The sequence below is a fragment of the Falco peregrinus genome, chromosome 18 (assembly GCF_023634155.1).
Source record: "Falco peregrinus isolate bFalPer1 chromosome 18, bFalPer1.pri, whole genome shotgun sequence".
NCBI classification, from domain to species: domain Eukaryota; kingdom Metazoa; phylum Chordata; class Aves; order Falconiformes; family Falconidae; genus Falco; species Falco peregrinus.
Window position 1 is genome coordinate 2,280,798 of NC_073738.1, and position 121,896 is coordinate 2,402,693.

The 121,896-nt window shown below is 51.6% G+C and overlaps 5 protein-coding genes and 1 pseudogene across 11 annotated transcripts in view; 3 read left to right on the plus strand and 3 right to left on the minus strand.

Moving 5' to 3' along the window:
- RPL19 (ribosomal protein L19) overlaps nt 1-469 on the plus strand; it is a 3,007-nt gene extending 2,538 nt beyond the window's left edge. The window contains exon 6 of the mRNA XM_055790029.1: nt 280-469. Within this exon, the coding sequence (XP_055646004.1) occupies nt 280-403 (124 nt within the window). The 3' untranslated portion in view covers nt 404-469. The remainder of the gene's footprint in view (nt 1-279) is intronic.
- Nucleotides 470-2,529: 2,060 nt separating this feature from the next.
- On the minus strand, nt 2,530-6,136 carry STAC2 (SH3 and cysteine rich domain 2). The gene is given in 12 exon segments (XM_055790166.1): nt 2,530-2,688; nt 2,690-2,749; nt 2,855-2,992; nt 3,098-3,149; nt 3,247-3,344; nt 3,712-3,761; nt 3,855-3,924; nt 4,004-4,096; nt 4,242-4,323; nt 4,633-4,730; nt 4,842-5,035; nt 6,021-6,136. Coding segments are annotated over 12 exon segments (1,056 nt in total). The 5' UTR covers nt 6,106-6,136; the 3' UTR covers nt 2,530-2,652.
- A 1,369-nt stretch (nt 6,137-7,505) lies between these two features.
- On the plus strand, nt 7,506-12,128 carry LOC114010862 (transcription factor CP2-like protein 1; annotated as a pseudogene).
- A 3,405-nt stretch (nt 12,129-15,533) lies between these two features.
- On the minus strand, nt 15,534-59,670 carry FBXL20 (F-box and leucine rich repeat protein 20). 3 transcript variants are annotated; one of them, XM_055789834.1, is made up of 15 exons: nt 59,566-59,669; nt 42,467-42,528; nt 35,139-35,193; nt 32,574-32,648; nt 30,016-30,110; nt 29,456-29,524; nt 29,173-29,268; nt 27,744-27,870; nt 25,635-25,709; nt 23,832-23,962; nt 22,352-22,412; nt 21,726-21,770; nt 20,295-20,351; nt 19,047-19,259; nt 15,534-18,140 (listed from the first exon to the last, which is right to left on the minus strand). In XM_055789834.1, the coding sequence occupies exons 1-15, from the start codon at nt 59,605-59,607 to the stop codon at nt 18,033-18,035; spliced, it is 1,311 nt and encodes a 436-aa protein (XP_055645809.1). In that variant the 5' UTR covers nt 59,608-59,669; the 3' UTR covers nt 15,534-18,032. The 3 variants fall into 3 exon arrangements, with proteins under 3 accessions (XP_055645809.1, XP_027635917.1, XP_055645810.1); XM_027780116.2 differs by lacking the exon at nt 59,566-59,669 and adding an exon at nt 54,074-54,183; XM_055789835.1 differs by lacking the exon at nt 32,574-32,648 and having other exon boundaries at nt 59,566-59,670.
- A 3,735-nt stretch (nt 59,671-63,405) lies between these two features.
- Nucleotides 63,406-77,147, minus strand: MED1 (mediator complex subunit 1). 3 transcript variants are annotated; one of them, XM_055789775.1, is made up of 18 exons: nt 76,975-77,147; nt 74,961-75,067; nt 74,060-74,138; nt 73,566-73,620; nt 73,305-73,437; nt 72,506-72,534; nt 72,050-72,121; nt 71,663-71,737; nt 71,005-71,078; nt 70,584-70,673; nt 69,747-69,858; nt 69,309-69,433; nt 68,976-69,094; nt 68,126-68,327; nt 67,849-67,944; nt 67,638-67,743; nt 66,642-66,782; nt 63,406-66,464 (listed from the first exon to the last, which is right to left on the minus strand). In XM_055789775.1, the coding sequence occupies exons 1-18, from the start codon at nt 77,000-77,002 to the stop codon at nt 63,533-63,535; spliced, it is 4,575 nt and encodes a 1,524-aa protein (XP_055645750.1). In that variant the 5' UTR covers nt 77,003-77,147; the 3' UTR covers nt 63,406-63,532. The 3 variants fall into 3 exon arrangements, with proteins under 3 accessions (XP_055645750.1, XP_055645749.1, XP_055645751.1); XM_055789774.1 differs by having other exon boundaries at nt 63,406-66,782; XM_055789776.1 differs by lacking the exons at nt 73,566-73,620; nt 74,060-74,138; nt 74,961-75,067; nt 76,975-77,147 and having other exon boundaries at nt 63,406-66,782; nt 72,506-72,602; nt 73,305-73,436.
- A 599-nt stretch (nt 77,148-77,746) lies between these two features.
- CDK12 (cyclin dependent kinase 12) lies at nt 77,747-106,657 on the plus strand. Of its 3 annotated transcripts, none has more exons than XM_055789777.1 (14): nt 77,747-79,241; nt 85,381-86,265; nt 90,272-90,448; nt 92,056-92,195; nt 92,852-93,022; nt 93,833-94,022; nt 94,886-94,942; nt 95,470-95,571; nt 96,915-96,992; nt 97,503-97,619; nt 98,235-98,366; nt 99,144-99,358; nt 101,146-101,604; nt 104,037-106,657. In XM_055789777.1, exons 1-14 carry the CDS (start codon nt 78,190-78,192, stop codon nt 104,726-104,728), a joined length of 4,467 nt encoding a protein of 1,488 aa, XP_055645752.1. In that variant the 5' UTR covers nt 77,747-78,189; the 3' UTR covers nt 104,729-106,657. The 3 variants fall into 3 exon arrangements, with proteins under 3 accessions (XP_055645752.1, XP_005232718.2, XP_055645753.1); XM_005232661.4 differs by having other exon boundaries at nt 104,064-106,657; XM_055789778.1 differs by lacking the exon at nt 104,037-106,657 and adding an exon at nt 102,205-102,670 and having other exon boundaries at nt 77,752-79,241.
- The last annotated feature ends 15,239 nt before the right edge of the window (nt 106,658-121,896 follow it).

Sequence of the window (121,896 nt, forward strand, 5' to 3'; positions counted from 1 at the left end):
CGAACAGGGTGGTCCCCGGAGCCAGGCTGCCAGCTCCTCGGACAGAACCGAGAGCGGGCGCGTGGGACAGGGGTGGCAGAGCCCGGTGGCGCTCGGGGCCGAGTGGGACCAGGTTGGCTCCTCCAGGAGCTGCGGTTAGAGCTGCGGGTGGCACGTGAGCACCGGGGCTGTGCTGCCTCGGCACTGCTGTGGCACACCAGGACCCTGCGGAGTGAGAAGAGATGGGGTGGGTGGTGGAGGCGATTCCTGCGTGTTCACAAACTCTTTTGCTTCTCGCAGTGACCAGGCTGAAGCTCGCAGGTCCAAGACCAAGGAGGCTCGTAAGCGCCGTGAGGAACGCCTGCAAGCCAAGAAGGAGGAGATCATTAAAACCCTCTCCAAGGAGGAGGAGACCAAGAAGTAAACGCTGACTGTCTTGTGTACATAATGTTTTCCATCCACGAGCACTCAATAAAACGCCACATCCAGACTCCTCCCGCTGAGGCTTGCGCTCGCTCTCGCCAGTGTTTCTGGAACTGGGAGGGCTGGGAAAGAGCTGCCGGTCCCCGGCTTGGCACTGGGTCTGGTCTGCTCGCCGGGAACCAGAGGAGTTGGTCAGGGTGGGGGTGAGCTGCGGCCCCGGGGGGCTGACGAGGGGAGCAGGGGTCTGCCCTGCTGGCCCCAGGCTGGCTGCTCTGCGTGCTGCTGCAGCTGCCTCCCCTGTCCCACGGGGGACTGTGACACCTCTGCCTGCTGGGCTCGGGTGGGAGAAAAGGGGTCTGGGGGCCTTTCGTGCCCCCAGAAAACCCTTCGTGGCTGGGACGGGCAGCAGCACTGGGGCTTGGAGCCCTTCTGAAGCTAGAGCTTCTGGAACCTTCTGGAGAGGGCAGTTTCGGGGGGGGGGGGGGCATGTTCACCCAGGAAAGGCCCCGGCCAGACCCCAAGGAGCCCCTGTAACCCAGCAGGAGGTGGGCACAGACCCCCCCCCAGCCTCCCTTAAATGACCCAAGCCCACCGCCTGCTCATGGCCAAGGCTGGGGGGTGGGGGGGGGGGAGCTGGTGCCGTTTAACCAGGGAAGGAGCCAACTGTGGTGGCCTTGAGGTGACAGCTGGGGGTGGCACCGGTGTGTGTCCCCTGCCCAGGGTGGGGGGCCGGTGCCCTTGGCCTTGATGGAGACCCTGCTGGTCCTTGGGCTGGAGATCACAGAGCAGGGGGCCGTGCTGCAGCCCCCCCCCCCCCCCCCGGTGCTGTGGGGCACAGGCCAGAGCTGACTCGGGGGGGGGGGGGGGGTTTGGGGTGCTCTGCCCCTGCAGCCCCCCCTCCCCCCCCCAGCAGCCCCCGGACTCACCCAGGGGAAGGCCACTGCAGCCTGGGACGGGCAGGGGTCTGCGTGTCCCCAGGTGTGAGGGAGCTGGGGCCAGAGCTCGGACCAGGGACCCCTCCCCAGAGCTGGGTCCGGCCCCCCCAGACCCCCCCCTCTCCCTCCCCCTCCCCCACTCACCCAAGCAGTTCCTTAGCACCTGCGGGTGCTGGGACCCCACACAACTCCGCACCATCGCTGGGGCCAGCGGGGGATTTTATAAACTGGGCGGGGGGGGGGGGGGGGCAACCGGGGGCTTTTATAAACTGGGGAGGGGGCCCCACCCTCAGCAAACACAGCCGAGCCCCCCCCCTCCCCCCATCACACAGGTGATGGAACCGCCTGGGCACGGGGCTGGGGGGGGTCTGGGCCCCGTGCCATGCCCACACACCGTGTCCCAGCGTGTCCCCCCCAGGCCAGCCCACCCCCCCCCACCCCGTGCCCCCCCACCCCCCCCCCCGGTGCTGCCAGCTCCGTGACTCACCGCACCCGGGCGCGGCGTGACTCATGCAGCCACAGCCCCGGTGCCCACGGCGGGCGGCACGTGGGACCCCACGGGGACAGCACCAGGACAAGGGAACCGCGCACCCCACCAGCACTTTGGGGAGGTGGGGGGGTTATGGGGGGGGGGGGGGGTGTCGAGGGGTGACCACCTGCACCCCCTCGCCCGGCCACGTGGCAACAGCGAAGCTTCTTCAGAAAATGACCTGGTAGCACCAACACCGCGGCGGCAGCAGCGTTTAATTTCGGATCTCGGAGCATCCCGGGAAGGGCGATGGGCGCTGCCCGGGCGCGGGGGGGTGGGGGGGGTGGGGGGGTGGGTTTATTGCTTGGGCGAACCGAGCGCACGGCACAGGGCAGGGCATGCACTTGTGGGGCTGCACACGCGTGTGTTAGTGCACGGCTCTGGCGTGTGCGTGTGGAGCCCTGGCGTGCGCACTGGGATTTGCACACCCGTGCTCACACGCACCCCACCCCCACCCCAGCTGTGCCCGCACACACACACACCGGTGGGCACGCGTGGAGAGGGGGTGGGGGGTGGGGGGGTGTTAAGGAGCAACCGTGTGGGTGCCCCGTCCGGGCCACCCTGGGGGCCACCCCCGTGTCCCCTGCCCCGTGCCAGCAGGGCACGTGCCTCGGGCTGGATCCCGAGGGATGGGGACACTGGGGACAGGCCCCCAGACATGGCTCTGGGGGGGTGGGGGGGTGTCAAGTACTGTCCGGATGGGGCTTCCTGAGGTGCGGTGATCCAGGGGGTGGTGGCACTGGAAAGGGGATGGGGACACCACGGGGGCGATCCGGCCGTTGTCCCTCAAATTTCGGTCAGCGCCTCGGCGGGGACCAGCCCCCCGCTTCCTCCCGCTGGTCACCCGGACGAGGCCCTGGGTCCTGCCCACACCGACGCAGATCTGGGGTGGGCAGAGGGATGGGTGGCTGGGTGGTGGGACCCCCGCCGCGGCCCGCTGATGACAGACCCGGCGAGGTGGTGGCACCGCTGGGGTCCCCCCCCCTACCTGGTTCTCCCTGAGGCTCATGCGCCCCTGCTCCTTGTCACCCTGCACGGCGCGGCAGCTCCTCCAGACGCTCTCGCCGGGACGGACGCGCTGCACGAAGTTGGCCGGGAAGAAGCCCAGCCGGTCGCCCACCTTTCCCTGCGGCACGGCCCGAGCGGCGGCTGAGACCCCCGAGACCCCCCCCGCCTCCCCCTCGCTGCACCAGCGACTGTCCCCCCCCCCCCCCGAGCCCCCCCACCTGACCTTCCACCAGTCCTCGTTGGAGTCATCCACCAGCGTCACCCTGTCCCCGGGCCTGTGAGGGGGGAAGCGTGGGGCAGCGTGGGGATTTCCCCCCTGCTCTGCTGCCCCCCCCCCCCCCCCCCCGCGTTGCAGACCCCCTCCCCACTCACTGCAGTGCCAGGTCCTGGTGCTCCTGCGGCACGAACTTGTAGAGAGCCACGTAGGAGAACATGGGCACCCCGTCCCGCCGCGCCGAGCCCCGGGCAGCCTGCGGACACAGCCCGGCCTGCCCCACGGCCCCCACCCTGCCCCACGGCCCCCACCCTGCCCCACGGCCCCAGTCCTTGCACCGTTATCTCCCACCCTGCCCCATTGTCCCCAGTCCTTGCCCCATTGTCCCCAGCCCAGCATCATTGTCCCCAGCCCAGCCCCATTGTCCCCAGTCCCTGCCCCGTGGCCCCCCAGCCCTTGCCCATTGTCCCCCAGCCCCACGCCAGTGTCCCACCCCTCTGCCCACAGACCCCTTCCAACACCCCCTCCTGCCCCACAGCCCACCCCTCTGCCCCACAGCCCCAGTGCATCACCCGAGCCCCCACCCTTCATCCCCACCCTTGCCCCCCACCCTGGACCCCCACCTGCTGCCCGGGACTCTTCTCCACGCTGTCCCTCTCTGCTGCAGTGACATCTGCTGAGACAGGGGGACAGAGTCAGCACTGACACCCCCATAGCCCCCCCCACCCCGCCCCCCACCCCCCACCCCCAGTGCCACCCCCCTTACCGCTGTCACTTGGGCTCCCCGTGCCACTCGGGGTGTCCCTGCTCTCTTCCCCAGCGGCCACCTTGTCACCCTAGAGCAGAGGGAGGGCTTGGGGGGGTCCCTCCCACACCCCCACAGTGCCCCCCACCCCACCCCGATCTGGGGGGTACCTGGATGCCGGGGGCAGCTCGGGGGGGGCCAGCACCGTGTGCCAGGGATGGTGCCGAACCGCAGCGCCTCGTACACCGGGTCCACACCAGGGTCTGGGCGGGGGGGGGGGGGGGCACAGGGGGGTGTCAGGGCCCCCCCAGCCCAGCCTGCACCCCAGGGGGAGGGCACACCCCATGGTGGGTGCAGGCTGGCTCTGCAGTTCGGCCGGGGGGGGCTCTCCTGAGGGTGGGGGTCTCACTGGGGGGGGGTCACCCTGCGATGAGCCCCCCTGCTCCGGCAGCAGCAGGGGCGAGCTGAAATTGCGGCGGAAAGAGGTGGCCTGGGGGGAAAACCAGGGGGGAGGGTGGGGTGGGAAAAAGGGGGCACCCAGCACCCCCCGGGGTGGGGGGGGAAGAACTGGGGTGCTGGGGAGGGTGCCGTGCCCCTGGGGTGGGGACCCCCTCCCCCATCCCCGCGTTCATGGGCACGTGGACGAGTGCACACGCGTGTGCACAGCCATGCACGCCAGTGCCTGCAGCCCCCCAGGAATAGGGCTGTGTCGGGGGGGGGACAGGGCTGTGTCGGGGGGGGGGTGGGTGGGTGGGTGTAGGTCTGTGTGTGACCCCCCCTGCCCCCCCCCAGCACCTACCGTCTTGCCAGGGCACTGCTGGTGTGAGATCCCCTCGGAGCACCAGAGGTGCACGCCGGCCTTGCACGCCTTGCACCGCAGGCCCTGGCGCGAGTTGCCTGCAGGCAGCGAGGGGGGGGGGGGGAGGGGGGGTCACGGCCAGGGGGAGGGGCTGCCCCCCCCCCCCAATTCCCCCCCCCACTCCCTAATTGACCCCCCCCAGCACCCACCTGCGATGAGCTGCCGGCACAGCTCGCACTGGCAATGCTTCTTGAAGATGTACTGCTGGAAGCCGTGGGTGCGGGGGGGGGGACGGGGGGGGTCCCGGGGCTCTGCCCCCCCCCGCCCGGCCGTGGAAGAGGCTCTCCACGCTCTTGCTCCGCAGCAGCGTCCGCAGGGACAGTGACCGCTTCAGCCGCTGCATCTGCGGAGGGACCCCCCCGGCTGGCAGTGACCCCCCCCGGCGGTGGCAGGGGGGCCCGGGAGAGGTGGGGGGGGACCCCCCAGGGGTGGCAGAGACCCCCCTGGATGGCAGTGACCCCCCCAGGGGTGGCAGTGGGCCCGGGAGAGGTGGGGGGACCCCCAGGGGTGGCAGAGACCCCCCTGGATGGCAGTGACCCCCCCAGGGGTGGCAGTGGGCCCGGGAGAGGTGGAGGGGGACCCCCAGGGGTGGCAGAGACCCCCCCTGGATGGCAGTGACCCCCCCAGGGGTGGCAGTGGGCCCGGGAGAGGTGGGGGGACCCCCAGGGGTGGCAGAGACCCCCCTGGATGGCAGTGACCCCCCCAGGGGTGGCAGTGGGCCCGGGAGAGGTGGGGGGACCCCCAGGGGTGGCAGAGACCCCCCTGGATGGCAGTGACCCCCCCAGCGGTGGCAGGGGGCCCGGGAGGGGTTGGGGGGACCCTCAGGGATGGCAGCGACCCCCCCGGATGGCAATGACACCTCCCCCCCCAGGTGTGGCAGAAATCCCGAGAGGGGCCGGGTGGGCCCCCCAGGGATGGCAGGGACCCCCCGGGTGGCAGGGACCCCCCCAGGGATGGCAGGGACCCCCCGGGTGGCAGGGACCCCCCCAGGGATGGCAGGGTTCCCTCAAAGGGTCCCAGGGATCCCGGGAGGGGCCGGGGGGGACCCGCTGGGGTGGCAGGGACACCCCCCAGGGGTGGCAGGGACCCCGGCCGGGGGTGGGGGGACCCCTCACAGGGCAGCAGGACCCCAGCCGGGCCCCCCCCGCCCCCGCCCGCGCTGCACCAACCCAGCCCAGCCGGGGATGCGGGTCAGCGGGGCCGGGGGGGGGGGGCCGGGGCTGAACCCCCCCCAGCGACACCCCAAAGCGGCTGGAAGCGCCCAGGACCGGGTGCACGGTCGCCCCCCTCCCCCCCCGGTGCCCCCCCCCGTGCCCCCCCGGCCGTACCTTGGTGCCGTGCCCGGCCCCGGGGCCGGGGGGGGGGCGGCTGGGGGGGCCCCGCCGGTTCGCTCTCCCCGGGCGGCTCCGTCATGCGCCCGCCACGCCCCCGTTCCCCCCCCCCCCCCGCCCCCTCCGCTGTCGCGACAGCGCCACGAGCCGGTCGTGACAGCGCCGCGCTCAAGCTTGCTGCCAGCCCCACCCCGCTGGGGGGGGGAGATACAGGGATATGCTAATCTTTGGCTTCCCATTGGCTGCCGCGTCTCATGGGGCGGGGCTTGCCCCCCATCACCAGGCGTCGCATATGGGGGGGCACTGAGGGGGACCCCCCCCATGGACAGCGTGCGGGGGGGCAGCACCCACAGACCCCCCACACACCCCCATTTGTACCCGGGGGGGCAGCACCCACAGACCCCCCCCCATTTGTATCCGTGGGGGGGGCAGCACCCACAGACCCCCCCCATTTGTACCCGGGGGGGGGGGGGGGGGCTCAGCCAGGGGTCCCCCTGTTTGCACCCTGAGGGGGGCAGCACCCATTGCCCCCCTCATAATGGAGGGGGGGGGTGTCAGCTCTCATGCGCCCCCACATTGTCCCTTGGGGGGGGGGGTTGGGCAGCACCGATTGACACCCTCCCATTTGCATGCGGGAGGGGGGGGGGGGCAACACACATGGACCCCCCCCCATTTGCACGCAGAAGGGGGGGGCAGCACCTATGCACCCCCCACCCCCCTCCTTGGACACCCCATTCCCTCTCCCCACCATCCAAGGGAGGGGGGGCAGCACCCGTATCCCCCCCCCCCCATTAACACCCCGTACCCCCTTCTTTGATATCGGGGGGGGGGGGTGTCGGTGCCCCCCACAAGCAACCTCCCCTTTTTCTCCCCCAAATGAGCCAAATTGGGGGGGGTAATTAGAAGAATTAACATGCAGCGGGGGCTGGCACGGGGCGGCCCTGGCTGGTCGCCCTGGACAGGGTGGACTGGAATGGCTGGGGGGGGACAAGGGGGGGGGGCAATGTCCTTGGCTGGGCTGGGACAAGGGGGGGGGACACAAGGGGGGGGGGGGCAATGTCCTTGGCTGGGCTGGGACAAGGGGGGGGGACACAAGGGGGGGGGGGGCAATGTCCTTGGCTGGGCTGGGACAAGGGGGGGGACACAAGGGGGGGGGGGGCAATGTCCTTGGCTGGGCTGGGACAAGGGGACATGGCATGGTTGGGGGGGGGATGGACACCAGCCCCGCGTGTGTCCCCCCCCCCCCCCCCCCTCGCTTTGTGTTAACAACAAACAAAAGGTGGGGACCCCCCCCCGGCACCCACCCCCCCCCCTCCCAGTATTTACTGTCAACTCCCTAAACTGGACCCAACTGGGCCCACCCCTCCCTCGCCCTATAAAAGTGGTGGTGGGGGACACACCAACCTGTGTCCCTCCCTGCTGTCACCCTCTGTGCGCGCGCGTGTGTGTCCCCCCCCCGCGGGGACACCCCGCCCCCCCACCATGCTCTTCTGGCACGGGCAGACTGACCACTACTGGTCCAGCACTGGGGAGATGTACCCCATCCCCAGCCCTGGGCTGCTCAGGTACCCCCCCCACCCCCCCGCAGCATCCCTTGCTTTTGGGGAAACTGAGGCACAGCTGAGCACCCACTTTATTATTTTTTTTTTGGGGGGGGGGTGTACCCCCTTTCCAGCCCTGGGCTGCTCAGGTCCCCCCCCCCGCCCCCCCGCAGCATCCCTTGCTTTTGGGGAAACTGAGGCACAGCTGAGCACCCACTTTTTTTTTTTTTTTTTTTTTTTTTTTTTTTTGGGGGGGGGGTGATATTTCCCACAGGGACCCCCCCGTGCTGCCCTACCTGAAGGAGGAACCCAACGGCGTCTCCACCTCGCAGCCCCCCTGCCCGGCTTTCCAGTACATTCTCTGCGCCCCCACCTCTCCCGCCGTCCGCCACCACCAGGAGACACTAACCTACCTCAACCAGGGTGAGCTGGGGGGGGGGGCGGGGGGGCACCCGGGGGGGTGGGGTCCTCCCCCTCTCTGGGGGCTCAGCACCCATTTTTTGATGCCCCCCCCCCAGGGCAGTCCTATGAGATCCGCATGGTGGGGACCCCCCCGGGTGGTACCCGGTGGGGAGGGGCGGAGGATGCTCAAGGTGAGACTGGGGGGGGGGGCACCCCCAAAATGGTGGGGGGGGGCTCGGGTGTGTCTGGGGCAAAGCTCGGAGGTTCGGTCCCAGTTCAGCCCCAGTTCAGTCCTGGCTGAGCCCCAGTTCAGCCCTAGTTCGGTCCCAGAACAGCCCCAGTCTGGCACCAGTCCAGCCCCAGTCCGGCACCAGTCTAGCCCCAGTCCAGCCCCAGTTCACCCCCAGTCCAGCCCCAGCTCAGCCCTGGTCCAGTGACAGTTCGGTCCCAGTTCAGCCCCAGTGCAGCCCCAGTTCAGCCCCAGTCCAGCCCCAGTTCAGTCCCAGCTCAGCCTCAGTCCAACCCCCAGCCCAATCTCCAGTCCAGCCCCAGCTCAGCATCAGTTCACCCCCAGTCCAACCCCAGTTCAGCTCCAGTTCGGTCCCCCCAGTTCAGCCCCAGCTCAGCCCCGGTCCAGCCCCAGTCCGGCCCCAGTCCCAGCCCCAGTTCACCCCAGTCCAGCCCCAGTTCGGTCCCAGTGCAGCCCCAGCTCAGTCCCGGCTCAGTCCCAGTCCGGCCCCCGCTCAGCCCAGCCCCCCCTCCCCGCGGGGCCGTGGGCTCAGCCCGCGGGGCCCGATCCTGCGCGCAGAGCGTGGTGCGGGTGGTCTTCCACGACCGGCGGCTGCAGCACTCGGAGCAGCAGCAGCTGCAGGGCTGGCGCTGGAGCCGCCCGGGGGAGCGCATCCTCGACATCGGTCAGTGCCGGGGGGCGGGGGGGCTGGGGGGCTGAGGGGGCTGGGGGGATCTGAGGGGCTGGGGGGGCTGGGGGGGCTGGGAGGGGTGGGGGGTCTGAGGGGTCTGGGGGGATCTGGGGGGGCTGGGGGGGCTGGGAGGGGTGGGGGTCTGAGGGGTCTGGGTGGATCTGGGGGGTCTGGGGGGATCTGGGGGGGCTGGGGGGGCTGGGAGGGGTGGGGGGTGCTGAGGGATCTGGGGGGGCTGGGGGGACTGGGGGGGCTGGGAGGGGTGGGGCTCTGAGGGGGTCTGGGGGGATCTGGGGGGGCTGGGGGGGTGGGGGCCTGAGGGGGCTGGGGGGAACTGGGGGGGCTGGGGGGGCTGGGAGGGGTGGGGGTCTGAGGGATCTGCGGGGGCTGGGGGGGTCTGGGGGGGCTGGAGGGGTGGGGGGTCTGGGGGCTGGAGGGGTGCTGGGGTCCGTGCTCACCCCCCCCCCAGACATCCCGCTCTCCGTGGGCATCCTGGACCCCCAGACCCACCCCACGCTGCTCAACACGGCAGAATTCCTGTGGGACCCCGCCAGGCCAACCTCGGTCTTCCTGCAGGTGGGAGCCGGGCCTGACCCGGGGCTGGGGGGGGCGCTGGGGGGGGCTTTGGGGGGGCCCTGGGGGGTGGTCACGGCAGCTGCCCCCTCCCCCCCCCCCCCCGCCCCCGCTGCCCCCGCCAGGTTCACTGCATCAGCACCGAGTTCACCGCTGCGGAAGAACGGGGGGGAGAAGGGTGTCCCCCTCCGCATCCAGATCGACACCTTTGGGGTGGGGGGCAAGGGGGACCCCCCCGAGCACCTCCACTCTGCCAGCTGCCTCGTCAAGGTGTTCAAGGTACCGAGGGGGGGGGGGCACCAGTGACCCCAGGGTGACCGGTGCCCCCCCTTCCTGGGAAATCCTGCTCTGAGCATGGGGAGGCGTCTGGTGGGGGGATGCAGGATGGGGGGGTCTGGGTGCACGAGAGGCTGGGTGCGGGGCGGGGGGGTGTCAGGAGAGGTGGGTGCAGGGTGGGGGGATGCAGGATGGGGGGGGTGCAGGGGGGGTCTGGGTGCACGAGAGGCTGGGTGCGGGGCGGGGGTGCAGGAGAGGTGGGTGCAGGGTGGGGGGATGCAGGATGGGGGGGTGCAGGGGGGTCTGGGTGCACGAGAGGCTGGGTGCGGGGCGGGGGGGGGGGTGTTGCACCAGGGGCAGGGTGCATGGGGGGGGGTGGGTACCTGCCAGGGTGGGTAAGGTGGGTGCACTGGGGGCTTGGGTGACACAGGGGGGTGGGTGTACAAGGGTCTGGGTGCAGGGGGGGGTCTGGGTGCGGGGGGGGGTGGGTGCACAAGGGGTCCATATGTACGGGGGGGGGGGGTGGGGTGCATGGCGGGGTGGGTGCATGGGAAGGTGGGTGTACTGGGGGTCTGAGCATCCCAGGGGTCCGGGTGCCTGGGGGGCGGGGGTGCTGGGGGACCTGGGTACCCCTCGGCTGCCGCGCCGGTGGTCCCGGGGGCCAAGCTCACGCCCCCCCGCGCAGCCCAAGGGGGCCGATCGGAAGCAGAAGACGGATCGGGAGAAGGTGGAGAAGCAGCCGGGGCTGGAGCGGGAGAAATTCCAGCCGGCCCTACGAGAGCACGGTGCTGACCGAGGTGGGACCTGGCCCTGGCACCCCCCACTGCGGGCTGGGGAGCCCCCCGAGCCCCCGCGCCCCCTGAGCCCCCCCTCCATCCCTCAGTGCGCCCCCATGGCCGGACGCGCTGGGTGCACCCCACAGCCCCCCCGGGCACTCCAGGGCTGCCGTCTCCTCACCCCTTCAAACTGCTGAGCCCCTGAGAGGTAAGTGGGACCCCCCCGGACCCCCACCCACCGCCAGGGTGCCCTGCTCAGCCCCGGCCCCCCCTCCCCGCAGGGGGTGTGTGTCGCCCACCTGCGCTGCCGAGAGCCCAGCGGAGAGTCCTGGTGAGGTGAGGGTGCTGCTGGTGCAGCCTGGTGCCCCCCCTGTGCCCCCCCCCCCCGGACCCCCAGGGGGGGGTTGGCTGGGCTGGGAACCTGCCCGCTGGGTCCGTGCCCTGGCTGAGGCTCCCATTCCTGCTGCCCGCAGGTGCTGAGCCCCTGCGCATCCCCCCTGGAGACGCAGCAGTGGCTGCACAAAACGCCGCTTCTCCGCCTACGCCCGCGTCTTCGCCAGCTTCACAGGTGAAGCCACGGGTGGCCCCAGGCTGGGGAGGGGGGGACAAAGCCAGCCCCTGTGGCTGCCCCCCACCTGAGCCCCCCCACCCGCAGGCGCCGACCTGCTGAAGCTCTCCCGCAGGGACCTCATCCAGATCTGCGGAGCCCCCGACGGCATCCGCCTCTGCAACGCGCTGGCGGGCAGGTGGGCTCGGGCAGCTCGCGGGACCCCTCGCCGCCTCTTCCCGGGGAGCCCCAGGAGCCCCCACTGTGCCTGGATGGATCCCACACCCCCCCCCAGACCCCCCCTCTTGCCTCCGCAGGTGCCCGCGGTCCCGGCTGACCCTCTACGTCTTGCGGGAGCCCACTGGTGGGGCCGAGGGCGCGGAGGAGGGATGCTCAGGTACGGGGGTTGCACGGGGCAGCGCGGGGATGGAGGGTCCCTGCTCACCGCCCCCTCCCATCCCGTCCCCAGGGCTGTACCAGGAGGTGCACCTGGAGGAGCTGACGGTGGCCGAGCTGAACCGGGAAGCTGGCCGAGCTGCTGGGGCTGCCCCGTGGGCCAGATCCTGCGGCTGGCCCGGCAGGGACCCTCCGGCATCCACATCCTCATCAGCGATGCGGTAAGGACCCCTCGGTCCATCCAGCCCGGCTCCTTGGGATCCCCAACCTGCTCCCATGGGCGCCCCTCACTGCAGCGGGATGGGGGTCTGGGCTCTGGGATGGGGGTCTGGGCTCCAGGATGGGACACGCACACCCCCAGCCTGGCCCCCCTCCCCTCACCCCCCCCCTGCCCCACAGATGATCAGGAACCTCCTGGATGAGACGTGCTTCATGGTGGCCATCAGCAAAGGTAACGTGGTGGCCGTGGGCAAGCAGAGCTGGGCAGGGGCCGATGGCCCTGGCTGAGCCGTGTCCCCTGGCAGCACACGGCCCGGAGGGGTACCACCTGGTGCTGCGGTAGGACCTGGCCCCCGGAGCTGTGTCACCCCTGGGAAGGGACATCGCCCACCGTGCTGGAGCGAGCTGTGCCGGGATGGAGAGAGGGAGCCCATGGCTGGCACCGTCCCGGAGAGCCAGCCCTGCCCAGTGCAGCTCGCCATCCCCCCATCCCCACCAGGCTTGCCATCCCCCATCCCCACCAGGCTCACCATCCCCCCATCCCCGCCAGGCTCACCCCAGCCCCTCGTGCAGTGGGGCGAGAGGCGCGGGTCCTGTCCTGGCTGCTGGCTGGCCTCCATCCCTGTCTCCATGCACTGATGACAGCCGCGTCCCCAAACCCTCTGCATCCCCAAACCCACTGTGTCCCCAAACCCTCCGAGTCGCCTTCACCTCGTCCCTCTTTTGTATTAAAGGACGGAGGGAGCAGCCTTGAGCGTGGCCTCATCGCTGCGGCACCTGCTGGCCTTCGGGCAAGGGGTCCCCGGGGTCCCGCACCTGCTGTGGGGCACAGCCCCATGGCTTTGGGGAGCCCCTGGGACGGGTTGGGGGACAGCCCCTGTCCCCCAGCAGCAGGTGAGAAGCAGGGATGGTGCTGGGACACCCCCCGGACCAGGGGGTCGGCAAACACTGAGAGCAGACAGCAGCGAGTGTGGGGGGCAAGGGCAGACCCAGGCCCACAGACCCATCGCTGGTGGGGGCAGCGAACACCCACAACCCTCCCCAAAACACACACGGGCGGAGGGAGTTTGGGCTCGGACCCCCCAGCCCCTTCCCCACCGCCCCATAGTCGCACCTGGTGCATCACACAGACAAGTGACAACCCAGCTACATATATATATATATTTACTTTTAGTTAATGGCATTATTATATCCACACAGTGTCAAGGAAAGCACAGATTACAATATCATTAAAATAATATTTTACAGATCTCTCTATAATATCTACATATATAATCAAGGGAGTGTATGACAAGGTTCCAGCTCGTGTGTCCAGCACCCCAGACTGACCAGACGCCCTGAGCCCACCCCAGTTTAAAAATGCATTAAAAAGAGCGGGATGGGGCAGCCCTGCCCCCCATCACGGGGGTCTGCGGGGATGGGCCCCCCCACCTCCGCCGGCCCCGCTGGGCCAAGCAGCGGGATGGGAGCGGAGCTGGAGGATGAGAGCATGGAACAGGGGGGGTTGCATAGAGGAGGGGGAATAATCCCGGCTTAGCAGCCGCTGAGCTGACGTTGGGGCCAGCCAAGGAAAACCACGGTGAGCCCAGAAGCACCGTCAGGGATGGAGGAAGGTCCATGGCTGAAGAGCCCTGGGGAAAGGGCAGGGTGCTGGGGGGTGCTGCATTCCCCCCCCGCCTCCCTCCCGCAGCCTGGGTGCCCTCCTGGGGCTGTACTTCCTTGTCTCTTAAAAAAAAATATAAAAAAATCAATAATAACCTCCATTTAGGTGAAGCCAGGCAGCCCTATGCACCAGCTGCCAGCATGGCCAGCACGTCCCACCGTGACAGCCAGCGCCGCAGGGCAGTGCCAAGGGACCAGCCGAGGTGGCACCGGCGATGCTGTGCCAAGGTGTCCCCCCTGTATGGGACCCCCATGGGATGCTGTGCCAAGGTGTCCCCCCTGTATGGGACCCCCATGGGATGCTGTGCCAAGGTGTCCCCCCCTGTATGGGACCTCCCTGGGATGCTGTGCCCCCTGTACAGGACCCCCATGGGATGCTGTGCCAAGGTGTCCCCCCCTGTATGGGACCCCCCTGGGATGCTGTGCCCCCTGTACAGGACCCCAATGGGATGCTGTGCCAAGGTGTCCCCCCTGTACGGGACCCCCATGGGACGCTGTGCCAACGTGTCCCCCCCTGTACGGGACCCCCCGGGACGCTGTGCCAAGGTGTGTCCCCTGTACGGGACCCCTGGTGACAGCAGTCACCCAGGGAGGCTTGGCCAGCCACCCAGGCAGGGTGCCGGGGGTGCAAGCCAAGGGGGGGCCGAGGGGCGGGGGGCACGTCCCAGGCTGGCCAGGCATGGACCAAAGCTGTGAACGAGAGGAAAGTGGCTTCTTATCCCCCCCATCCTTTTTTTTGGCCCTATGGGACTCCCCGGGGGTCCTGGCTGCCCCTGCCAGGCTTCAGCACCGAGAGCGAAGAGAACCCCCGGGCAGCTTGCTGGGGTGCCAGAAAACACTACAAAACCGTGTAAACCCCCCCCCCCCAAAACAACTCCCCCTGACCACGCGACCGCAAGAGGCCACATTTTAAATGTTTTAAACCTCATTTTCAGGGCACACAGCAGCAAAGAACCTTGTCGTACTGATCTCCCATCCGCCCCCACCCCACTGAAAAAAAACCACCAACCCAAGCCCAACACCATAACACCATGGGCCAGCCATGAACAACACATTCTGAGTAAAATAATAATAATAAAAAAAAAAAAAAAGGAAATTACAATGATATTATTTGGAAAATAGGAATTTGTTAAAGGTTTTTCTTCCAATTAACCTCTGTGTCGGCACGTTCCACTTGTCACATCCTCGTCCTCTGCAGGAGCAGTCACAGAACTTGGAGAAACAGTGCTGCTGTGGGTCTCCAAAGAGCAGAAAAACCTCATTTTTGGGCGCATCCCATCTCCTCGCACCTCCCTGGAGCATCTTGACAGGGGCCCAGAGGGTCTCAGGCTCTTTCCCTACAGGGGTCCCTTCGTCTCTGCCCCCAGTGCCCCCCAAGGACGTTGCGGCCGGGGTGGCTCCATCCCGGGGCGGCTTGATCCCGGGACGGCTGGATCCCAAGGCGGCTCCATCCCAAGACGGCTGGATCCCGGGACGGCTCCATTTCGGGACGGCTGGATCCCAAGGTGGCTTGATCCCGGGACGGCTCCATCACAAGGTGGCTCGATCCCGGGATGGCTCCATCACAAGGCGGCTCGATCCTGGGACGGCTCCATCACAAGGCGGCTCGATCCCGGGACGGCTCCATGGCTGGGATCAGGTACCAAAAGGCAGATCCAGGTGAGGACAAAACGCTGCTCTGAGGTGGCCACGCGTGGTCCAGCCTTCGCTCTCCGGCTGGGACGCAATTAGAGGCACCTCGGGGTTGTGGGGCGCAGCGAAGGCAGGACAAGGAACGGGGTAATGGCCAGAGAAGGGCGCAGGGTCTCGGGCCGAGGACCTGAGCGCAGAGGCTGAAAAAAAGACGCGTTCGGCACAAGTAGGGAGCTGGCGAATGGATTTCTCTTCGGTCAGGGCTTGCTCCTCACCGCACCTTCGGGCAGAGCCACCATTTGGCATCACTTACCCCTCAAAAATCAGAATACAAAGCCATCCCACTACGCGCCCGACCCTGAACCTTGGTGCCCGATGGCCCCTGTGGCCACCAGCCCGAAGCCAGGGCCACCCAGCAGGAACACGGGAACACGGTGGAGCAGGAATAACAATTCCCAAAACCCAGCCGGGGGCCGGGATGCCGCCGTGGGCAGGATGGGGGATGGTTGGGTTTGGTTTGTTTTTTTTTTTCCCCGCTCTATAAAAGGTATTCCTCCAGTAAGACACAGCTTGGAAAATGGTGTTTATTGGTATTTATAAATACAAACAAAAGGAAGAGTCCATTTGAAGACGGATAATTGACTTAAAAGGACACTGTCAAGTAGTTCGAGCTACCTTAATGCTGTCACCCTGTTTGGAAATTAATAATAATAATAATGCTTTGGGTTCTGTATTGAGTTTTCCCTTGAAAACTCGGCTCTGTCACAAAGAAATCAATCAGCCCACTACACCCTGGCTTACGAATCCGTTTCAGCTCTCCCCTGCCACAGTATAAACTAAAACCCAAGTGTTTTTCCCCAAATTGTGCAAATCCTGCGATGGCCGGGCGCTGCCCCCGGGCGCACCCGCCGGATCAGTCTGTTACACCGCGGGAAGGGCCAAGATCTTCCACCACCCCGAAAACCAGAGCAAGGAGTCCCCGCACCCCCAAGGATAGGAAACGCGCTCGTTGGGGAGAGCGAGCAAGAGAATCCACGGCGCTAAAGAGGATTTGAATAAATAGAAGGGATTAAAAGCGATCTACGGGAAAGGAACTGACAGCGTCCTTTTAACCGCGGGACACTGGATTTCCTCCCAGCAGACCGTGCCGCTGCGGGATAAGCCGGTACAGGTGGGATGGGGAAATCTGAAGTTGGAGGAATAAGGGGCATACAGCTTTGGTGGTGTTAAGCGACCCTTCTGCCTGCCTTGGCAGCTCAGGCGGCGATAATGGGTGGGAAGCAACAGACCTGGCCTCGAAGCAACCCCCCCGGTGAAACCCCAAGCCCCCCACCCCCCGGATTCTCTGGCATCACGGCGAAGCATCGCTTCCTTGGCAGCTGGGATGGCTCCGGACTCGCTCCTCACTGCCTCGGTCAGCCGGGAACCATCCATAACCACGCGTCCCCTGCGGCTGGGAGAGCGCAACTCCTCACACGTCAGCTCGACACCCCCAAACCTGCAAAGGGTTTGGGCGAGTCCGGCCCCGTCAGACCCTTGGCACCTGCCCATCTCTTCTCGTGTTTCGTACGAGGCATCCCGAACTGCCAGCATCCAGGAACGCTGGGAGCGCTGATACGTGCTTCCCCTGGGCTAATCTCGCCTCCAAAGCAGCCGCTACGAACACGTACCCCGACCGCGGGGAGGGATGGGCACGCCGTAACCCCCCCCTCGCAGCCAGACGGTCCCTTCGCTGGGGCAAACCACTTACCTGCGGAAGACTCAGCAAAATCCCCCAGCGCTCGCCCCTCGGCGTACAAAACCGGGGCAATAATCGAGGGTGTATTCGCAGCTGTTCCTCCCAGTGAGCTGTTATTTCTTGATCGGGGCAACAAGCAAAAAGATTCTACTTTGCTTTTCCTTGGGGGCAGGATGAAGGGTTGGGAGGGAAAAGACAGGAGTAGGGAACTTACGGTCACTGGAACAGAGACTCTTAACTTTCTCCCTATATCAAGAGAGTTATATTCTTGTCACTGGGATTAAAACCTGAAATGCAAAACAAATTTGGACACCCAATCGCTGACAAAAACCGGCCCTGAAGCCTACAAGAACTCAGCCCGCAGTGCAGCTCGCTTGCCATTTCAATATCTTCCCAACGGGTCATCACAGGCTCAGGCTTCTAATGGTAAAAAGTACTTTTTTTTTAAAAATTGAAATTATCAAGTCCTAAATTTCATTTGGTAAATCTTAAAAAAAAAAAAAAAACAAAAAAAAGACTGAATTAGAAATCTGTAAAAAAAAAAAAAAAAAAGCAGGATGGAGGGAGGGTAAAAAGGAGGGTAAAAAAAAACGGAGCCTGACATTACAGATTTCAAGCTACATCACAACAACCTAGGAAGCCTCTGAGCTGGATGCTACAGGACACAGAAGAAACGGATGAACCTTCGATGTGAGCATGCTCAGGGTGGTCAGCAGGGAACGGGAAGTAGAGAAGCGCAAGTAAATCATGTCTCACAACTGCTGTTTCATTCCCTCGCTGAAAAATGGACACAAAACTTGTTGGGATTTTCAGGTTTCGGTTTTGTTGTTTGGTTTTTTTTTTTTTTTTTTTTTTTTGGGAGGGGTGGTTTTTTTGTTTGTTTGGTTTTTTTCTCTTCTGGACAACGGATGCAGGGTTAAAGCATGTTCCTTCCCTCTCCCCCTCTCCCCGTTTCAAAGGATTTCAGTTACTATTCCAACCTCAACAGCAGCAACAGTCATTCTGGGTTCGCAAAAACCTCCCCTCCTTAGCGCAACGATTTCATCTGAGCATGCCCAGCAGGAATGGTTCAGAATTATCCCAATCCACCTACAGAAAAAGCCAACACAGCTCCAGCTCCCGTACTGCGGAGTTCATCAGTTTGCTGGAACAGGTGGGGTGTGTATATGTACGTGTATGGGTGGCTACGGGGGGGCCTGGAGCCACAGCTCTGCTCACTGGCCCTCCCAAATGACACTGGTATCGCTTTCCTTGAAGATACTGGTGTCCACCGTAATTCTACAAGTGTAATTAAATACTCAGTTTGCAAAGGCGACCGCTTCCAGTGTCATAGGATGATGCAGCATCTGCAGAAGCGTTGTCTGCTGCCTCCGACCGAGGGAGGTGGAGTCACAGGCGCGAAGTAGGCATGGACTCTAATGTTGGGTAAATGGGTCTGGAAAGACAAAAACAAGGTGTAAAGTGACGCGGGCAGCGGCAGCGCAAGTCAAAGCAAAGCTGAAAAGTGCTCAGCTTACTCCTCTTCAGACTGCAGCCTAAGGCACATATAAAAACTATAGGTGAACTCCTTTTCCCCAGTGTGACCGCCCCCCAGCCTGCTCTTGCTGTTATCAGAAAACAGAGTTAGAGGGACCAATTAAAAAATGATGCTCTCCCCGCCCCCCAAATCCCGCGGTGGCGGCGGGGAACGGAACATCTAACCGTACAGACGTGTCCCCTCTTTGCAAATCAAATGTTCTCATGGCTCCTCTTCCACACAGGGAGACACAGACCCAGGAGGGAATCCCTGGGACACGGAGCACCTTAGATGACCGACAGCTCGTGACAGAGCGGCTCTGGCTCTGGCCCATGCTCCGTCCCCCTCAGGGCCACGCAGGCTCCCCGACGGCAGACTGACCGTTAGAGGATCAGCCCCAGTTATTAGAGGGGAAGGGTCAGTGTAAGAAGCGTCAGTACAACGCGCGCTATCATCCACCGCGTGAATTAGCACCACGGCACATCTGCTGCGGCACAGGCTCGTGGTCCCCCCGTTTAGAAGAGCGCTGGCACCTACGAGCACCTGCAAAACGCCGACTTGCACGCCAGGTCTCCTCTGTTCCCTCCTGCTGCTGCTCAGCGGACGCAGCGATTACCTCTCCTCCCTACCAGCTACTGTTCATCATCCCCATCCAACCTTCCCAGTGCACCACAGCCATTAAATTCACAGCTGATGGGTCTCCCAACACTTTAAAAACGAGCCCAAGATCACGAGGAACGTGAAACCTCAGCCCTCCCCACCAGATAACGCGTTCAAGTCACAGCCTTAGCGGTGTTTTCATTTTTTTTTTTTTTTCTTTTTTACCCTGAGTCTCTTGATCCCTGCCCGCGTGATCTGCTGACAGTCGTACAGTTCTATCCTCTCCAAGCTGTGGCAGCTTTTCAGGTGCTCCAGGGAGGCGTCGGTGATCAAAGGGCAGTTATCCAGCTCGATCACCTCCAAGCGATCGTGTGCGCAGGCGCCGTTTCCCAAGTGACGAATCCCATCGTCCGTGATCAGCTCACAGTGGGACAAGCTCTGCACCCAAACACAGCAAGTTAGCAGCCCTGGTCGTCAGCAAACAGAAGCCAAAACCCTGCCGGGAGATGCTGTGGGGCAAGGGAGAAGACGGCCCCGCGTTTCACAGGTTTGGACTGGTTTGCCACGCTGGTTTTTTGGCCAGGTCTGGGCTCCCTCTTGGTGCTGGAGCCACTGCCACGCTCCGGATTGCGGGGGCTGGGCTCCGTGGACCTCAAGGACTGAAGTGCCTGCAAGGGGAAAACTCACAACCGAAGCACGATGGGCAAGAGGGCTGTGAAAGTTGGGAGCACGGGGCCAGGAGACAGGACGGATGGAAACAATTACCTCTGCCACCGAAAAAAACACTTTTGCAAAACCCGTGGCCTTGCGCATCATGGGAAGGACCCTGCCACTGGGTCTAAGAACCAGCAGAAAGACAATGTCACCCACTTGGTGCATTTTTTTTTGGGGGGGGGCTGCATGTTAAAAGTTCTTGAGGAGGAAGTATTCCCGAGTTAGGAGGTAGCACCAGCCTGTGGCTTCGTCGAGGGGCACAGCGTGCAGAAGGGATGCCACCGCTGCCTGCAGCCCACCTCCCAGGTTTTCTCGTAACGACAATGGACACAGGGATGCAGAGGAGATCAAGACTAAATTCCCAGAAATTTACACCCAGGGGAACATTGCTTTCCGGAGCCAGCAAGCTTTCCAGCTCTCTGTTGCCCAGCTCCACGCTGCAGGTGAGCGGGGCTGCAGCCTCCCCCCACCCCGCTACGCTGAGGGGTTCTCTTGGGCTCGCTGAGGACAGCCAGAGGCTGGTACCGGGAGAATCCAGCATCCCATAATTCATTTTCAGGCAGCTGCGTGTGCCTGGCCTATGATTCACGCTAGCAGTAGGGGAGGGACAATAGGTTCTTCGGGGTCAAGTTTCTAGCTGAATTCTTCCAAGCCTTTGCAACACGTCTATGAAGTCAAAGAGACAAATCCCCACAGGCAGTGCTTGAAATCCCTTTGTTTACAGAAAGAAAATGCTGGAAGTCTCCCTGTAATACTCACCAGAACCTGAAGCCGTGGACAGTGTATGGAAAGCTGGATTAGCGTACTGTCTGTTATCTGGAAAAGAAGAAAAAAGCCTTTTCACGCTGGGTGTTTTGCACAAGGACTTATTTCCCTCCACCACCACGGAAGAAAAACTGCAAAACTTTTGCCTGATCCACAACAATGCCCCACAAAGCCACTTTCCTGAGCCCCTCAGGAACAATTCTCCCGTGTGCCCAAATTTCAGATGTGCTCCCTTATAGAAAACTCCTCACGCCCTTAAAGGACAGGTGAGGCAGAGGCATGGCCGGTTTTTTGAACTTCCCTGAGTAGCTCTCACTACCAGCTCACAATTAAGAGAAGCCAGCGAGAGCAAAGAGACCTCTTCAACAATGTCTCCTAAGCATCTGTGTCTGAAAGCACAAGAGGTGCTCAGTTCCCCTTCCAACAGCTTGGTGGATTGCCCAATTCTTCCTCTTTCTTCTTCAGGAAGAGAGAGAACTCAACACAACGCTTTTCTAATCCAAAAGAATTCCGAAAGGAACTTGCTGGCATGTCTTTGTTCAGCACAAGTCAGTCCAAGGACACTGCCTAATTTTGATTCTTCCTTTATTGGGTTAACTTTAAATCGCTTCCTGTCTGGACTAGTGTAATTTCCTCTTTTTATCTCCTGAATTTCTGCCCTGTAAACATCAGGAAGAACAGAATACCGGGGTCACTCAGTTCTCAGGGTGGGAAGCAAAATCCTGTTTTCGCCACTGTCTTTATCCGAATCGATTTCCAATCTATCCTTAGGGTGAGAGACCTCTTCCACGGGATCTTGAGTAAATTCAACTCTTTTCCCTTTATATGCGACTTCACAACGGTTAGGAGGTTATGGCACGCACCCTACCTCCTCACAACTAACAAAGACAGCTGCAGCTCAGGGTTGTAAGAGAGGCAACAACAAGAGCCTCGTTACATCCCACCCCACTGCCTTTAGGAAGGCTAATGATAGCCCGGGCATCCCACTTTTCTTTCAACTTGTTGCCAAGTCCTCTATAAAATCACTGCTGTTCAAACCATCTGGCTACGTTTTTTCAAAACAGAGGTAACTTCCATTATTTCTGGCAAGATAAGTAGCAAAACCTTCCCTTGCCTTAGGCGTAAAGCCCCAGAATAAGATCTTTACCTTGTGCCAAGGGTCACGATTCACACACCTCTTACACGACCTTCAGGACACATCTATTACTCTTAACGATTTTATTCCTTACAGCAGGAGTCATTACTATGAAATACAAAAGGACCCAACTACAGAAGCAGCATTTTCTTATCCAAATACATCTGATCTTCTCCCTCAGGATTCTAAATCCCGTTCTTATTTGCAGACCTTCTACCACTTTTTCACCATCTTTCCGCGCTGTTGTGACTTATGCTAAAAGAAAAAGAGCCCAAGGTGGCACCTCCTACCTGGACGCACTCTTCCAGGTCCATTTTTTCAAGTTCATGGCAGTTCTAGGAGCAAACAAGACCAAACACACAAACTAAGTGCAAAGCTCAGGCACCAACACAAATAAACTACAATACTACAGTATTATTATTATATATACAATACTACAACTACAATAAAGAAAGTTCTTTTTAAAAATGAAGGGGTTTTCTCCATGAAACATCACGGCTGGAAGGAAAGACTGCTCCTTCTTTCCAAGCAGCACCAAGTATAGCAAAGGGAATCCAGCAGTTTCACTTCTTTAAAGGCATAGATGTTTGGTTTTTTATTCGTAGAAAGGTAAGGTAGTTAAATTTAGGGTCGCCTGTACACAATACAGATTAATCTAGAAAAACAAACAGTGAAGTGTATAACTCCCAAGTATTTAATATTTCACATAGTTTGGACACACATCCTCCTAGATGTGTGGGTCAGGACAATGCCAAAGATTATATACAACCTAAATTTTAGTAACATAGCTTCCCCTCAAATGTCAAGCTCAAAACCAGGACAAGAACCGACGTTCAAGAGAAAGCTACCGCTTGTTCGTATCGACCACGAAAAGAAAGCAAAGGTACTCGATGAGAAAATGGAAACGAGCACTTACCCTAGCTAGAGTGGTAAAGCCCACGTCTGTTAGTTGAGAACACCGTGCAACTTCTAATATTCTGCACAGAAAGAATTTATAATAACCATGGTGGAGTCATTTTGCTTTTCAGAGTGTTTCATTAAAAGCTTCCAGCAACCCAGAAAAGTTTGACCCGGTTTTAGGCTGTGCTCTCTGAGAGGATAATTTGCAACAGAACATCCACCCTCTATACCTGAGCGTTGGTCACAGGGAAAGAAAAAAAGAAGTCAGGCTAAAAGGGAACTCCACAGGTCATCCAGTCCGTACCCTGCTACACGTGCTGGACTGAGGTGCTCTTTAAAAACCTTCATCGCTGGCCACTCGACAACCTCCCCGAGTGATCTCCTCTGGCTTTCACCCCAAATACAGATCTCGTCGTGAAAAAAGGGTGTAATACACGACAACGTGGCAGATGAGCATTAGAGAATAAAGATTTAATGCCGCAACAGAAGAGCGTGAAGCCTTCTAAGGAGGTGAACTGCTTTAAAACTTTCTCGCCGACAGTCACCACAGCTCTCCAGAAGTTTCCTTCACAACGTCAACATACTCCTCTACCTTGACAGAAAAGGATGCCAGCTCTCCTAAAGGGCACTGCACGTTTTACCGTATGGAGCTGAACGCCCTTAAGCTGCAGCTGAAGCTCAACATAAACACAGAAACCAGTTGGAAGCAAAACTGTATTCTACCTTCCTCTTTCCAAACTGGTTTCCACACGCTTGTACGCTGCGCTTTGTACCCGTAAATCTTTACATTAGGTATCACAGAAAACAGTTGTGTTTTGTTTTCCCCTGGAAGATACGTGTTTTGTGCCATTTAATACAGGCCACTCAGCTGTTGGCTGTCAGATAACAAAAGTTGTCTCTTCTTTCTGCACCTGGCCATTTTCTGAATTATAGTGAGGTCTTCCTGAAGAAGCTTGTCCTAATAAAAAACTCTTAAAAAGTAAAAAAAAACCCAAAAAACCAACAAACCCAAACCCAAGCACCTGCAGAGATGTCGCTGGAAGCCCACTCTGTCAAGCATTGTGCACAAATTCCATCTGCTACAAAACCATCCTGAAAAACCTGTTAATATCACATGCCAGGAGGAAACAATGTAGTTCAAACGCGTTTTCAGTTCTCAATACAAAAGTAACCTAAGCTCAACTGTTTTTCATAAAAGAACAAAAGTAGATACACAATGGTGTAAAAGGAGCCTGCTAGTAAGCCTGTCTCTCTTGGCAGCGCACACCACCACGGCATGGAGCTCTTTTACCACTGTTTTACTCGCACGAGTTTAGAAACCAGAAGTTTGGGAACAACTCTGATCATCCCATAGCTGGAAAAAACTGAATGATAGGAAGTGCCCTTTTGGAAAGGCCTTCGGTGTCTACAATGGCTGAGAACCTACAGGAGTATGTCACCGAGATCCTTTGCTCAACACGCAGCGGGTCGCTGGAGTAACTTCAGGGAACACTTACCTAAGCCTCGGGCAGTTCTGTCCCAGGGCGTTCAGGATGGCATCTGTAATGTTAGAGCAGCCTGAAGCACACAAGGATTGTAACTTGTGGCATCCTCTGCATATTGTAATGAGACCATCATCTGTTATTTGCTACAAGAAAAACAATAACAACATCACAAGCCATAACGACGTAGGTGGAGGTGCAAGGCACTGCATAGTTTCCTTCTCAGGCCAAGTTACGCTTCTTTTCACCACCCCCACCCCCCCAAATGCCTTCAAATATTTCACTGGAACTGAAAGAGGATAAGCCACGTTGAAGTGACTTGTCAACATTCAGAAAGGGATTCCACATGCACGGAAACGTTTCCGAGCTGGGCTACGTGAGCGATGGGGGGAGGCACGGTAGCAGCAAGCCCAGACTCGGTCTCTTGCCTTCTGTGCCACTCTTGCTTGTAAAGACCTCCTTGGCTGAAACTCAAGACATGAAAGCACCAAAGAGTCAGTTACACCCCCCCCCCCCAAAAGAAAAGTTGTTTTCACAAACAGCTTTTGAAAGATACACGCCAGCGGTTTGGGACCAAAACCTGAAGCGGAGAGCCAGGCTTACAGCCAAAATCTGGTTAAATTCACGTAAAAAACAGACGGTCCAGCAGCTCTGTCGATCCACTGCATCCCCGGACACACGGGGTCTGTCCAGCCCCATGTGCGCTGCTCTGGGCGGGGGACAGGGCACAATCCTGCTCCACGGTCCCCCACGTAAGCAAGAGCACAAGGGGCTGGTACTCAGGGTGGCTACGCCAAGGAGCCGCCCGGGATCGAACGATGCGGGCAGTGGGATAAGGGACAAAAGGTGGCAGAGGCTGCGCATGCTGGAGGTGAAACCTCACGTCATCCTTCGGTTCTGGATTTTCAGAGGCAGCCAGACTCAATTCCCACAGAAAAACACCAACCTAGGGATTGGCACCACTTCTTTTAAGATAGCAAACAGCAAGCCTGCAGGCTGGGAAGCCCAAGTTCTGGAGGGAGGTGGAACAGAAACGGAGCAGAACTTGGTGTTTTCGGTTAAGGAGATCAAGAACCTTATCAGTTTTCTTCTCCCTTCCACCCGTTTGCCCCTCAGAGCCCAGGCACAGGCCTGGAACATGCTGACAGTTCAGCTCCCCCCTTCGCAAGTGTCGAGTCTCAGATGGATGGGTACCAGTCTCTCGCCAGTCTAGTAACTGGTAAAGCTACTCCTTAAACAGGAGTGGGCAAGGAGAGCCCTGCAGCCTCCCCAGGCCTTGCCCACTTCCATGGAAAAGGAAGAGACTTGCCCAGTTACTCACTGCGTCAGATGGTATGTACAAAGAGCCCATTCCAATTTCTTTTCTGGCATAAATATACATTTTTGGCACCGCAGAAGAACCCGTTTAGAGCCCTTCTGTGCAGGGAAACTGCATTTCTTGGTTCAGTTTTATAGAGAGCAGAGGAACCGCCTGGCTGGATCACCACACAAACACTCCAGCCCAATGGAAAGAATTTTTTCCAGCTAGTCCTGCAAATGAATTTAGAAGCCCCGTGGGCAGGGCAAAGACACGAACAATTCTGACAAAATGAATGCGACGACACTGACTGTTTCGGGGGCTTATCCAGCATCACTGAATGCTACCGAAAAGCTGGCTTTCATCAACTATTTTTACAAGTCTCGTAAATTTACAATCGCCCCGTCTGCACAGAGGCTGACGTTTCTGGGATGGAGCACATTCTGCATGGTTCTGCTTAGAGATGGCCTCTAAATGCACAGTAATGGCTGAGCTGGGAAATTATAGGAAGCTTTACTTACTAAGCATGTTTGAAGGTTTAAAGTCACCAGTTCGGGACAATGTGCACCAATGTATTTCAGAGCTTCATCCTCAAGCTGGAAAGAAAAATTGAGAGACTGAAGCAGCCTGTTAAAACTTGAAGCCATCTTCAATACAAAGCTTTGAGAACAATAATGCATCTGTGGTTTGGTTTGGATACCTATGGGGGAGGAGGGCAACGCACTGCAATCTCGAAATACACAGCAATAAATGCATGTCTTTCCTCCCCCCCCCTTTTTTTTTTTTTCCCATCTTAGGAACAGAGTTCAAAGACCTACACCACTAAGTTACTGATTTAAAGAAAAGCTGGTCTGATCAAACATGCATCATTAGCAAAGCAAGTAGTGAAATCAAAAACTGTTTACAGGGATTAAGGAAACGCTTCACCAGCGAGGGCCCGTAAGTAACGCTATTTGGAGTTCCAGTATTGCAATATAAAAATAAAGTCTTATTTCAATGTGAGGAACACAAACATAGCCAGGTTGCTTTCTGATGATAAAAAAGCCTGCTATTCTTAAATCTATAAGAACAGATGGCAAGTAATTGATAACAAGGATGTATTGCCATCAATATTACTCATGACTCCATAAATTACTAGAAACTCAAGCTGTTTCTATGACCTGAATTCTCAAAATAGGCTGAGATTGTTGTATCTTTAATCAAGTCATTTTTACAGCCATGTATACCCATCTCACGTATTAAAAATCCAATGGTAGTATAAATTTAGAAAAACTACTGACTATAGCCCTTGCAGCTGGGTTTTCTCATGCACATAAGCAGCGTATTAATGCCTTGCTTACCAAAAAAACCTTTCAGGACTTTCAGTGTCCACGCACAGGAGAAATATGCTTTTTCCATACACAGCAAACAAAAATGTCACTTCCTGACTCATACTAAAGGAATCCCTACTCCCAAGGGGAAAAAAAAAAAAAAAAAAAAAAAGAAAACAATTCCAAAACAAATAAGCCCTGTCAATGTTCAGGTACAAGGACCTAACAGATCACAGATCTTTTTCCAGGTCCACCTCAAGGCTCTTAAAATCTTGGGAGTCACTGGGTCACAGGTTTCAACTCCTGCAGGGTCAGTTTTAGTGTCCTTTTTCGAGGACAAGATTCTGAGATACCTTTGCTCCTTTCTAGCCTATCTGTCTGCGTTAAAAAGACCCCGGACTGCTTAAGTAAAAAAAAAAAAAAAAAAAAAAAGAATTAAAAAACAATTCTTTGAGAAATAAAAAAAAAATTAAAAAAATTCTTTGTGAAATAGCTTTGCGAGGAGATCTGGCTCATTCAAAGAGCAACGTTTGAGGTTGATGTTTCCCATGCCCCAGTTCATAATTGATGTAACCCCTTAGTAAACTTGTAATACAGCTAAATCTTTAACACATTAAACTTTCCAATGATTGACCAGGTAACACAGTAAAGAGAGGTTCAAGGAAGTTAGCCTGAACAACAAGAAGTATAACCAGGGGGGCAAAAAAACCCCCTTTCAGCTGTAAAAGTTAGCGCACCACTTACATATTCCAAAGTACAAGCATCACAGTCTCTGCAACCTCTTTAAAATATACTTTTATAGCTCAAGCGCTATACGTTATACTTGAGGGAACAGTACTATGCTCCTGACTGGCTGCAGAGATGTCTTTTCAAAGCAGTCAAATCCGTGGTGATCCTCTTTGACTAACTAGAAGATCCAAAGGACACGTAGAGGAAATTCTATCAGCAGCGCAGATGAAAGTACTGTCACGCTTTCTAAAATTTTCAGAGCCTTCAGAAACGGGTGGGTCTAGCCATGAATAACAAAGTTATCTCCTCTGTAAAAGTTTGCTCAATGTGTTCCCGACGGGGAAAAAGATGAATGATTCTACAGCGAGATACGCAAATTGTTCAATGTCCCACTATTCACGCTGAGCTCGAAGCTATTAAAGAATTTCCATAAAAGCAGTTCATCTCCAACAGACAGATTGTGAGTGATTTCAGTAACGTAACATTTTTGGAAATAGAAAAAGCCACAAGACTTCATCCCCATACTTTCAGTTACAGCAGAAATAAGCCAGCTGTTACCAGTGGAGCCGAGCGCTCTCCACGGAGCCGTACCTGCGTGCAGCCTTTCAGAAACAGGGCTTTGAGTCCACCGCAGCCCCTCACCAGAGCCTGGATGCCATCCTTAGTCACTTGGTCACACCAGGAGATATTCAGCTGTTCCAGCAGTGGGCACCCCTCGCTTTGGAGGTGAAAGGTAAAAGTGTGTGGTTTTGTTTTGGAAAGAAATCCTGCCTCAAGTCAGAATCTAGGCAATCTCCCATTTCTGGAACCCACGTGCGCACAGATGGACACCCGCACCCCACGCACCCACGGGGAACACCGCTGTCAAACATCACCTCCAAATGCAAAGAGCTCTCCAGAGACGGTACCAGGAGCTCTAAACCAGGGTATTAGTAGGGTCAAAGACCACCAGTTTATCCCACTTTGGACACCTCCCAGCTCCTGCCCAAGGACAGATGCTACGGGCTTTCTGGATCTGAATATAACCAAACAACCCTCAACGAAAACCAAAATTAGGGCTGATTCCTGCCACGCTGCTGCTAACTTCCCAGGTGTAACTTTGCATTTGCAAATAGCTGCCAGTAGGAGTAACACTCAAGTGTAATTTGTAATTAGGAAGAAATACACATGCTATCATGGATTTAAGATAGCTGCAGCTCAGATTAGACCACGTGAAACTAGGCAAGGATGAAGACCCTCAAGGGAAGGAAAAACCAGGCTCAAAGTATTTACTGTAGTGACAAAAACAATTTAATCATTCATTTGTTCTTTCTGTGGTTTCCTCTGGTGTCTAGATTCACCCTCCAGTATTTTTTCCCCCATGATACAGCTTTCCTCTATTTTCTTTTACTCCACTGGTATATCACTTGAATTATTTAATTGTTTTTTAATAGCTTGGCCTCTATTGTTACCTTTAGTGTTTTTTTTGCCTCCTTTTCTCTGTCCCAATATCTTCCCACCAATGTCTGTCTGTCCCTTCCTTTTCTAGATTACTTGGCAATTCCATTTAGCAGATTTAAGCAGTTATATGTCTCCTAAGCAGTTTAAAAAGACAAATAGTCACATGCTGGTGTTCACCTTCTAGCTCTGTAAACAATTGCTAAGTACGCAAAGGTACACTTACAAGGAAGAAGTTGACTGTTAGTAAACGAGCATTTTAAAAAGGCAGACTAAGACTTTTGCCTCCCCCAAAATCCCTCCTCCAAGACTTTCATAGGGTATAATTCTTCTTCCACTGCTAATAACCATCAGGATGGATATAAAAAAAGTTTGAGGGCAGCTTTTCATAAGTCTTCCTCCTCCGTGTGGGCAAACCAGGAGGCACCACGTGTGAATGCTGAGCTCTGGGCGGGGGGGATGCCTGAATTCTAACGACGGTTAGACCTCAGCCTACGTCAGTCTCCTCCAAGGCACACACAGGGCAACGGTGGGTCACACTATCTGCAATCAACCGGCAAAAGTCCATGGGGTTGACTCCTACCTCAGTGCTTTCAGAGACAGGTTGGTTATGGAAGTGCAGGAAGCCAAATCCAGGTGCCTGAGCTTAGAGCAGAACTTACTGAGGCTGGTACACGTGCTGAAAGAGAGCATACAAGGCACACTCACAGATTTATTCGAAGCCATACACGTTTCATATAACACGAATCGCATTATCTATTGCACGCACGAGCCTGGCCTTCCCTTAGAAAGAGAGATGGGAAATATAACGTGGTACACACAGAAAAGGGGATGGCAGGGCAAACGGAGAAAAGAAGTTTACTCACGCATCTGTGATCTTGGTACAGCCATTGAGGTTCAATACTTCAATATTTCTGCAGTTCTGTGCAAATGTCCTTTATTAAAGGAAAGGGAAAACACAGCACTTTCAGGCAACGGTCTTCCAGATGTTTTACAACATTTGGTTTACCCATAACGCGTCAGATATGACCTTACAAAATCGTGTCTCAAACAAAATAGGTAAATAAATAAAATAAATACTATATGTTGCCTCGTACCTTGCCTTGGGATTTCCCAGCCTAAAGGCAAAAGCTTGTAATTCAGTGTCAATTACGACTTAGCCTGTAGCAGCAGTTGGCATTATTTTAATGAGAATTGAGAATAGCAGCTACTATATGAAGTTAAAAAATGACAAGTTAAAAGATAAATACAATATAAATATATTATCAAATAATATATAATATTACCACTCTACGTTTTAAGTTAGACACACAGGCTCAAGATCTCAGTTCGGACGTGGCCATCGATTATTCCAGTTCTTTGTGGTAGCAGAAATAAAATCGTTCTTTATGTCACATTTAAGAGCAGAAAGAAGCCATACCACTACCTTAATGCATTGTCTCCCACTCCTAGACAGCCACGCAGGCTTAACTTCCGCAAGAAACCCCCACATCTTTTAGAAATATTCTCAACTACTCGGCCCTGTTGGAGACAGAAAGAACGACATTAAAACCCAAAAGTCACCCGGATCCTTTGAAAAGTTGTATGCAAAATTTTTGCAGATTAACAACAGTTTGTTATTCTAGGTAAAACAGTGCTAAGAAAACAAAGCAGAACAAAAAAAAAATATGCCATGATAATAATTATAAGGCAGGGAGAGGGAGAATTATTCAGCTTCTGAAGATGGAGAGACAAGGAACGATTACCTAAAGCCGCTCAGGCTAATGACTGAGGAGTTTCCTCCAGTTCAGAGTTCCCAGACATGGACACAGACTACCCAAGAAAGAGGAAAGCAGCAATGCCATCGCTACAACACGGGCAGGAAGATTTACAAATAAGTACAGTCAATGTACTAGAAATGGCTATACTTAAAATTTCTACTCAAAACAGAGATGAGGCAGAACCAGCCCACGAGTTTTTATTCTTACGGGAAAACGGATTAAAACATTTGTGTTCAAGAGACCTAGAAAAACGCTTTTTTTAATTCCAAATTTGTCATCAAGGGAAGCCTCCAAAGACCCCACTACAAGCTAGCATTTACCCAGCTACTTCTCACTGTGAACGAAGTGCAAAAACCATTGACAGAATATTTGCATCAGTGTCCAGAAATTCAAGAACCTTCCCCTCTAGTCTACGTGCTCGTTTATCACAGAACAGGAACATCACTTGGTTCTCCAAGTACCAGTCGGCATTTAAGACCTCTGTAATCACAAGGCTATTCTTTTAGAATCTTTTTCTAGTCCATAAAAAAAAATAAAAAAAAAAAAATCAAGCATCGGGCTCAGGACAATGTAATAGCACAACGGAAAACAGGACACCAGCTTAACTAGAACTCTTCACGAGCTTCTGGTGACATCTGGCCACTTGCTTTCAGGGGCTGGGGGAGCAGCTCCAGAGCTGTGGGGTGACCGAACACCTCCGGGGGGCTGAAGCTCGACCTGCACATCTGTGTATAGAAGGGCTGGAAAACTCTGAAACACCCTGTCTGTTTTCGCAATTCCTCTAGCAAGCCTCTGAATTCATACGCTTCGACTGGGAGGATTCAACCACATCTATACAGAGGATTTACAGCAAGTGATGCATTTACATTCCTTTAAAGCAGAGGTTTAGGAGATCAGAAAGCCTAGCAGGTACTTTTAGGTTAGGTACAACACATTCAAGCCTTTGGTTTGAAAAGGGGAAGACGGTGTTTACGTAAGGACATGTGTTTGATGTATAGAGTGGTGGTAGAGAACAAAGAGACAATAAAACCATGCAAAAACCACTCAAGAATGAGAAAAGCCTAGTTTGTATTCACAGCGTTCCTGCCCCTCCCTCCTACGCAGACCAACACGGCAGCGAGGCTGAGCAGCTCCGTCCACCGCTCCTGCCACCTCCAGAGCCCAAGCACCGCTCGTAACCCTGCTCTGCCTCTACCAAAGTAAAAAATTCTACGGCTCCAGAACCTCCAAGGCACGTTAAAAGAGAGAAAAGTATTTGTTATCAACAACAAAAATCACATAGTTTACCTCCTTCAAGAAGTCTCAGGCCACTTGGAGCCCTGCAATCGTGCAGAGGTCAGTATCACAGGCTTGTGCCTCCATCCCCGTCTCAGCTGCTTAGGTACACAGCTGGCAGAAAGAGATTATTTTAACTCTTTCCTCCACAAATAATGTGTGTTTGCCACCAGCTCCCACACGAGGTGTGACTCGTCAGCCATCATCCAGTTTATGCCTATCTAGAAGGAGTTAATCTCGCTCTCTCCCTACTCCAACGTAGAGGATTATAACATTCCGATAGGAAATTTAAGGGTTTGGTTTGGTGGGGTTTTTTTTCTCATTGTTTTTCCTGATTAATGCAATTTTAATGTTAAGAACAGCAAGACAACAGCATCCATTCCTATCGGTGCTGACTAGTTCCCACCTAACAGATTTAGAACAGCTACAACGAAGCATTTCCAAAGCTGCGTCTTTTAGGAATAATTCTGACCTCATCCCCCGAATTGCCTTCGCTTACACTTCAATTTTCAATATTAAAGATAGACAGGAAAGGACAGACATATTGCAGGCCATGTTTCCAAAGACATTCAGCCTTAATGGTCTTAAGTCAGTGCTATGTTAACATTTTTTTGAGCAAAAAGAAAAGTAGCCTAAATTCTGCTGTGCTGAAGAAGTCGTTTTCCACAAGAACAAACTATTTGACTTACTTCTGTTTTCAGAACACACACAAAAATACTTTCCTTCCACTACTACCTTTAAGTCTTGATACAGATATATAATTCTGTCCATTTTCAAAAGCTGAATGGATTGCCAAGACTTTAAAGACTCCCTGAAGCTAAGAAGAACTGAAATTAATGATTTCTATCTCCAGGGAAGGTAAAAAGGGTTACGCTGGGAGTATTAATCCATTCTAGGCTGTAATTACATTTTAACAAGAAAAATGGGTTTGTATGTCACTTAATTATACCTCAATATCCCTCTGGAAATCAAACAGGTCAATTCGCTGCCAGTTACTGCCATCCAGGGCCAGAACATTCCATGCCTTTATCGGGGGAAAAAATGTAAATGTGTTGTTAATATGAAAAAAAACGCCAGTGGGGACCTAGTTACAGTTTGTTCCTTTTAGAAACAACATTCTGTCTCAGATGGAAAAGCAACAAGTAATTACAGCCAACAAGGAAAACTGTGCAGTTACCAGAATTGCTTGCTGGGACCAGAGTCCCCTCACCTACACGGCTCACTCTTCACAAGTCCCCCAAGCAGGCAAGCCCGCGGCGCCCCCGCCACTTCTGCTCCCACGGGAGGTGTAGGTGCTGAGCCCAGGACAGGAGGCAGTGCCGGAGCGTGGGCATCTTCACAATCCTGGCTGGAATCTAATCCCTCTGCAGCATCCCCGGCTAAACCTTTAGAGGATGCTAGCAGGACCAAGATGAAGGATACCAGGACGTGGGCGAAGGATGCTAGCAGGACCAAGACGAAGATGAAGGATACCAGGACGTGGGCGAGTCCCAGAGGAGACCCTACACCAGGCATCTACACTGACAAGGGGGGTGACGCTATTCTGAGGGCGCGGAGGACTCGGTGGCGCTGGGACGCGGGACTACGCGGCGAGATCCCGTAAGCGCTGGGTGAGGCTGTCATCTCGCACACCTTCTCTCTTGCCTCCAGCAGAAAGAGGTGCTCAAGGCCGTTCCACGGCTCGGTGCACGGGGTGCCGCGTCCCACAGACGGAGGAATTCAAATCTTTGTAAGCTGTCCAGATAAAGCATCCAGCTCTTACCTGAGAACCACGCACCGCTGCCGGATTGACAGTGTTTACTACCTCTGACTTAAAGTGTGTGTTTTGTTTGATTTTGTTGGTGGTTTTGTGGGTTTTTTTGTTTGTTTTGTTTTTTGTTTTTAAACAAACAAATCTCATGTGGTTCATGCTACAAATGAGAACCAGGAACTGAAAGTTAGTAATTCTGCCCTTAATGAATCAAAAAGGTTGTCAACACACTACTATACTTGAAGTTTTAATTACGTAATCAAAGTAAACAACTAGATCTCGTAATAACCATGAGTCCATCGTTATGAAAGAGCGCATGTATATAGGCATATTTTTATACCACATCTATTACATGCACTGAGCTACATCTCCATCACAACATACTAGTTCTTGTGCATGCCACGTATACGCTCAGAACAGCCGGCAGCAGAACTGTAAGCATTAATTGATTTTCTGCATTTTAAATCTCATTGCTGGTATTTGTTTTAAGGTCTAATTATCGCCATGAGAAAAGCAATAGCTCCAGTGGAAAAGAAATGCATCAGTGGATGCAAGTTATAAGACAGCATATTTTAATGCGTAATGTGGGGAACATCACCTACAGCCTTTCTGTAGCTCTGTGCAGAGACTCCAGCCCTTTACAATACCTGCTGTGTCACATAATGACTAATACATTCTCGATGCCCTGTGGGCTGTGTAAACAGGAGCAAGCAACAAAAATGGGAGTACACCTTGGCACTGGGAAGTATCTGACAGCCCAATCTGGTCAATATTTTCCTGCTGGAGCGGGGAATTTCAGCTGGAAGACCTTTCACTAGAAGACCTATGTTATTCAAAGAACATGGGATGATAACTGTAATGCCTAGACATCACACAGGTTATTTTTTAGTGCAATTAAAAATGTTTAAGCATAGTCTTTTTTATTCTTACATACTCTGAAATAATGAAACAAATCCCACTTCAAGCCTGAACCCAAGGTTGATTGGTTTTGTATAGGTGGCACTCAGCACTGGCTCTGCCACCACGGTGAACACACCACTACAAACACCTTCCAGCGTAACCGACCTCCCAGTCTTGCTGTAGTAACGCTCCCTCTGTGTGTTATATTACATACCAGCAGGATAATGTATCTGAACAAGTATGGGAGCTCTAGATAACTGGACCTGCAGCTGGAGAAATTTTCCCAAGCGACTAATCCAAGCTGGATTTCATTGGCCGAAGCCCACCAAACTATGAGCTTCTTCAGAAAAAAAACCAAAAAAACCAACCCTAAACAAAACAGGCAACTCATTTTTTTTTTCTTCCATGCTTATTTCAAACTACCTCCAAGTAGAAAAGTAAACTTTCGTTAACTGTGCAGCATCTCTGTGAATCAAAATTTCTGTATCTCCACCAAAAACCACAAGATGCCATTTTAGACTCATCCAAGTTTGGTATTTTCATCAGCACAGGTCTCCTGTACAAACCCCGGCTGACCGGAGAGCTCCTGGGCAAAAAATCAGCCACCTCCCCTTAGTAACCTGCCCAGAGCCTGGGACACTGGCAAAATGGTATTCAAGCTTTGAGTCCCCCTTCACTGGTGCCATCAGAAATTTCTGGTATTGCAGCATGAATATGGGACATTAAATAACAATAGTTGAGTTGCACAAAGCTCCCTGGTACAAATCCTCCCAGTTTGACATGCTAGGGAATGCTGGAGCAAGAGAATTGTCACGCAAATCCCATCAGCTGTTAAAATCCACCAGCAAGAAAGAAGGTTCTTACCCTGGAAACTTGAGCACAACGACACAGAGTGACCACATCCAGGAAAGAGAAAATTCTGTAACAGAAATAAAAGATACCTTATTGGTTATCTACATTGAAAACAAAGAGAACATGAAAAACAAAGCGGGGGGGAAAGGACTGGAGACAGCAAAACTTCTTTGTAATTCAGTTGAAAGCTGAACTGTGAAAAGAAGTGCAGACCTAGCAGTTAACAAATGAAAGCAAAACACACCACGGGGAAATAGCCACCTCGCACCTTGCAGTATTTACCGACAGCAAACTGAACGATTACTTATGGAGACAGGCTCTTACAGGTATCGGGTGGCTTTAACAGCCAAACGTTCAGGATACGGCAAAACGAGCAGCCACGTTGGGCTGGTTTGGCTCCCGCTCGACACAGGAGCCTCCCTGCGTGCCCAGCACCTCTGTTCAACAAACCCAATGTCTTTAGCAACAAAAAGCAGGCGGCATAATAATTAATAAATCAAAGCGATGCGCCAGCCTGATTTCGGCGCATGAATTATTTCTCCTTTTGCACAGAGCTGGGCTAAATATGAAGTGCTGTTCACGCAGGGGTAGGAGGAGTATTTTTCTCCGCAACACGGCGAAGCAAGTTGCACAGCCAGCTGATCAGTTCGGTTGTGTCAGTGCGGTGTCTAGGGGAGAGGCGCTGAGGATTAAGGCGATGCGGTCACTCCTCGTTGGTATGTCATTCCTCTGCCAGGGCACACCCAAGTGTTGAGGCCAACGCCCTGGTGTTGCTGTCCTATTTATTGGGATAAAGGAATTAGACGGCAATACTTTGCAATGCTATACTGGGCTAAGACATCCACGCTTTTATCCACGGCATGTGCACCCTTCTCTGCGAACGCGAGAAGCATCGAGCCGATTTAAAGCTCCCAAATCTGTACCAATACATTATTTTCTGGTTTGTGGTTGTTCAAACAATTGCACGTCATAAAACAGAGAAGGTCAAGCGGACAGTAGAACAACAGTAAGGTCTCATTCTCTTTGACAGCCATTATAAAACCATAGGATGAAACGTTTTTGCAAAGGTAATACAAGCGTTTGACTACAAGAAAACACCTGCACAAATGCTTTGGTGTTTTAAACTTGAAGACCACCAAAATGTTTTGGCAAATGTTACCAGATGCAAGTGTTCAAGACATGGGGCAAGCAATTTTGTTCCAATGCTATATCCCGTTCTATAAAATACTCTTGTCAGATTAAGTATGGTTGTCCAGGAGAAATTCTGAGAACAAACAAAACTCCACTGTTCCAAAACCCTCCAGACCTTCTCAAGAAAACACTGTACACCCAGATCAGCGATCGTTTGGATACCTGCAACACTTGAGTCATCTCCCCACAAGACCATGGGCTTGAGGTGGGGATGGGTGTACACAGGCTTTCCTATATTCTCAGCAGACCTGTCTGCACTGGGAGAGACTCAGAAATGAGGTGACATCATTGGCAGCTTGGTTTTTTTTGTGTGACTTCTAAACTTAACAAACACCTTCTACCAATGCATTACTGAAGCTCACATATTGTAAACAAGAAAACCGCATGTACTCCTCTCCCCAGAGAAGTACAAAGAATACATTTGAATAAATAGCACGGATACTGATAAAGCTGGGGGAAGAGGTGCTGAGAACAATGAACAAGCACCATGTGCATCACTGATAAACCACACTTTGTCCTAGAGATAAACCATGAGGGGTTATCCAGGCTTTGGCCACTGACACCAAGTTTTGCTGCACGTTGATACGTGCCGCACACCTTCCCAGACACCCGTGTATTTGTCGCTATATATAAAGAGCAAATCCTGGATTTTTCGTATTTTAGGAGAAGGCACAAGCAAGGCTGAGATGATACAACTGCATGATCAAGCTCTCTTGACCAGCAGGTATATAAAAAGCACTTTAGAAACATCAGTGATGGTGGTAAAGGAAGTTACTGATAGAGGATGAATGCAGATTATTTATCAAAACACAGATGCTTACAGGCATCATGTAGCTTAGAAAATGTTCAGTTAAGTCAGGCTATGGCAGAATAAACAGCCACACGCTCTCCTGTGTTTCTACACTGCCCAAAGACACTCACAGATCCAAGGAGCTTCATTCAAGATACTTCTCATCTCTTCCTTACGCACCTCATCATGAGACAAAATTGACAGTGACATGCGCTGAGATACATGCAGTTAAAAGGTCTGGAAAGGAGCTAATATGCAACGTAACACTGTTGTGAGAACCCACTTCTGGATTTCAGAAGCGGTTCCATGCTCACTGCTTACAGACAAGTCTTCCCCTTGGATTACATGGCATTTATTCCTGCATGTTTGTGAGCGCTGAGGATTTTAGCACAACTCAATGTACAACAATACAAGGAAAGCCTGGGGAAATGATAAAAGCTAGGGAAAATTCTTACTTTCACCCTAGATTCCCATCATAGGAGCAAAAAAAAATAAAAAAAAAAATCAAACTCCATGGGAACAGTGGCTAGGTCAGTAACTACATAAGCTTTCTATATTTTCATGAAAATTGCTTTCTCCATGGAAATCCCAGGCTATTAATAACCATCTCATCCCTCTATCAGGGCTCTTAGGTCTTGGCCAAATTCTTTTCTACTTCCTGCTCCTCCCTTCCCAGTCTACCCACACAGCAGAAGGGACGTCATCACAGCAGAACGCTTGCCCCTCTCACCTCCGAGGTTAACGCTGCTGAGCTTTGCCAGGAGTTCCCTGGCCTAACTCGCAGACTTTGGCTCTGAAGAGCTCAAGAGCATTCTTCAGTGTTTTCTGAACTGCTCTTGCATTTCTTCAAGAATATCAGCCAATGATTCAGCAGAATCAAACTGCAAAAATTCCTCTTTCAGCAGCAGTCACCACTCTGTTGCGCATTTTGGTCATTTCAGAATTGGCTCCGTGAACTGGAGAGAACAGCAGGAGCACAGCTGAAGTTTTGCAGGCACAATGACCCGAGTTAAATTTTCTACTGCAGCCCTGAGGACAGGATTTTTCTTCTCTAAGGAGCTGCTAGGGAACATTAAAAAAAACAAACAAAAAACCAAACAACAAACCCAACAACCCCAAACCCCCATAAACAAGCTGCCCACATGGCTAAGCAATGACTGAGCGGTCACCACCTTCCGAACGGGAGCACAGCACTGTCATAACTGCTGGGTCTCTTTTCAGCAAGCTACACAACGGGAGATAAAGCAAAGGTAATCTATACGTTCACCTGAAATCATACACATTCTTGCTAATACCCTACGGCTTGATTAAAACTGGACGCGACAATAGAAAACGTACTGGGCTGACAAGAAGTTTGGATGCAACTCAGTCAGCTCCAGACCATCTTCTCAGGAATCGGGGAACGCTAGAGAGGGGTCATCCTCCTGGAATTGTTCCAAAGCACCAAATCCTGAGAAAATAGCTACTGCTCTGGTCAGATTGAGTTTATCTGGTGAAAGAAAGCAGAGAAGAGTAAGTGGCAGCAGCATGAACAGTACTACTTGAATGGTTTTCCCCATTTTGCCATAGTAGATCAAAAGGCACGTAAGCTGGGATGTTTATTTTCACATCCAACAGACAGGATTTCAGTTTTGCTCACAGCTGACTGCCGTACTCTTACATTGCTCTTTTTACTCTTCAGAGTTGACAGTAAGAAAATAATCCACACCGATAACTTGATCGTCAAACAGTGATCACAGGTGAAGGCAGACCGAGTATTCCAAATGGGAATTAAAACAAGTCTGGTACTGCTGCAGACTAAATTGTTTCACTGCGAAGTAACTCCCCGTGCTTAGGGCTTTGCCTGAACAGTTCAGCACTGGACAATTTAGCTAAAACACGCTGCAGTTCGAGCATTTTTCAGGTTTCAAGCTCTTAATCCACTCAGGGTTTTCTAGGACTCCTCACTTTCCCACTGGCCCTCTAATTAGATTAGGGTCAAGACTCTAATGAAATGCCTGGATGCTGCAAAAGGCTTTGAGGTGAGCTAGCTTAGACCTTCAGCTTTCTAAAATTATCAACACAAATTTATGTCAGTGACCCACCGTTCAAGTGAAGTTTTGCTCCGTACTCGTTTTATGCCAACGGGCCAGCCAAGAGGAGAGAAATGTCAACTTTGCTGCCAACTCCCCAGTCCCCCACGTGCTCTTGGCGCTTCCCGGTCCCCAGCAGCACTCGAGCTCCCAAGGAATAAATCGCCATGGGGTTTTGAAGGTCAGATGGCAATGCCGGTGCCAACGACTAGCTGTGCTGAAAACGGGCTAGCAGGCAGCAGCACGGCATAAAAGCTGCTTATGCCAGGAGAGAACTGAAAACTGCTTGACCTGCCCATGAACCACTAAGGAAAAGATGAACTCCCACAGCCTGGTCCCCTTCACCCTGCCAAACGTAAGCTGTTTAGCAGCCCCACATCACGCTGAGAGTAAACCTTCTTCAGGAAACCGGCAGAGACCACCACTGCCACCGCAAATCCAAGCTTGGGGTTGGGGTTTGGCTTCCAGACAAAAAGCGACTGGCAGGCAGCCCTCAAAGAATGAATGCACCTTTTCAACGGGGCTTCAATTAATGCCAGCCCAGAGAAACAGGGCCATGATGCACCTTCTGGGGAAACGACCACAGCCAGAACCGACGCGGACCATGAATTCACTGTTCGCAGTCACCAAGCCAGACGCTGCCCAAAGAGGAGCCGGCAGCAGAGGAGGAAGGGAAGCAGCGAACAGAACGCCGCTGTTTTCTGGTTTGGCTTGTTCGCGTGTAAAGGTGTATTTATGTATAAAGGTGTAAAGCTCCTAGAAACTCAGCTGGCAGGAGACAAAGCTGAAGCAGGTTGCAGCAGCATCAGGACAAGGATTTGTGACCCAGCAGCTGATCTTGCCCCATGTGCGGCAGGACAGCTTTGTTCAGAGCCCTGCTCCTGGGGAAACGCGGGACAAACATCACCATTGCCAGTGTTGTGGGGAGGCAGAACATGACATGACGGCTGAATCACGGCCACGTCTAAAGGAGAGATTTCTGAGGACAGCCCCCCAGAGCACTTTCCACCTCCACCCCATTCTCACGGACAAAAGCATTACTGAAGCTGCACATTTCTGTATCTTGGGGTGTGACAAGGGCTGCTGTTCACCCCTTTTATATCCTCCTACTCTTTATTTTGCTCAAGTGCAGCTTTCCACTTTGCAACCACATACGTGAGACATCAATGCCATCTGCAGAATGAACAAACCAGAGAACAAGACATTACACAGTAGCACTGCTTAAACACATAAGTCTTTGTCTTGTAGACAGTGACACTCATTTACAGGAGATTCCTGCAGATAAATGCATCCAAGTTTCTCTTTCAAAGGCTGCACTGTCAATCCACACTAATTAATTTTCACAGTATGCTAACAGTGAATTCCAACTCTCAAAACCATTACTTATGAGCTTTAAACATTTATAAACTCAATCTCCTTATTTCTCCGAGGTTCCACACGGTCCTGAACACTTGCTCTGTTCTACAGCAGGTTAGGATGATCAGTGATACCAAGACACAACAGGCAAAACCCTTTTCCACAGGGCAGAAGCACGTGTACTGCTGAGAACTCAGCCACACTGTGGCTTGTACTGACAAAATTTCCCGCTTGATGCATTGATTCCCTCCTGCTTATGACAAAACCTTCTCTGATTTTCTATAGTAATGTTCCTCAACATCAGCTACCTCCTACGGACCAAGTTGTGCTTATGGGGCCCACTCAGGATCATTCCACTTTGACTGATCTACCAGAAAGCTCATCCGTGCTCTAATCAAGGTCCTGCTCCTTGGGAGCCCAGCGACCACACGCCTCTTCCCCTGAAGTCCATCAAAAATCTCCGTAAGATCTCAATGCCGAACCATCCTCTCCCTACCAGATCCCCTGCTTTCCCTATGTTACATGAACTCCTTGCCTCACGTGTCAGTACTCTTCACAACCTGTCCCCAGCCTACCTGTCATCTTCCCACAACGGCAAATCCTGGTTTAGCTGCACCTGCAATACCAGGACCTACTTGATCCCATCAGAAAAAGAATCCACTCGGAAAATCCAGAGAGACAATTTTCTCACTCTTCCAGTTCTGTATTTGCTGCAGCACATCCATCCATACCAGTGGTTCGGGGCAAGTACTGGGTGAAGACAACTGCTGTCACCTGCAAAAAATCTGTACAAACCCATCTGGGCTAGGGTATCCTGTCATGTTTGTTACTCCATCCTGCTCCTCCCACAGGTTGCTGGGCTCTTCCCAGTATGGATGCTGATTTTTACCCAGCAACCTCTGTACAGCACAGGCAATCATTTAACTCTGTACCAGACCCAAAATCCAAATACCCATGTTATTAGCAAGGAGGGTTCTGGAAGCCACACATCTTGCTTTTGGATGAATAATACTGGAATAAAAGGAACCGAGCCAGAATGGAGACACCATTAGAGAGAATAGAGGCAGCAGTGCACCCAAATGATAGTCAGATTTCTTTTTCTATTTCTTTTATTTCACAAGTGAGCTAGAAGCAGTTTCCTGTGTCAGAGCTCCTCTCCCCAGACTTTTTACTGCCATTGAGGGTTGACAGTGCTACACACTTTTCCTGCAGCGTAAGGATTTTGTTTGTGTTAATAATTCAAGCTGCTGCCTGCAATTCCCTTCACCATTTACAGTCTAGCATCTCAGCTTAAAGCACTGATGAACACGACTTTACCTCGAGACGCCCAACTGTGACGACTGAGGTACAACCACACACACGTCATCACGCTAATCCTGCGCTGCAGAAGGCAAACTTCCGAAGGTACATACGTGCATGCACATGGAAAGGCAGCAGAGGAAGAGGGCAGTTGTCTACAGAGATCCACAAAGTCTGATCTGTTTGATCTTTGCCAACAGGACCACCTTGCCAGGTGCTGAAGATCTGTCTCTTATTGACGAGGAAAAGGACAAAGTCTGCTCGAGCATCATTGGAGTAAGGGAACTAACGTCTTTTGTTTTAAATTGAACACTTTAGAGACAGGCAGAATCCTATTCTACACATTAGCCCATACTTACCATTCATTTTCATTAAGGACTGGTTTAGTGCTATAGTTTCCACCTACAAAACAGGCAACCAGCAAATTCATTTAGTATTTGAAAACCCAGACCCTAGCATTATTTAGCATAACTTGCTGCCGATGCAGACCTTTATCTGCTTGTGTTTGTCTGTGGCTTTATAAGTGACCATCTGATGCAAGCTCCTGATTCATGAGCATACCAGCAAAATCAGCTCCTGCCTGCAAACAACAATACACAAGTCTCCAACTCACAAACTGGAAGAAGGCTTACCGAAGCAGCAGCTCTTTTGGAAGTTTTTTGTTGATCACAGCTTCATCATTGTTCGAGAACATCTGTAAACAAAAACAATTTGAACAATTCAGCCATATATTTTCATTAAGGAAACAAAACCTACTTCTCTAGGGAAGAAGCTGCTGGTTAACGAGGCCATTTTGAGAGAGACATCTGGACCAATAAATTCTCCAAAGATAAACTTTGTACGCAAGCTTTCGAACTCCTGGATTGAACCACAGTTGGATAGAATATTACATCTGATATAGTTTAAAAAATGGTTCGAGAACGCTCTGTGGATTGACATATTCAATATAAACTGAGATTTTCAATTTAGCTATTAAAGTAAGTGACGATTAGGGTGTACTTGTCGGCTGCCACTGACTACCAAAGGTATCACCTACAGCATTACTACGAGCTGCCACCCGTGCCACAGCTCCGTGAAGGTACACCACCGTGCACCGCTTGAAAACCGTGAGGCGTAACAACACATCGAACGAGGAGATGGCAAACGGGCTGGAGGGAAGGGCCACGGCAAGAGCCACCAAGCAGCCCCAACAGCCAACAAACGGAGGTGGAACGTAGCAGGACTGGTTTTCTTTGCAGAAAAGGGCACAGCACCGGTGAGCAGGAGCCCAACGAGAAAGTATTACAGCATTTTGTATTGCTCCTGCAGCGGACTGACTGGGAGCAGTCCTTGGGTGCTCAGGGGCAAACAGTATTTTTTAGTTATTTCTTTAAATCCTGAAGCATGGTTGAAAGGGAGATGTGACCTCTGGTGCTGCATCAGGAGGAAAGATGGTTCTGGGAAAACACCGCTGGGTTCTTCTAAGGCAATGAAGACAGAGCTGTTTCCCATGCAAAGCATTATCACAGTGGCCAACAATTTATAAATCTGAAATGGACCTTCTGGACCAGCTAAACTAGCTTCATTGGCTGCAAGAACAAGAGGAACTTCTTTTTTCAAATGAGTCCTAAGAAAAAAGAGACAGCAAAGCCTCATGTGTTTCTTGAGAAGTATCTACATATATTCAAAAGACTCGGTATTGTCTTGCCATGGTGAAAAAACAAACAAGCAAACAACCTCCACGCTCTTCTGCCTGTGGGAGGAATGATTAGAGTGATCTGTGAACTAAGACTGCTGAGCAGTGATGCCTGATTCCATTTAGAAACATGCTTTCAACAGTCCCAAACCCAAAGCAGGGAACAATGAGAATGAGCTTTAATTTCATTAACAAAGTTTCTTTTTAACAACTGGAACCACTGAGAACTGATCAACCCCAGCTACCAACTTGGTAAAAACTGCTGCTGAAATCGCAGTCTGGAAAAGCTGATTCTAATCGGTTGATTAAGTGCTCTGAATCGATTTAGTTGTCTGTATGCAAAGCAAAGAAAACCAGCATCAGCTAGGTCACTTAAGTGGCAGAGGATCAGATTAAGAGTTAAAAAAGGAAAGTAAGATCTTAGTGGCTTATGAAGCTATACGCTAGGCCTGGCTGACAGAAAACAGCTTCTCCAAGCAGCAAATAACTCTGTACCTGAGCATCAACCCAACCCCATCACCTGTCAAAGAAACCATCACAGCTCAACGTGAAAAGCCCACGTGCTGCTGCTCAGAAGCTTTTTAATACGCTCCAATCAGCGATAACGAATTGACAACAGGCTAACGCCATCGGTACAAGAGAACACCAAACCCAATGCTTTTAGAGTCAAACTTTAAAGCTGTGTTTCTAAATCACAGCTTGCTTTTTAATTATCTCAAGATACTGAGGCATGATGCTGAAGTGGGACACGAACTCTCCAGCATTCTTTCCCAAAATGTCACACAGAAGAGGTGGTGTTTTCCCCCCCACAGCCGCTTTTATCACTTCCCACCAGAAGATATCACAAGTTAGCAAGTCCTAAATGGTCCACTAGACAGGCAACTACTCAGCCCGTTTTGCAGATAATTAAAATGGAAGTTTTGCCATTTCCCCAGCTCACACCAGTTCTGTCAAGTCTGTTCCCTCAGAGACCAGGGCAGAAGAGCATCTCCTCGAGTCACGGACCGCGTCCAGCCTCGGTGATGAACGCTCTCCAACGCCTGGCGGGGTCAGGACATTGCCGAGGCTGCCAAAGGAGCCAATGTGTGTGCACATGCTGGGACTGGATCATCTAATTAGATGGCTTAGCTGATCAGCTGGGAAATTAAGGAAATTCTGGAGAAAACTCTAACAAAGGAGAAATGCAGAGGAATTATTCATGGGAAAACCAGACTGATTTTTCTTCCCCCAGTTACAAGAATGATAGTGATCGGGCAGCTCTATCCTCTTTCCCATTATTGTCCTGGCCAGAATTTTACCCCTGAAGCAGCACCCTGCACAAAAAAGTTAAGGGAAACTGAAGGAGCAGATCAGACAACAGCAGGAAACTTCCGAAAAGGAACCAGAGTAGTGAACAGGCGAGGGGCAGGAAGTATTAAAATAGAGATTCCAGAGGCGGCCAGCAAGCCTCTTCTGTCTCATCTGGACTGGCGACGAGGCTTTGTCTGAATTCAGACTTTACGGTGAGAACGCAGGCAACAGTCCCTGCCCGTCGCTCACCGAGACCGTACGGCAAGGATGCTCGCAAACAGCTTTGCGCAAAACACAGGCGACTTCTTGCCTTTGGCCTGTTACATCGCTCGCGGAAAAAGCTTAACCTGGATCCCAGCGCAAATTGAAGCCTTACATTATTTTTCTGTAGAAGCTACGCTTCGCCCAGCGTTATACCAAAGGAACGTTTGGGGATTTGTCTTACTAAAACAGTACTTACAACGGGACAGGGCCAAGGCAGGATGTGCTCCGCGGGAGAACCTCAGCTCTGGAATTCCCTTTCCGTGGGAACGCCAGGGTACACCACCAGAGCCCTCTCCTCACGCCTGCCTGCCAAACCGCTGCTCAGATGACTGAGGCTGGGTGAAAACAGGCTGGAATCGGGATCTACTGCTAAGTCGTGGCAGCAGGTACAGCTAGTTAAATATACCAGCGGGCATTCTGACTGCCTGGCAAGTCTATACAAGACTGAAACTAATCTGAAAAAATGTTAGAGGCTGTTCTAGACTTCCAGGCTTTTCAAATTACTTCTAGCGATAAAAACTAAATGACCTAAGCTTGTTTTTCCTAATATCTCTCTTAACATCCTTTCATACCAGGCGTTATTCAGTAGACTAACTTATTCTTGACAGGACACAGAAAAATGAATTTATTGTATGTAAATTTTATTGGCAGATAAAACACGGAATCTTCCACAAAGCATCAAGTTTGCTGCTGCGTGAAGCCGTGTCCCTTAGGCAGAAGAAATGGAAGGGAATGAAATTCCTCTTAGTCTTCCACCCATCAAGACAAAGGCAGACCAGCAGCGCGCTTGAAAACTTTTGAAACAGCCTTTTCTAGCTAGAACAGAAGGGATAAATCTAGAACAAACACCATGGAAGCGGATACTAGGCTTCAAAACTTGTATTAAATTAGTACAGATCGCTATAATCTGCTACAAGGCAAAGGAAAACATGCCCTGCCTGAACACCAGAGCTGGGTAAAGTTTAAAACAGCGTGCTGCAGTTCCCAGTTAGGTTACTATAAATCTCTTACTGGTCTTCAGAGCAACATCCACACACAGTGGAAGTGATGGCTTTGCTGCCCTGGGCAGCTGCAGCTATGCAATGCCACAGCGCACACAGGATTTGGTCACTGCTCACTTCAGATGATTTATTTTTCCTGCAAATATTGTCATGCCAAGCTCTTCCACCAAAGCTAGAAAATGGGCAGAACCCACCGTTTTCCAGGGCATATGCCTGCTAGCAGTTTTATACTTCCCACAAAGAGGTTTTACAATCCATGGGATGCTTTGCACGTACACGCTTCAGCAGCGCTGCAGATGGAAACACTTCCCCTGTTCCAACAGGGGCTCAGAGGGAGAACAAACAGGATCCATCTAATTGCAACTCCAGCGCTCGGCACCAGCTTTGCAAGCCCAAGGAAATGACAAAACTGGGGGAACTTAATCCATAAATCAATCCTTTAACTCGCAAACCAATTAAAATGTTAATACACCATTTACATTTACTGTTCAGTAAGAGGAGAATTGTAACCGTTTGGCTCCCAGTTTGGAATAGTCTGGTGCATTCAACATTTGACAGGTGCACCCGGAAGGGCCTGTTTTGCCATGTTTTTATTTATTTTATGGGGGTTTTCTGTAAGAGTATATGGCCAGAGGTGCTAGCAACAAGGATGATCCAGCCTCCGGTCACCCACAGGAACCCACCAGAACCCCCTTAACTTTCCTGTACCCTCCCACGGTAACTTCCCACATCTTGAATACTGTGTTCAGCTTTGGACCCCTCACTTCAAGAGGGATGTAGAGATGCTGGAGAGTGTCCAAAGAAGTGCAACGAAGCTGTTGAAGAGTCTGGAGCACCAGTCTGATGAGGAACAGCTGAAGGAACTGGAGGTGTTCAGCCTGGAGAGGAAGGGGCTTGGGGAGGGGGAACCTTACTGCTCCCTACAGCTGCCTGACAGGGGCTCTAGGCAGGGGGGCGGGCGGTCTCTTCTCCCAGGTAACAAGCAACAGGACAAGAAGAAACAGCCTCAAGTTACACCACGGGAGGTTTATACTGAATATTAGGGAAAATTTCCACATGGGAAGGGTGCTCAAGCCCTGGCACAGGCTGCCCAGGGAGGTGGTAGAGCCACCATCCCTGGAGGGGTTTAAAAAACGTGTAGACATGGTGCTGAGCAACATGGTTTAGCAGTGGGCTTGGCCGTGCTGCGTTAAGGGTTAGACTATCTCCAACCTGAATAATTCTATGGAAGCCCAGAGATTACAACCCAGAAGACAAAAACCTGGTACTTCCCAGGATGTATTTATGGCACCGCTGTGCTTCTCTCTAGAGCACCATCACCCAGAAGCGTTCCAATCAAGCCAGTTTATGAAAACAAATGGGCAGAAGCCATCAAAAGATACAGTTCTTGCAGCCTTACACTGAAGTCACTTAACGCAACACGTAATTGCCCATTTGTCGTAATAACTCTGCCCTTGCCTTCCAGAGTATTAAAAGTTTTGCAAACTGGCTCAATTCATCTGGTTGCGCAGTCCCGCAGCAGCCTGTAAGCGCTCGGTGTGGGGCTAATTAAACAGATTTATCAGCTGCGAGGCATTGCTACCAGCGTAGAAGACAGAGTTGCTACTCAGGCACTGGTGGTGTCAGCCATTCATTACAGGGCACAGCATCCAAATTGGGTCATCTGAATGACACCACCACGGGATCCAGGTGACAGCGCTTCACCGCCGAGCGTGCGACGGGTGACAGCATGTAATTACGAGTGTCCCCGCACAAGGAACACCTACATATGTACCCTGCTCATCATAGATGCAAAGAGGGATGCGAACAACAGTTGAGGCAAGCTCTGTAAGTGAAGCAACTTGTAGCAGGCATGCATTTGAGTTCAAATATAAAGTAGTGCGTGTCATTATTGCAGCCGCCCATTTAGCCTTTACGCAAGCCTCGCATTGTCATGGAGCAGGCTTCAAAAGCCAGACAAACACGGGGACACGTGGTTCTCTCCTTCAGGTCTGGTGCTGCTCTATCCATCCCGCCCAGAGCGAACGGATATTGTCAGTGTTCAGCGTGTAAATGAGGTGTCCACGTGCTGGACTGATGCAGCCGCTCACGGAGAGTCTGCGCTTCTCCCTAAGACGTGACACAAATGTGTGGCAAGTGTTAGTGCAGAAGGCGGTACAGCTAACACCTACGGCTCCTCTCAGGAAATCCAGATTCCAAATTACATTTTGCTTCCCATCCGAGAACGAGTTGCTGTATTAACATGGAGGTCTCAATATCAGTTTGATGGATATTATTCCACAGCAACAAGTAAAAGCTTCTCCAGCGAGAAGAGCGTTTATTCAGCAGTTTCTGCAAGATTTAAGTATTTGCTTCCAGAAGAGTTATGCTCCCCTTACCCCCAGTTCCACGGAAAAGTCTCCAAAGACAGAGTGGCACAAATTTGTCCTTCCTGGCTTACAGAGAGCTGGCAAAGCTCCCCCTGAGCGGCTGCGGACCCCCGCTCGGGGCAGGCTCTCGGCTGCAGAGCTCTTCTGCGGTCTGGGCTGGCAGAGGGAAGGGGCAACGCTTTCCTGTAAATGTCACATCTGGCAATAGTTTTGGTTTTATTGTTGGGGAAGGGCCGGAGGGGTGTTCCTATGGGGAACAAAAGTTTTGTTTTTCACTTTTTTTGTGTGTGGAAAAACACACTTGAGAAGTCTCTACAGGAGTTATTGCAACATTTGCAGTTTACTGGAAATAATTAGGAATATTAATGTACAGAACACACAGCACAGTTAGCTGACATTACCCTAAATGCTCAAAACTACTCTCTGTAAGCAATTCTTACATTACTGGCTGCATTTTTAAGAGAACAACAGTTTACTCATCTGACATACCAAAAAGATTTTCCGCTAGAACAGCAGTAGGGACTTTTTTTTTTTTTCCTCCAGTGAAGTGCAGTTTAGACATACAGACATACCAGACTGCCTTGCCTATATGACAGCAGACGCTGAAACCCACCATCGATTTTCCCAACATTTTGTTCCGCAGAGTTTTGCCCACTAAAAAGACAAAGAGCAGAAAAAGGACAGAGTAGATCTGCAGCACGACATGGGTGGTCTACAATGAAGGTACATCTCTAAGATAGACAAACACTCACGTCCCTCCCAGCATCTCCGACGCAGGAACTTCAGAACCTGAAGTGACCAACATCCAGCGCAAAGTTCCAGTGCCACCAAAATCCTACTTTGCCACCAAACATAAGGGAATTTACTACATAAAGTTTCAAAGTTGGTCATAAGGACACACTCGCTTTCAGTTTGACTATTTGCAGAGCTTGTTTCTGCGTAACCCCCCATATATTGTTATGGGCACCGAGGAGGAAAGGAGCAGCATCCCTCTCTGTGTCTACCTGGACACAAACGTGGTCACACACAGAGGCAGCGGGATTCAAGACCTGTATCGCCCCGCAAAGCACTGAAGAACATGTTCAGCTGGACAAGAAATGCTACCATCAAGGTTAACAGGATCTCAAGTATTTGTCCGTGTTTGTACTCGACACAAGCTAAACACCAGCGAGCCAGCAGTGCAGTACAGCTGCTGCACACATCAGCTAGGGCGGGAGTATTTACTGCACTACTGACAGACACAGCCCGTTTTCAACTGAGACTGCATCTGGCATCAGCAGGGGGAGGGGGATGGCTGGTCTTAAAAATATATATATATATATATAAAAAAAAAAAATCACATGAAGCTTAACTTTGGAAGCATCAGTGCCAAAGCCAACAACCCGGCACACGGCGTTAGCCTAGGTGCGGACTTTGAACTCAAACATTTTTCTGCTAAAGTAGAAAACTCAAAGCGCAACGGAGAAAAAGGGATGACGCTTATTTAGGGCTCGATGGAATTGGCGGCTAGCAAAGGCACTCGACTCAGTCGTTACACCCAGACTGTCATCCACCTTAATGTTCACTCCAGTGAAAAAACACAGGGTCTGGCACCCCCAGCCCCTCGAGAACGCAGACCGAAAATGTGAAGCTGCCCAAAAAGCATGAAAAAAACAACAGCGCACGCTGCCACGGCCCGGGGACATGGTCAGGCTGATGCAGAGAGAAGGAAAGAAGGAAGATGGACACCCGTTTTCAGTACAACCCCCCCCCTCCCCCAATAGCGAGACACCCATACAGGTGGGCAGCAGGAAATGAAAACTATAAACAGTAAGTACAAACATAACCAGTAAAGTCTTTCATGCCTCTGTATTCAGCAAACTTCACGTGAAACAAGTACAGAATTTTAAAGCATACCCTCTTAAGAAGCCACAAATTATTCATAAATATTAGAATTTTAAAATATAGCAACTTGTTTCCTTGCATAAAGAAACGGCGTAAGACAAACTTCTTACAGCGGCCTTACAAACACAAAAGAAAAAGGTAACCGTGTGCCGAGGATGAAATTTTAGCTGTTCTTTAGACCCAAAGCCCACTAGATCTTTGGTCCACAAGCAAATGCTGGCCAGACCCTCCACAACTACTTATAACCACAGGAAATTAAGCAATTAAAACCAAGACAGAAAACAGACTGCAATTATTAGAGAGTAAATAATGCAGCCTGGAAACTTGTTTTTAAGCTAGAAAAGGTGGGGAATCAACAGTTGCCATCATAAATTAAGGATTACATATGTAGCTGGCATATTTTGTCAGTTTACATCCCCACCCAATCTGGATGATCCAGACATTTTGGAGATTAACCTTCAAGGCTCTGGAAGAGTTTTTTGCTGTTGTGAAGTGAAAGAAATTAAACACCTGTACAAATTTGTTCAAAGAGTTTAAATCTTGACGAGCCAGAGATGCCCTGTGAGGTGTTCTTCAGCTATACAGCTGCTGGCTCACATCCAAAAATCTAGCATTACTGGTAGTATTTATATCACTTATCTGCTCCAGTCCATATGGAGGAGACGAACAAGCCCAGTACAAAGTCACTGAAACAAGACAGGACACATGCCAAACCCAGCTCATGGCACACAATGCCAATCTAGTGAAAAAAACACCACCAAAAAAACCCATCACCACAAAAAACCCCAAACCAACAAGCTAGGCATAAAACACAAAAGAAAAACGTGGAATTCATTCCATACTTCCTTTGGAAAAGCTCAGTGAAGCTTGGAAGTGACTTCTTGCAAGCACTGTCAATATATACTAACCCCTCACTTCATTTTGGTCAAAAAATGCTACCAATGAATAGGGCTCAAATAACCAAACATCACCGACACGCACCGAGCACCAGTTCAGAAGTGCTCCTTCCCCAGTACAAGGCTTAAGGGAAGCGGGAGTTTCAGCAGGCTGAACTGCCTTACTGGAGGCAAAGAAAAAAATGACACTGCAGAGATAGATCACACAGAAGTGACAGTAAAATACAAGGACACGACACAAAGCATAAAGTTGTTTACATCCACAAGCAGTCCGGACTGGCTGAATTTTCCTTCTAGCCTTTTGTTACACAGGGACTTTTTTTTTTTTTAAAAAAAAAAAAAACAACAAAAAACCCAAACAAAAACAACCAACAAAAAAACCCCAAACAAAACAAACATCCAGTTTAATCTGTTAAAATCTCCAAGGAAAATGGCTGGCTGTCGAATAAAGCCGCTGCTGTGACAAACTCCATCCTTAGCGGCTGTGATGCTCCGGCATCCTCCCGCGGCGTTTGTGTCGGGAGAAGCGGGGAGCGCGGAGCAGCCGGCTGCCTCCTGCCACGCACCGTGCCACAGGCACCCTCGCCAGCCTGGCTCAGCACCAGGGCTCTGCTCAACCACAATCGTGACTAAGCAGTACAAAACCGAGACAAAACAGACCCTGGCTGAAAAGGTTTACTATAGGCTTAATATGCCTAAAAATAGCTCAATAGGCAATTTACTCATACACCGTCACATCGCTTCTTCCTCATCTGTCGTCGCTTTGGAAAAGCTTAAATTTCTGCTGGCGATAAGTAGCTGGGGTACGGATGAGCTACGCTTCTGTGTACCCTGACTCCATTCTGCATTCAACAGCAAGGTTAAATAAATAGCTGCTTTGTTTTTGTTTTTGGTTTTTTTTTTTTGATTCAGCAATACCAAAAGCATGAGGCTGAACAAAAAAATTAGTCAAGCCCTACAGAAATCAAGCCCGTGATAAAGAATTGCCTGCTGCGCGCATCTCTGACGTCACCGTAACGCAGAAACTGCCACAGAGGAGAAATTCATCAGGTGATTTACGTGCAAATAGAGAAGGTTATGTTGTTGCATTCAAAAAATAAACCTTCAAAGTCAGATGTTCAAGGTGAGGTACCAGAAGACTACTTCTGATTTAAGAAATACCATTTCAACTGGAAGCACTGCATGTGCTATATGCTGTATTTTTTCCAAACCTAGAAACAGCTGTCAGATACCAAAGCACGTTCCTAAGCTTTTTGTTCACCTGTTTTGTTCTCCTATCCCAGTTTTGGCTGCGAGACAGTTTCCCCACAAACAAAGCATCCCCCAACTACAACTAAAAGCTCACTGTGTTTTTAAATTGCAATTGAAAAAGGCACCACCAGCATTTTAGTTACCCGACTTCTCCCGGCTGACGTAGGCTGCAGGAGATACACATCTGAGAGTCCTGGTAGGGACGCAGGGCAGAACCTGAAGCAGCCTTGGGACAGCTTGGGGAAGCAGAAGCTTGCAGTTAATCGGCTTTGTCTTTACCAGAAGTTGTATCTGGTGCTGAATGAAAAACACCCTCTGAAAACATTCAGCGATGGCTCGCGTGTCCAAGAACTGCAGAGGTCAAAGTTAGTTGGCACGATGCGGTAAAGAGACGCAGCAAGAAGCAAAACTACCACATACGCTGCCATCAAAGCTGCTTTTGGGCAGCTACTTTTTTTTTTTAGCTCCATTAAAAACCTCAGCATCCTACGAGTGGTCATCTTGGTGTTTTATGACCTATTACAGACATTTGTTTTAAAATGATGCTGCTTTCTCACACACACACCCTTCGAAGTTTGAAATACACACTGTTGCCCACAAAAACAACATCCAACACCAACGAAGAAGGAGAGTAAAAATAATACAAAGACTTCCTGACTTCACAGGGACACAGCCTATGGCCATGGACTGTGCTACAAAACACCCACTATCTATTTATTTTTTGCTTTCTAGAAGCTCATTTTAGCAGGGTAGTGGTTTACTACAAATGCCCTTTGAGTGAATTAAAAAAGAAAAAAAAAACAACCAAACAACAAAACACCCAGAACCAAACCCAAAACCAGACACATGCTTCAATATTTTCAGGCTAGAATTGAGATTCATCTAGCCCTCCGAGTACGTACCAAGGCTCATCACAATTCAAATAAGCTTCTTTGCCAAACAAATTTCTTACAGTTCTGTCCCTCTCCAAAATCTACAGTTCTATTTTACCGGTAATAAGGGTTTTTTTCACTATTGGGTTTATATTCAGCTATTATCTAAGAGATGATGATGGTAATATTGGTGTATATACTTGGAAATAAAGTCAAACGACTAGTTCTGTCTCAAAAACACCCCCTACCCGAGGTGAGGTGTGAAGGGCATGGGGTGAGTTTGCCACACGTAAAAGGATGGTCGATCTGAAAGCAAAATTGACGGGTCAGCCAGGCACGTCCAACCACCCGCCACGCACAGACTCGGGTCCCTCCACAGAGCTGTGCGGTTACACGTTTCATCCCGTATCAATAAGACTAAACCACTCATCGGGTTGCCTTTCATAATGGAATGAGTCAAATGAAATAACGCAGCGAGGTGATCCAACAGTGAAAACAGTAATTACCTGATCTGTCCCAGGCCCCAATTAATAATGGGGTCTAAAATAAGATGAGACATACACGGGCACACAACAAGCTCCCTAACTCCCTTTCCTGTTACGCAAGCCACGATGCAAGACGGACGCAGCCCGAGCAGTCAGGCTCCTCTCCCCGGGAACACACGTGCTCCCCCTGAGCGGCTGCTCCAAGGGAAATCACCTTGGGGAACCCCCGTTTCGGCCGGAGGCAGCACTCACCTCAATAAACGCAAGAAAAGCCGCAGGCAGGCAAGCCAGGCCTCGGGCACAACACGCCGCTCTTCATGTGGCTCGGGCCAAATCAGTGACGGGTCCTTAGCGGGTGCTGCCCCGGCGATTTGTACTGCACAACTGTCAGCAGCGAACAGGGGGAGGAAATACAGGTTTTCAGCATTTTTACTTATAATTCTTGTTGAAATTACTGTTGGCCACGGCCAACATTTCCACTCTTGCCCAACTTGCAAGCACAGCTCCTTACAGGGGAAGAAGGAAGAAGAGACTCCCATTTGGCAGCGTGGGGGGGAGGAAGAAAAAAAAAATAAATTTTGCAACACAAGCTTGGTCTCTCAGGTGACATGGGCTAAGGTCAAAGCACACACACATAATCCAACGCTTGTAAAGCTGCTGCTCTACCTAATTACGGCAGGGATGTGCTGGTGGCTGCCTAGTACAAAGACTACAAGGTGAAAGAGCTAGGAGACTGAAACTGAAACTTCCCCCAAGCATCAAATTAAGAAGAAAAAAAAAAAAAAGAAATGAAAGTAATCAGAATTTGTTTCCAAAATACCTTTTATCAGTCAGTTCCCCATCCTATGCCTTCTTTGGCTTTTGGCAACTTGCCTAGAGTGCCTGTATGGCAAAATACAGCGTGTACACCACAAAGGAGAAATCCACAGCAGCAAGGATTTCTCCCCGTGGCCCCCTCCTCCAACAAAAAGCAGTTTTCTTCTTTAATCCTTCCCAGTCTCCCTGTAGCCTGGGTCAAGTATCTCTGACTCAACCAATTTGCCTTTTGCTTCCAGATCTCGCAGAATTCCTCTTCCCTCTGCTACAGCATGGAAAGCCACAGGACCAGCACGGTGGGGGTGTGAAACACAAGTTACAGTTTACATCTCTTACTATCTTAACGTTTAAACAAGCACTTTGTACACAATAAAGTAACAATTTATTATTCATCTGTCAAAAAAAGAGAAGTGCTGGCTGAAAAATTATTACACCTAAGAGCAGCATGACATAACACCGAAGTGAAAAAAAAAAAAAAGTATGGAAAAGCTGTCAGCTCTCAAACCCCTCCCAAAGCTGCATTTTTTTTTAATTAGTGAGAAACACTGTCAGAATTTAAGAGCCACATTATTAGATACCTGCCAAAATAGAACCGTCTCAATTCGACTCCACTACCTCATGTCTTCACGGTGCCATGTCAGCAACAGTTTATCTTGCCGTATAAAAGCCACAGAACGTCACTTTTTGCAAGTTTCTGCTAGAAAACAGCAAGGAGATACCATGGTGGGGTGCAAAGAATTATTGATACTCCCTGCCCGCTTTGTTTGGGTCCGCCTGTTTACACAGCCTCCATCCCTCGAAATAATAAAGCCCTAACCAGAAGGATAGAAAGGAGCACAGGAGCAGCCCAGCAAAGGGAACAAAGACAATCCCAACAGGATCAGCTCTGAACTGTAAAACCAAGCAACCCTGAAATACAGGAACAGCGTTTAAGACTCAGGAACCCAGCAGATTCAAAAATGGGATTAGGGTAATTAAGATTATTCAATTCAGCTTTCTGAACAGAGGCAGGATTAATTATTAGAAGGCAACTCTATTTTGAAGCATTTTAAGTTTCTCATTTTGCTTTCAGCTCACCTCATTTCATAGCAGCTCTAAATTCAAGACCCAGGAACTAAAGAGGCCACTAGCACGGTTCAGACGAGTCAGGATTCCCTCACATTGGGGATCCCAAATCTAGATGAGAAATGCTGTGAATTGCACTGATGGATGCGTTTGTCTGACTGACAGCGCTCCCAAGGCTCGTAGAGACGCTTGTTCCTCAGATACTTCCCTGGAGTTCACACTTCATTGTTTGTTTGTTTTGGTTTTTTTAATAGGACAAAACTGCCCATAAAGAAACGCTTTACAGCCAGAATCAACTCCCGCTAATTGGAAGTTGTGAAGACTCCCTGAGGAAGCTGGAAAGGATGATGTGCTTTTTTTTTTTTTTTTTTTTTTAAAGTAGTGGTGGTTTTGTTTAAGGATGTAGAGGAGACTACATGAATTGCTCACAGTCCAGGGGAAAAAAAGGCAACTATAATCATTTAAGCCTGACAACATGGCTCAACGGAAAACACTGCAGAGGAAGAGAACCCTTCAAAGCCCGGAGTCTGTTGGTGCTGAAGATGCCCACAACGTGACTGGTCTAACACCAAAGCAGCCACTGGCTCATAGAAAACGCTGCTGCTGATCGCAGGGCGGTGGTTTTGTGCTGGCTTACCTCCCTCAGCTCTCGGCATGCATCTAGGTAAGCGCTACCCATCTCAGAGCGGTGCCGCTGACCACATCCACTCTGCTCTGGAAGCCAGAAAGCTCAGAGGAGCACTCTGCCCTAGACGATGATGTTTATTTTGATGATGAGTTACTGACAGCAGCGAGCTGGGGAAAGCAAGCCTAAGACACTTGGTCTCCAGATGACATCCCGGGCCAGAAAAGCGTGGATGAAACAGATGAAAGAAGCGATGAGAACTAGGGCCTTTGGAAAGCAAACAAGCCCTCAAAGAGTAGAGTACCAGTCGCACAAAAGCATCAGATGTCGTCACATCCCCTCCAATTTGCTATCATTTCATTGTAGTTCACCAGACATCCCGTACCGGGTACGACAGGAGGCAGAGAAATGTCAAATATAAGCCAGGATTGTGATCTGTCAGGGCATGTTCCATATTAAACCGACACCACAAAAAATTAGGAGTCAATCTGGGTAGTGTTTTCCCTTTTTGTTTGCTTTGCTACAGTAAGTGGTTATTTTCTCTGTGGTGGCCACACCTCCTATAAAAGGGACTTATTTAGAATATGCTCATTTGGCTGGGCATGCCAGAGTTCATTCTTTCATTTAAAAGAAAGAGAGTTCCATTCTTCCTGGAACAGACAGCTGGCCACACATACGTACCAGAAACCCATATGCAAGTCAAATTTAAGCAGCTTAGCCCATATTCCATTACCATATTTTATTATTACAGTAAGAAGAAATGACTATTAAATCCAATCTAGATTGGATTTTAAAATTACCCAACAAGAATGGTTCACGAATCTGTTTACATGGCTTAACAAAAGGCAATAAACCAAAATCTGAAAACCCAAACGGAACTCCCCCTCAATAATTCACTTGTTAAAGCCTCAAACCGACAAAATACATATTAGTCACAACTCTGCATCAAGCTATTTTTACCCCAAGATAAGACTCCAGACTCAAAGGCCCTACTTACCACTCCTCAGCCAGGGGAACTACCACAGCAGTCAACTCTTGTCTCTAATCCGGAGGTAACGCAGAGGGCTATGTAGGAGGAGTACTAATCACCAAGCATTCAACCCCGTGCTGTCTTCGTTGATCTTACAATATTCAACAACTTTGAATAGCAGCTTCCAGTCTCAACACATTTTTGCATAATTGTCCTTATGTCACATTAAATATGAACTATTACACTAAAAGGCACGCTCTCCTCAGCGCATAGAACTTTTACTTTTAAAGCAGAAACATTAGAAACTGTTTTCTAGAAAGGACAGCTGCATTTCTACCCATACTTCCCCTCTGAAAAAATAAATCTATTTATAAGTGTGAATGCACTGACATGTTAAGAAGCTTTTTCAGACCAAAACACCCTCACTAGAAAACCAAGTATTTAAAGCAGAAGAGTTCTAAACTCATCCCTTCCAGGATATATAGGTGAGTGGGTCAGAGATAATCAATGCTAGGGCTAATAAAACCACACCCTTGATTTATTAACCAAAACATATCCAAACCCCAGGATAATGTTTAAAGGCACTTCTGGTAGCTCAAAGTAAGCCTTTCTATAATACGCTGACTCTTTCTGTACAAAAATAGAGTAAAAAAAATAGTAATTTTAGACCTCAACTACTCCGAGCATTTTACTTATTTTCAACTGGGCCATTTTTTACTATAGGAAATGATTTACAATTCCAGCAAAAAAAGCCCCACCCAAACAAAGCTCTTCCTCACTTTTCTTCCCCGATGAACTAGGTGAATCTTATTTTGGTAAAACCCCGATGAAAAGCTTTCCCAATATTGAAGTGAACTCCAGTATTTCAAGACAAAGGCTAAGCAAGCAAAAAAGGCCACTGCTGTATGAGAAGACGTTTCCCCACGGAAGACTGCTACCAACGTGTTTTTATTCTTTACTCTGCCCTGTAACCAGCCACTCTGCAGTAATAAAAAAAAAAAAAAAAAGGAAAAAGATGTGTCCAGCCAGGAACAGACTAGAACGGTAAAAACAATAACCCCGGATAAAACACGTTGCGCATGCAGCCTTCTCTTTCTGAGTTTCCAGGTTTAGCTCAATGTTTTTATCGTTTGGATGCTACAGAAACAGGACTATTCCAACACTATTTAATGTGAAACCATTCTAAACAGACATGCTCCTACTTATTTACAGTGGCCGACACGGATTTGAGAGAGGAAGAAAACAGTATCATGTGCAATATTACAAAACCATTATTTGCTGCACCTTCCTGGACTCCAGGGCCAGTTTCCTGACGAATTCAACGCTGATCTCTGTGGAACTACACTTCAGTTTACCATTAACCAAGTCTTTTGCCTTGCTAGCCTTCCTCTTCTACAAGGAGGTGACACAGCCACATCTTTACCCTTCCAGGCTCTTTTCCTCCCGTGTCGTCCTCGTACAGAACACGAGCCGGGCGGTCGAGGGAGGGAAGGGGCAGGTATTTTCATCCTCCACAACTGCCTCTCACAGAGATGAAAAGTAAACCCGGCTGCTGCCGCTCTGCCCGCCGATGCCCCCCTCCTCCCCCACCCGGGGAAGACAGCTGTTCCAACAATGCAGAGCTGGAAGCAGCCCTGGCTCGCCCGGCTGCTTTGTGCCATATTCTTTGAATAGATCTTATTGTTTACCGCCATCCCCCCCCGCTCCTTCCGTCCTCTCCATCCCCCCACCTCCCCGTAATGATTTTTTTTCCCGGCTACTGCCCAAAAAAAGACAGGACGGGGGCACCACCACCCCCCCCCCCCGAGCCCACCCCCCCCCGGAGGCTGCCCTGGGCTCCAGCCCCTTCCCACACTCTCTGCTCCAGCCACTTCCCCGCAGCAACACGTTGCCAGCGGCCCCGCGCCCCCCCATAGGAGTTTGCATCGGAAGGGGGGGGGGGACCCCCCAACTAGGGCGAGGGGAGGTTCTCACACACACAGCCCCCCCCGCGTCGCAGTGACAGGCCCAAGCCCCCGCCTCTACGCACCCACAGCCCCCCCCCCCCCCCCGCACCCAGCCTAGGGTAAAGCCCCCTCGGCCTCATTCATATAGCCCCCCCCACCCCCGAGTTTGCTACAGGGCCGCGATGACCGGCTATGGGGGGGTTGGGGGCGGGGGGTGTCGCCCCACACCCCAACGCCGTGAGGGGACACACGGCGCGGCCTGGCCCCCTCCCACCCCGCCTCTCCTCAGCCGGGCCGGGCGGCCTCGCCCCCGGGGCCTCACCTCAAAGCGGCTCTTAGTGACCCCGTTCATCTCCCTCCGCATGGCGGGGAGGGGGGGGAGGAAGGCCGGCGGGGGGAGGAGGGCAGGGGGTGCCGGGGCTCCGCGGCCTCCACCCGCCGCCACCGCGTCTCCTCCGGCCTTAACTTCAACCCAAAACAAAAACACGGCACCTGCCAATAACAAGCGCGCTCATTGGCCAGCGCCGGGCACGGCGCGCGGCGGCGGCGGGGAGGGAGGTGTGGGGAGCCGCCCCCGTCCTCCTGCCCCCCCCCCCCCCGGTGTGAGCGGGGGGGGGGGCTCTGCGGGAGGCGCCCCCCCCCTCCCCGCTGCACCGGGGGCTGCGGGACCCCCACCCCACCCCCCTCCTCCGGGGGCCGCAAGGGTCCCCCCCGCCCATACCGGGGGGGGGTGCAGCCCCCTCCCCGCCACCGCGGGGGTCGGGGGGGGTCCCGGTGTTTGCTGGGGGGGACAGGGACGGGGACACCCCCTCGCCCCTCCGCTCCCTTCCGGGAGGAGCGGGAAGATCGCGGAGCTCAACCAATGGCAGGCCGAGCTTTCGTGACGTCACGGTGATGTCATTCCCGCGGGAAAATCAAGCGTGGCGCTCCCCGCCGCCGCCTCCCGGGGCTTGGGTCGTCTCGGGGGTTGGAGGGGGGCGTGGGCTGGGGTGGTGCGGGTGTTAGCCTCCCCCCCGCCGCCGGCAGCTTCCAGAGACCCGAGAGCTCTTTGTACCAAAGAGATTTATTTGCATGTAAATAAACACGTTCTCTGCAATATTTCCAAAAAAGTTGAAAGTTCACTCTACATCCAAAAAGAATGCAAAAGGAGCTGGGGGTATTTACAAAAAAAAAAAAAAAAAAGCTAATTTCCAGACAGGTATTTACATCACGACCATTTAGGAAACAAACCATTTTCTTTTAATCTCCATGTTGCGCTTCACCACCTGAGATTAAAAGGTTTGGCTTTGATTTGTGTTGTTTACACCTTTTATCTTTCCAATACTGAAAAGATGTAAAATCATTGTCGAGAATAAGCAAAAATATTTTAAAAATAAAACATTTGTCAGAGACCGAGCATTTACACATCAAAACGTCTTTTCGAGGCGCATACCTCAGCTCCCGTTGCCACCACAGAAGCATCGTGCAGCTGGGACCCGGCTCCGGTTTCTCTCTCACATGATTTACATCGCACAAAGCACACCAAATTGGGGTGAAAAAGCTTTAAATTGGGACACGCGCCTCTGGCAGCGGTGGGGCCGGGAGACTGGGAGACTTTTTTCCCTGTTCCTGCAGGCAGTGATGCCAGCCTTCCACAGGAGAGATTTAGGATGCTGAACTTTGGTCTTGGGCGAGTGGAGAGGAAAGGTGCAGCTCTTGCCTTTAACATGCATTTTTGTGTTACCGATGGATGACGCCATACGGAATTTCCTTCCAATTTTTTACCGTGTTTCATAACTGGGACAACATGATTCCGACTAACGACGAGTCCAGCAAACAGTCCCGTCAAATCCCCAGCCCTGATTCGACTTGGAAGTTTCTTTTTGAAGGCGGCGCACGCTTTCACGCAACCCAGAGCAGATCAAAGGGCTTTCATAAAACAACTTAAAAATAAAAATTAAATAAAACTGAGGGGCAGCATGAAAACAGATGACAACCTGTCAGAGTCTGAACAGGCATCATTTCCGAGATGCAGCTGCAGCAACAGGGTCTCCAGATAAATTCATCTGGTGGTGTATTTCTTACATCCTCTTCACAGACACCCTGCAGTTATACAATTCTGATGCTGTGTAAGATAACGTCATCTGCTCCAGGTTCAGACTTTATTTATGATTTTCCTATCATCTCACGATCTTCCTATCATCTCACAATCTTCCTATCATCTCACAATCTTCCTATCATCTCACAATCTTCCTATCATCTCACAATCTTCCTATCATCTCAGCAGGTGAAGATGGGAGCGCTGGTGGGGGAAGCTACAGTGTGCAGGCCACAAGGAACAAAGGATGAATGGGAAAGTACAAGAAAGGGAGACCTGGAGAAATTCAGGTTCCCGCATTCTGCAGAAGCCCTGGAATGAAGCTAAAAGCAGGAGGGAAGAGGTGGAAAAATCCCGACAATTAACTAAATAGCTGCCACCCTACTGAAAAGCCATCAGCCTCGCTATGGCTTTGAATGAGCCAGAAAAGAAATAACTTGCCCGGGGTATCACTGGGGTCAGACCATACAGAGGGCTGGAAATCTCTGTGGTTTAAAAGAAATTTAAAATCCTCGCTGTCTGTTTCGGACTGCATCCTCAAAGGCAAAGTATTATTCTCATTCCTATGGGCGAAATCCTGGCCTCTGGGAATCAACAGCAAAATCCAACAGGAGCGGGATTCTGCTTAGCATGTAATTCAAAAGATGTGTTTGCAGAACTCTTGATTTCCCGCATTCCTCTTCAGTGAACACATTTAACTGCTTTTAAAAATAAAACACTCTCCTGAGTCTCTTTCCCTTTCAGGGACCACAAGGTAAGACCACAGAGGATACCCGAGTTATGCTCCTAATTCCAGCCAAAAGGTGAAATTCCATCTTTTAAGGAAATCACTGCTTCTGCTGCAATTCTTATCCCAGATGAACCAGTTAGGGGCTGTTTTTCCAGCAGTGTCACCGCTAACACCGGGACACGGCTGACTCACACTGCCAGGCTAACAGCTCCCAGAGAGAGGAGGCAACTCATGTGCGTGATCAGAAGTACTATTCCAGAAGCATGCTGCAAGTTCAAATTAAAAATAAAAAAAGCAAAACCCAAAACAAAACCCTGAAGGGCTCAGCAACAGAAAGAGATTGAGAAAACGAGGCCCATGGTTTGAACCGCGAACGCACGCGAGCTGTTCTATCGACATTAACGGAAGTATTCGTAGTGGATACATTATGCATGGCTCTAAAGCGCTCGAAGGACCGGGACGTGTGTGGCTTACAGTCCATCGCTTTACAAATGCAGCATCGGGGGGTTCTGGGGAAGCTCTTTGCTAAGGCTGACAAGGAAGCAACGCTCAGGTGAAGACAGTGGAGGTCCTTCACAATTTAGATTTGCTCCAACGCATGCCAGAATGTCACCAGCTTCACCAAAGCTACGGTGGCTGCACGTGGGCAGAGCTGCCCGAATCCGTGGGCTCTACCCAAATTCCCAAGTCCTTTTGGGCTCTGCATCATACAATTAAAACAGAGACTGTGTGAAACCAAGCAGCACGAGGCAGTTGGATACGGACAAAAATAAATAGCTAAAATGAAAGGGAAGTCAAAGACAAGACAGCAATCCTTCATCACCGTGACCTGGAAGAAAATCCTGATATCCATCAGAACACAGTGCCTGATTCTGCAGAGCAGCTCGTTATCACAGGAAGATGAAGTTGCTCAGCACCACACTGAATCAAGCATTGAACGAAGCAGTGCCACAAAAATAAAATAAATTAAAAAACCTTTTTTGATTCCTCTTCCAACCACCCTTTTCAAAAGAGGAAAACCCAACCCTAAAACATGCCCTAAAATAATTAAAGTTTCCTAAATACAAAAGCAACTTATTTTGAACGGGAAGAGGGGCAGGGGAACTGACTGTCTCAGAATAGCCTATGTCTGTTTGCACCAGTTTGGGGTCTGCTCCCACACTTACACTCATGCTTAGCTTTATACCCATTAACTCTAATGGGGCAATTAATACTTATAAATTAAGAATGAGTGTAAGTGTCTGCAGGATGAAGGCCTCAGTCAGGAACCTGGCTTGCCGAATGAGTTGCTGGCGCTCACACTTTCTCTTCAGATTTTGGAGATCCTTTGAAATACTTTTTTGTTTTGTTTTTGGTTTTCCCCTCTTCAAACACACCCCATAAAAATCAACGTGGCAGGTTTGCAATGAAGAGTTCCTTCTTCCAATCTCCAGAACCCGCAGGTCCCGCATACAGCTCATCTTTTAAAGACACTAGGAAAAATTAATTGCCAATTAGAGCAACATCCATGAGATCATCATCTTCTTCCCCGATCAAAAACTCAGGGCTAGCCCGGGATGGTCGCTCGGCTGAAAGGATAGCGCTGCTCGTCATGGAAAGAGACTGGTCAGCTGAAATTGGGGACTTGGACCAGCTCTCCGGCTTCATGCTGTGGGATTTCTTCTTGTCTCTGTCTTTATCCCGATCCCGATCTCTGTCCCGGTCTTTGTCTTTCACTTTTTTCTTCTCTTTTTTGTGCTTCTTGTGTTTTTCTGAGCTATATTCAGGCAAAGGCCTAATGCCATCGTCAGAGCTGGGGCTGTTCTGATAGGATTTCTCTGCTATGGAAGAGCCCGACTCGCTCTCACTGTCTATGTTTTGGGGAGTGTATGCTGGTGACTTACTGTGGCTGGGAGAGCAGCGTTCGTGTTTTGGAGTAGATCCACTGATCAGAGGAGACCCATAGCTTTTGGAAGAAGCCATCTGAGGCCTTAGGCTATCCCCACCTCCTTCCCCAGGTTTCTGCAAAGTTACTTTGGCTTTAATGCTAGGGGAACCACCGTCGTGTTTGCTGATGATAATTTTGGCCACTCCAGTGCTTCCAACATTTTTGGAATCTGAAGTCTTCTTGGAAGACTCAACAGATCCTCCAGAAACAGAGACTTTTGACTTCTCTTTGTCACTCTTCTCACGTTTGCCCTGGAACTCCCCCCCAGACATATTGTGTTTAGAGGACATAGTATGGCTTGAGGAATTGGAACTTGGCCCCATTTGTCCATCCATCGGGTCATCTCCACCAGGCCCACTAGTGACAACCCCATGTTTCAGTTTGTCTATGACTGCAGTCAGCGATGGCTTCTTGTTTCTGCTCGGAGACTTGCCTTTGGAACTTCCATGCTGGTTCTGAGATGAAGACATGGAAGACCCACTAGACGAAAAGGAAGATGAAGATGCCGTCGAAGAATTGGATGAAGGAGGTGGTTTCTGTGACATAGACCCAGAGGATCCCATTCCTGAAGACGATTTCATACTTGAGCTCGATCCAGTCCCAGACATGTGGGAGCCTCCGGAACCTGAACTGATAGGTGACTTTGCTTTAGATGATGGGGGAGTACCTGGGACAGGTTTCATGGGAGAAGCAAGCTTGTCAGAACCTCCCGAGGGTCTTGAATGAGAAGGAGAGATGTTTGGTTTACTCATGGAAGGGTTCATAAGTGACGATGGCTTTCCTTGAGGTTTCATCTTGGTGCTTCCAGAACCACTGCTGAGGCCGTGTTTGGTGATGGGGGAGGATCCAGGCTTTCCCACCGACTGAGCCGAACTTTTGGACTGACCTGAACTTGAGCTGCCTTGGCTTGAGTAGAGGCTGCTGCTCATCTTTGAGCCAGAAGACCCTTCTGATTTGCTGCTTTTAATTTTGCCTGAGGTTGAAGAGGAGGAAGAAGAGGACGAGGAAGAAGAATGGCCATGGTGGCTTTTGCTGCTGGAGGAGGTGACAGAGCCACTACTGGTATACTGGCCATGTGAAGACGGTTTGCCAACAGTCACTGTTCCTTTTGGGATCTGAATGGTTATTTTTGGAATAGGAGGAGTAGCTACACCGGGAGGAGTCTGAGATCTGCCTGAGCTCCCAGGAGATTTGGACCCACCTGTGCTGGCTGGTGGTGTGAAAGGCCTGTTTGATGAACTGTGAGATGGAGATTTCCCATCTGTCTCCTGCTTCTTCCGCTTTGGAAGTTTCTCTTTACTTTTACCATCACTGGAAGGCGTCCGGCTGCGCTTCCCTGGCTTCCCATCTATGCCGGGACCTGCCATGTTACTTCCAGAACCATTGCCTTCCTTTACCCGTTTCTGAGACTTTTCTTTTCCTAAATCCCCTGTATTCAGCAAAGGGCTCTGACCTCCACTGTGATGCTCCATGATGTCAGAGGACCCCAGTGCTTTGCTTGCAGCTGCAATAATACTAAAATCTACCGTATCAGACTGATTGCTCCCCTTAAATTTATTTTCCCCCCCATCAGCCCCCAAGACTTGCACCCCCAAAGTAGTTAGAGCCTGGGATGCATAGCCCTTGAAATCATCGGTGTCTCCACTCTGACTACTCTCATCAAAGTACTCCTCCCCAAAGCCACTTTGACTCTGACTGTTCAGCAAGTCAGGATTGAAATCTACTCCATCTGGAAAAAAATGGTTTGAAGAATCGCTGTTGGGGCTCACAGCAGCGTCTGCTATGAGGTCTGCTGGATCTGTGTACGGGTTCTCGCTATTGTTCGTCTGAAAAACATCTGGGTCAAAGAGGGCACTTTGTGAATGTCCTGAACTAGAAGAGTCTCTTACTGGAGTCCCAATGGGCGGGCAGTCCTCGTTAGTGGTGGGGAGCTTGGAAGCCTCCTCTGCTATATCTGAAAGGATATCAGTAACATCAGCTCCAATGCTGTCCGAACTAGAAAGTCGAACCATTCTCTGAATACTGGGCTGCGAGTGAGGTATAGGCTGTGGGTATGTAGTAGGAGGAGTGCTGCATTGGCTGGGTGCTGGAGTAATATGAGGGGTGTCCAGGGTGTCTGCAGTCATGTTGACATCAAAAATGGGATTCTGGGAGTCAACATCCATTGAAAAGAGCTCCCTCTGGAAATCATCCTCAGTCTGATGCTTGGGCTTGTCGGCCGGCATGCGGGACTTTTTTTTCTTTTGCTTATTCCCCCCAGGGCCCATTTCCATTCTGGGGGAGCCAGAGGAAGAGTTCTGCCTTTCGAGAGGGCTGCTCCCATACAGAGTGGAGAAATCCTGAGGGGGATTCTCTTTAAGAAGGTTCATGAGCATGGGGTGGTTCTTGGTGTTGCTTGCTGGTGAGGATACTGGTGGTGGTGTGTGATGGGGAGGGGTTGGACTTGAGCCAATGGTAGACCCCACATTCCCTGTGATCTGCAACAAACTAGTGAGAATAGGGTTCTGAGACACTTTGCTGAAGTCCTCCCCATGGCCCACCGAGTCATGCCTCTCTTTCATGCTTATGCTCATGTTAAACAAAGTAGTGATGGGCCCCCCAGGAAAAGTGTTTGTTGGGGTAGTGGTACCACTCATTGGGTTGCTGCCTGTGGTCATGCCATACCCTGGGCTGCTGGCTGGGGGAAGATTTTTCTTCACCATATCTTCTACTGTCTCTGCAATGAGGGACAAGGCTGGTGTGTCTGCTTGAATCGTTTCTGCTTTCCTACGAATTGCTCTCATGGTGACAGGAATGGACATACATCTGCAAGACACAAGGCAAAGTGGTTAGTGTGCGTTTTGCTGCCCTATAGCAGTGTTCGCTGAAGATTTTTTAACAACCTCGTCAGACATAAAAGCAAGCAGTAAGGCTCTTGGGCAAAAAAGAGCAACAGGTCCAGGCACAGTAAACGCCCTGCTGCTCTGCTTGTATTTACACTTATCCCATCACACTTACCTAGCCACAAGACAACTGTGCCTTTATGCATTGCCTTGCAATCACAAAGGGAGAATTAATCAACCAATTAACTCTAATAACTAACAGCTGACAGATCATGATCTTGCAGTTAAAGCACAGGATGCAGTCTGGGTGGTTACCCTGACTCTGCCAGAAAACACCTTTGCCTGAGCTTGGCAAACCTAATTTCCTGCAACCCTGTAAAACGTCAACGATAATGCCATGTTCTGCTCAAGGACAACAAGCCTGTAATGCTTGGAAAGCAAAGCCAGCTATTCTCACTCCAAAGGTCTGTGCTGTGCCCTCTTAACATTCTGCCGTGTTCTGAATGGTGGCTAGGGCAGGGGAGCCTTGACAAAAGGCCTGTGTAAATGACAAACGGCAGGGGAGCACTTCCATGTTTTATAAAAGGTAGAAAGCAACCGACTACAGTAGAAGGCATAAATAGGTAGGCACCTTGGAGACACGCTCAAAAATAAGTAGCTATGGTTCAGCGGCTGGAATGGAATTTTCAATAGGGCTCCAAGCTTTCCTCTCTGCCAAACAACTAAAACTCACCCACAAACAGAAAGGCTCCTAAACCACCAGAATAAATATGAGACAGACACAGAGTTCATCTGTAGAATTTGGAGGGCGCGGTGGCACAAAGAAAATCTAGCTTACCTTTGAACAACTTTGGCAATGAAATCATCTGTACAGATAAGAGCATCGGACAGCCCTTTGTACAGCTTACAGTTCACGTGAGTAGAGTCTTGCACATCCATTACCACTAAAAGGGAAGGCATTTGGAAGAGATCAAAATCCTGGTTACAGTGGAAGAAGACCCTGCCATCCTTCCTGTAAACACACTCAGGCTTTTACTGAGTCCACTTACCACACACTAGGGAGTCATTCACAGGATGCTGGAAGGATACACTAAAGCAGGAGTCAGAGAGAGGACAAACTTCAAACTGCAGGATCCCAGGAGAATCTGAAAGACACGGGAACCATTAAATTAGGGAACACGAGAGATGAACCAGCTGAATACCCCCATATAGAAGAAAAAACCCAACAAGGAAAGCAGCACAGGCCCAATTTCTTCCTCCTACACCTCAGAAAATTACCCAGGGTTTCTTATCCACACATACTAGGCCAGTTGATGTGGTACCCACCTTCTTTTAAAACTGTTCGCTTGACACAGCTGCCAATCAGCGTGTTGTACGCCACCTGATGTCTGATCAAATTGAGGATGAGAGGAACCCGTCCAGGGTGCTGGAAGGCGATTTTACTAATCAGAGTTCCTTGAAGGCTTCTTCCATCTGGGAGAGGAGCATCTTTGTTCAGAAAGTAACAGTGCTGCTGTCCTGGAAGAGCCTGACAAACAATTTCTGCTTTACTCCAACTACTGCTGGGTACAAGGCAATAACAGACATCTAGGAAGGAAAGAGCGGGCCCCAGATCCAAGTCACGCCAAGCCACCTTTCTAGCTGAAAACGACAAACAATGAAGATGCTTTCCTTCCAGTCTGAACAAGGAAAACACAATTTTGGCTCCTCAGAAGTAGTACTATTGAACAGTATTCCCCGTCCCCACTAAAACAGTTTTCCTACACTACGGCATCCCTTCCGAGGAAAAGAGAAATCCTCTGAAGTTAACAAGAGGTCCGTCACTGATAAATTTAAGAACTAGCATTTCCCCCAAAGTGATGTGATCCATTCAGCCACACATTACAGTCCAAACAAGAGGAAGGGACGGAACCTGGGAAGGCTCCATCCCATACCTCTGCTGTCATTCCTGCCGCTGCGTTTCAACAGCAATGGATTTTTCATTATCTAATTTTCCTGATTACCGTGGTCCCATCTGTATCTGTATTCTAATGCTTGGATAGTATAGTTTTTCCCCATGAATAAATGCTGTATCAATGAATTTCCTTTACCCTACTTGAAAGATACCTGAAACAGATGAAAATCCCCAGACTGCTCATCTACAAGTACAACGTCCTGGTTGTAACAACATACTTACTGCATAGAAGCGCATATTGTGGTTTAAAGGTAAAGGATCAGCCTCCTTGGATAACTCGAACTGTGTGATCAGCTCATACAAGGGTACAAATGTTGGTGGTGTGTCAAACAATGGAATACCTGAAGGAACAAGATGGCACAAAACGATCGCACCCAGGTGCCAGAAAGAGACAGCGGGCCAGAGAAAGTGTTACCATCTAGCAAAGGAAACCTATCCAGGTTTTACTGAAAAGAGCACAAAACCTTGAGCAACTTTTCTGTCCTGCATTAAAAAATGGCAGAAGTTTATTAATAAAAACCTAAGGAATATCTGCTTGATGGATCTGCAACCCACCTGTGCAGCCCTGAAGCTTCTGAATGAAAGCTCGAGACACTGGAATGGGACGGGGGAATTTCAGGAAGAAACAAGCCGGTAAGTCCACGCTGTTGGCACTGGTGATTGACGAGAAAGACGGAGTTCTGCAATGGGGGGTGAATACAAGATCTTATTAGATGCAGGGCATGACTCCGGCTTCTGCTACAAACAGACATACAATTCACTGTTCACTCAAACACAAGCAGACTGTTAGACCTTCTTAAAAATTAAGACGCTCCTCAAAAGCATGTCACATGCCTGAAATACATACTTATTGGCTTAAAGACAGCACTTAAGTGCCTTATAGAATGCCGTGATGTCACACAGTCTTCTCCCCACTCTGACTTCCACAGAATGTTGAATTTGCATCTGAACAAGGCCACTGAGAACGACCTGGCAGACGCGTCCTCTGCTTACCCTTTGCTGTCAACTGGATGAGAGCCCATAATCAGTGGTGCAATTGGAAGTTTGTACATAGCCATGGTTCCCTCAACTGTTACTGACACATTCATACCCAAAGACCGAGGAACTGCAAGAGGAAGCAAGGAAGAAACCCAAAACCAACATAAGCTGATGAAAAAAAACCAACACAAGCTTTACGAATTAAATATCACCACGCTGGAACTATCTTACTTCCTCCAGAAGGCACAGTTTTCAGCGTTCACCTTTATCAGTGAACAGTCTACAGCCCAACTAGTTAAGCTACCTAATGCTCTATTTTTCTCTTGCAAGGTAGACCAACTGCATAATTCTTAAAATACATTCCAGATACATTTGCAAGTTTGTAGCGCGCTCTTTACAAAGCAAAACAAATAATAGTTTTGGACAGCCTCACTCTCTTCTTTCCTGAGACCAGCCTCAATTTTAATTGGTGCTTGGCTTTGACATTTTAGTGAGAGACGGATGTCCATGTACATGCATAAAAAATAATCTTCCGGTAAGATGGCAGAGACAACAAGTATTCCCCCACAATAAAATAAAACCTATCTTAATGATGAAATTCACCCTAAGGAGACAGGCTCTGCCTGCAGACTGTCACCCCACCACCCTTGGCAGCAGCCCAGTTCAAACTCCAGAACAGGCACAAGGTTCAAGATGGTCAAATGAGCTTATTAAACCCATGTCCTCTGTAAGTCAACCTGTGATTTTCCTCTATTACAGGGTGACAGCAGAGGGCAGCCAGACTGCTGGAATTCTGCTTTCTTCTCTCCTTCAAGCACTAGTAGTCCACACTAGCTTCTAAAGCTGACCTACCATTGTTCTCATGCAAAATAACGGAGGCTCCAGTGCCATCTTCAAATAAATCATAGGGCGAGACGTAATATTTGAGATTCATCAGGAGACCTGCAGGAGAGAAGCTTTTGAACAGGCATCCCGACGATACAAGTTAACCCAACCGCTGTTAACCCCTGTAACCACACAACAACTCGTACACCTTGAAAAAGTTGCTCTCTGCTGTCAAAGGCACAGACATGGCCATCTGCCATAAAATTACTCCGTGTGGCTTTGTAAAGAAAAGCTGGCTTTCTGGATCCTGTGGGACTCACAAATACTCAGCCACCTCAACCCTCTGTTAGTTTGATTAGCATTTTCCAGTTAATGTGAAACCGATGTCCGTTATGGGGACCCCGAACAAAGCCATTTTTATTCTTTTCTAAGTGTTAATCAAAGATACCTCCACTCCTGGGGGTGAGATAGCCAACACTGCCACGAAGAATCTTGTCAAGGGGATTTGCATTGGTGGCTTGCCTGCAAGAGAGGCAATCAGAGGTCTGCAGCAAGCCAGAGTCACACCTGCTGCCAAAATTTACATGCTTGTGGCAGTCTAAGATTTTAGCTCAATACACACACTTCTCAGTCACACAGAGGCAGCAATCTTAAACTTCACACTGTTACAGGCAAAACAAAAGCTACTTTACTCTTGGCAGTAAAAAAAGCATGGTTTATCCACTGAATCTACAGCAGTGAAAGACTGTCAAATATTTCTCAATTTCTTGCTGTAAAACATGTTAACACTAGTCCATCTAATTATAAACTTTTTTTTTTTGCCTTTTAGACTTTCTTTCAATCGAATTCTGCAGTTACAACGGAATTGCTCAGAGAGCTCTAGGCATTTTTTCTTTACATGTATACATCATTCCCCTGCTACCATAGGCCACCTATAGCCTCAGCATTGGACTTTTTAAAAATAGCATCAGATGATACAGGCACTAACCGGACACTTCATGGATACACAGCACTTGGCATGATCAGAACTGGCCACTGTGATGCAGCATTATCAAGAAATAAACAAACCACCACCACCAAACAACAAAGCATATAGATGTCCTTACCAATACATCCCTGCCATTTTTGAGAGATCCAGCTCTAAGGACTGCAGAGCTAAGTACATTTTAGTTTTAAGTTTGCTGGGAAAAAAAAAAAACAAACAACAAAACAAACAACAAAACAATATAAGAAAAACTGAAAGGGACCAAGCAATGAAATCCAACTCACAGAACTGCCGGCTGACAAGCTGCAGTACTTGCCATCAGATTGAGCATTTAGAAATTGTAACTTTTCAGCCTGCATTCCCACTTCACATTAAATCCTCCCACCCACTGCGTGCACATGCAAGCCATGGTGATGAAGTCAGTAGGATCACCCCCAATGAAAATTTAAGCATGTAATTTTGTTTAGTTTTATGTATGTGGATGTAAATAAATATATTTGAGACTTACTTGTCTCCTGGCAACTTATATAGGTTCACAAGCCCCCTTAGATGCTTAGAAAACTCATCAAAATTTTTCTCTCTGAAAGGAAGTAGGGAAAAAAGTTAACATGTATCCAAATTTGTAACAGATAAGGTTGTGGTTTAAAAAGTTATACTAATATAGATATTAAGTCACTTCAGAAAAGACTTTTGCTACATGAAAGCTACAAAACGTATTCTTCTAGTGATCCAGCTTTAAAAATTCCATGAATGTAGCGCTGTGGCTTGGAAGAAACCATGCACAGCAGTCAGAATCAGAAGCATCTGAACCAAAGCCAGAAAATCCCCCCTGGAGAAGCAGAGAGATTTTGTGGGAAAGGAATGGTTATGAAACATTTTGCATCTCCAGACATAAAATAGCATCAGATCACTACCGCAAAGAAAAGCTTGTCAGAAATTGCAACAAACAACTCTTGTTGCTCACCTCAGATGTTGCACCAATTCTGGACAACTCTGAAAAGGAAAGGACATACGATATCAATGTCGAATGAAGCAACTTCAGTCTTTGTGCAGCACAGCAACTGTGAAACATTAGGACAGTAAAATTTGTGAGCATAGCTTTTCACGAGAAGGAATACAATGCTCACAACTACACATTGCTATGGTTCTAGTTCTGCTTGTCAGCCCCCTCCGGAAGAATTCAAGCAATACTCTTTCCTTCTTAAATGACTAATTTGAAATAAACTTTTAAAATTGTGAAGCTTTCAGGTTGAAAAGCTATGATCTTCTACAGAGATATTAAAAATGGTCTGTTTTCAGAAGAGTGGCTAGGGCAATGTAAATAGCAAGCTCAAACTCTCATGCATGTGCAGAAGGGAATTTAAGCCATTTTCTTTCAGCGTTCCACGTTTTAATACTTCCCACTCACAGATCTAAGTTTTAATAAGATTAATTTCCCTATCCTTCCTCCAGAAACAAAATTCTCAGGAACACAGCGATAACTTCCTCATATAATTTTGCTGTTATAAAACCACTTGGAGAAAAAGAGAGACCATCAGGAAAACAGTCCTTGCACACGTACACTAGGCCGGTGAGATTAACCCACAAGAACAGACTACTCCATGGAGGCTTTTACTTTCCACTAGAATGAGCAGCAGAGGTGTAATGCTAGGTCTAGGGAAACATTAAATATAATCCATTTCCTCTGTTCAAACAAAAGGGAGCCGAAATGGCAGTTCCAAAAACACAAAGGCATTACCCTCGTCTTGGTCAGTAATACATACCACGGGGTTTTCTCCATGGTGAGCCACCTTGACATCACACAGCAGCCCTGTAGGATCTAACTGGACTTCCACATAGAACATGTCTGAAGTGATGTAACATTCAGTGCCATTTGCACTAAGGTGAGATCCAAGGCTTACATACAAAACAAAACAAAAATTGCTGAGATGCACACAAAAAAACCAATCAAACCAGCAGTGAGATTATGATGTGTACAGATAAACAGGAAAAGCCTCAGCCATAAAATAAAGAAGCAGACCTACCCATTTTGTCTAGCTATAGACTCTAAGCGATCTGTCATGGCAGGCAGAGAAGATACTAGATGGAGAGAGGAAAGAACAAGGCTTAGTGAAATGATTCAACATTTCCCCAGGAGCGAGGCATCAGCAGTAAAACCAATCTCAACTAGTTACTCCCTCCCACGTCTTCACATGAGCGACTATATACATTATCTGTACTCAAAATACACGCAGAACAATTTGCATAGAGAAAAGCAAATGTTCTCAGAACTGCCAAGCGAGAAGGGATTTTCTTCTGCAAGTGGACTTCAGGTATGGGCATTTACAATAAAAGTAACGCGGACAATCTTGACTGGTACTGACCAGGATAAGTGTGCTTATGTACATGTGAGCGCACACCCACCAGGAATACTGTGAAATGGGCCAGCACCAAGCTTGCCTGCTTTAATGTTGTGGAGTATTTCCATAGCATATGACTGTTAAGCGGTTTGTAAAGCACATGTACAGAACGTACCAACCTTTTAATGCCTTCTGCAAAGTCTCCAAACAGCTCACCAGATGTTGGTGCCCCCCAGAGTTCATCACAACTCGCTTTTCCTTAGTCAGATAGAATAAAAATGTCCTTTTAGTGTATCACTCAGTGAGAGGGAAATATTGCAATTTTTGTTCAGTCAAGTGAGGTTTATTTAGGTAATTAAAAGCAAGTTAGATTTCATCCCAAAATTACATCCTCATTTTAATTCCAGTAGGAGAACAGTATCTATTTCAGAAGGAGGTAACAAAGGCAGGCCTGGAATTGATTTTTCATTTAAGCAACTTGCTCATCTGGAAGAACAGACTGTAGCAACTTTTTAATAGGCATAAGCTAAGAGTTACCTAAGAGACTACAGAGAAAGAACAAGACAGGCAAACTTTTAACACCATAATACACACGGAAACCTTTGATGTAGCTCTCCCCTGCCTCCTGCTGCTCCTTCCCCCCACTCAGAGACCACGTTTAACTAAGCCAGCACCAAGCTTTGAGTATTACCAAACAGGGAGCAAATTGCTTTACAAAACGTAACATCCCGAAAAAGCAACCGGCAGAATGGTTTGGGCTTCCCAGCACTGGCTGAAACCACAGGTTTGACCCTTTTCCTGGCACCGAGCTGACAGCTGCCCCATGTCAATTAGGCTGCAGAGGAGGAGGCTGTAATTAGGGAAGGCAAAAGCACGCCAGACAGAAAAGCTACAGACATCACTCCCTCCCCTGCACACTGTTGGGTGCAATAACTGACACGCCTCAACCACGCTGGCCCAGGAGGAAGCCAAGGCTTGAACAAAACCTAAAGCACTTTGAAGAGATCTAGCAAACCAACAACAGAATTATTACTAAAGAAACACCAGAAGCCCTCCTGCTCAGACCCCAACAATCCTCACCATGACTTGACGGACTAACTTCATGGTTTCTGTCCAAGGTCTGGCTTGGTTGTACTTTGCGTGAAGTCTTTCTAAGAGGGTACTCATCTTATTCAGCTTCTCCGTCTCTGTAAGACACAGGAATATTCAGAAAAAAGAATGAGACAATACTTGAAGGTTAACAAATAAAACAGTTTAGCAGTTGTATTGAAAATACTTTCCACTTTTAAGCTAAACACGATTTCAAAACACTTATTTACTGCTCATGTATCCCTGCAGCCTAGGCCTTAAGGTTAAGTAAATGTTAAGGATATATCACAAGCTACCAAAACCTAAAGGACCATAAAATGCCTACGGGCCTCTCGGGGAAAAAGCCCAGCTCCTATTCTGCATGGACTCTGAACAATGCTAAGTCCTGGCATGACAGGAATATATTGGGGCACTGTTTGAAGATACAACAGCATGGTCTGAAGATAAAGCTTTCCCTGGGCAGGAAACTGAGAGTGTAGAACACATCGTGTTAAAGCAGCGAGGTTAAGCTTTCTTTCCTGGATCCCCCTTCCCTCTTCCTGTTCTCTCTTCCAGCTCTCCAACTTCTTGTGCAGTAAAGACCATCACAGACCCTTCCATCACCAAAAACCTCAACCAAATGGGTCCAACTGCCAGTTGTCACAAATGCCCTGATCAGACACACTCCAGCCTCCCACTAGCTTGAAACTGAGGGCTGGTGCCTCTGCGGTGCTGTTCTAGAGGCAGGGCACGGCTCCATACACTGCAAAACAACGATGCGGCAGACAACTGTAGGGGTCATGGATCTCTACCAACCTAGAACCTACTCGGCCTTTACAAAACACCTCTCTTATCCCACAGACTCCCATCTAAGCCCTGTGGTTCTAGAACATCATTTCTGTGTGTTTTAAAAAGTTCCACTCTTATGAATATCTCCCTGATGAGAGAAAATGAGGGCTATGGGATCAGTGACTAAGCAAAACATTAGTGTTGGACAGTTCAGCCAAAAAAAGTTCCAAGATAAAATGGTTCATTTTTTCCCTACCATCTATTCAGACACATGCACAAAGAGAACGCTGGTTTCAGGAGCATTATAACGTTGTCATTTTTGCTAACAGACAGGTTTTTCCTACACTTGCGTTTGTCAAAAAAAAATCCCAGGGGCCACCACTGCCAAAACAAACCCTGTCACTGGCGCTAGTGTGTCCAAGGCAAACAGATGTCTGTGACATTTTAACTTCTACGGCATGCAACTACAGAGTAAACCCTCACCTGCAAAATATCAAGGGTTTGTTTTCATCACTGCTGCAAGTACAAATTGCAGACCTAATGCAGACCCCAACAAATCCAAGTGTAGGAAAGAAATAGGCGGTTTCAGACACTTTATACCTCTCTGCTACGCGAGAATCGCAGGACAGCTAAGGTGGGAAACCACCTCTGGACATCACCCAGCCCAAGCCAAGCCACCCGCAGCAAACTGCCCACCCAGGACCCTGCCCAGACGGCTCATGAACAGCTCCAAGGATGGAGACCCCACTGCATCCCGGGGCACCCTCTGCCAGTGCTTGGGCACCCTCAGAGAGATAAAACCGTTTCCTGACGCTCAGGTGGAGCCTCTTGTTTGTGCCCACGGCCTCACCCCCATGAGCCGGGGTCCCTCTGGGGCTGTGTACAGCCCAGGGCTCGCCGGCAGCCCAGGGGCAGCGAGAGCATTGCCAGGCCTCAGCGGCCACCGCCTGAGGAGAACATTCGCCTTTATTTCCTTCCACATGGAGCCCGCCCCGCAGCCTGCATCGAGCCCCACTGGCCCGACCGGGGGAACGAGCCACGGCGCCGGAGAAAGCCTAGGACGGTGCCATCGGCCGCGGGACCCTCGCCCTCCCTCCGGGGCCGCAGCCCCTGTGCCGCCCCACAGGGAGGCACCTCGGTCCCAGCCCGAGGCCGGGCCGCGCCGGGGTCCGGCCCGTCTCCTCACGGCGCCGGCGGGAAGCCCCAGCGCCAGCCGCGCCCCGCCGGCGGCACTCACCCTCGGCACCGCCCGGCGCCGCCTTCATACCGCGGCCCGGGGGACGGGCGGCCCGCAGGCGGGCCGCAGCACCAGCGTGGCTTCGGGCCGGGAGCGGAGGGAGGGAGGGGGGAGCCGCGGCCGGGCCGCTCCGCACCGGCCTCACACGGCGGCGGCCGCCGCCATCCCTCCGGCCGCGGCTGCGCTGCGGGCGCGCAGCGCTCCCCACCTCTCGCGAGAGCAGGCACTTCTCGCGAGAGCGCGGGAGGGGATGGAGCGGGGCGGGCGCGGCGTGTGGCGGCAAGCCCCGCCCCCGCCCCCTCCTCCCTCCTCCCGCCCTCCCTCAGGCCGGGCAGGCCCCGCCGCCAGCCTAACGGCTCCAGCCCGCAGCAAAGCGGCGGGAAGCCGGGACCGGTAACACCGTGCCAGGCCTCGCAGCGCTGAGGGGGCGGCGCGTCCATAACGATTCGTTACGGGGTGGAGGGGAGGGAGGGGGCGCTGTCCCCGCCCGCACCCCAAATAAAGTTTCACTCGAAGCCGGCGAGCGCGTCATTGCGCGCGCGCGCGGGGAGGTGGCCGCAGCTCTCGCGAGAGGACGGGCCCCGCGCGCTTCCCCTCCTCCGTCAGGTCTCGCGGGATCGTTCGCGGGGCGGAGGGCGGCGGTGGCGCTGCTGTCGCTGCTCTCGCGAGAGGCGGCGGGTTCTCGCGAGAGTTGGCGGGTGCCCCCCTTGGACGCGGAGCCGTTTCGCTTTGGGAAGTGAGCGGGGGGCGGCGGTGGGGCGCGGCGGGCCGGGCCGGGCCGGGGGGGCGCGGGCGGCGGCGGTGCCCGGTGGGCCCTTCCGGCTGAGGGATCCGCTCGGGGCCCGGCAGCCCGGTGCTGAGGGGGTGGGGAGGGATCGCGGGCCCAGGCCCCGCCTTCCCGGGGCGCCCCCGCGGCGGCGCTGCCCTCCGGGCCTGGGCCCCTCGGATGAGGCGGTAAGGCCGGTGCCCTTCCCCCTCCCCTCCCGGTTCCTGCCCCCCCCCGCCCCCTCCCCGCTCCCCTTCCGCCTCCTGCGGGGCCTCCAGCCGCCGCGGGCCCGCGCTCCCTGCCCCGCTCCCCATGTAGGAGGGGGTGTTGGCGGCAGGGAGGGCCGAGGCCGGCGTGAATGGTGCCAGGAGCGGGCGCTGAGCAAGTTTGAAGTTTGGGGGTTTTGGAGGATTCCCCCCCTCCCCTCTCTCGAGCACAGTGGAGGAGGAATGCCAAACCCGGAGAGACATGGGGGCAAGAAGGACGGGGGCGGCGGGGGGTCCCTGCAGCACGCGCCTGGCAGCGGCAGCTCAAACAGCAAGGAGAGGCACCGGCTGGCCTCCAGGCACAAGAGGCATAAGTCCAGGCACTCCAAGGAGTCACCGCTGGCAGCCCAGGAGACGGCAGCACCCTTGGGTGCGATGATCAAGCCGCTGGTGGAGTACGATGATATCAGTTCGGATTCGGATACCTTCTCCGATGATGTGGCCCTCAAGCTGGACAGGAGGGAGAACGAGGAGAGGAAAGCCGACAGGAGCGAGAGGATACAGAAGCACCGGCACCACCAGCACAAGCGCGTGCGTGAGCTGATGAAGAGCAAACAGGCAGAAAAAGAGAGGAAGTTAGAAAAGAGCCTGGAGGCATCCAGCAGGTCCGGGTCCACCAAGGAGAGAATATCGGGATCCTCCAAGAGACTCCTTGAGAGCGACGAGCACCCCAAGTCCCTGTCCTCGAAGAGTAGCAACAAGGAGTCTCGGTCGGCCAAGGCACACAAGGAGAAATCCAGGAAGGACCGAGAGCTCAAGTCCAGCCACAAAGAGCGCAGCAAAAGCCATCGGAAAAGGGATGCTCCAAAAAGTTACAAAACAATTGACAGTCCGAAGCGGAAATCCAGAAGTCCTCACAGAAAATGGTCTGACAGCCCGAAATTGGACGACAGCCCCTCAGGAGCCTCCTACATCCAGGAGTACGACCTCAGCCCTCCCCGCTCTCACACATCCAGTAACTACGATCCCTACAGGAAGAGCCCCGGCGGCTCCTCGCGCCGACAGTCAATCAGCCCACCCTACAAGGAGCCCGTGGCTTACCAGTCGAACACACGCTCTCCCAGCCCTTACAGCCGGCGGCAGAGGTCCATAAGCCCCTATAACAGGAGGCGTTCGTCGAGCTACGAGCGAGGCAGCGGGTCGTACAGCGGAAGGTCACCCAGCCCTTACGGCCGCCGGCGCTCCAGCAGCCCTTTTGCCACCAAGCGCTCTGTGAGCCGAAGTCCCATTGCCAGGTGTGTGCTCTTGCCCTGGGGAATGGGGAAGTGGTCGGGGTGGCTCTGGCCATGGGAGGGGTTAACCCCCTTCCGCATCTTGCTGGGGCCCAGGTCACCAGCTGCCTAAGTTGGCTGCAGAGTGATTTGTGGGAAATCCCTTTGGTTAGGTTCGTGGCAGTTACCTTTAAAGTGGTGGTCACACTCTGGAAAACATCTCCCTGAGTGGTGGTAGGCAGCGTCCATGTTGGCTGTCAGCAGAGAGGCCTAGGGCTGGATGAGCTCCTGGGATTAAATTACACCCACCTCTGGAGGTGGCCCCCGCAGGAGGGCCAGGGCTTGTGGGGAGGGTTGCGCTCTGAAGGGAGATGGAGCCAAGAGCTCCTGGTGCGGGATCTGGTGTGCTTCCCTGGTGAGCAGTTCAGCCAGGGAGAATGTTTTCACCTATTTCTGGAAGCCTTTCTATCTGGTTGCAATGTGTGGGGACTTGATCATGCTTTTTCACTTCTTTTGAGTGTATCTTGCTCTTTCTGAACTGACTTAGCTTTTCTTTTTTTTTTCCTTGAATTAGAGATGACCACACGTAAACTCCATCTTTATAGCCTAAACTTTCTTTTATCAGTACTAGAGTTTCTTGCTTCCATTCTGAAATGGGGGCATTCTGGAAGGGCAAGTAGGAACCAGCTGTATTTTTGCTTAACTATACTTTTTTTTTTTTTTCTTTTCTTTAGTCAGTAACCTTGCTACAGAAGGCAACTAATATTTGAAGGTAGTTCTGTGCGTTTTATTTCAGCTGTTCGTTAATCATCCTGTTACATGCACGAATACATAGTCTAATGTTGATTCTTCTTTTCTAGCTTCAGCTTATGTTAAGTGAGTTTCCAGTTGTCACCATGGGTGCTGGGGAGCTTTGGTTGTAGCTCCATGGCAATTAAGATGTGACCTGGAATGTAATCGCTATAGAAATGCTCTGCGCTGTGTTAGCTGTGCTGCATCCTCTGGTCCAAACAGGAGCTGTGTGCGAAGAGGCTGCCTCCAGAGCGCATTTATGTGATCAGCAGTTCCCAAAGAACGCGGGGCTTTTGGAATTTGGCCTTTGTTGCTAAAGCTCTTCTCTTAACTTCAGGAATACCGTCTTCCATAGTGGGCTTGAAATAGTGCCTTTGTCCTTGCTGCGAGAGAGGTGTGTTGGTTTTAGCACCCTGGAAGCTGTTACGTAAAATCTACTTATTTCTGCTGTGATTTTACATAGTGAAAATTTCCTTCAGGCTGTTTCTCCTCTGCCCTGTTTTCTCTGCGTACACCTGGGAGGTTCTGAGGGATAGTCCTTGCTGCTTTACTTCTCCATCCCTTCAGTCCTTTTTGCCCTGGTGGCGTTGCTCTTGCATGTTATTTCCTAATACTTTTGGAAGAGTAAGAATACGGTAGTAGAAAATGTATGTATAATTCATGATATAATTGTGTATTATGGCACCTGTTAAATGTCCATGTTCAGCTCTAACCAGGGAGAAACCATGTGGAAATGGGAGCAGTATACTAAGAGGTGGGGTTTTTTTTCCCCCAGGTTACTCCACTTCCCAGGAGAAGCTTACTTTTTCTGTAAATGGCTAGTTACTTCTAATTTGAGAGATCAAGCAGTTACATTTTCCTCATCTTAATTATGGGAGCAACTTTGAGGGACTTTGTGCTGCTTCCCTGAACTTCCATACTCGCATAAGAAACTTTTTAAGGGCGTCTTTGACTCACTGACAAAATGCTGGACCCCAAACCAAAATAGATTCCAAAGGTTACTTACTGTTTACGCTCAGCTTGTACTGAATTCTTTGAATCTCTGACTTCAGTTGATAACCTGCTACTCTTCTCTCTTTTCTGGGCAGATAATTTACTCTGTTACGTATTCTTTTAAAGCAGAACAGAAGCCATGGATTACACCTTCAGAAAACATCCATCTGAAGCGATTTTAGTAAAGGGACAGAGGGGGATTTAATGCGTTTTACCTATGTTAGGCAAATTGTAAGTTATAATTCATACATTAGTTTTGCTTCACTGAGCTTGCAGTCGGTGGAAGTTGATGGCCTAATGCCTGCTCCAGCAGCCCGTGGTGGGGCTGCCCCTCTGCTGACGGCAGTTCAGGAGGAGCTCACCTGGAGGAGTGGATTGGCCTGAGCCTTCCTTGCCAGCTTTGGTTCATCTGCTGCAGATGAGTGTGTAAATGGAAGCAGCTGACTTTGCACTGGAGTAGCTGGGGAGCAGCGGCGTGACCTCTTCTGTTGGCTCCTGTGGAGGGGCCAGAACACTTTTGGAGAGAAAACATCTTTAACTGGCACGCTCACTTAGGCAGCGAGCATCTGACTGTGGCTTAAATTCTTCAGAGGAGGTAACACAGGCTTTTCTGGGACACTGAAGTATTTCCACTACCGACGATCCAGTTTGTGTTCTGGGGTGGGGTTTTTTTTTAGCGCATTCTGTGTTTTCTTTAATCTTCCATGTCCAAAACACAGTGTTAGGAAACTGAATCAATGTGCTGTGCTGATTGGAGAATATACAGAATGTTTGCATTTCAAATGGCTGTGCAAAACAACTTGCTTTCAATTTAGGAGGAAATGAGGATGATTTGGTCAGCAGGGAAAATAACAGATGTGGCTTGCCATTCCTTGTAGCAACTGTTGTCGTTGCAGCTAAAACTAGAAGAAGAAATTCCAGAGTCCTTCAGCTTGCTGAAGGTGGGTTGTGCTCTGTACTAAGTATAGCTGCTAAGTGTGAGTGCGTGCACGTGCTGTAGTAGTGGCCACTGTTACGCAGATTCTTGCCGTGGCAAAAGGTCGTTGGGCATTCATAAATAAGAAACTTTAGCCTTCTGTTTGAGCTTGTTTCCTGAGCAATTAGAACACGGGGCACTCAGTCAGGCTTCCCAGTTACTAGTTCCCACTGTACTCTTAACATCTGTTGTGGTTTGGAGCAGATAAAATACTGTAGGCAATAAAAATATCTGTAGGCAGTCCTAGGAGTTTGTCTAGTGGATAATGTGGAAGTATGTGGATGTGGGGCTTTGTTCTGCCAACTTGATTCAGGGTCACCTCTACTAATAGCTATTAGCTGTGGTCGTTTTCAGCAGGAGGAGGTCTGGAGGGTTCTAGCATTCCCTCCTCCAAAGACCATTCTAATCTTCTGATCGTATCAGTTAAATTAATTGAGTAATGCTTTTATTTGGATTTTCTAGATGAGCCATCGTCTCTGACTTCTTTATGTTAATTCACAGTTGTCATGGTTAGTATCTTACATTTCTAATTTCCTGTGCTAGAGAGACGATAAGGTGTTTTTTAACCCTGGAGCATTTCTATCCAGAAAAAGAACTGCATGTGAGACCGAACTGCCCCCCGCCCACCCCTGATAATCTTAGCGAAGCGAGTAAGCTAGAGAGTGTTGCCTTAACACACATGGAGGGTGAAAGTGCTAACTAACTGGCTGCTGCTAAAGGCATGAAAAGATTGTTCCAGGGCATGGAAAGAGTCTTCAGAAAGCCTGTGCATCTTCTGTCTTACTGCATCTTTTTTTTTTTTTTTTTTTTTTTGTTATCCAACAGTGATAAAAGCAAGTGTTGCTGTGGAAGGCCACCCCTCCACAAGCACTGTGCTGTGGTCGTGGTGGGGCTGTTGATGGTTTAATAATACAAGGCAATATTTGTTGCAGAGTGATTATTACTTGCTTGTGTTGATAGAGCTGGGAAAGCAGACAAGCTGCTGGATGCGATGCCTTTTCCAGGTCTAACAAAGAAGCTGTAAACACTGAGCTGCAAAATGGGCTTAAGAAATGACAGCGCTCTAACAACTATAGGTAATTATCATTAGGCAACAGAAGAGAAAAGGTGTGAGTGGTGCCTGTGGAGAGGAGAAGGCCACGGGGAAGGAGTAAGTGGGTTTAGTCCTGGTGGAACAGAGGACGGGTGTATTTGCTGATGGAAGGCAGGGGATCACCCCCTGCTCTTGGAAGCGCTGCTGCAACTTCTGCAGCAACCCTTGCGTAAGAGGGTCCTGTCCGTGCACCCCACCACTTCCCCCAGCAGTTATCTTTCCCTTGTTTGTCTCTACGCAGGTGTCTTTGGTGGCTGCATTTCTATGTAACGTTATTAAAAATGAGGTTAAAATTGGACTTTGGGAGAAATTTGCTTTCTATCAGATCTGCCAAGCAATTTTGATGAGAATGTTGCTCTGCAACCAGCCGTATTGGAGTCACTGTTGCAGGAGGATGTGAGACAGGGAGCAGGAAACAGGGTATTGCAGCACCTGAAACAGTCTATCCTGAAAGAACAGCGATAGGGAATGCTAACCCCAAAACTTTGTGGTTGCAGTAAACTAGGTCCTAGGGGATTCATTAGGAATGTTTTCCTTAGCCTGCAAATGTCTTTGAGCACAGTGAAAACAGAACTTTTTCAGTTCCTGGCAGTGTTGCACTGGGATGTGGCAGGTGAACTGCTATCCAAAGGGTAGACTGTGTCCGAGACCGTTAATTCATTAAGGAGAAACCTTGGAAAAAGAGATGACCCTGAAGCGGCATTCCCATTACAGAGCAGTGCGTTAAAGAGGAAAATAGTTGAGTGGCTTCAGATGACACCTTTTGTTTTAATTTTTTTTTTTTTTTCCTCCTGGTTGTATATTTATTCTGTAAGTCTAAAGGTAAGGGCTACCTACAGCTGAGGTGTTCTTTGACCGCTGTTAGCACGAGGTTTGGGGTTGTACATACTAGGGAGAGGGCAGCGTGCTTGTGCTTGGAGTAGCAGGGGAAGAGGGTTGTGTGAAACTCCGCCACCGTGCAGGCAGAGGTCTGTCCATCCCTGAAGGGTGCTGCTGGTGTCCGTGAGGAACTTCCCATTAGGCTGTCTTGGTTCTCCAGTTTATTTTCCAGACATTTGTTGTCTCAGGATAACGTTACATTTGTGTAGCGCTGTAAACAGTTTAGACCTTGTTGTTAATTACCTTCTGAGTACGATTACAAGCGAGCCAGCACCTACTGTGCTTAAACCTGCTTGCAGTGAGGTGTTTTTTCTATCTGCTGTGGAGCTAGGTTTTGAGAGAATTTCGTATTTTCAAAACCAGATATGTTCTGAGTAATAAATCACAGAATAAAAATAAACTTCAAGCATAGCTTCTATTACAGTGTTTGCAGGGTCTGATCCCAATGGTTTTTGTTTTCCTGTTGGCTCACGCAGCTTCTAAACCCGTCAGAGCCCACGTGTACAGTTAAAGCATCGTGTCCCTTAACCTGCGGCGTCCTAGTTCCTCCCAAAGTGGAGGCAACGGTTCTGTCTTGCCTGTAATTCTGACGTGGACGCTGGAAGCACCAATTTCCAGTTCCATTTTATGGTTTTTTATCTTGTTTCCACATAGGTCTCCACTGAACTTCTGGTTACTGCTGTCTTCTGACTAGTTTCACCCTGTGCTCATGGTGTAACCCAGTGGCGTGAGGTGTTTCCTGCCTTGCTTGTTGCTTGTATCACAACGCAGATTTTGTGTGTGTTTTTTATTTCTGCGTATGTACCTAATTGAGAGCCCATTTACTGCAGAGGAAGACTGAGACCTTCAGAACATACCTCAAACAGAATTAAAATTCCTGGGTTGTTCCCCCCGCCCTTCTCCTGAATCGCAATATAGCAGATTTGATTTCTGATCATAGTTAAAAAAAAAACAGAGGGAAAATTTAGCTTGAAGTGAGAGGTTTCCTGAGGCAGCATTCCCGTGAGGGCTAGTCATATTTTATCCGTTGTTTCCTTTAAAGTTGTGCATAATTATTGTGAAAGATTTGTAAACTGCCAGCTCAACCTCTCGACTGAAGTCTTCTGTTTAGTGCATGCATCTGTGATCTCGCCTCTGCCTCGAGGCTTGTCCCATCTTGATGCTTCATTTCTGTCGTAACAGTGTGATTGTCAGGGTAGTCCTGGCACGGGGAGAAGGCTGGATGATGACCTGAAATTTGTACTGCTTTAGTCGATAAACTCTTTTCAGCAGCTTTAGTGTCTTTTCCTGACAGGTGTTATGGACTCTCTGAACTTAGCTGACAAATAATGGATTCGAATTCTTTTCAAAGAGAGCTGTTGGTGTTGGTGAGTAGCTCAGAGCTCGAGAAATGCTTTGTTTCGTTTATCTTCTCCCCTTTCTCTCTGCAGGAAGTCTGTGAAGTCCCGAAGCCGAAGTCCTGGGTATTCAAGACACTCATCATCTCACAGTAAAAAGCAGAGGTCTGGGTCACGCAGTCGCCATTCCAGTATATCACCGACAAGGCTCCCGCTGAACTCCAGTCTCGGGGCAGAACTCAGCAGGAAGAAAAAGGAGCGAGCGGCGGCGGCAGCAGCTGCAGCCAAGGTGGATGGCAAGGAGGCGAAGGGCTCACCTGTTTTCCTGTCTAGAAAGGAGAACAGCTTAGCTGAACTGAAGGAGCCCGGAACAGAATCTAAAAAGGTCGTCAAAACTGCTAAGTCTGAAAAATCATCTTCAGATACGGAATTAGTTAATTTACTGTATACGAATGCAGAGACTAAAGCCCCTGCAGAGACAACAAAAATCAAGGCAGAGGAGAACTCTGAGAGGAAACACCCTGTTCCAGTTAGAGAGTCAAAACAGACGGGAACAAAAGACTTGAAGCCTGTAGCAGTGGTAGAGGACCTCCTATCTCCGAAAGAGACAGACACAGCAGAGAAGGAGATTCCACCCCCACTACCCTCAATAAAATCACCTCCACCACCTCTGCCGACAACCACGCCACCGCCTCCAGCTCCGCCGTTGCCACCTTTGCCTCCATCACCTGCTGTTCCACCTTTGCCACCATCCCAACCGACTCCCGTTCAGGTCCCTACTTCAGCCCCAACGTCTTTGCCATCTTCTTCCCACCCAAGGACGTCTACTTTATCCTCTCAGGTGAACTCTCAGTCCTCTGTCCAAGTCGCTACAAAAACACAAGTGTCTGTGACGGCTGCTATCCCACACCTGAAAACTTCAACATTGCCTCCGCTTCCGCTCCCCCCTATTTTAGTTGGGGAAGATGACTTGGATAGGTAAGGTCACACAAGAGCATCCTGTTTGCATTTCAAAGCCAAACATTGAAATAAACAGATTCTTTTGTTTAGTTTGACAGTTACTAGCCTATCCTGCAGAGTACGGTGAAGACTATGCTGCTGGTATAAGTGCCTTATTGCACAGCCATTTGTGGTTTTGCCCTTGTCAGGTGTACGTGGAGACTTTTATGATCCTGTGTAGGTAGTTACATCTTATCTCAGTGAGAAAGAGAGCTGCGGCTGCTGTTCTAATGTTGATTAGTGAAGGTTTCACATCACTCTTTGTTCATATTTATTATGGTAATGAAACATGGATCGGGATTTATGCACCCTTTTGCATTGCAGCCATTTGCATAGGCCTATTTTGAATTTTTTTTCTTTTTTTTCATTCCTCCAAAACCTTTACTTAAGTAACAGGGAAGAGCTTAACAATTCTGATACAAGAACACAAAGCAGAGCTATTTGTGTTCCAAAGCCATAGAACATGCAGGCAGTGCCCGCATGTAAAAAATGGTGTTGGATTAACTTAAGTAATTGTTAAGTAATACAATTCGTATTACTTAAGAAGTAGGTAATGCTTGTTTGAAAGAGTTAAACATGAAAGAGTGAAACTGCACCTACCTCAACTTTGTTTTTTAGTATTTCTAATCAAAGCATGTGACCTTAATTCTGTCCTGTAGTTGTAGCTCTCGCTGCTCTGGGTCTTGGCCAGTGGTGGTCTTGGCTTCTGATATGAACTGGTCTGAAAAACCTTCCTGCGAGGGTTTTCTTTTTTGGGGGAGGAAGAGAACAGAATATCCAGAATGGAGGTGGAGAAGAAGAAAACCAAATCTGCCCCCTCGCCACCCCACCCACTCCCCCTTTTTTTTTAGCTGTTAGTATGTTGTAGCACTGTTAATGTCAGGTCATCACTGATACATCTTTTTTTTTTATACTTGATCTGCTTAGCCTGTAGTTCCCCAACAACTTCTGTATCTTACCTAGTACATATCTAGCGATGGTTGGAATCTCATTGGTTAGTAAAGCGTGGGTTTTATTGAATAGTATGTTACACGATAGTTATGACGATATAACGACCCTGTGGTTGAAGTGAGCACAGTATGTTACGTGTTCTGATTTGTTTAATTGATTTTCATGGTTTGTCCTGGTGTCGATGTAAATTAGGGTTATGTTGTCACTGTGATCAACATAAAAGTTAGGCTTGTGCATGTTTGTTGCCCTTCCTAAGCTGTGTAATGTTGTTCAGCAAACACCTGTTTAGTTTAAATGTATCTGTGATGAGCGGTAGCTTTAGCAGGCTCCAGGTTTTTCCCAGCTCAGATGCCAGTCTAAGCAAGATTTTGCTGCTGTATTGCTTTATTTCCAAACACAGAAACTATCTTGCAAATACTGTGTTTTATTTCTCTGGCCACTCACACCTAGAGCTCTTTTCTACCACCCAGGTGTGGCTTAGTTTTGTAAAAGTGTTTTCTCTCTGCCATCGCTATGAACTTAGGAGCATGGGCGATAACGCAGCTGGTTGCTAAGCTTAGTGAATGGGTTTATAGTGACTTTTTCCCCAATAAAAGAATGGGAAATCCCACTTCATTTTGCTGGGTCTAGTGGCAGTTGCATATGGCACTGACTTGAGTGCTGAAGCTCGCTCTTAATCAACTGCCTTTGTGTTCATGATCAACATCTTTCTAGGTAGATTTCTGTTTTCATGGGCTGAGACTGGGAGAAGGTTCCAGCTCTGAGACCATGGTAGGCACAGGATTTGGAGATGTGCTTTGAAGTGTCCAAGTACAAAACATGCCTCATTCAATTAGAGACTCTTTAACCTTTCTTGATGCTTCTGAACCCTCAAGATTTATCATCTGTCTATAATGCTTTCAGACTTCACAGCAGTCGAGGTGCACCGTAGGTCGCTTCACCTAGCAGGAGGTGTAGCAGTGAGGAGAGGAAAAAAGCTGTTTAGAAGCAAGTGATACAAACTTTTTTACGTGTCTGTTACACTCAGAAGTCACATAGATTGCTTAGGACCCTGGGAACACGTGGTTGCCTGTACACAGCACTAACCTAGTGAAAAATGCAGATCTGGCTGATGGCATTTCTGCGATTTCAGGGGAGGGGGAGAAGGGAGGTAGCTCCTAGGAGCCTTTGTTCGGCATTTGGCGTTCGCACTTTGTCGTTTTTCTGCTTGGGTGACTCCGAAAGGTCTGTTTGGCTTTCTCACTTTGAAAGAAAGGCCTGGTGAAATGTCCAGACCTTCTGGAGGTAATTGAAGTTACAATAACCTTCTAGTAGCACTATTACTGACATGCAAATAAATATATAAGTGGCCATACTAAGCACAGATAACTGTGTTGGCAAGAAAATGGTTAACTGTTTGGTACAAGGGAGAAGGGATTTGGTGAAAGGCTGGGCATCTTCAGGTTAAACCTACAAACCCACCTTTGCCCTTCCCAAGAAAGCCTTGCAAATAAGGTTTTTTTTTATATGTGTCTGGAAGAAGGCTGAATCATTTTGTCAGGGTCACTCGAGCCCAAGCTTAGTGTATATATGAAATATTTAAAATACTGTCAGGAACAAATGAATTGCCAAATAGAAGTGGATGAAACAGTCACAGAAACTGCTTTTTTGCTTTTTTTTTTTTTTTTTATTGCTGTGAATGTTGAATCTGTAAGAGCTGGACACTAGATCAATGCTTCAAACACACGTGAAAGCTGTAAAGAAAGCCAAACCCGGCTGATCCGCTCAGTTGGAGCAAAGTCTCCTGCCTCCCACGTGTGGCTGTAGGTCCTGGCTGTCCAGGTCTTGCTTGGAGGAACCTCTTCGGAGCTTTAGCACGGATTCTGCCTTGGTGAAGTGACCCAGCTGGGCATTGCTCTGCACATTAAGAATCAGCAATTAATGGGGAGTGAGCTTCAGCCCGTACAGCTCTCTCCCTTCTGGTATTTCTAGGATATGTACTGCTGGTGATAGCACCTGTCAGCAAGCGCTTTCCTCCAGAGCTCTAGGCAGCTGTGACGTGCAATTAGTTCCGTGGCTGCTTAGCAGTGGAATAAGATTGTTTTCCCCCATCTTTTACAGATGTCAGAGCTCACTGCCAGCATAGTCTCCTTTTTTTTGTCTCGCTTGTTTCTTACCTACATTTCACAAGAGATCGTTGTGCAGATTAGGCGGTGTCTAATAAAAAAAATTGGGAAAATGACCTACTTCCATCAGTTCATTTATATGGAGCTCTCTGTGCTAAGCGTCAGACCTGGTGATGCTGACAAACAGCAAACCTCCTGCTGGCTGCCCTAAAAACAGACCTGGGAACGTTGTTTGCATCTCTTAATCTTTTTCTTTTCCTGGTGACATGGAGATTTGCGTGGAGAAGAATTCCTGGCTATTCAGACCTAGGAATTCTCCCTACTGCATATATAAGAGAAGTCAGTCTCTGTTTATGAGACTCTTGCCAGTTTAGACCAAGCTTCTGATGCCATTGGTGATTTGATTTTCAAAACAAAAGTCAACTTTTGGATTCTCAGGAATATCTACAAGTCAGAGCTATGTTTCAGTCCTTGCTAAGTAGCTAAAAGTTACTTATGTAAAGAGATTTAGTTCTGCGTTCATATTTATAGTGGTCCTTAACAAGTCATGCGTTTAGTTTCATTATGATAAATGGACTAAATAGAGGAAGTAAGGGTCGGAAAGTAGGTGCTGGCTGACAACCTGAACTGTCTTACAGGAAACTCAGAATATAACTACTTATTTGTGCAAATTGAGCAAGTTCTAGTTGCAGAGTTATGTGTTCATTTGAAGCCAGTGCATTCAAGCCCAACACTTTTCTCTCCTGGTGTATTATCATTGTAAAACTTAAGGCTGTTTTATTTTATACTTGGTTAATTTTGGCAGTTAAACTTGGGCTCTTAACTTGGGGTTCTCAGATAGAGAGCTGTTGTCCTACAGTAGGCTTTTTTTGTTTGCTAATTGGCTGTTAAGTCTGACTTTTGTATTGTATTAACTTTTCGGAGTTTAGTCCAAAAGAGATTCTTCCTCCAAAACCTGTGAAGAAAGATAGAGAGCAGAGACCACGACACTTACTCACGGACCTCCCGCTCCCTCCAGAGCTCCCTGGAGGGGATCCATCTCCTCCTGACTCCCCGGAACCAAAGGCAGCCACACCACCTCAGCAACCGTTCAAAAAGAGACCAAAGTAAGGCTGGTTTTCTTCTTTTTTTTTTTTTTTTTTTTTTTTTCCCAGCTTTTGTAAGTTGTGAGGTTTCCTGTTTCTTCACACAGATGTCAGTCGAGGTTTCCAAAGCTTTAGCTTTCAGTGTGTCCTGCTGCGCTCCTAGACGAGCTGACTGCACGCCCTACGCTCTGCGTGGAGATGGAGCTGCTGAAAGTGCAGCAGATTTTGAAATTGAATCTGGCAGCTGCTTTGCCAGCTCTCAGCAGCCTCCCCACCATTTATTGGATGAGGAGAACACTTAATGTGAACTTACTTATAAATCTTTAGCCAGATTTAGTTCAGTCGTATCAAAATTCTTTTGTCCTCAGACTTGTTTGAGTGCTGTCTTTATTGCGGGAAGTGAAACGTGGAGAAAAGAAATTTGTATTTATGAATTTTTGAGGGTGTGTTGTTTGCTTTGTATTTCTGAATTTTTTGATGGTGTGTTGTTTGCTGTGGGTTGTTTCGTGTCGGGACCACTCACAGCTGAAGGCCACTTCCCCCGTCTATTTGAGAATTAACAGTACAGCAGTTTGGGAAGAAGAAGAGGCTGTGGAAATTGTGCACCCAATGGAGACAATGGTTCAGGCTCTGTACTGAAGCTGTGATGGATTCTGTTGTCTTCCCCTCTGACCATTTAAATGGTAAAATTGCTGGAGCGTGTCGTACTCGATCGCCAGCCACATCTACCCTTGAAAACTCTCTCGTCTTTTGATTTAGCTGTGCCTGCAGGCCAAAGAAACCCTCTGATGAGAATCCCTGTGTAAAGCTCTTGGTGCTGCTAGAAGTTGGTCCTTTCAAATAGGATGCACACACCTTTTCTGCATGTGTGATTGAAGTATTGCTCATGTTGCAAGGCATGCAGAACTTCCCCTGATAACAAAATTTATGCGATTGTCAAGGGAGCAAGTTCCCTTGGCGTTTTGTACATGGAGTGCTAGCTATACTTTCTTTCAAATAAAAATCAAATGTCCAGTTTCCTGCAAAAGATTCCAAACATTGATTTTTGTCCTACTAGCAAAATTCCTTGGTATGTTTTAGATAAAGATATACTGGTTTGGTTCTCTTTCAGGCTACTCTCAAAGTACGTAATGAGATCTTTATAGAAATCTGTGTAGCTAACTGCGTACCCCAGGTAGGCTACAGCAAAATGCTTCTGCCACCTCCAAGTGTGTGGAAATGAGGTGGTGTAATATCAGTTCTGCTTGTCTTCCCCCCTCTTTGCACTCCTTATTTCCCCAGGAGGAAGAACGTCTTGCTCGTTAGCTGTCTGCAGCTGATAAATGCATAACTGAAGGGAAAAGATCTGATAGAGCGCTCTGGCTTTAGTATCCGAATGAAATAGAAGGATAATATTCCTCTGGCAGTGCCTGTTATCTGGAGCAGTTGAGATTCCATAGCATGATTCATTAAACTACTGAACACTCAGTTGCTTAGGAGCGTTAAGGCAGGGTGCCTGAGCTTTGCTTTTCGGGTTTTTTTTTTTTTTTTTAGGATACAGCTTAAAACAGTCGAATGGGCACTCGTTTGAGGGATGGGGGGGTGAGGTGGAGCACCTGGGTGTCTCACAGTCCCGTTCCCTCTTCCAGAATCTGTTGTCCTCGGTATGGGGAAAGGAGACAGACGGAAAGCGACTGGGGGAAGCGTTGCGTGGACAAGTTTGATATCATTGGAATTATCGGAGAAGGGACGTACGGGCAGGTGTACAAAGCCAAGGACAAGGATACAGGTAAGGAAGCCCAAGTGGCTTCAGGTTGACTCCGCTTCTTGAAGGCCTTGTTACCGTGGGTGTGCTGCTTGAAAACCCGTTCCGGTGTTAGTGGTATTGCCAGTTAATGACTGATACCTGTAGAACTAGAAATGGCTCCAGCCCTGGAAAGAAAGCATTTGGATCAGGTGTTTTCAAAAGGGCCAAAAGAACAGAAGCTCTGAAATCCTAACGGAGGTAGTGCTGAGCTGCCCTCTCTGCTTGTGAAATCGCGTGTCCTGCGCATACGATTTGACACGGGGTGAAATGGTCATGGCAGGTATAGCTGTGGCAGGCATAGATGCCAGCCGAGCACCTGCTTTTTAAACGTGCCTTTGTCAGACTTTATTGTAGCAGAGCTCGTGAAAGAGACTGGAGCGGTTTCCAGGGTCAATTTATGTTCGCTTGAGTGACTTTCTACTGAAGCAGATTAGGAGGAGCACTGGTGTCATCTGTCTCGAGTTGTTGGTGTGATAACTTCTGACAAAAAATGAGTAGGATGGTAACTAAAGCTGTCTCCGCTGTTCCGTGGTGGACATTGACTACGCTCGTGGCTACTCTCAGCTTCCCCCTGGAAACCCGCAGAGCTGTTAGCAGCGATGTGTGCGGAGGCTTTTGACACTGGCTTGTTCTGGCAGGTGAATTGGTGGCTCTCAAGAAGGTGCGACTGGACAATGAAAAGGAAGGTTTCCCCATCACGGCCATCCGCGAGATCAAAATCCTTCGGCAGCTGATCCACCGCAGTGTTGTAAACATGAAGGAAATTGTCACGGACAAACAAGATGCACTGGATTTCAAGAAGGACAAAGGTAACTACTTGCTGCGGGGTGTGGTTTTGATTAACCAAAGAGGTGATGCAATTCCGTTTGTTATTTCTTAGTGTAAAATTGAAAATCTAAACTCTGTAGACTATCTTTTTTTTGCATTCCTCCTTGATGCATGGTTCCAGCAAGTTTGGCCTTACATCAAAGGATAGATTCCAGTTAAAATGAGTTGTCACACTGCAGAGCAGAGTTAGACACAGGCTTAAAAGGATGCATTGCATTCCTGTAGAGTTGTAAAAGAGCAGTCTTTTTTAAAAAAGATATTAAAAAAAGCTTTTATGGGGTCACCTTTAATGCTGATTAGTGACAACAGACTTAGTAATAATGTGAAAAGTTTTCTGTCCTCTCTCACTGTGGAGGCAGGGTGTTCTCACATCCCACTAGCTTTTGTTTGGGGCTTTGCCTTCCATGAGTACGAAGGGAACAGCACAACCATCGGTTCAGGCTATGCATAGCTGTAGTCTTTTCAATAAACTAGCTTGAAAGGAAAAACAGAACAGGTAAACACGACCAGGATTTCAAAGGAATTTATTTGAGGGGCATATTTTAATTTCAGATGTCAGCTTGATGTGTTAGAGAGGCTAATAAGTAGTTTTGGGTTCTTTTCCCTTGCGGGAGGAGGGAACTAAAATCTTCTAGGATGCCCAGTAAGTCCTAAATATCACAAGCCTGTGTTAAATAAAACACCAGCCAAACACACTCAAGAGTACAAAAAAAGCGTATTTCAGCAATTGAATCTTTCATTACTCCTTTGTCTTTCTTCTCTTGTCTTCAATTGTTTCTTTATTATATCAGGTGCCTTTTACCTTGTGTTTGAGTACATGGACCATGACCTAATGGGGCTGCTAGAATCTGGCTTGGTACATTTCTCAGAGGACCATATCAAGTCTTTCATGAAACAGTTAATGGAGGGGCTGGATTATTGTCACAAAAAGAATTTCCTTCATCGAGATATCAAGTGCTCCAACATCTTATTGAACAACAGGTAACCTGGGAGTAGATATGCTTCTGTCCAGGCTCTTCCCTGCGCTCCCCCTGGGTTCAGCTGCAAGCACACGGTGGTTACCTTCACCTTGAGTGTGCTTAGGAACAGGAGGTGTTGATCCGCTGCAGGAATACGAACCTGCAGGCTTCCACCAGTGGTGTAACGAATGGTTATAATTAAGCAGTGGCTTTCCTGGGTGCTGCTGCTGGCTGTGAGCGCAGCTCTTGCTGCAAGGGTTGAACTGCCCTAACAATCTTCTACTTAACTTGCAGTTGGTAGCAGCCTCCCCACGTGAGGCTCTCTGCTCACTGTTCTGCAGCTCCTTACAGTTCACTTTCTTTCATGTTGACTTGAAGTAAATGGTTCTCTGTGTACACTTGGTCTCCGTGGTATTTTGGCAAAAATACTGTTTATTGGAAGTGCCTGTATGCAGAGAAACCATTGAGGGTTAAGGTAGGAAGCAGCAGTTCTCCATGAATGCTCTTCCTTCTCTAGATAGCCGTGTTTGGCAGTAACGTAGTTCTTCACGGAATACATAACGATTATTCCTTTGCTGTTAATTCTCAAGTCTTTATCTGGATACCCGCAAGAAAACTTGGAGCCTGTGAGAATGATACTGCGTGTAATTGCATCCACGAGTCTGGATATCCATCTAAAAAATTTCTCTGGGACATTGGGTTTGTGATAGAGTTGAGACTGTTTCTTTGAAGTATTAAAGAGGATCTGGAAAATTAAGACTGGCATATCCAAAAGCAATTACTGCAAACGTTGCTGTTTTAGGGGGGGATTTCCTTACCTTTTACTGCTTTGCAGCACATGAGCCCAGCTGTGATTCAAACCAGCGACTGTTTTTTGTCTTTCAGTGGGCAAATCAAACTTGCAGATTTTGGACTCGCCCGACTCTACAGCTCAGAGGAGAGGTGAGGTGTAACGGGGTGGAGGAAGGGGGAAACGGCTCACATGGGTGGGATGAGCTCCCTTAGTATCCACATAGTCCCTTCCCTTGGACTTGGGCATTGCCTGAGAAATGATTTCCAGTGCAAGTGGTATAATGCAGCTCCAGCTCTTGGGAAAATACACTCCTAGCTGGTGTTAAGAGTTTTTCGTTAGACAAACCAGCTGATAAGGAACCCAAGTATCATCTCTGCTTGCCATGGGCCTGCCATGGACCATGTTTTGCTCTGAGATCCGCCAGTATGCAGTCATGGCAGCCTGCTGCTGCCTGTTGCAGGTCAGGATTTTTCAGCTTGGGTACCTATAACTTAACCTGTAAAGCTGCTAGCCACAGATTTTATTTAACTCAGGCAGGTGCTGTGGAAGCCTAGGCACTTGAAAGCCCGCTGCTGCTACTTACGTGCCCAACACCGCGATTTAGAAGTAAAAATTAGACTTTGTAAGGGTTTTGTGGCTCTTGTCATCCAGGTTATGTTTGTGTCTTGCATTTCAGCCGTCCATACACAAACAAAGTCATTACGTTATGGTATCGACCTCCAGAATTGCTGCTAGGTGAGGAGCGTTACACACCAGCCATAGATGTGTGGAGCTGTGGGTAAGTGCCTGGTTTGTATCTTTTGTCCTGTTTCGGCTCCAAACATCGGCACACAAAGAAAACAGGTCTAATGGAAGGTGTTCTCTGACTCGTGCCAGTTTCTGAAGCTGTATCTCTTCCAGCTAGGCAGAGTGTTATGGTAGTATAGGAATACTTCCAAAATTCTGTGCTTTGAGAAAATAGGTGTGTGTCACCTAAACTAAAACTATACCATTTAGGCAAAACTCCTCTATTGATGTGAGAGCATAAAAAGTGCCTGTTCTCACTATTTAAAAGCCAAACCAACCTGCCTTTGATCATGATGTGCCACTAAGATCAGAAGGGGTGACAAGCTTACTCTGTGCTGGTCATGGCTTCAGTGGATGGTTTTAATGACCTAATAGAGAGGTTTTCTGTGAGCTCTTCAGATCGCTCTGTTTGTCACCAAATTTTTCAGCTGCATCTAGGAAACACTTCAAAGTAGATGGTTTTGGTTTCTGGTGGTATAGTGAGCCTCCTGAATGGGAGGAGTCTGGGCAGTTCAGCCGTAAAGATGGAAAGTTTTCCAAGTGGTTTAGAACCACAGACTCGAGGATTCAGCATTCCGAAGTGGGACTGGATTTCCCAAAGCCTATACTTCCCGTCGTGATATTCGCAGGTGAACTTTCATCAGAGCTTAGTAGGCAAACAATCCAGGTTTCTAAAAGTCAAGCCCTGCTAATGACTTCTGGAAACCCTGGCCGTGAGGTCCAGTGGCTGTTGGGTGTCCTGTGCCCTGTGGGGTTAGCCCAGTTCCAGCAGACAGGTGCCTGTGTCAGCCCACGGCTATATTCGGTGCTGATTGTCATTCCTGTCGGAAGATTTAAGGATAGATGTTAATGTCTGAATGAGTCAGAGCTGTCCCCTCCCTCCTTCTCTTCTTTCCCTTCCAGCTGCACAAATGTGTGCATGTACAAGGCTGTATCCCGTGCTTGGCAATGGCAAACACTAAGCTACTTGGCAGCTGAGGATCGTTTGGGCCAGCAGATATTTCTAAAGTTAAAAAGATGAACGGGCTGAATCGGGAGGAAAATGAGATGCCTAGCTGTTTTTTCTTGTCGTGGTACTGACGCGTCCTCCTTTCCCCGCAAAGAGTTAAAGCGTGAAGCCTGTGACACGTTAACCAGTGTACTAGTGAATGTTATTTCCCAGCTGCGTAGAATTGGTGACTCTGTACACATAGGTTAGTTTGTCAGTTCTCAACTACAAGCCCTGATGCAAATCACTCTCCTCAGGCAAACCTGCTTCTGAACAGAAATGCTGCAGTGTTCAAATGATCATCCCAAGGGTCTGCTGTCATGACCTCTTGCTTTTCCTCTTTCCAGCTGTATCCTCGGGGAACTGTTTACAAAGAAGCCTATTTTTCAAGCCAATCTGGAACTGGCTCAGCTTGAATTAATCAGGTAAAGCATTGCACATGCATGCCTATGAGAAGAGGTACTGGAGAAACTGCTCGTGCACACAGTCTCTGTGTTAGAAGAGCCCTCTTTCTCCAACCTGCCTGCAAAATAGGACCAGCAAGTGACTGTAAATGCAAAAATGTGAAGAGTTAGGCGTTTAAATGTTCCTGCCTACCGTCGAGTGTGTGGCTGCTAATGTATGCAGCCTCAGTAAACTTTGCTGTTAGTTGACTGCAAAAATCACGAACCTAAATTACATCTCGTGCTGAAAATTCATTGTGCTGGGTGGTTTATAAACTCCGGGTAAGCATTTTTCCTCTTCCTGATACTGATTTTTTTTTTTTTTTTTTTTTTTAACCTGAGGGTTATCTAATTTCCATTAAAGTGTGCCCAGACCTAGGTTATTGGTACAGTAAGTGGCTTAGAAAGGAAACGTTTTCACTGGGGTTGGTGACTCTTCTCCTCCTGGCTGCGTTCCACCTGCTGATCATACTCTGCTTTTCTCGTTCTCAGCCGGCTCTGTGGGAGCCCCTGTCCAGCGGTGTGGCCAGATGTCATCAAGTTACCCTACTTCAACACTATGAAACCGAAGAAGCAATACCGAAGGCGCCTGCGTGAGGAGTTCTCCTTGTGAGTTTTGTTAGAAGAGAAGGGCCTGTGGGGGGGGGTACGCTCTTCTGTTACGTTGTGCGACTCATCTGCTATCCTTTGGGCTCTAGTCTATCCAGCAGGATAAAGCAGTTCTTCCCCTTCTTGCCTTCTGCCCTTGGGCAGCCCTCACCCGGGGGGCTTCTCCCATCGGGGGAAGGCTGGAATGGGGTCGCTGACCCCTTTCTAAGTACGTGATCGGCCCCAGGTGCCTTGTGGGGGAAGGGGTCCCCTGCCTGTGCGTACTTGTGACCCTCCTAGCTAGGGTCTGCGCTGGGAAGCACGCTTGGCAGTGCGGCGTTCTCCCCGTGCTGAGGCTGTCTGACTTCAGAGACGTGCTCTCTGAGGGGAGACTATAACCGCCTGATAATCCTGTGGGATTTGTACTAGAGTTGCTTCTCGTAAATGGCAACAATTAGACTGAAAATCTTGCATATCTGTTGCCCGTTCTGTTGGTGTCGGAGCTGCTGGGTCACGTAGTAATACATTTTGACTGCGTGGATTTCTCTTAGGCTGGAGGTGTCTCTCCGGGAACGGGTTTCTCCCCCTGTTCAGAACAGCCCCTTAACTCAGCCATGTTTCCAACTCTCTGCGCAGCATTCCTTCATCTGCTCTCGACCTGCTGGACCACATGCTGACGCTAGACCCCGGCAAGCGCTGCACAGCAGAACAGGCCCTGCAGAGTGACTTCCTTAAGGATGTTGACCTCAGCAAAATGGCACCTCCAGAGTAAGTTCCAGCTGGCATCCACCACTGCAAGTGGGCTCTTCGCTAATGAGCTTTGGGAAGGAGCCACTGGCTTGGCCTTGGGGGTTTTTTTTGGTCAGAATTAAGATTTCTGGGTTCTTTTCTCACACCCTGCCCTTGTATTTGGTCATACGGCTGAGCAAATAGCTTTTCCTGTGCTGGTGTTTTCTGCCTGATAACAAGCATTAAAGTGAGCTTTATAAAACCAGCCTGTAAGGTGTTTTAAAACTCAAGGCACACGAGAGTAGCACGTGGCATATCCTTGTCCTCTGTGCCGTGGAGAACTGGCCAGGCCTCATTTATGCTGCTTGTTAATTGACTAGAAGAGTGGCTGTTGAGCAGTGTCACACTGCAGCTCTTCTCTCCCGCTCCAATCAAGCGGATTGCGAAACTCTGCTCTGGCTGCTTTGCGTGCGAGTGTGGCAGTAGCTTTTGAGATTCGAGTTTCCAGCAGTGTTACTGAAGGCAGCTCTGCTTTCTTAGGGCCACCACGCTCTCCAGGCTCAGCAGACTCGAGGCTTGTGTGCATTGTAGCAAACCCAGTCCGTTCAGGGGTCTGATCCCAGTGCAAATTAAATTATTCACATGCAATTATGCTGCCTTTCCCAATCTAGGACTTGCCCCTTCTTGGTTTAACAATATGGTTGCAGTCAGAGAAATATCTGTGCTTCTCTTATTCTAATAACTTCCTGTGGTCTTTGAGGATTAAATCGGTTTTCTTGCCTTGTTTCTTAACTACTGAGTGTTCTTCTCTTCCAGCCTTCCCCACTGGCAGGATTGCCACGAGCTGTGGAGCAAGAAACGCCGACGGCAGCGGCAAAGCGGGATCGCAGTGGAGGAGCCACCGTTATCAAAAGTTTCTCGGAAAGAAACTACCTCTGTTACAAGCACAGACACTGTCAAAAACAACAGCAGTCCTGTGCACCCACAGCCTGCCCAGCTCAAAACAGAGTCTGGCACTGGAGATGCAGTAGGTCAGTGCCCTGCTTGGTCTGTAAAAGGCTCTTCCTGATGTGTTACCTCTCTCTGGTCTGGGTGTGGGAGGTTTATGTCTATTTTCAAGCCAGTCTGGTTCTTTCACCTCTTATTTTTACAGAAAGGGCACTCTTTCTAGCCTGACTTTATTTTATTTTTTTTTTTCCTTTTTGAGGGATTTTTTTTTTCCCCCCTCTGCTGTGAAAACTATTGGCTGCAGAGCGTTCTGGCTGGTCTTCAGAAGTCACTCGCTGATGAGATGACTGTGAATCTGTTCCATGAGTTATATTATTGGTTCTGAAACATGCTCTTGCAGAGAATGGTGAAAGGAGCCGTTGAGTCGCTTAAGCCAGTGAAGTAACAGAAAATAGACTGAAAGGTACAGCCAGGGCATGCAGATGAACTGGAGTTTGATCTGGTTGATAAAATTCTGTACAGATCAGGCATGGGATGTAACAGGCTAGAGGCTCATGGGCAAAAGTGTACATTATTGCACTTAGCTTGTTGCAGAAAAGTTCCCTTGGTCATAAAGATTCGTGGGACCAGGACCTGTGCGCTATTTCCAAAACTGTGACCAACCTTCCTGCGTGTAGAAAATAGTTGGAGGGGAGGTATTTTGATTCCTGGGAATGCAGGGATCCACAAAGCTGCCCAGGCCACGCTGATTGTTCTGTAGAGGCCTTATACCAACGCAGATAGGAGCTAAAGCTTCCTTTGTGTCAAATGTTGTACTGACAAGTTACAAGGAAGACGGTTCTTGCTCCAGGGAATGTACAATCTATGTGTTCAGTGAAACATGGCAGACGGAGAAAAGGTGGTGGTTGGCTTAACAAACAGCTGAGAAAAGTGAGTGTCGCGTTCTTAGTTGCCTACCAGCAAGAGGAATTGAAAATTAAGCTTCTAAACCGAAACCTTTTCGCCCTTTTTCCCCAACTGTTTGACTTGCAAGGTCAGTGGTAGGGTGAAGGGGCACCCTTGTCACTTGTCACTCGGGAGGCTCTGCTCCAGCGTGGTGCCACTCGAGGGCTGTATTTAGATTAACCTGGATACTTGCAGGTCAGCGCAGAGTCCCCGGTGAGCCCAGGCCAGCTTTCAGCGAGGAATTGCCTTCTGCTTGACCTAATTTCTTTTGCTGCGTCAGTGGAACACACCCTTCATCCATCCCAAACAGCAGCTTAGCTCCATCCCGGGAAACCTGCTTGCCAGTGGGGGAAACCTGCTTGCCAGTGGGGGAGGGAGAACTTTTGATCTGCAGAGACCTCGGGAGGGGCTGAGCTGCTGTCAGACCTGCTGCTCTGACGGCTGCTGGAACGGGCTGAGGATTTCTATCTCCATCACCCATCCTCAAGACTCGCTGCCATAACTGGTGGTGTCCTTGGGTCTCCCCAGCCTGATTCCTGGGGTGCCCGGGGTTGGCCATCCGAGGAACGGGAGGTTTGGCTCAGTGATTTGAAGAAGCAGCTGTGTGTGTAGTGATGTTGGTGGATTTGAGGGGGCGCGGAGCGGAGCGGTACCCAGCTGTAGCCTTGGGCGAGTGCAGTGTGTGCGCAGTACCACGGGGTGCTGCTGCAGTGCTGTTCAGAGCAGATCGCAGTCTGGAGGGGGCAAGATGCTGGAAACTGGAGAAAACTCTCCCGGAATCTTCCTCCTGGAGCCCCCTTGCCTTCCCCTGGTCCCCAGAGATGTGAAGAAGAGATGTTCGTTGGGGCGTGCGGTGTCATGATGACAAACCGATGTGACGGAGCTCTGCCTAACCTTCCTGTGACGCTGCTTGTGTTTCCTGCAGGCCTTGGAGACATCACCCAGCAGCTGAACCAGAGCGAACTCGCTGTTTTACTGAACTTGCTGCAGAGCCAGACTGATCTGAGTGTCCCACAGATGGCCCAGCTGTTGAACGTACACTCTAACCCAGAGATGCAGCAGCAGCTGGAGGCTCTCAACCAGTCCATCAACGCTCTGACAGAAGCCACGACTCAGCAGCACGAGTCTCAGGCAGCGGCGGCGGCAGCGGCGGCAGAGGAAGCCATAGAAGAGCCACCCGCGGAGGCCCAGCTACCGGAGGAGCAGGCGACTCCAGAAACAGCCAGTGCTCAGGGAGATATGCAGAACGTGCTGGCCGTTCTGCTGAGTCAGCTGATGAAGAGCCAGGAACCTGTTATCGCGCTGGAGGAGAGCAACGGGGAGAAGAGCAGTGAGCAACGGGGGCCAAGGAAAACCCCGACAATGCATCCGGAGGAAAGTACAGGTAAATAATCACGACCGTGGCTTGTGCATCTTGGATGCCGTGCACTTGTTCGAACAATCGAAATATTCCCTCTGAGGGCCTAGAAGTCCATATCAGGACATCGAATCTCTGCGGATTTTCCCATCTTACTGTTTATCCCAACTTTCTCTTTCACTGTTCCCTTCCTGCCCTCTTTTAAAAAAAAAAAAAAAATCCAAACCCACAACCCAGCAACAACCAAAAAAAAAAACAACCAAACACCCCAAACCCCAAGCAAATAAAAATAAATGTGCAGAGATGATTTTAAAGAACGTGAGGACTGAAATACTGGAGAGAGTGCTGGAAGGGAGGGGTAGTGGCAGTTGTGTACGTATCAAACTTGTGCATCCAGCTCCGGTGTGCCTGGTTATCCGTAGTTTTACGAGGTCCTGAAATTCAGTGACTTCGGAAGTTGAGCCGAATGGCTCGTAGAGCGAGCCAGAGGCATGTTTTTAAAAAAAACAAACAAACAAAAAAACAACAAAAACCCGCTTGTGTCGGTGAACTCTTGGATTTCCTTTCCCAAGGTGAGTGTAAATGTCTCCATGTCTTTTTGTTTCTGTTGATTTCTTGAATTATTAGCAACATCCTGTGACGACCTCACCAAATTCTAGAAGCGCCTCCTGAGTATGTCTCAGACTCTCCAGGGAGCCTCTTTTGGCCCGATACACAACTCCTCCGCAATGTAGCTGAACGTGCTGTGTTCTCGTGCCTTCAACACACCCGCCCACCACGAGCCAGTTGTGATCGTGCTTTTTTTTTTTTTTTTCCTCCTTATTTTTTTTCTTTATTTTTGCCCTAGTACTGGAAGATAACTAGGTTATTATAGAGCAGATTCAATTCAATAACATTGTTCTTTGTTAATAATTATTTTCAATGATATGCTGTCCCCAGATCAGCTTGGCTTTAAAATTACCTGAAGATTGTTGGTTTTTTTTTCTGGATTTAAATACAATCTAGTTTTAAAGTGGACTTACTGATACGGGTGGAGGGGTGGTCCTGGAAGACTACTGGTTTTCACAATAAAGTTTGACCTTTTTAATAACCAGTTTTGCAAATGATTTGAGGATCTGATTCCACCAAGACGTTCGTGGCCTCTTACGTCATCGCCAGTAATAACTTTAATTACCGTGTGGCCCCATCCTTTTGCCGATGAAGGAGCTGGAGTCAGTTCAGTTGTGTTGCTCTGCAGGAGTCAGGACTGGGTTTGTGAGCAAAGTCCGGCACCGGGAGCAGCTCATGTCCTACGGGAAGCTGCGTCCTCCCCTCCGCGGTGTCACTTCTTGCTTTAGCAAGGTGGGGGGCCATCCCCCCCCCCCCCCCCCCCCGCCCCCCAAGCTAACCAGGCTGCTTTGTTCTTCCCGCTGTGGCTCAAAAGCCATAAGACAAAGTCGTAAGAGCGTGGTGATGGGGGGGGGCGGGGGCAAAGGGAGCTTTTGTTCTTGTTTGGAGGGGTCCTTTTTGAAACTGAAAGCCTTGTAGGCACAAGGTCTTGGGCTGGGGGGAGAAGGGAGCGGTGGTGAGGGGGGGGGGGGGGGGGAGGGGGGCAAAAGGATTTTCTCATGCTCCCCTGTGTTGCCCACAAATACTGGTGGGTTGAGATTGCTTTGGACTTTGTGTGTTGGCAACATACTTTGTAAAAAAAAGAAAAAAGAAAAAAAAAAAAAAAACCAAACCAAAAAAAAAGGATCAAACCCCAGGCAAAGCGGGGGGCTGGCTCTGGTAAGAAGCAGAGGGGGGGACACGACGGGGTGTCCCCAGTCCCTTCAGCCCGTCGTGGGTGCAGGCAGGAGCTGGGACATACGGATTTGGGGTTGGGGGTTGATTTTGTGGGGTTTCGTGTGGTGGTTTTATATTGTTTGGTGGGGTTTGGGGTTTTTTTTGGTAAACCAGTACATCAGGGCCATGCTCCATCAGCGTGCAGCTCCCTGGCTGGCAGCGAGCCGGGTACCGGAGCGGCACGGCACGGTGTCCCTCTGCGGTGGGAGATGCCGCGTCTGGGGAACGGTGCCGTCGTGTGGCTCCACATCTGTGTCGGGTGGCTCCACATCTGTCTCCCGCTCGGCGTTAGCCTTTGATCCCAGAGCAGGAATCCCCTCCACCGGTGCCCATGTGTCAGGGGGAAGCTGTCGGTGACAAGTGGGGGACGGGGGGGAGTACGGGGGGACGCGTTAATGAAGGTGTGCGTTGATCTTGCAGTGAATTCCAGCTTTTAAAACCCTTCGCCTCTTTTTTCCGGCGCATCCGAGAGAGCAGACTCTCGGTAGGCTGTTTGGTTGGGGGGTTTTGTTGGGGGTTTTTTTTGGTTGGTTTTTTTTTTTGTTTGTTTGTTTGTTTGGATTTTTGGCTAAATGTATTTATATCTGTTGGCGTGATATTTAAGATGGTGTTTAAAAGAAGTAACCCTTCCACAGCATGTCCTCCTCGCATTCTCCCACCAGAGAAGAGACCCCCTGAGCCCCCCGGACCACCGCCACCGCCGCCTCTGGCTGAAGGCGCAGATCTCTCCGGCGCAGCCCAAGAGTTGAACCCGGCCGTGACGGCTGCACTGCTGCAGCTCTTTTCCCAGCAAGACACGGAGCCCCTCGGCCACACGCCCCACGACCACCAAGCCCCAAGAGCCACGGACTACGGCAGGTCCCACTCCTCCAGGACTTACAGCGCCGAGGGCTCGGAGGGGGGATTCGGTGCCGAGGAGCTGAATTCGAGCCAGACGCTACTAGAACCTTCTGCCCAGCCTCTGGGGAAAAGCAGGACCTTCTTGGGCTCCATGAGCCACCTTGGGGAGACGAGCAATTACCAGGGCACAGGATCTGTCCAGTTTCCAGGGGACCAGGACCTCCGCTTCGCCAGGGTCCCCGTCACCGTACACTCGGTTGGGCAATCTTTTACGAAAGCCGAGGGGAGCAACAACACGCTGGTACATCCAGAGGCCAAAATTCAAAATTACAACGAATTGGGACCGGGGACGGCCGGTTCCAGTGGGGCAGGAACAGGTCACAGCTGGGGTGCCCCAACCCAGGCGACTTCTTCTTACGGGAAGGCGTACCGTGGGCCCGGCAGAGTGCCTCCGCGGGGGGGACGGGGCAGGGGGGTTCCTTACTGAGCGCTGCGCCTTCGCCCTCCCCTCTCCACCTTTAGCGACATGATTCTTTATTTTATTTTAAATTTTTTTTTTTTTTTTTTTTTTTTTTTGCCAGAGCAAGGTTTCGTCCGCATTTCAGCTGCTGCAAAGCTCCCCCTTGTATTCCTTGCTAGGCTGCTGGCGGGCACCCCGGGACTTGCTGTAGGGTTCCCCACTTGGGGGGCTCGCTGGCCCAAAACCTCTCGCGCTTGGTTAGTGGCAAAACAAACAAAACAAAAACAAACAAACAAACAAAAAAATACCCACCCCACACACCACCAAAACCCACCGCAAACAGCGGTGAGCTTTCTGCCCTGAGCCAGCGGAGAGGGGGGGAATCATTTAAAAATAGGAATGAAACAAACCCAACCATGTGGGAAGAGGGAAATATATTAAAAAAAAATAAATAAAAAAATAAAAAATGTTAAGCTGGGCACCGGTGCTTCTCGCTGGGGGAAGTGTGGACCAGTGTTCAGGTAGGGCTGGGGGAGAGTAATTCCCAAAGCTTTTTTTTTTTTTTTTTTTGGCTTTCTTTCCCAATTCCCATAAATTAAAAAAGAAAAAAAGGAGAAGGAAAAAAAAAAAAATGAAAAAAGGGAATATTTTGATGCAGAGGCACCTGGATCGGTTATCCTGGCTGTGGAGGCTTGTTACTCAATTTATCCAACATTGTTTTAGTTCCATAAAGTATCTGGCCGTCCCTCTCCTCGGGCTCTGCAGGGTGCTGGGGCTGCTACGGGGCCAGATCCTGATCCTTGCTCAGCCGCTTCGGGAAATTGGCTTTTGTGAAGGGTCTCTTTGGGTTTTGTACCTCTCCTGCCAGAACTTTGCGGTGGGAATGGTCTTTTTTTTTTTTTTTTTTTTTTTTTTTTTTTTTTCTCTCCTTTCTTTAAGAGCCGAAGAGAACACCTCACTTTAAAAAAAAAAATAAGTATTTCTTTGTAATTCGTAACTTCCAAAACACTTTAGGAATTAAAAAAAAAAAAAAAAAAAGGAAAAAAAATTCCTTTTGGTGGGGAATTGCCACCAGGGAGGAGTGTCTTTTGGAGCCGGCATCCTTCTGGGCTGGGGGTGTATGTCCCGCTGGGGGTCGGACGGGCTCCTCCAGCAGCATCTCAGTACTTGGAGGCTTCCCAGGTGTTAAATGTATCATTTCTATAAGCATATATATTTTTGTTGTTGTCGAGGAAGTATTTCCAATTCATTTTCTCCTCCCGCAGAACGTTGCGGTGTTGTCCGTTTCAATGAGACTTCAAAAAAAAAAAGAGATGAATAAAACAAAGGTACATATTTATGAGCTTTTTTTTTTTTTTTTTTTTTTCCTGAGTAGGGCTTTCCTATGGAAAACATATGGTGGTTCTTTTTATTTTTAGAGACGACAGTGTTCTGAAGCGTTAAACGGGTGGGAATTGGGGGGGGAGGGGGTTGGGAGGGCAGAGAGACCTTCTTGCTACTAACAGGATTTGATTTCATTTCTTTTTATACAGAGAGATAAATGAAAAAGAAAAAAAAAAATGCACCTGAAGAGGTGGTGCTTCTCTAACTGGGGAAAAAAAAACCTGCCTTACACAGCCAGACCCACGGCTGCACCCCGCAGCTTTGCCGTGGGAGGAAGGAGGGGAGAGAAAATAAATTAAAAAAAAAATATATATATATATATACACACGGTGATGGGCAAGGCCCCTGCGTGAGCAGGGTCCGGGGGCTCTCGTAGTGTTGAGTCAGCACCGAGGAGCGACACCGTTTGCAAAATTCCAAGTGTAAATTTGTTTGGTTTTAGGGTATTTTTTGAGTTCTGGTTTTGTTTTGGTTTGGTTCTTTTTTAATTGCTAGTTCATGCCTGATGTGCAGGAAAAAAAAAGTTCTGTAAGATGCAGAGTGCACTAAATAAACCGGTCACCTCTTGAGGAATGGGGGGGGGGGGGGTGTTGTAATTTTTTTTAATTATTTTTATTTTTTCCTTTCCACCATGCGGCTGCCAGCTCTGCTCGGTGGTGCAGCTTTTGTTGTTGTTGTTGTTCTGGCTTTTCTTCCCGAGCCCATCCAATTTGGAAGGAAAAGTCGTGTTCCAGCGCTGAATCCTCTTAGGAAGCCGATGCCTATTTATTGTCTTTCCAAATTGGCAAAACCCCAGGAAAATCCTGCCGAGGAGCGAGCGCTCCTTCCACCGGCACCGCAAACCTGACCCCCTCGCAGGCTGCACCCCCCACCCAGCGCTGGGGTCCCACCGGTGGGTGCAGCTTGGGGTGGCGGTGGTGCCACCCTGTCCCCGTGTCCCCTCCCCCCCCCCCCCCCCCAGCCCCACGGCTCCGGGGGGACGCTTCTCCCCGTTCTTCTTGCACCAAGGGCTGTGGAAAGGTGCTGAGGACCTCGGAGGGGGGCGGGGAGGGGGGGGCTCCTGGCCCTTTGGGCCACCTCGGGCAAGGGACAGACATCCCAGGCTCCTGTCCCTTGCTCAGGGGTGGCATCTGCCATCTGTCCCCGAGGGGGGGGGGGGGGGGGGGGGCTGGCCACGGGCTCCTGCAGAAGGTGGTTGTCACCGTCCCCTTGCCCGAGCCGCCCCGGGGAGGTTGGGGCAGAGCTGTAGCACTGGCAGGGACCGGTTGCTCCGTTTCCAGTGGCTTTTCTTAACTGGGCCCAGTAAGAGCTTTTCAATTCCTGCAGGGGCAACGCGGGGGGGGGGGGGGGGCAGCCTGGCCCCTGGTCACAAGGCTGGGGGGCTGCTCGCATCCTCCCCAACCCTCGCAGCACCTCTTTCTTTCTTTTCATCTTTTTTTTTTTTTTCTTTCTTTCTTTTCATCTTTTTTTTTTTTTTTCTTTCTTTCTTTTTTTCTTTTTTTTTTTTTTTTTTTTTAAAGGGTCTCCGTACAAAGAAGACAAAAGGATTTACTGGGAGGGGGTGGCGATGGGGGGGGGGTGGGGGGGGTGGATGTGTGGGTTTAAAAGGATTTAAACGTGGTGCAGGTTACAGACAAGTCATGAGATGGCGATTCGCCCCTCCTTCCTTCCTCCACGCGCATCATTTTTGGGTTTAATGCCAATGTCGAACACGCTGTAGCCAGTTACCCAGCAGAGAAGCGTCTGGTAAGACTCTTACTGTACCTCTCCTGAGTTTCATTTTGAGACTGAGCGCGCCTTTTTTTGGTTGTACCTTTGTCTCTGTACAGATATTTTGTAATATATTAAAATTCTTTTTTTTTTTTTTTTTTTTTTTTTTTTCCTTTTCGGTTTATAAAAATGGAAAAAAGTGGAGATTGGAAAAATTAAATATTTCCTGTTACTGTATCGCCTTTTGCTCCGGTGCACTGAATTATCATGTTGCTTGCTGTAAATTTGCAAATTACACGGGAATGGTTTTTCCTATAAAAAAAGCCTTTTTTCCCCCCTTCTGGTGCCGGTGGGAGCTTGATGTGGGACCGGCGAGCGTGGCCGGGACTTGGCATCGCCAGCCCTCAGCCCCGCGAGGCTGCAGCCCCTCTAAACACACACACACCCCCAATATGACTCTGCTAATTGAGAGCAGGGTCCAGTGGTCAGCCCCTGGGGTGTCACCCGGCTGGGTGGGGGATGGTGCCCGGCTGGGTGGGTGATGGTGTCCAGTTGGGGTGGGTGATGGTGCCCAGTTGGGATGGGTGATGGTGCCCGGCTGGGTGGGTGATGGTGCCCAGTTGGGATGGGTGATGGTGCCTGGCTGGGTGGGAGATGGTGCCCGGCTGGGATGGGTGATGGTGGCCAGTTGGGATGGGTGATGGTGCCCGGCTGGGTGGGTGATGGTGCCCAGTTGGGATGGGTGATGGTGCCTGGCTGGGTGGGAGATGGTGCCCGGCTGGGATGGGTGATGGTGTCCAGTTGGGTGGGTGATGGTGTCCGGCTGGGATGGGTGATGGTGCCCGGCTGGGATGGGTGATGGTGTCCGGCTGGGATGGGTGATGGTGCCCAGTTGGGATGGGTGATGGTGTCCAGTTGGGTGGGTGATGGTGCCCGGCTGGGATGGGTGATGGTGTCCGGCTGGGATGGGTGATGGTGCCCAGTTGGGATGGGTGATGGTGCCCGGCTGGATGGGTGATGGTGCCCGGCTGGGTGGGTGATGGTGTCCGGCTGGGATGGGTGATGGTGTCCAGTTGGGTGGGTGATGGTGCCCGGCTGGGTGGGTGATGGTGCCCAGTTGGGATGGGTGATGGTGCCTGGCTGGGTGGGTGATGGTGCCCGGCTGGGATGGGTGATGGTGCCCGGCTGGGTGGGAGATGGTGTCCATTTGGGGTGGGAGATGGTGTCCAGTTGGGTGGGTGATGGTGTCCAGTTGGGTGGGTGATGGTGCCCGGCTGGGTGGGTTATGGTGCCCAGTTGGGGTGGGTGATGGTGCCCGGCTGGGTGGGTGATGGTGCCCGGCTGGGATGGGTGATGGTGTCCAGTTGGGTGGGTGATGGTGCCCGGCTGGGATGGGTGATGGTGCCCGGCTGGGTGGGTGATGGTGCCCAGTTGGGTGGGTGATGGTGTCCGGCTGGGGGGGTGATGGTGTCCAGCTGGTGGGTGATGGTGTCCAGTTGAGATGGGTGATGGTGCCCGGCTGGGTGGGTGATGGTGCCCAGTTGGGATGGGTGATGGTGTCCAGTTGGGATGGGTGATGGTGCCCAGTTGGGATGGGTGATGGTGCCCGGCTGGGTGGGTGATGGTGCCCGGCTGGGATGGGTGATGGTGCCTGGCTGGGTGGGTGATGGTGTCCGGCTGGGTGGGGGATGGTGTCCAGTTGGGGTGGGTGATGGTGCCCGGCTGGGTGGGTGATGGTGCCCAGTTGGGATGGGTGATGGTGCCTGGCTGGGTGAGTGATGGTGCCCGGCTGGGATGGGAGATGGTGTCCAGTTGGGTGGGTGATGGTGCCCGGCTGGGATGGGTGATGGTGCCCAGTTGGGATGGGTGATGGTGCCCGGCTGGGTGGGTGATGGTGTCCGGTTGGGTCAGTGATGGTGCCCAGTTGGGATGGGTGATGGTGCCCGGCTGGGTGGGTGATGGTGTCCAGTTGGGATGGGTGATGGTGTCCGGCTGGGATGGGTGATGGTGCCCGGCTGGGTGGGTGATGGTGCCCAGTTGGGATGGGTGATGGTGTCCAGTTGGGATGGGTGATGGTGCCCAGTTGGGATGGGTGATGGTGCCCGGCTGGGTGGGGGATGGTGCCCGGCTGGATGGGTGATGGTGCCCGGCTGGGTGGGAGATGGTGTCCATTTGGGGTGGGAGATGGTGTCCAGTTGGGTGGGTGATGGTGTCCAGTTGGGTGGGTGATGGTGCCCGGCTGGGTGGGTGATGGTGCCCAGTTGGGGTGGGTGATGGTGCCCGGCTGGGTGGGTGATGGTGCCCGGCTGGGATGGGTGATGGTGTCCGGCTGGGATGGGTGATGGTGCCCAGTTGGGATGGGTGATGGTGCCCGGCTGGATGGGTGATGGTGCCCGGCTGGGTGGGTGATGGTGTCCGGCTGGGATGGGTGATGGTGTCCAGTTGGGTGGGTGATGGTGCCCGGCTGGGTGGGTGATGGTGCCCAGTTGGGATGGGTGATGGTGCCTGGCTGGGTGGGTGATGGTGCCCGGCTGGGATGGGTGATGGTGCCCGGCTGGGTGGGAGATGGTGTCCATTTGGGGTGGGAGATGGTGTCCAGTTGGGTGGGTGATGGTGTCCAGTTGGGTGGGTGATGGTGCCCGGCTGGGTGGGTTATGGTGCCCAGTTGGGGTGGGTGATGGTGCCCGGCTGGGTGGGTGATGGTGCCCGGCTGGGATGGGTGATGGTGTCCAGTTGGGTGGGTGATGGTGCCCGGCTGGGATGGGTGATGGTGCCCGGCTGGGTGGGTGATGGTGCCCAGTTGGGTGGGTGATGGTGTCCGGCTGGGGGGGTGATGGTGTCCAGCTGGTGGGTGATGGTGTCCAGTTGAGATGGGTGATGGTGCCCGGCTGGGTGGGTGATGGTGCCCAGTTGGGATGGGTGATGGTGTCCAGTTGGGATGGGTGATGGTGCCCAGTTGGGATGGGTGATGGTGCCCGGCTGGGTGGGTGATGGTGCCCGGCTGGGATGGGTGATGGTGCCTGGCTGGGTGGGTGATGGTGTCCGGCTGGGTGGGGGATGGTGTCCAGTTGGGGTGGGTGATGGTGCCCGGCTGGGTGGGTGATGGTGCCCAGTTGGGATGGGTGATGGTGCCTGGCTGGGTGAGTGATGGTGCCCGGCTGGGATGGGAGATGGTGTCCAGTTGGGTGGGTGATGGTGCCCGGCTGGGATGGGTGATGGTGCCCAGTTGGGATGGGTGATGGTGCCCGGCTGGGTGGGTGATGGTGTCCGGTTGGGTCAGTGATGGTGCCCAGTTGGGATGGGTGATGGTGCCCGGCTGGGTGGGTGATGGTGTCCAGTTGGGATGGGTGATGGTGTCCGGCTGGGATGGGTGATGGTGCCCGGCTGGGTGGGTGATGGTGCCCAGTTGGGATGGGTGATGGTGTCCAGTTGGGATGGGTGATGGTGCCCAGTTGGGATGGGTGATGGTGCCCGGCTGGGTGGGGGATGGTGCCCGGCTGGATGGGTGATGGTGCCCGGCTGGGTGGGAGATGGTGTCCATTTGGGGTGGGAGATGGTGTCCAGTTGGGTGGGTGATGGTGTCCAGTTGGGTGGGTGATGGTGCCCGGCTGGGTGGGTGATGGTGCCCAGTTGGGGTGGGTGATGGTGCCCGGCTGGGTGGGTGATGGTGCCCGGCTGGGGTGGGTGATGGTGTCCAGTTGGGTGGGTGATGGCGCCTGGCTGGGTGGGTGATGGTGTCCAGTTGGGTGGGTGATGGTGTCCAGTTGGGTGGGTGATGGCGCCCGGCTGGGTGGGTGATGGTGTCCAGTTGGGTGGGTGATGGTGTCCAGTTGGGATGGGTGATGGTGTCCAGCTAGGTGGGTGATGGTGCCCGGCTGAGTGGGTGATGGTGCCCGACTGGGTGGGGGATGCCCAAGGTGGGCACGGTTATGGTGGGAGTGGGAAGGAGGAAACCTGGAGCCGAGGCAAAGCCAGGAAAAGGCAGCAGTGAGGTCCAGGTTGGTCTCCAAACCTTCCCCCAGCTCCTTGGGGACTGAAGGGGACCCCGGGTCCTGCGGGGGACAGATTCTGCTCTAGCCCTGGGCCATGACGGCCAAGAGGGAGCCGTGGTGGTGGCAGGGGGTTTGTCCCCTCCATCCACCCACCTCCCTGGTGGCTCTGCACTGGTGCCAGCTCCATCCTGTCTCCTGGGGGGCTGCAGCAGGATTTGCCCCAGCCCTTGGGCGTGGGAAGGAGAAGGGGCAGGATCTGGGGTGGCAGGAGACATGGTGGGTGCAGGTGGTGGCCTTTGCTCCCCGGCATCAGCTGCTTTCTGCTGGGCCGAGGCTCGTACAGACCCTCACTCGTGGTTTTTAGTGACCCTGGGCAGAGGGCACCAGGCAGGGGGTGCTGAGGGGGTGCTGCTGGGGGACTATGGGCCTTGGATGGGGGCTCACCACGTGATGGGGGTCCCCGCACTGCAGCCGGCGCCTCCCTCTTGGCAGAACCCAACCGTTGTCTCCCATCACCTCCCATTCCAGCCCCGGCTTTCTCGCTCTCTTTTCGCCTGGTTTAGCATCCCTGCCACTGACACGTCTTAAAATATATCCCTGTGCAGATGGTGGGGGGGGGGCTCAGCGCCGGGTGCTTCCCTCTGCCTCCGAGAGCCGGGGCGAGCCCGGAGCAGCCGCACTGGCCACCCTCCTGATTTATTAGCAGGGCAGCTGGGAGCCGTGTGGGCTGGGGTAGCTCATCCATCCTCCGGTACCTGCTCCGGGTGGCTCCGGAGCATCACCCTGCCATGATGACACCACTCCGGAGCATCACCCTGCCATGGTGGCACAACTCTGGAGCATCACCCTGCCATGGTGACACCACACCAGCCCAGGCTGTCCCCCACCATCCTGCTGCCATGGGTGGACAAGCCCCACACGGTCTCCGGCTCCTGCGGCATCCCGCTTGCTGTCCCCCCGCCCCCATCCAAAGGTGACCAGGCTGGTTTATTCTATTTCATTGATTTTATTTAATTTATTTGAACTACCCCAGCAGCAGCTGCCGCGCCAAATGGCTGGGGGCTGTGCGATGCTCGCCGAGCCGGCGCTGTAAATCTCCGCCGCTTCCCCGTTGAGTTCCGCTCAGCGGAGCCACGGCTCTCCCGGCTGCTCCATCCCGCTGTTCCCAGCTCCACGTGGTGCCTGGGCCGAGCCGTGGGATCCCGTGGGATCCTGTGGGATCTGCCACGGTCCTTCCTGCCGCAGGCCTCGTGTGGGCAGCTCTCCCGCTCATCCTGACGGTGTGGTGATGGCACAGCCAGGCTCCATGCGATGTGTGCGCCGGGATGCCGGCCACGGCACCGCGGTGAGCTCCGGGCGTGGTGGTGGGATAGACCAGGAAGGGCTCATGGAAGAGGAGCAGCAGGAGGCTCCATGCGAAGGCGGCAGGAGCTCGGCGCTGCCCATCACCGTGGGGCAACCGCATCCCACCACGGTGCTGCCCTTTCCCACTTTCCCGATGCTCCACGGAGCCAGCTGGTGGGATACGCTGCATCCCACCGCGGTGAAACCCACCCCGCGGCCCCGCCGGCTGGTACCCCACCGATGAGCCAAAGCATCGGTGGCTTTTGGCAATCCCCCAGCCAGCGCGCCGTGCCTCAGTTTCCCCACCTGCCGAAGCGGCTCTTACCGTGTTACCCAGCAGGGCCTCACCCTGTGCGTGTGAGCGTGCAACGTGCATGTGTCTTTCTGCACGCTCACGCGTGTGCGTGCGCCCCAGGTGTGCGCACACGCGTGAACACGCGTGTGCGCACACCTGGGGCCCACGCACATGCGTGAACATGCATGTGCGTGTCTGCCAGTCACCAGGTGTCGCTCTCGGCACGGCCACCACCTCCCACCGTGTCCCCATCCTCCTCCCCGGCTATATTTGTCCTTCCAGCTGCTCCGGCTGGCGGCATTAAAGGTTTTTCTTGCAATTTCCACGTTTCCTTCCAAAAATCCGTTAACACCTTTCCTGGGCGTTTGAGGGGGGTTGGGGAGAATAAAAGGATGGAAAAGGAACGGGATAAAATCCCCAAAATCATAGAGGTGCTGGAGGAGGCGATGTGCTGGGGATGGAGGCGGGTGTTGGGGTTGGGTTTTGGGGGTGAAGGGTGGGCGCGTGAGCCCCAGCGCTTTCCATCCCACGGGATCCAGCGCTCTCCATCCCACGGGATCCAGCGCTCTCCATCCCATGGAATCCAGCACTTTCCATCCCATGGGAGCGGGATGCTGCGCTGGGAACACGTCGCGATGGCACTGGTGGCATTTTGGATGGCGTCACCCAGCTGCGGTGGCACAAGGGGATGATGGATGGGGTTTGCCAGGGTTGGGGGGGGGGGGTTCATGGTGGGGGAGGGGTCCTGCCCTGTCCCTGCTCCGGGGGGGGCACAGCAGCAGGGTGATGCTGTCCCTGTGCCACAGGGCCACCTGGCCTGGCAAGCCCCGCGTGCCCTGCCGCACCGGCAGCTTGATTAAAAAGGCGGCGCGGGCGGCGCGGCACAGCTGGTGCCTCCTGCCAGCACCCCCAGCGCGAAGGCGCCCGAGATTAACGTCTCCAATTAGCAGGAAAACGAAGCCACCGCAACCCGGGGGGTTCCCTGCGCCCCCCCCCCCCCCCCCCGTACCCCACCCCCCCCCCCCCCCCCCCCCGGTGTCACCTCTTGGGGATGCTGCCGCCAGGCTGGTCTGTGGCTGGTGGCCACCCATGGTGGTGCCCATGCCAAGTGGTGGCCATGCCATGCTCCCCTGCCCCCCGCCTCATTTTTGGGGACATTCCCCCCCCTCCCTCCCATCACCCCCACTGGGGGTCCCCTCCCACCGTGCCCCATGTGCCGCCCAGCCTGCGGGAGGGGGACACGGGCAGGGTGACCCCCAGCCCCACCCCACTGAACTCAGTTGGGGACAGGGCACTCAGGTGGCAGCAGGGACAGGACCCAGCATCGTCCCACCCCCCATCCCCCCCACCCCGGCACAGCTGAGCCAAGGCTTGGGGGGGGGGGGGGGGGGCGCTGGGGGAGGGCCTGTGCCTGCACGCTTTCACCTGCCATTTAATTGGATGTATTTTTAATTAATGGTGCCTCTGGGACCAACATGAGACAACACGCGCTCTGAAGAGGGGCAGGGGAGGAATTGGGGACGGTGGCAGGATTGGGCCGCGGGGTGCGCTTACCCGCCAAACGCCGCCATCAATCACCCCCTACTTTTCGACTCTGGACTTTTGGCTGGGGCTCAAGGCAGGAGGGGGGGTCCCAGCCCACCCCCCCTCCCACCCCCGGTGCCGCCTGGCACATGTGTGATGAGCCACACGGCCTCAGCTGCGGCTGGTAGCGAGAGGGGGGTGGGGGGGGGTGGGGGGGTGGGGGGGGGTGCTGGGGGGAGTGTTGGCCGGCAAATCCTGCTCCAAATCTGCTGCCCACTTGCTTCTGCTGGGACCCCTGGGTCATGGGGGGGCACCTGGGGGGGCCTGAACCTCCCGGGTAGCCCCCAGCCCCACCCCATGGCAGCAGCCCCTCTGCCCCCCAGCAGCCCCCACCACCAGGGCCCTTGGTACCCAAGCCCCCCCCCCCCCCCCCCCCATGCCTCCATCCTCGCTTTGTTCCTCCCGCCCAGCCCTGGGGAGGGGGGGGCACAGCTGGTTCAGGCTCATCGCCCCCCCCCACCTTCTGGCACAGCCCGGGGGGGCCGCGCTGGGTGGTGATGCTGGGGCAGCTGCCCAGCCCTGCGAGGGGCCGGGGGGGCCGGGGGGGTCTCACCCGTGGCAGGTGCTGCGGCGCAATGTAGGGCAGGCATTAATATTTAGTGGGGCTGGCGGGGGGGGGGGGCGGGGGGTCACCAGGGGGGCGACACAGCTGCCTCCTGCGCTGGAATGCAAACTGCAGCTTGTGGGGATGGCTGCCCCCCCCGGACTCCCCCAGACCCCCCAAACCTCCTGGAGAAGGGGGGGAGCACATGGGGAAGGGGGGGGGGGGGGGCACAGCTGTGGTCACATGGGAGGTGTGAAAGGTAGCAGTGGCCAAGCCACGGCCCCTCGAAGCCACCAGCCACGTGGGGGGGAAGGGGGGATCCCAGGGGGGGGTCCCAGCCTGCTGCTCGGGCCACCAGCTGTGATGCCAGTGCGGTGTGGGGGCGGTGGGGACAGTGGGGGCAGCTGGTGGCCCAGCGCACGGGGCTTTGGAGCGGGGACACGCGGTGCTGTGGCCCTGCCCGCATGGGGATGGCGGTGGTGGGGCTGGTGGGGCTGGTGGGGGCTGGTGGAGCTGGTGGAGCTGGTGGGGCTGGTGGGGCTGGTGGGGCTGGTGGAGCTGGTGGAGCTGGTGGGGCTGGTGGGGCTGGTGGAGCTGGTGGGGCTGGTGGGGCTGGTGGAGCTGGTGGAGCTGGTGGGGCTGGTGGGGCTGGTGGGGCTGGTGGAGCTGGTGGAGCTGGTGGGGCTGGTGGACCCTTGGAGCCTTTGGTTGCGGCACCCCTGGGTGCTGCCAGGGATCTGGGGGTGCCCCATCCCCTGTCTGAGGGCTGGGGGGGGGGGGCTGCGCCCAGTGGCTGGCCCCTCACCACAGCTGGACGCTCACCATGGCCAGACCCCCCCCATGGCCAGACCCCCGCCCTGGCTGGACCCTTGCCACAGCTGGACCCTCACCCCCCAGCCAGACCCTCACCACAGCCAGACCCTCACCCCACAGCTGGACCCTCACCCCAGACCCTCACCCCACAGCTGGAACCTCACCCCAGACCCTCACCCCACAGCTGGAACCTCACCCCAGATCCTTGCCCCACAGCTGGACCCTCACCATGGCCAGACCCTCACCCCACAGTCATATCCTTGCCATAGCCAGACCCTCACCCCAAATCCTTGCCCCAGAGCTGGACCCTCACCACAGCCAGACCCTCACCACAGCTGGACCTTCCCCATGGCCAGACCCTCGCGCCAGATCCTTGCCCCACAGCCAGACCCTCACCACGGCCAGACCCTCACCATGGCTGGACCTTCACCACAGCGGGACCCCTGCCCCGGCCGGACCCCCGCCCCGGCGCGGGCGGGTTTATTAGCGTTATTCCGGCATTGTGATGCAGAGAGAGTCGGTGCAGCAGCTGCTGCCGCCCGGGTGTTTATTGTTACCCAGAGACAGCCCCTGGCTGCCGCCCAGCCCCCCCAGCCCCATGCAACATTTATAGCGCGGCGGGGCCGCTTTAACTCTCTGCCTCCCGGGCGGGGGGGGGTGGGGGGTGGGGGCTGCCCGGGAGACCCCGACCCTGGCGGCTGGGCCAGGCCCAGAGCTGCCGTGTCACGCCGGGTCACCTCGTGTCATGCCTGGATGCCCCACACTGCACCATATGTGCCGTGCCTGCGGTGCGCCATGCCATGCGCCGTACCGTGCCATGTTGTGCCATGCCATGCTGTGCTGTGCCGTGCCGTGCCTTGCCGTGCCATGCCAAGCTGTGCCATGCCATACCGTGCCATGTTGTGCCATGTACTGCCTGTGCTGTGCCATGCCATGCTGTGCCGTGCTGTGCTGTGCCATGCCATGCGGTGCTGTGCCATTCCGTGCCGTGCCATGCCAAGCTGTGCCATGCCGTACCGTGCCATGTTGTGCCATGCTATGTACCGCCTGTGCTGTGCCATGCCATGCTGTGCCGTGCTGTGCTGTGCCATGCTGTGCCATGCCATGCTGTGCCGTGCCATGCTGTGCCATGCCATGCCGTGCCATGCTGTGCCATGCCATGCCGTGCTGTGCCCTGCTATGCTATGCCGTGCCATGCCATGCTATGCCAAACTGTGCCGTGCTGTGCCAAGCCATGCCATGCCATGCCATGCCATGCCAAGTTGTGCCGTGCCGTGCCGTGCTGTGCCATGCCGTGCTGTGCCATACCATGCTGTGCCATGCCACCGGAGCCCCACACAGCAGCCCCCAGGGAGTCTGTATCCATGGCACGGCTAATCCTCCAGCTGGGCAGGGTGCCAGCCCAGCCCCGTGCCCGCCTGCCCACCCACCCAAGGGGACATGGTCCTGGCTGCCCCTCACCAGGAGGTGCCAGCCCAGCGCCAGGGGGTCCGGGGGGTCCAGTACCGGCCTGGCTGCCCCAGCCCTGCTGACATCGCCAGCCAGGGAGGACAGGAGGGTCCCCACCTTGTCCCTGGATGTGGTTAGAGGGGCAGAGGGGCCATGGCAGGGACACACTGGGTGCTGAGGGGTTGTGGGGGCTCAGTCCCTGGGGGCTGGGTGGGATGCGGCCTCACCTCGGCATCCACTTGGTGCCACGTGTCCGCCTCCTCTCTCCTGTGGCACAGCATGGCATGGCGCAGGATGGTACAGCCCAGCACGGCATGGCTCAGTGCTGCTTGGCATGGCATGGCACAGCACGGTATGGCACTGCTCAGCATGGCACAGCACAGTTCAGTTGGGCATGGCACAGGGTGGCATGGCATGGCATGGCATGGCATGGCATGGCACAGCACAGCATGGCTCTGCACAGCATGGCACGGCACAGAGTGGCATGGCACGGTACAGCACGGTATGGCTCTGCGCAGCATGGCACAGCACAGAGCGGCATGGCATGGCACGGCATGGCACAGCACAGCATGGCATGGCACAGTATGGTGTGGCACTGCTCAGCATGGCACAGCTCAGCTTGGCACAGCATGGCACAGCTCGGCATGACTGCACAGCATGGCATGACACAGCGTGGGATGGCACAGCATGGCACAGCTCTGCACAGCACAACATGGCACAGCTTGGCACAGCTCTGCACAGCATGGCATGGCACAGCGTGGCACAGCATGGCATGGCACAGCGTGGCACAGCTCAGCTCTGCACAGCATGGCATGGCACAGCGTGGCACAGCATGGCATGGCACAGCGTGGCACAGCTCAGCTCTGCACAGCATGGCATGGCACAGCGTGGCACAGCTCAGCTCTGCGTGGCACAGCGTGGCACAGCTCAGCTCGGCACAGCATGGCATGGCACAGCGTGGCACAGCTCAGCTCTGCACAGCATGGCATGGCACAGCGTGGCACAGCTCAGCTCTGCATGGCACAGCGTGGCACAGCTCAGCTCGGCACAGCATGGCATGGCACAGCTCGGCACGGCTCAGCATGGCACATCATGGCACGGCACGGCACAGCATAGCACGGCTTGGCACAGCACACGGGGGTATCAGCACCACCGAGCACAGCAACCAGCCAGTTGCGACCATCTGCCCTCGCGTGACCCTCACCGTGGCCTGTCCCTCCCACCCAGCTCTGGGGACACCGGTGTCACCGGTGGGTGCACGGCCCTGTCCCCCCACCCCAGCCGGGGGCTGCGGCACCGACCGGGGGTGCCCGTGCCAGGCAGCCCCTGTCCCCCTGCCCCCCGCCCCGCCAGAGCCCCCCGCTCCCCCCCCAGCTCCCTCCACCTCTCAGCAAGTTTTTTATGTGATTACAGGCACTGCATGGTAATTAGTGCTAAACTCATTTGCACAACTACAGTTAATTGGCTACAACAATTAATTAATGTGTTGGAAATTTGGCACCGGGAGAAAAAAAAAAGAAAAAAAAGTTTGTCATCAGAGGGAAAAAAGGGGGGAGATGGGGGTGCCTGCACCCACCTGCACCCACCTGCACCCACCTGCAGCCCCAGCCCCGGCTCTCCCTCAAAGTTTCCCCCCCAAAGCTGCTGGCCCTGTTTGGCCCTGCGCTTTGTTTTCCTTTTTTCTTCTCCCTTTTCATTTTTTTTTCCCCGTTTTCCTTTTTCTTTCTTTCTTTCTTTCTTTTTTTTTTTTTTTTTTTTTTTTTGCAACTTAAGCAAACTCATTTCCCTGATAAAATATAGCATGACTAATGACTGAAGCATGTAAAAATCATTGGGAAAATGTCCTTGGAAGACGAATGCATTTTCAGCAGAATAATTAACTTAATTAACAAATTCACATGCATATTCATCAGGCTATTAATGTCTTCTCAGCTCAGCTTGACGAACATTGCGGTAATAACCATCTCATTTGCATATTGCATTCTACTGCTATCCAAAAAAAAAAAAAAAAAAAAAAAGGAGGCGAATGCACACGCGTGTGCCCCGTGCCCGCTCCCGTGGGATGGAACGGTGGGTGCCATGCGCCCCGCTGAGGTTGGTGGTCCTCGTGTGGCGGTGCCCGCGTGCCGGCACCGAGCGGCGGGGAGGTGTGAGGAAGGCACCGCGACGCCTGCCGCAGATGCCAAGGCCGGGAGCGGCGGTACCCGCCGCTCCCGGCCTTGGCATCTGCGGCAGGCGGTGCGGTGCGGGCGCGGAGGGGGAGAGGACCCGTAGCAGCTGTCGGCCTAATTCGGCTAACGCGCTGCTCGTGGGCGGCTTAGAAAAACAGATTAGGCGCCTGCGACAGGCACTGATTCCTGACATACGCTCGGGGTCTGCGTCTTTATCGCCCGCGCCTGGCGAGGGGGGATGAGGATGGGGAGGATGGGGGGTGATGGGGTGGGGTGGGGGGCGGAGGGGTAACGGGGAGGGAAGGGATGAAGAAGATGGGGGGTGAGGGGGGTGAAGAGGATGAAGAGGGTGAAGCAGGCGATGGAGAAGGCAATGGGGGTGAAGAGGATGAAGGGGGTGAAGAGAGTGATGGTGATGAAGGGGGCAATGGGGATGAAGAAGATGAAGGGGGTGATGGGGATGAAGAGAATGAAGGGGTGAAGCGGGCGACGGGGATGGAGAAGGCAAGGGGGATGAAGAGGATGGATGAAGGGGGTGAAGCGGGTGAAGGGGGTGAAGAGGGCGGTGGGGGTGAGGGGGGTGAAGAGGGCGAGGGCGGTGGGGTGAAGGGGGCAATGGGGATGAAGAAGACAATGGGGATGAAGGAGATGACGGGGGTGATGGGGATAAAGGGGATGAAGGGGGTGATGGGGGACATTGAGTGGATCCAGCCCCGCCCCCCCCACCCCACCCACTCCCTCCCCGCTGGCTCCACCCATCCCTGCCACACCCTGGCTGGCCCCGCCCCTGGTGCCACACCCAGCTTGGCCCCACCCACAGCAGGGGGTGCAGCCCCACGTGAAGCGCAGAGCACACACACACGTGCACATGCACTTGTGCACACCGAGCACGCACAGCCATGTGCACACACGCTGTGCACACACCAGCCACACAGCACACACGTGCGTGAACGTGTCAGGGCTGCACACACCAGACATGTGTGTGCAGTTCTGTACACACAGCATGTGAGCACACATGCACACCCTGAGCACATGCATGCACACACACAGAGCACATACACACGTGCACACCCTGAGCACACACATGCACACACACGCAGCACGCACACGTGCACACCCTGAGCACACACAAGCACGCACATTCACATGCACACATGTACACACACGTGCATACATGCACGCTGAGCGCACACACGCACACACCCTGAGCACACACTCCTCAACGCGTGCACATCCCATGTCAGCATGCCCATCCCAGTTAAGTGTGCGCACCCTGTGTAAGCATGTCCACCCTGTGTAAGCGTGCCCATCCCATGTAAGTGTGCTCACCCCGTGTAAGCATGTCCTCCTCGTGTAAGCGTGCACACCCTGTGTAAGCATGTCCACCCCATGTAAACATGCCCACCCCCATGTAAGTGTGCTCACCCTGTGCAAGCGTGCCCACCCCATGTAAGTGTGCCCACTTCATGTAAGCATGCACACGCCACGTAAGCGTGCCCAATTCATGTAAGCATGCACACCCCATGTAAGTGTGCCCACCCCATGTGAGCGTGCCCGCCCCATGTAAGCACGCACACCCCATGTAAGCGTGCCCACAGAGTGGGGGCACACACAGGGGTTCCCGGTCACAGAGGAGGTTCTGGCTGCCACCCTGGGGTGTCACCCAGGTGGCTCTGGGTGACCTGGGATAGGTGCAGATCACCCAGCCAGGTAGGCTGGGTCCAGGCCACGCTGCAGCACCGCGGGGCTCAGCCCCTCACCGCGGGGGGGACAACAGACCCCCACCGTGGCGGGGTACAGGGGAGGGGGGTGTGTGGACGGATGGAGGGAGGGATGGATGGGCAGCTGGATGGATGATGGATGGGTGGGTGGGTGGGTGGATGGGTAGAGGGAGGGAGGGAGGGTGGATG

Bases quoted from the DNA above. Each gene is read 5' to 3' on its own strand.
- FBXL20 (XM_055789834.1), bottom strand. From the start codon at position 59,607: ATGCGGAGGGAGATGAACGGGGTCACTAAGAGCCGCTTTGAG. The intron at 30,111-32,573 runs GTATAATTAAGT...TGTCTCCAACAG, and splicing joins ATTTCCAGAGGGATATTGAG to GGCCGAGTAGTTGAGAATAT. The intron at 21,771-22,351 runs GTAAGTGCTCGT...GTTTGCTCCTAG, and splicing joins GCTTTACCACTCTAGCTAGG to AACTGCCATGAACTTGAAAA.
- MED1 (XM_055789774.1), bottom strand. From the start codon at position 77,002: ATGAAGGCGGCGCCGGGCGGTGCCGAGG. The intron at 72,535-73,304 runs GTATGTATTACT...TTTCCTTTTCAG, and splicing joins ACCATGGAGAAAACCCCGTG to AGTTGTCCAGAATTGGTGCA. The intron at 69,859-70,583 runs GTAGGTCAGCTT...TTCCTCTTGCAG, and splicing joins TATTTTGCATGAGAACAATG to TTCCTCGGTCTTTGGGTATG.
- CDK12 (XM_055789777.1), top strand. From the start codon at position 78,190: ATGCCAAACCCGGAGAGACATGGGGGCAAGAAGGACGGGGGCGGCGGG. The intron at 93,023-93,832 runs GTAACTACTTGC...TTATTATATCAG, and splicing joins GGATTTCAAGAAGGACAAAG to GTGCCTTTTACCTTGTGTTT. The intron at 99,359-101,145 runs GTCAGTGCCCTG...TGTTTCCTGCAG, and splicing joins TGGCACTGGAGATGCAGTAG to GCCTTGGAGACATCACCCAG.